This window comes from Triticum aestivum, chromosome 4B (assembly GCF_018294505.1).
Source record: "Triticum aestivum cultivar Chinese Spring chromosome 4B, IWGSC CS RefSeq v2.1, whole genome shotgun sequence".
Taxonomy (NCBI): domain Eukaryota; kingdom Viridiplantae; phylum Streptophyta; class Magnoliopsida; order Poales; family Poaceae; genus Triticum; species Triticum aestivum.
This window is the reverse complement of record NC_057804.1, coordinates 205,606,455-205,750,633: the sequence shown is the minus strand read 5'-3', so window position 1 is coordinate 205,750,633 and position 144,179 is coordinate 205,606,455.

Sequence of the window (144,179 nt, the reverse complement as noted above, 5' to 3'; positions counted from 1 at the left end):
AGTGTTCGGCTCGCCGGACAATTATAGGTCCGAAGAGGTCACGTTCCAAGTGGCCCCATTCGGCAGCGGATATCACGCTTTGTTAGGGCGAGAGGCATTCACAATCTTCCAAGCTATACCCCATTACGGGTACATGAAGCTCAAAATGCCCGGACCCAATGGAATAATCACTCTCGCCAGTGATCCAGATACAGCACTCCGCGCTGAAAATAAGACAGCCGCACTGGCCCTAGAGGCATTATCCGAAGCCCTAGCGGCAGAGGAACTAACTGCGCTGCGCTCCATGGTGGATAGGGACGATGTGATACTCGATAAGAGGTCCAAGTCCACCTCTTTTAAACCAGCAGACGAAATAGTCAAATTTCAGGTCCATCCAACGGACCCCACAAAGACGGCATCCATTGGGGCACAATTAAATCCTGATGTAGAAGCCGCACTACGAGAATTCCTTCGGGAAAATTGGGACATTTTTGCCTGGCACCCTTCAGACATGCCAGGAATCCCACGCAGGCTGGCAGAGCACAGCCTAAATATCCTAAAAGGATTCAAGCCAGTCAAACAAGCTCTTCGGCGATTTTCCGAACCCAAAAGACAGGCAATGGGAGAGGAGCTAGCCAAGCTCTTAGAAGCCGGATTCATCAGAGATATCAAACATCCGGACTGGCTAGCCAACCTAGTAATGGTACCAAAAAAGGACAAATCCTGGCGCCTCTGCGTCGATTTCAAAGACCTTAACAAGGCCTGTCCAAAGGACCCTTTCCCTCTCCCTCGCATCGACCAAATCATCGATGCTACCGCAGGGCACGATTCATTGTGCTTCCTCGATGCATACTCCGGATACCATCAAATCAAGATGGCGGAAAAAGACCAGGCCGCAACGGCATTCATTACTCCATATGGGCCATTCTGCTTCAACACAATGCCCTTCGGACTCAAAAACGCCGGCGCAACATATCAGCGCATGATTCAGACATGTCTGGCTACCCAGATAGGCAAAACAGTAGAGGCATACGTAGACGATGTGGTCGTCAAGACCAAACACGTCGAAACTCTAGTAGACGACTTGAGGGTGACATTTGACAACCTCCGAGCATATGACATTAAGCTCAACCCGGAAAAATGTGTCTTCGGAGTACCAGCCGGAAAGCTTTTGGGCTTCATTGTATCCGGTAGAGGAATTGAAGCAAACCCAGCCAAGATCCGAGCTCTGTCACAATTGGATATCCCAAAAGACCTCAAGCAAATACAAAAACTAACTGGGTGCGTAGCGGCTCTAAGCCGCTTCATCTCCCGTTTGGGAGAAAAGGCTCTGCCCCTCTATCGCCTCCTCCGGCGCACCGAACACTTCGAATGGACGGATGCCGCCACGGCCGGACTCGAAGAAATCAAGGCCATACTGGCAACAAATCCGGTCCTGGCCGCGCCCAACCTGGGCGAACCTATGTTATTATATATCGCAGCAACACATCAAGTTGTCAGCGCGGTACTCGTCGTCGAACGAGAAACAGAAGGGCACAGATTCCCTCTTCAAAAACCAGTGTACTACGTATCCACTGTCTTAACTCCATGCAAGTCCCGGTACCCACATTATCAAAAGATAGCGTATGCGGTGTTCATGGCATCCCGGAAGCTGCGACACTACTTTCAAGAGTGTTCCATAACGGTGGCCTCCGAAGTACCTCTCAACGATATTATAAACAATCGCGACGCAACGGGCAGGATTGCAAAATGGGCCATTGAGCTCTTACCATTTGACATAACCTACAAACCACGGCGAGCTATAAAGTCGCAAGTCCTGGCTGACTTCGTCGCCGAATGGACCGAAGCCGAACTCCCTAAAGAGTACGGCGCGTACTCCAATTGGATCATGCATTTCGACGGATCCAAAATGTTGGCTGGCTTGGGGGCTGGCGTCGTCTTGACGTCCCCAACTGGAGACACAGTCCAATACGTACTTCAAATAATGTACATGGACTCCAACAACGCAGCCGAATACGAGGCCCTTCTACACGGCCTCCGGATGGCAATCTCCATGGGCATTCAACGCCTAGAGGTGCGCGGGGATTCAAACCTCGCAATATCCCAAGTAAATGGAGACTTTGACGCCAAAGATCCGAAAATGGCAGCTTACCGCAACGCCGTCCTAAAAATGTCAGCTCGGTTCGAAGGACTCGAATTCCACCATGTAGCCCGGGATAATAACCAGGCAGCAGACGTGTTAGCACGCATCGGCGCAAAACGCGACGCCGTCCCTCCAAACATCTTCCTGGAACGGCTCTTTAAGCCATCCGTATTATGGGAAGAGGAGTCCGGAAATAACAATCCGGAGCCAGCTGCAGCACCTAACTCAGACAATTCTGACACAATCGGCGGCTCAGCAAATGAAATAACACCTTCAGCCCACGAAATAATGGCAGTAATTGCCCCGTGGACGGAACCATTCCTAGCCTACTTAATTAGGCAGGAACTTCCCGAAGACCAAAATGAGGCCCGCTGCATAGTTCGGCGATCTAAAGCCTACAAGGTCCATGAGGGAGAACTTTATAAGAAAAGCACAACCGGAGTCCTTCAAAGGTGTATCTCCGAAGAGGAAGGGCGAAATCTCCTGGCTGAAATTCACGCCGGACTCGGCGGGCACCACGCTGCAGCCCGGGCCCTTGTAGGCAAGGCCTTCCGTACAGGATTTTATTGGCCAACAGCCCGGGCAGATGCTCAGGACTTAGTCCAACGATGCGTCGGTTGCCAGCTCTTTGCTAATCAGAGCCACATGCCACCCACCGCCCTCAAAACTATACCCATCACCTGGCCGTTCGCGGTCTGGGGGCTTGACATGGTTGGACCCCTTAAAGGGGGAACCCACAAGCACAAATACTTATTGGTCATGGTGGACAAATTCACCAAATGGATTGAAGCCAAGCCGGTTAAAACGGCAGAATCCGGACCTGTGATAGATTTCATATCCGGGGTAGTACACCGTTTTGGCGTCCCCCACAGCATCATCACTGATAACGGCACGAATTTCACGGCCGACGAGGTTAAACTCTGGTGCAAAAATATGGGCATCAAGCTCGACTACGCTTCAGTCTATCACCCCCAAACTAACGGTCAAGTCGAGCGAGCAAATGGTCTAATCATGAGCGGCATCAAACCCAGACTAGTGCGGTCCCTCAAGGAATCTAACACGCACTGGGTAGAGGAGCTCGACTCCGTACTCTGGGGGCTGCGGACCACGCCAAACCGAACTACCGGATTCACACCATTTTTTATGGTGTACGGCGCAGAGGCAGTTCTGCCCTGCGATATAATTCATGACTCACCTCGCGTGCGCATGTACGAAGAAAGAGAAGCCGAGCTGGATCGGCAGGACAGTTTGGACGCCTTAGAGGAGGAGCGGGACGTGGCAAAAGCTCGTTCCGCATTTTATCAACAGCAGGCTCGAAGATATCAAAGCAGAGAAGTACGGGCCAAAGCTTACAATGTTGGCGAACTTGTTCTACGCCTGCCGGACAAGAAAAAGGACAAACTTAAGCCCAAGTGGGAAGGTCCCTTCATCATCGACCAAGTCCTGACCGGCGGAGCATACCGTCTACGTAACGCATCTGACAACCGACTCGAGCCGAACCCATGGAACGCAGCCCGTCTCCGAAGATTCTACGCCTAACGCCGGACTCAGAGTTCGTCTCACTCCTCCGTCCACCTTTTTACATTTTCACTGTCTCTTGTCCCCCTCCTTCTTCCCACTTTTTTTCAATACCTTTGATAGGCTGATTTGCGCATTGTTCGCACACACTTGATGTGCTCCTAGCACTCATTATACCTGGGGGCTTCTTTAACAGAAGCTTATTTATACGGGCTTCATGCCCAACACATGTGTCATACTTCCGCATGTACCTTTTATTCACCATTATATGCATCGATATGACTTAAGTTTTGGCCAAGCTGGGTTGCCTGGCTCCTGTGCTTACCCCTACGTTCCCGATTGTTCGGCTAGGAGGTAAAGGGAGCACCTCTGCGATTGTTACTGCCGGGTCAGCCGGATGTGTACCTCAGACTGGGTGAAGCCGAAAGCTAGCGTTCTTAAGAGAATATTCGGTCGGTGACTTGAAAGATGATTTATTACTTACTTATTTATTTGCCCCCAGATGCTTTTTCTGCTATTTTCGCAGTCCGGACATGCACTTTAGGGCATGCCTCCCAGGGAAAGGAACCCTTAACGGAACTATTCTCCCTGGAAGATGTTTCTTACTAACCATGTAATATAACATAGCTAGTTGGGCACTTGTCTGATAAAGCAATTATGACCCCGACGCCTTGTCTCCACGCATGCCCCGGTTCTTCTATAACCGTAAGGGTATTCGGACACACTCCGGACTGTTGGGTCCCGAGGTTGAAGCGAAAAGGTCCGCAAAGACAAACGATCTACAATCCGGCTAGAAGGCATTTTACATGTCATTTCAAATTACATCGTCAAACTGACTGATTGTACTCCTCTTCAATCCCATCTAACAGGCTGTCTAATTTACAGTCCTGTTGGGAATATTTCGCGGCCAGTTCTACTTGGCCGTACATCAAGCTCACAGGGATCTCCTTCCCATCAGGCCCCGCAGGTCCGACCTCGGCCATGTGGTTTGGGTCAGCCTTCGGGTACCGCGTCTTCACCATGGCCCAGGCCTCCCTGGCGCCTTGACGGCAGGCCGATATTTTCCACAGACGGAGGCATCGCCGTGCTCCCTGAAGCTTCTCAGCAAGCCCTCCAAGGCCCTCGGGTAGGGAGACGGAAGGCCATAAAGCCTGAACGACGCCACTCATCGCCTGCCGAACACGTTCGAGCAGTTGCACCAGCTCGGGAAGTTGGTCACCCGTTGAACCAGGCATTTCCTCCGCAGGGCGACCTGTGAGCACACCTAAAGACACATTTCTGTCAATCGACTTCCTCGCCGAATTCTTCTTTTCAAAGGAATTTGCTCAAGCACTTACTATAAATGCCGCGACGAAGCCGCTGATTCTCCTTCACGGAGCCAGACAGCTGGGCCCGAACACCTTTCAGCTCTTCTCCTAGCTGGGTGTGGGCATCTTGGAGCTTGTTTCTCTCCTGCTGCACCTTCATAAGCACCCTCTCGCCGGCCTTTAGCTGACGCAGTAGCTGTTGCTTGTCCGGATCTAGTCCGGCGCCCTCTGCAATATTATTGTCAGATTTACGCACACGCCGCACTTTGTTAACTACTTATCTTTTCGAAGTACGTATTACCAGCGGGGGTCTCTGTGGCTCCCCCTGTGGTGGCTAGTGCGGCCTCAAGTTGGGCCTTGCACTCTTGGAGCTCCTGGGACAGGTGGGTATTCTTCTCCGTAAGATCCTGCATAATAAATGATCCTTAAATCAGTTATTTTAACTATTTTAAGTCTCGGGGGCTACTAGCATATATAACTATTAAAATTACTTACCCGTATGTCCTTCACATACTGCTCCGTGGCTCTGGTTAAACCATCTTGAGCAGCACGGAGGTGCGCGTTTCCCGCATCAAAGGCATTCAACGCCTCCGGGGAGAAACACGCGTCACGAAGAACTGTCCGGCGACGCCTGTGATTCATGGCGCTCTCCACCTCAGACCGGGTGGCGGACAGCCTGTCGGCATCCTCCGTCGGAGGAGCATCCGGCTCTTGCCTTGTGTTCGCCTCCACTTCCGGACCACGCGATGGAGCATGGCTGGCGGAGGCTTGATTGGCAACCTCTCCGGACACTGTCCGGCGAGCGCTCTTTCTCCTGGAAAAAGTTATGAGCGTTAATATACCTCATAGGGATCCTTCCCTTAAAAACAACGGTGCGCCGTACCGTTGCGGCGACGTTTCGATTTGCGTCGCACTCCTCTTCCGCCTGCTGGGCCGAACTGACCCTTGCTGGTCAGCCGCCGCAGGTTCGGCTTCCCGCCTTAAAGGCACCTCCTGCGATGCACCATCAGTATAGGATGGTCAGAATTGAGCACGGATCAAATGATGGTGTCAAGACCTCGGTCGTAGTCACCTGGGAGGCCGGAATCAAACCGGGGTAGTCAGCCGTAATGGCGACTAGGGCATTGTCCATGCTAAGTTGGTGGAACACCCCGTCAATCAGCTCCACCTTTATGTCCGGATCCTCTTCGGAGGTCGGATCAAGGGATCGTTCCGGATCCTCGGGCTGTGGAGTTAGGCTTCGTATGCCCTCCACGTCCCGGCGCAGCTCCTGCGTCGAAATCACAAAGTAAAATACTTGACTTTGGAAGTATGGATCGGGTAGATAAACGTCCGCTTACCCAGCTCCGAGGGTTATTCATGGAGAATCCGTTCAATGGATTCGTGCGGAGAAAGTCCTCCTCCTCCCCCTTGTACAAGCCGGACAGGATCTTTGCCAGATCGGCTGCCGAGCTCGGCCCTCTGCGGCCATGACGGGTGGCGTCGTCTTCCCCGTTGAAATCCCACATAGGGTGGCCCCTATATTGGAGTGGCTGCACCCCTCGCATAATGCACGTGGCCATGATTCCAATCATGGTCAATCCGGAGTGGGCCAGTAACCTAATCCGGCCCATCAGATAATGGACGCTCCCATCATCCTCCCGTTGAGGGCTCCGCGGGCGCCAACTCAGGCGTTTCTTCAAGGGAGCATTGCTGAACTCCGGGAGGCCGATCCGAACTGGATCCGGCAGAGGGGCGTCCTCCATGTAGAACCATTCCGAAGGCCAGTCTTCGGACGCCTTCTTCGGGGTGCCGGATAGATATCCGGTCCCGGCGATGCGCCATATTTCGGCTCCGCCCACTTGATATATCGACCCCTCATAAGAACGGGGTACAAGGCAAAACAATCTCTTCCACAGCGCAAAATGGGGCTCGATGCCCAGGAACAGCTCGCAAAGAGCTACAAAGCCCGCGATGTGCAAAATGGAGGCAGGTGTGAGGTGGTGAAGCTGGAGTCCGTAGAACTCCAGGAGCCCCCGGAGAAACGGATGTATGGGAAATCCGAGTCCCCTTATTAGATAAGGGACGAAGCATACCCGCTCTCCTTTGGAAGGGTTGGGGACGCTCTCCGCCTGCTTTCCACCCTTGAAGGTGGCCAGTCCGGCTCGAACCGGAACCATGAAAGCTGGGGGAAGATATCCCTCGGTTTGGAGCGCCACTAGCTCGCTGTGTGGAACTGAGCATCTCCCCCAATCTCCTGGCTTAGGGCTGGGAGCGCGAGAGGAGGAGCCGCGTCGACTATCCATGATGGAATGGATTTTTGTCAGAAGCGCTTCGATGAGAACTTGCGAATGGAGGATGGTGTGAGCTGGATCTAGATCCTCGCCTCTCTTATAGGCGGCTCGTTCGCACGGCTAGGGGGTAAAATGTAAAAATACCCTAGCTTTTCGCATTCATACGACACGTGGAAGAAGGCCATTATTGGGCGTAGAAGCCAAGGAGCACAACATTTATAAGGAAGCTGGACACTACTCGACAGGAACATGAAGTTTGAAGGAGAACCCGCCTTGCAACGCCGAAGACAATATACGCGCCGGACTCGTCGTCGCTGAAGCCCGGTTCAGGGGCTACTGAGGGAGTCCCGGACTAGGGGGTGTCCGGATAGCCGAACTATCATGGTCGGCCGGACTCCAAGACTATGAAGATACAAGATTGAAGACTTCGTCCCGTGTCCGGATGGGACTTTCCTTGGCGTGGAAGGCAAGCTTGGCGATACAGATATGTAGATCTCCTACCATTGTAACCAACTTTGTGTAACCCTAGCCCTCTCCGGTGTCTATATAAACCGGATGGCTTTAGTCCATAGGACGAACAACAATCATACCATAGGCTAGCTTCTAGGGTTTAGCCTCCTTGATCTCGTGGTAGATCCAGTCTTGTAACGCACATCACCAATATTAATCAAGCAGGACGTAGGGTTTTACCTCCATCAAGAGGGCCCGAACCTGGGTAAAACATCGTGTCCCTTGTCTCTTGTTACCATCCGCCTAGATGCACAGTTCGGGACCCCCTACCCGAGATCCGCCGGTTTTGACACCAACAACCCCCGTCCTGCCGTTCTGGCGGTCTTGGTTTTTTGCACCAGAATGGAAACCTTTGGCTGATTCCCTGGCACTCCGCACTTGTGGCTTGCCTCCCTTGCACCGAAGAGGAAACATGTGCTCTTCGCCCTCTTGGCACCCTCCTGGCCTCGGTTGTCATGACACACGTCAGCTGAGCCTCGTGGGTAAACATTGCATGGAACTCTCCGCCCCTCGGGAGCTAGCCTGAAGAGGTCGATTCCCTCGGGGGTTTTGTTGTCGTCCGCCTCGCGAGGCATGTCCCCTCGCGAGGGTCTTGTGCTGTTGATGTTGAAGCTGGGTCATACCAGGCCATCGATGGAGCCACGTGGTGGGCCGCAGGCAGGCAGGGCCCCCGGGCCCAAGGCGCACTCGGGCTAGGCTTCCAGGCAAACCCAAAGGGCAAGTGCGGAGCGCCGCGGGCCCTAACCGCCTGCAGCCTTGATGACGCATGGAGATTGATGAGACGTGGGTGACTCCGCTTCCCCACGCTGCCTCAGCCACCATTTGACTTGACGGGATGATGCGGCATGTAGAAGTTCATGATGGCACAAGGTCATAGAGGCCGGCGGTTGGCCTCCCTTGGCTGTAAATGAGAGGGAGGGGCAGAACCCCTCGCCTATCTCTCCCTCGTCTTGCTTCCGCCTACTTCTCCTCTTCTCCATCTTGCTCCCATGGCGTCGCCGAGGAGGTTTTCAGCGGCCGAGAAGGGGAAGGCTTCCAGGGAGGGGTCTGCTGCCCTGCCTCCCAAGAGAGGTCGTGGTCCTCCCCGCAAGCATCCCGCGGCTCCATGCGGCGGCCCCTCGGGGGTGCGAGCGCGTACCCCCCAGAGCCGGAACTCCTCTTGGTGCCCGCGATGGCACCTCTTCTCGCGGCACGGGCCACCGCTTCGGAGCAGCCCCCATGACGACGGGAGGCGCGCCATGATCGTGCACCCGCCTCGGCCGCGCTTCTCCTCACTGGACGTGCTCCCTAAATTCATGGTGTGGTCGAGGAGCCCGGCCGACACCTTGCTCGAGCTTCCGCATTTCTTCTCCGGCAAGCTTCCCTCCTCGGGGCTTGACGGTCTCTGGCTACAGGCCGACGACTGCTGTAGTAGAGCTTCGTGGGTCAGCGCCGAGGTTGCCGCCTCTGGCAGTATGGTCCCGACCCGTGGCTGGCAGACTTTCTCACACGCGCGTGGCCCGGGCGGAAGGTGCACCGTCCACTTCAAGTACGACGGCCTGGCGACCCTCTCTGTGAGGGTGTTCAGGGAGGACGGCCGCCGCTTGGGGTGCTACCCGGAGAACGGCGGCGATGACGAAGGTGGTGATGGTGAGCTTGGTCTTGGCGGCGTGCGCTCCTCCTCCCGCGATGGAAGCTCTTCCTCGGATGAGAGCTCGAGCAGTGGTGGCTATGACCGGACCCCACGCCGTCATGCTCGGGTCGAGGATGCCGGTGGTTCGTGCCACCGCGGCGCTCCAGTGAATCTTGAGGGGAGCCCGGCGTGAGGCTGGGGGCCGGCGAACTTGGACTCAAGACCGGTGATAACCCACAAGTGTAGGGGATCGCAAAAGCTTTCGAGGGTAAAGTATTCAATCCAAATTTATTCATTCGACACAAGGGGCTCCAAAGAATATTCTTAAGTATTAGCAGTTGAGTTGTCAATTCAACCACACCTGGATAACTTAGTATCTGCAGCAAAGTATTTAGTAGCAAAGTAGTATCATAGTAATGGTAATAGTGGCAAAAGTAAAGATAATAGTTCTGTAGTGATTGTAACAATAGCAACGGAAAAGTAAATAAGGAAAGCACAATATGTGAAAAGCTCATAGGCATTGGATCAGTGATGGATAATTATGTCAGATCCAATTCCTCATGTAATAGCTATAACATAGGGTGACACAGAACTAGCTCCAATTCATCAATGTAATGTAGGCATGTATTCTAAATATAGTCATACGTGCTTATGGAAAAGAACTTGCATGACATCTTTTGTCCTACCCTCTCGTGGCAGTGGGGTCTTAGTGGAAACTAAGGTATATTAAGGCCTCCTTTTAATAGAGTACCGGAACAAAGCATTGGCACATAGTCAATACATGAACTCCTCAAACTAGGGTCATCACCGAGAAGTATCCCGATTATTGTCACTTCGGGGTTGTCGAATCATAACACATAATAGGTGACTATAGATTTGCAAGATAGGATCAAGAACACACATATATTCATGAAAACATAATAGGTTCAGATCTGAAATCATGGCACTCGGGCCCTAGTGACAAACATTAAGCATAGCAAAGTCATAGAAACATCAATCTCAGAACATAGTGGATACTAGGGATCAAACCCTAACAAAACTAACTTGATTACATGGTAAATCTCATCCAACCTATCACCGTCCAACAAGCCTACAATGAAATTACTCACGCACGGCAGTGAGCATCATGAAATTGGTGATGGAGGATGATGATGACGACGGCGAGGAATCCCCCTCTCTGGAGCCCCGAACAGACTCCAGATCAGCCCTCCCAAGAGAGATTAGGGCTTGGCGGCGGCTATGTATCGTAAAATGCACTGAAACTTTCTCTCTGATTTTTTTCTCCGCGAAACAGAATATATGGAGTTGGAGTTGAGGTCGGTGGAGCATCAGGGGGCCCATGTGTAACGCCCCGGTTTTGATGCACCAGGTGTATTCCTGCTATTCGTCATTGTTCCCATGTCATTTGCTGCGTGTTGCATTTTTCCATGTCAGCATCTGCATTTCATATGCATGTTTTCCAAAACTTGCATCCGTTTGGGTTCCGCCGGTTCTCTCTGTTGTCTGTTTCGCAATCCGACACTCTCGCTGTGCCCCGTCGCCCCCTCTCAGACCTTGTTTCGTGAGCGGGATAAAAACGTTCTCGGAATGGACCGAGATTTGCCGAGTGGCCTTGGTATAGCATCGGTAGACCGCCCGTCAAATTTTGTTCCATTTGGAGGTTGTTTGATGCCCCAACGGTTAAACGCGTAGCCTGAAACCCCTCTCTCTTTGCATCCCAGCACCCCTCCACCACAGCCCACTAGCCCATCCAAACCCCCTCCATGCTCTCGGCCGTTCGATCATGATCATGTGGGTGAAAACCGTACCTCATATATAGGTCCCTCCCCACGAAATTCGCGGTGCAAACCCTAGTAATCTTTCTCTTCCAGCCGCCGGACACATCCACCGCACCGGACATGTCCGCCGTCCATGTCTCTCCATCCAATCGGCAGCCGCCACGTCGCATCTGCCGCCGCTCTCCTCCAACCCCTGGCCGCCACCTGTCCCGTCGCTTCCCCCCACCGCGCCAGGCCCGCCGGGCCCGGATCGGCCCCGCGGGGCCCATCCCGCCGCCACTGTCGCCCGCGGGCGCTGCCCCGCCAGAGCCGCCCGTGCCCCGTCGTCCCTGCCCGCCGGCAACCCCGCCTCCTGTCACGCCTCGCCGCCCGCGCCGGCCTAGGCCGCTGCCGCATCCTCGAGCCCCGCGCTCCCCGTCGCCGCGCCTGCCTCGCCACCGCCGTCGGGCTCCGCCTCACGCCCCGCCGGACTCTCTACTGCCGTCGGGCTCTGCCCCGCGCCCCGCTGGACTCGCACCGCCGCTGGGCTCCGCCCCGCAGCTCCTCGCTGACCTCGCCTCCACCGCCGCCCCTGTTCACCGGCGCCTCCCTTCACGCCCCGGGATCTCCGGTCGCCCCGGATCCGCCCGTCCCCGCCGTCTCCCTCCTCTCCGGCGAGCTTCTCCGGTGAACCTCAGAATCCGCGCCAGATCTAGATCCAAACGAGGTTGACCTCGATCCATAACTTTGTGTGTGTTACTTCGATTCATGCATATAATATATCAGAATGTTCATTGTGAGATGTTGTTCATTTTGTTCCATTGTGTCATGCTTGTTTGAGTTCATCTTGATGCCTAAATCATTGTTGCAAGAGTGCTAAATGATGTTAACTGTTGTCTAGTAACATAACTTGCTCTTTTGTCTTTTTCATTACATTTTGTGTGTGCATCCTATGAGCTTGATGTCTACATGAGTTTTGAGATACATCATGCCATCCTTACAGTGATGCAATCCATGTATTTTTTTTGTGCCTTGTGGTGAGTGCATCAAGCTCGTGAAGTATGGTACTTGCTGTTGCTGGTTTGTTAGTCTGAATCTGTTATATCATGGTGCTATGTAAACCTGCTGCTACAAGTCATTCTATGCACAATCTGGAGATGTTCACTAAGGATGTTTTGTTATACATGTCGTGATCGTTCCATCCATGCCCCTAGTTTCATTTATAGCCTGCTGTAGCTTGTTGTAATCTTGCTCTCAAATTGCTAAATAATGTTGTTGTCAGCCTGTTAACATTAAGTTCAATTTTTCCATGAGCTTTGCTAGTGATCCATGCACCCTATGAACTTGCTCTTGCCATGCTTAGCTTCATAAATATGTCATATTACTGTTGGTTACCTTGTCATGCCATATATTGCTCTGTGGTGAGCGGTACAAGCTCACCAACATGCCTACTTATCATTGTACTGCTATTCTGAATCTGTCATATCATTTGCCATGTTTGCATGGATGCTACCATCTTCTCTGTCGATCTTTGGAATTAGTTCAGTAAGGACGTTTTGTTCTTTGTCTTTAATATTAGCATTCCATGCCTTGGTTTGCCATGTTAAGTTCCTGTAACATGTTGTTTGATAGCCCTAAACATTGCAACCTGATGTTATTTCTGCCAAGTCTGTAAACTATTATTATTTGCAATCTTGTCATGTCCTTTTGAGCATGTTATAATGTTTTCTGGAGATAGCTCAGTGTTCATGTTTTGTCATTCTGTACCTGTAATTCATGCCTATGCCTTTTGTTCTTATGTTCAGATTCTATAGCATATTGTTTTGATGCTTGCGAGATGCTTAGTTGCTGTTTTGGACAGATTGTTGTTCTCTCTTGTTTCATGTGTGTGTGTGTTGCACCGTTGCTCCGTTTCGAGTGTGCTCTATATGAAACTTGCTTGATTTTGCATGAAGTTTCATATTACCTAGTTGCATCCATGTTTTGAGAGTGTTTGCTTGATGATTGTATGCATTTTGCATCAATGCCATGTTTAACTTGTTTTGCTCATATCTTCTTGGCCGTAGCTCTGAATTAAATGAACTTTATATGTAACTTGGCTAGAATCTCGTGTAGATCATCTTGGCGCATCTTAAATTTCTGTTTAAGAACTTGAACATAAGTTTTATTCATTTCTGGACCAATTTCTAAATTTTCATGTGAGGACTTACCGGAATTGTTATATGTTGTTTCCGGCCTCATTTAAACTTTCCTTGATATGTTGTTCTTGTTTGCAACATCTCTTGCCATGAGTAGCCTCATCTAGCTTTGTCATGCATCATACTTGGTTGAGCATCATGCCATGTCTATGTGTTGTGTGTTTACCTTGTTGTTTGCTTCTTTCCGGTTGTGCTCTTTCTCGTTAGTTCCTGTTTCGTTGGGATCATGAGGATTCGTTCGTCTATGCTTGGTTCGTCTTCGTGGCTTCATCTTCTTCATGCACTCATTCTTCTTCCTAGCGGGATTTCAGGCAAGATGACCGCTACCCTAGATCTCACTAGTATCATTGTTATGCTAGTTGCTTTGTTCTATCGCTATGATGTGCTACCTATCACTTGTTCTTCAAGCCACCCAATTTGCCATGTCAGCCTCTAACCTTTTCACCCTTCCTAGCAAATCGTTGTTTGGCTATGTTACCGCTTTTGCTCATCCCCTCTTATAGCGTTGTTAGTTGCAGGTGAAGTTGAAGATTGCCCCATGGTGGAGAGGATTTTGTTGGGATATCACAATATCTCTTATTTAATTAATGCATCTATATACTTGGTAAAGGGAGGATGACTCGGCCTTATGCCTAGTGTTTTGTTCCACTCTTGCCGCCCTAGTTTCCGTCATACCGGTGTTATGTTCCTTGATTTTGCGTTCCTTACGCGGTTGGGTGATTTATTGGACCCCCTTGACAGTTGGCTTTGAATAAAAGTCCTCTAGCAAGGCCCAACCTTGGTTTTATATTTGCCTCGCCTAGCCTTTTTCCCTTGGGAGTCGCGCTGCTGAGGGTCATCTTTATTTTACCCACCCCGGGCCAGTGCTCCTCGGAGTGTTGGTCCAAACTAGAGCATCGTGCGGGACCATCCCTTGTCATTTGGGTTACGTCGGTACCTGTACTCTTTGCTTATCCGGTGTGTCCTGAGAAAGAGATATGTGCGACTCCTATCGGGATTGTCGACACATCGGGCGGCTTTGCTGGTCTTGTTTTACCATTGTCGAAATGTCTTGTAAACCGGGATTCCGAGACTGGTCGGGTCTTCCTGGGAGAAGGAATATCCTTCGTTGACCGTGAGAGCTTGTGATGGGCTAAGTTGCGACACCCCTGCAGGGTATAAACTTTCGAGAGCCATGCCCGCGGTTATGTGGTAGATGGGAATTTGTTAACATCCGGTTGTAGAGAACTTGACACCAGATTCAAATTAGAACGCATCAACCGCGTGTGTAGCCGTGATGGTCTCTTTTCGGCGGAGTCTGGGAAGTGAACATGGTTTTTGGGTTATGTTTGTACGTAAGTAGTTTCAGGATCACTTCTTGATCAGTTCTAGATTCTCGACCGTTTCGTTTGCTTCTCTTCTCGCTCTCATTTGTGTATGTTAGCCACCATATATGCTTAGTCGCTGCTGCAACCTCACCACTTTACCCCTTTCTTACCCTTTAAGCTTTGCTAGTCTTGATACCCATTGTAATGGGATTGCTGAGTCCTCGTGGCTCACAGATTACTACAACAACAGTTGCAGGTACAGGTTATGTGATAATCTTGACGCGAGAGCGATGTTACTTGTTTTGGAGTTCTTCTTCTGCTTCTTCTTCGATCAGGGGATAGGTTCCAGGTCGTCAGCCTGGGCTAGCAGGGTGGATGTCGTTGAGTTTCTGTTTGTGCTTCATCCGTAGTCGGATGATGCTCCTATGTATGATGATGTTGTATTCATGTGGCATTGTATGCCTCTGGTATCTATCCTCATCTATTATGTAATATTGATGCAATGATATCCACCTTGCAAAAGTGTTTCAATATGCGGTTCTATCCTTGGTGGGACCTTCGAGTCTCTTTAGGATAGGGTCGCATATTGGGCGTAACACCACAAGACAGGGGGCGCCCCCCCACCCTCGTGGATAGGGTGTGGGCCCCCTGGCCTTGATTATTTCGCCAGTATTTTTTATATTTTCCAAAACTTATCTCCGTGGATTTTCTGGTCATTCTGAGAACTTTTGTTTTCTACACAATAAACGGCACCATGGAAGTTCTGCTGAAAACAGCGTCAGTCGGGTTAGTTTCATTCAAATCATGCAAGTTAGAGTCCAAAACAAGGGCAAAAGTGTTTGGAAAAGTAGATACGTTGGAGACGTATCAACTCCCCCAAGCTTAAACCTTTGCTTGTCCTCAAGCTATTTAGTTGATAAACTGAAAGTGATAAAGAAAAACTTTTACAAACTCTGTCTGCTCTTGTTGTTGTAAACATGTAAAGCCAACATTCAGGTTTTCAACAAGTATTATGAACTAACCATACTCACAATAACACTTATTTCTCACAATTACTCATATCAATGGCATACTCAGCTAGCGATCCATAATAATAAAACTCGGATGACAACACTTTCTCAAAACAATCATAATATGATATAACAAAATGGTATCTCGCTAGCCCTTTCTGAGACCACAAAACATAAATGTAGAGCACCTTTAAAGATCAAGGGCTGACTAAACATTGTAATTCATGGTAAAAGAGATCCAGTCAAGTCATACCCAATATAAACCAATAGTAATGAATGCAAATGACAGTGTGCTCTATAGAGGGTGCTTTTTAATAATAAGGTGATGACTCAATATAAAAGTAAATAGATAGGCCCTTCGCAGAGGGAAGCAGGGATTTTTAGAGGTTCCAGAGCTCGATTTTAAAATAGAGATGAATAACATTTTGAGCGGCAAACTTTCACTGTCAACTCAACAACTATGAGATGGCTGTATCTTCCATACTACATGCATTATAGGAAGTTCCCAAACATAATGGTAAAAGTTTATACTCCCCCACCACCAACAAGCATCAATCCATGGCTTGCTCGAAACAACGAGTGCCTCCAACTAACAACAGCCCTGGGGGAGTTTTGTTTAATTAATTTGATTTGTTTTGATCTTTTTGGATCATGGGACTGAGCATGCCGGTTACTGGCCCTTTCTCGTGAATGAGGAGCGGAGTCCACTCCTCTTGAGAATAACCCACCTATTATGGCATATATAGGCAGCCCTAGTTGAAACATGAGTTGCTCGAGCATACAAAATAGAATTTCATTTGAACGTTTGGAGTTTGTCACATGCAAATTTACTTGGAACGGCAGGTAAATACCGCATATAGGAAGGTATGGTGGACTCATATGGAATAACTTTGGGGTTTAAGGAGTTTGGATGCACAAGAAGTATTCCCGCTTAGTATAGGTGAAGGCTATCAAAAGACTGGGAAGCGACCAACTGAGAGAGCGACAACAGTCATGAACATGCATTAAAATTAATTCACACCAAGTACAAGCATGAGTAGGATATAATCCACCATGAACATAAATATCATGAAGGCTATGTTGATTTGTTTCAACTACATGCGTGAACATGTGCCAAGTCGAGTCACTCAATTCATTAAAAGGAGGATACCATCCCATCATACCACATCACATTCATTTTAATAGCATGTTGGCATGCAAGGTAAACCATTATAACTCATAGCTAATTAAGCATGGCACAAGCAACTATAATCTCTAAATGTCATCGCAAATATGTTTACCTCATGATAAGCTGAATCAGGAACGATGAACTCATCATATTTACAAAAAAAAGAGAGGTCGAGTTCATACCAGCTTTTCTCATCTCAATCAGTCCATCATATATCTTCATTATTGCCTTTCACTTGCATGACCGAACGGTGTGTATAATAATAATAGTGCACGTGCATTGGACTAAGCTGGAATCTGCAAGCATTCAACTCAAGAGATAAGACAAAGTAATATGGGCTCTAAGTTAAATAAACAATCATGCATATGAGAGCCACTAAACATTTTCAATATGGTCTTCTACTCTCGACCCCCAAAGAAAGTAAAAGAAAATAAAACTATTTACACGGGAAAGCTCCCAACAGGTAAGAAGAAGAGCGAGAAATCTTTTTGGGTTTTCATTTTAATTTCTACTACAAGCATGGAAATTAAACTAACTAATTTTTTGGTTTTTCTTAAGGTTTATCAAACACACAAGAAGAAGGCGAGAAAAAGAAATTAAACTAGCATGGATAATACAATGAATGTGAAGTCGGTGAGAAATACGTACTCCCCCAAGCTTAAGCTTTTGGCCTAAGTTGGTCTAAGGCCAAGGGTAGCCTGGCTAATATCCGTAGTTGTAACTGGGGTCGTACTGAGATGCAACAGCAAATGCCTCCTGAGTTGCGGCATGTTGGTGGGCCGCCTCTGCTCTCCCCTCGTGTTTAGCTGCCTCCTCCCTGGTAACAACATATCTTCCTTTTTCCTAGTAATCAAAAAGGAAAGGAGCAGGGAGAGTAACATGGACAGAGCTATGTCTGTCAAAGATTAGTCGATACTGGAGGAATTGTTCATTCCTTAAAAAACGATGTTTTACCATAGCGTCAATAATCTAAATAAGCAGGAGGCAGCACCATATCCCCCTCTTGTGGGGCTATACCAAGATAATTAGCCACATGGGTCGCATAAATTCCTCCAAATAAATCTCCAGCCCAACCATTATTATGCAACCTACGTGGAACTATTGTCCCGAAGTTGTAATCTTTATTACCTAACACAGCGCTCTTGAGGACACAAAGATCAGGGACACACATATGACATGCTTCATCTTTACCATTAATGCATCTACCAATGAAGAGAGAAAAATAATGTATAGCAGGAAAATGAATGCTCCCTATGGTAGCTTGTGCTATATCCCTAGATTCTCCCATAGTAATACTAGCAAGAAAGTCTCTAAATTCAGATTTGTGGGGATCATTAACATTGCCCCACTGCGGAAGTTTACAAGCAGTTGTAAAATCCTCTAAGTCCATGGTATATGATTTATCATAAATATCAAACAGGACACTCTGAGAATTACATGAACATTTATATTTAAACCTTCTCACAAATGAATCATTCAATTGATAGTACTTGGACACTTATCTTGTAAGAAGTCCTCCAGATCGGCATTACGCACATATGCGTCAAATTCATCCTTAAAGCCTGCATTGACCATAAAATCGTCTGGACTCACAAGCCCGCACTTCTGCGCGTCCCTCGGTAGTTCATCGTCTTGCTCACGCATAGCAAGCCTGGGTCCTTTCTTTATTGAGGAACCACCTTGATACATTCTCCTAGACATATTTCTGAAAATTTCTGAAATTTTAGTAATTTCAAAATAAAAATGAATAAAACTAAACAAGATTGGTAGCAACTACTCCTACAAGTGCCTAGATCCTATATCATGCATTAGAATTACTTGGGACCTCATTAATTTAACATGCAAGCTCAAGAACAGGGTCACCTATGCAGCAAAAATCTGCAATGAATAAAGCACTAGAACACAAACTAATTGGACCAATGGAGGAGTCACATACCAAGGAACAATCTCCCAAAGCAGTTTTGTGAATGAAGCTTTGAGCTAGGAGATCGAAAATCGTAGCAAAATGAGCTAGAACTCGTGCTTGAGCTAGATGAGGATTTTTTTGGGAAGAAGATGGAGTGTGTGGGTGCAGGAATAAGTGGAGGGGGCCACCATGGGCCCACGAGACAGGGGGCCGTGCCCAGGGGGTGTGGGCGCGCCCTCCACCCTCGTGGCCAGGTGCTTGCCCCTCCTGCAGTGTTTTCAGTGCCTAAAATCCTCAAATATTCCATAAAAAATCATACTAAATTTGCAGGGCATTTGGAGCACTTTTATTTTCGGGATATTTTTTAATTGCATGGATAATTTAGAAAACAGACACTAAATACTATTTTTGCTTTATTTATTTTAAATAACAGAAAGTAAAAAGTGGGTGCAGAAGGTTGTGCCTTCTTGTTTCATCCATCTCATGATCATCAAAATGAATCCACTAACAAGGTTGATCAAGTCTTGTTAACAAACTCATTCCGTATAACATGGAACCGGAGAAATTTTGAATAACACTAAGTTACCTCAACATGGATATGAACATCCCCAGCAATAAGAATATCATACTTTTTCTTGACAGTAGGAAGAGGAAATTCAAAACCTCCAATAACAATAGTTGGAACTTTTCCAATAGAATTGATGCTATGAACTTGAGATTGTTTCCTCGGAAAGTGTACCGTATGATCATTACCATTAACATGAAAAGTGACATTGCCTTTGTTACAATCAATAACAGCCCATGCAGTATTCAAAAAGGGTCTACCAAGGATAATCGACATACTATCATCCTCGGGAATATCAAGAATAACAAAGTCTATTAAGATAGTGACATTTGCAACCACAACAGGCACATCCTCACAAATGCTGACAGGTATAGCAGTTGATTTGTCAGCCATTGGCAAGGATATTTCAGTAAGTGTCAACTTACTCAATTCAAGTCTACGATATAAAGAGAGAGGCATAACACTGACACTGGCTCCAAGATCAGATAAAGCAGTTTTAACATAATTTCTTTTAATGGAGCATGGTATATTTGGTACCCCTGGATCTCCAAGTTTCTTTGGTCTTCCACCCTTAAAAGTGTAATTAGCAAGCATGGTGGAAACTTCAGCTTCCGGTATCTTTCTTTTATTTGTAATGATATCCTTCATATACTTAGCATAAGGATTTACTTTAAGCATATCAGTTAAGCGCATACGTAAGAAGATAGGTCTAATCATTTCAGCAAAACGCTCAAAATCCTCATCATCCTTTGTCTTGGATGGTTTAGGAGGAAAGGGCATGGGTTTCTGAACCCATAGTTCTCTGTCTCTACCATGCTTCCTAGCAACAAAGTCTCTTTTATCATAACGTTGATTCTTTGATTGTGGGTTATCAACATCAACAACAGGTTCAATCTCTAACTCATTATTTTTGCTAGGTTGAGCATCAATATGAACATTATCATTAACATTATCACTAGGTTCATGTTCATCACCTGATTGTGTTTCAGCATCAGAAATAGAAATATCATTGGGATTCTTAGGTACAGTCCTATCATTTTTCTTTTTCTTATTCTTAGAAGAACTAGGTGCCTCTAAATTATTTCTCTGAGAATCTTACTTGATTCTCTAATGGTGGCCTTCAGGATACAAAGGTTCCTGAGTCATTCTACAAGTTCTAGTAGACACTCTAACAGCAAACTCATGTTTATTATTTAATTCATCAAGCAAATCACTTTGAGCTTTAAGTACTTGCTCAGGTTGAGTGGTAACCATAGAAGCATATTGTCTAATGAGTTTAAGTTCACCTTTAACTCTAGCCATATAATCAGTCAAGCGTCCTATCTCGAAAGCATTATTCTTTAATTCTCTACCAACATAGGCACTAAAACTTTCTTGCCTAGCCATAAAGTCATCAAATTCATCTAAGCATGGGCTATGAAATTTAGTAGATGGGATTTCAACTTTATCATATCTGTAGAGATAATTTACCTTTACTACCTGTGTCGGGTTATCAAGACAATGTGTTTCTTCAACAGGCGATATATTAAGACCATGTATTTCTTCAATAGGTGGTAAATTCTTAACATCTTAAGCTTTAATACCTTTTTCTTTCATTGATTTATTTGCCTCTTGCATGTCTTCAGGACTGAGAAATAGAACTCCCCTTTTCTTCGGAGTGGGTTTAGGAATAGCCTCAGGAGTTGGCTCAATTGGTTCAGGAATTGCCTCAGGAATTGGCTCAGGGAGAGTCCAATTATTTGCATTAGTCAACATATTGTTCAATAGTAATTCAGCTTCGTCGACTGTTCTTTCCTTGAAAACACAACCAGCACAACTATCCAAGTAGTTCTTAGAAGCATCGGTTAGTCCATTATAAAAGATATCAAGTATTTCATTTTTATTAAGAGGATGATCAGGCAAAGCATTAAGTAATCGGAGAATCCTCCCCCAAGCTTGTGGGAGACTCTCTTCTTTGATTTGCAAAAAAAAAAAATATTCCCCGCAAGGCAGCTTGTTTCTTATGAGAAGGGAAATATTTAGCAGAGAAGTAATAAATCATATCCTGGGGACTACGCACACAACCAGGATCAAGAGAATTAAACCAAGTTTTAGCATCACCCTTTAATGAGAATAGAAATATCTTAAGGATATAATAATAGCGAGACTTCTCATCATTAGTAAACAGGGTGGCTATATCATTCAACTTGGTAAGATGTGCCACAACAGTTTCAGATTCAAGGCCATAAAAAGGATCAGATTCAACCAAAGTAATTATTTCAGGATCAACAGAGAATTCATAATCCTTATCGGTAACACAGATAGGTGAAGTAGTAAAAGCAGGGTCAGGTTTCATTCTAGGATTAAGAGATTGCTGCTTCCATATAGATAATAACTTCTTAAAATCATATCTATCTTTGCAAGCAAAAATAGCTCTAGCAGCTTCCTCATCCATAACATAACCCTCAGGAATAACAGGTAATTCATAATGAGGGGGAGAACTTTCATCATCACTATCATCAATAATAGCATCTTCAATAATTTCATTCTCTCTAACCCTAGCATGTTGTTCATCAAGAAATTCACCTAATGGCAAAGTAGTATCACGCACAGAAGTAGTTTCATCATAAGTATCATGCATAGCAGAAGTGGCATCATCAATAACATGTGACATATCAGAATTCATAGCAGTAGCAGGTTTAGGTGTCGCAAGCTTACTAATAACAGAAGGAGAATCTAGTGCAGAGCTAGATGGCAGTTCCTTACCTCCCCTCGTAGTTGAGGGAAAAATCTTAGTTCTTTCGTCTTTCAAGTTCCTCATAGTGACCAGCAGATATAAATCCCAAGTTACTCAAAGAATAGAGCTATGCTCCCCGGCAACGGCGCCAGAAATTAGTCTTGATAACGCACAAGTGTAGGGGATCCCAACAACTTTCGAGGGTTGAGTATTCAACCCAAATTTATTGATTTGACACAAGGAGAGCCAAAAAATATTCTTAAGTATTAGTAGTTGAGTTGCCAATTCAACCACACCTGGATAACTTAGTATCTTCAGCAATGTATTTAGTTGCAAAGTAGTATGATAGTAATGGTAAGAGTGGCAAAAGTAAAGATAATAGTTTTGTAGCGATTGTAACAATAGCAACGGAAAAGTAAATAAGCAAAGCACAATATGTGAAAAGCTCGTAGGCATTGGATCTGTGATGGATAATTATGTCGGATGCGATTCCTCATGTAATAGCTATAACATAGGGTGACACAGAACTAGCTCCAGTTCATCAATGTAATGTAGGCATGTATTCCAAATATAGTCATATGTGCTTACGGAAAAGAACTTGCATGACATCTTTTGTCATACCCTCCCGTGGCAGCGGGGTCCTAGTGGAAACTAAGGGATATTAAGGCCTCCTTTTAATAGAGTACCGGAACAAAGCATTAGCACATAGTGAATACATGAACTCCTCAAACTACGGTCATCACCGAGAAGTATCCCGATTATTGTCACTTCGGGGTTGTCGGATCATAACACATAATAGGTGACTATAGACTTGCAAGATAGGATCAAGAACACACATATATTCGTGAAAACATAATAGGTTCAGATCTGAAATCATGGCACTCGGGCCCTAGTGACAAGCATTAAGCATAGCAAAGTCATAGCAACATCAATCTCAGAACATAGTCGATACTAGGGATCAAACCCTAACAAAACTAACTTGATTACATGGTAAATCTCATCCAACCCATCACCGTCCAGCAAGCCTACGCTGGAATTACTCACGCATGGCAATGAGCATCATGAAATTGGTGATGGAGGATGGTTGATGATGACGATGGCGACGAATCCCCCTCTCCGGAGCCCCGAACAGACTCCAGATCAGCCCTCCCGAGAGAGATTAGTGCTCGGTGGCGGCTCCATATCGTAAAACGTGATGAAACTTTCTCTCTCATTTTTCTCTCCACGAAATGGAATATATGGAGTTGGAGTTGAGGTCAGTGGAGCATCAAGGGCCCCACGAGACAGGGGGCGCACCCATGGGGAGGGCGCGCCCCCACCCTCGTGGACAGGGTGTGGGCCCCCTGTCCTTGATTCTTTCGCTAGTATTTTTTATATTTTCCAAAACTTATCTCCGTGGATTTTCAGGTCATTCTGAGAACTCTTGTTTTCTGCACAATAAACAACACCATGGCAGTTCTGCTGAAAACAGCGTCAGTCCGGGTTAGATTCATTCTAATCATGTAAGTTAGAGTCCAAAACAAGGGCAAAAGTGTTTGGAAAAGTAGACACGTTGGAGATGTATCAACCGGCCGCAGCCCCAGGTCGCCTATGGGAGAACTGGTGAAGCGTCGGGCCACCTTGAAGCGTTGCTTGAGTATGCGGTGCTGGTGCCGAGTTCGTACACCTTTGGGCCCTCTTTGTTTAGCCTTTCCTTTCTCCTGTAATTCGAAAAAAGAATGATGTACCCTGTGGGGGCTTGTAATGAACTATGGCAGTTATGCCCTTCATGTTATGCTTGTTATCTTGGTGTTGTGTTGTGACGTTTGCGATCTGAGTAAGCTAAGGTAGAAAACTTAGCTTGATATGTGCGTAGTAGTTTTCCACCTCGCGAGAACCTGGCCTTAGGTACTCGACGGGGCCTTTCCCGGGGAGCCGTGGGTTGCAGACCCCAGGAGACGCCATGCACGGAGCCGCTGCACGGCTGCTTTCAAAGGAAGAGAAAAAACTAACAAGCGGCTCACTCTTCCTTATGCGAGCCCCTGTCTCAGATTGGCTTGGACTTGATGCACCATGTCACGCTGCCCGGGGGCACGGATATGAGGGGTGCTCGTGTCCGTGAGCTTGATCGAGGGCTCCTTGCGAGGATCAGGCCAAAGCACCAGGGTTCGGCGCAGTGCCCGCGCGCAAGGGAAGGCCCGAGGTGCACACACCTACCTAGCCCCACATGCAAGACGCGCGAGAGGAAGTGATAGGCGACTGCCACCTCTCCCATGCCCTTAGGACAAAAACATCTCAGGAGAAGAAAACAGCTCGAGGAACCATAGTTCAAGAACACCAAATCCATTGAAAGGTCACTAAGAAACTGCAAGCAACTTCGCAAAGGAAATGAACAGCCGTGTCCGACACCTAATCTAGTCTTCTCACCTGCGCGGAGCCAAGTGCTGCCACTAAGACGTGGGAGGGAGCCCCCATGAGGCCCCAGGGCGACTCTCGGGAGACTTCGGGGCATGTACAGCCCCACTCATTATTATGTGGGAGTGTCATGAGCGGAGACCTTCACAGGCCGGAGCCTTGCTTCACAGCCTAGAGCCTTTCTTCAGGGGTAGAACTTCTGGAGGTGCTGGATGTTCCAAGAATTCTGGATGGGGACCCCGTCCTGTGTCTCCAGGTGCACAGCGCCAGGCCTGGAGACACGGGCAATCCTAAAACGGGCCCTCCCACATGGGAGAGAGCTTGTGCAACCCCTCCCTGGAGAGCACCCGCCTTAGGATGAGGTCGCCCACCTCTAACGTCCTGGGGCGGACACTATAGCAGTGGTACCGCCGCAGCACCTGCTGGTACCTCGTTGGCCGTAGCAAGGCTTGACAGCGGCTTTCCTCCCCCAGCACGAGATCCATCCCCCGTTTGGCGTCCTGGCGCGCCTCATCAAATGCCAGGACCCGTGTGGAGCGATGCTTGACCTCGTGAGGGAGAACCGCTTCTGCTCCGTAGATGAGGAAGAAAGGCGTCTCTCCTGTTGGCTTGGTCGCGGTGGTGCGGATGGACCACAGCACGGACTGCAGCTCGTCGAGCCAGCCCCTGCCGCAGGCCTCGAGCTTCTTCTTGAAGGTCCTGGTCTTAAGGCCCCTCAGGACTTCCGTGTTGGCCAGCTCGGCTTGGCCTTTGCTCCGTGGGTGCGCCATTGACGCATAGCATATCTGCGTTCCAAGGTTAGCACAATATGTTTTGAAAAGGTTGCTGGTGAACTGCGAGCCGTTGTCGGTGATGATACGGTTAGCGACCCCAAACCAGCTCACGATTCCATTGATGAACTTGACGGCCGATCCAGCTGGGATGGTGCACACGGCTTCTACCTCCGCCCACTTGGTGAACTTGTCGATGGCGACGTAGAGGTATCGGTAGCCCCCTGGCGCTTGAGGGAAAGGCCCTAAAATGTCCAGCCCCTAGACCGTGAACGGCCATGTGAGCGGGATTGTCTAGAGGCCCTGCGTGGGCTGGTGGATTTTCTTGGCATGGAACTGGCATGCTTCACAGGAGCGCACCAGCTCTGCGACGTCGTTGAGCGCGGTGGGCCAGTAAAAACCATTGTGGAACGCCTTGCCCACCAGAGTGCGTGACAAGGAATTATGCCCGCAGTCCCCACCATGGATGTCCGCTAGTAGCTCGAGCCCCTATTCCCTGGAGATGCACTGCAACAAAACGTTATTGGGCCTTTTTGCGATATAACTTACCATCCTGGACGTAGTACGCGGTGGCTTGACGGGCCACGCGCTCGGCATCCTCCTCCTTCTCCGGCAAGGTTCCTTGAAGCAGGTACGCCTTAACTTTTCGGTCCAGCACCCCTCCTGAGGCTCGAGCGCAAGAAGCATGTGGGCCCCTAAGGGGTGGCCATAGGGCGGGGCGTCCGTCTTACGTGCCCGAGGCAATTCCTCCTGAGGCGGTGCTGGAGTCGTGGCATGGGGAGTCACAAACGGCTTGAAGAGCCGCTCCTCAAACACCCCCGGCTCCTAAGGGAGCCTGCGGGAGGCTCTCTTGGCGATGTTATCCGCTTCCTTGTTTATTCCGCGCGACACGTGTTGCAGCTCCACGCCCATGAACCGCTTCTCCATCTTGCGCACCTCTTCTAGGTACGCCTCCATGTGCTCGCCCCTATGCGTGCAATTCTTGTTGGAGAAGTTGACGAGGAGCTGAGAGTCGCCTTGGATGGTCAGGCGCTTCACCCCCCAGTGCTACCGCGGCCCTGAGCCCGGCGTGCAGGCCTTCAAATTCTGCAATGTTTTGGAGACCTTCTCGCCTTGCTGGAAGCAGAGCTGCACCACGTAGTAGAGCTTGTCCTTGGTAGGTGAAATGAGGACGACCCCCGCTCCTGCGCCTTGTCGCACAAATGCCCCATCAAAATACATGATCCATCCGTCCGGCTCCTCGTCTCCTGGCAAGAGGGAGCGGTCCTCGCTTACTCCATGGTCGGGAGTGTCAGTACAATCGGCCACGAAGTCCGCGAGGGCCACACCCTTGATGACCCTGGTGGTGCTGAACTCGAGATTGAAAGCCTGAAGCTTGATGTTCCATTCAACAACTTGCTTGGCGGCATTCGGGCTCCGGAGCACCCTCTCCAGTGGGTACGCCGAAACAACCTTGATGGGGTGGCATTGAAGTAGTGGCGCAGTTTTCGGGAGGCGACCAGGAGCGCGAGCAGGAGTTTCTAAGGCATGGGTTAGCGCGCTCATGCCTCCCTCAGTATCGTGCTGACGAAGTAGATAGGATGCTCAACGAGGGGGAGGCATCAGCGGAGTCTTGTTCTTCATGAGGGCGCGGGTCTTCCATGGCTTCCCGAGGTCCGCCCTCGGGAGCCCTAGTGGCCGCGGGGCTGATCGCGGCCTCGGGAGGAATGTCGATCGCCATGTTGGTCGAGGCCCAGGCACATCGTCCTGAGGGTGTTGTGACTTGCTCGTTGGTTGTACATCCTGCCGAGGTTTCCTGGATGGGCGCTCCTTCCTTAGCGCCACCAGGGCGGCGCTGGCTGAGTGTGGGTGGCTGCCAGATAGAGCACCACTAGAGGGCTAGTCAGACATCTCTTGAGGTCTTGAAAGTCTGCGTCTGCCTTCGGGGTCCACTCAAACGGTTCCTTCCTTTTCATCAACTTGAAGAATGGGAGAGCACACTCCCCCAGATTGGAAATGAAGTTCCCAAGCGAGGTACGCAGCCCGCCAGCTTTTGCATCTCCTTCAGGGTCTTGGGGGGCTCATGTCCTCTATTGCCTTGACCTTCTCTGGATTGGCCTCGATCCCTCTATGTGACACCAAGAAGCCCAGAAGCTTGCCAAAGGGAACCCCAAACATACACTTCTCGGGATTGAACCGAAGATCCACCTTGCGCAGTCTGGCAAACGTCTCCTCCATATCTGCTATCAGGGTCCTGGCCTCCTGAGACTTCACCACTATATCATCAACATAGGCTTCTGCGTTTCTCCCGAGCTGCGAGCCCGGGGCGATATGCATCAGTCGCTGGAAGGTTGTCCCAGTGTTACGCAGTCCGAACGGCATGCAGGTGTAGCAGTACACCCCACAGGGGGTCAGGAACACCGTCTTCTCCACATCTTGCACGGCCATCTTGATCTGGTGGTAGCTTGAGAAGGCGTCCAAGAAGCACAACAGGTCGCACTCGGCGGTGGAGTCCATGATTTGGTCAATGCGAGGAAGTGGGAAAGGATCTTTCGGGCAGGCCTTGTTGAGGTTGGTGAAGTCGACGCAGATGTGTTCCTTCCCTCCTTTCTTGGGGACGATTATGGGATTCGCCGACCACTATGGGTATTGTATCTCCCTGATGACCCCTGCTACTTGCAGCTTGTGGGTTTCTTCAACGATGAAGGCCAGCTTCTCGGCGGACTGACGACGTCCCTTCTACTTCACTGGTCGCACATTTGGGAATACCTTCAGGTGGTGCTCGATTATTCCTCTTGGGACCCCAGCCAGGTTTTTGGGTTCCCAAGTGAATACATCCTTGTTGACTCGCAGGAAGTTGACTAACGCTTCCTCTTGGTCCCGAGGGAGGCCAGCCCCTATGGTGAAGGTGGCGTTGGCTGTCCCCTCCTCACTGACCGACACTTGCTTCGTCTCGTCTCCGTCTTGGGAGAACGACTGCTTCTTCTTGGCTAGCACTGCTTCTGGGACCTCTGGACCCCCATTCTTATCAAGCAGCACGGAAGTCGCTAACCTGAAGGCGAGCTTGAGGGCCTGCAGTGCATCTTTGGTGTCCCCCGCCACCGTGAGGACACCGTTGCTGCTAGGCATCTTCACGAGGTTGTATGCAGGGTGAGTTGCTGCCATAAACTGGGCCAAGGCCGGGTACCCCAAAACGGCGTTGTATGGCAGGTCAATCCGGGCGATGTCGAAGTCGGCGAGCTCAGCGCGGTAGTTGTTGCGGGTCCCAATGGTGATAGGGAGGCGGATCTGCCCCAGGGGGCTGGTGGAGCCGCCGCCGACCCCGGAGAAAGACTTGGAAGGGTGGAGCCGGCTGGGTGGCACGTGCACCAGGCCGAATGCCTCCGCAGAGAGCATGTTGAGGCCGGCTCCGTCGTCGATGAGGCTCCTGGTGACTGCCATGTTGCACAAGGTGGGGGTGCAATGCATTGGGAGCGCGCGTGCTCCCGTCGTGGCCGGCGGATGATCCTCAAGGTCGAAGGTGAGGTCGGCTTTGGGTGTTGCCCAGATCGGGGGATCCCCCGAGCACACCTGGGTGGCGCTTACTTGTCGGTAGAACTGCTTGATGTGGCGGTCGGAGGGCGGTGCCTGTGAGCCACCTAGGAGAGCTGCAACGATGGAGGGGCCGGAGCCGTGTAGTGGGCGAGGAAGAGATCGCGCAGCTCCTCCCAGGAGGCCATAGAGGACATCGGCAGATTGAGTAACCAGGCACGCGGCGCGCCTACGAGGGCCATGGGAAGCCAGTTGGCCTTTACCTTGTCGTCTCCGACGGCCGCCCAGACTACCTCCTCGTATGCATGGAGGAAGGTGGCCGGATCCACCGCGTCGTCGTTGCGTGGCGGCATCTTTGGTCGGAACATGGGAGGCCACCACACCTGCCACAAGGAGAGGGTGAAACAGTGCAGCCCCGGTGCTTCTTCGGGAGCTTATGTCGGCTGGGTCGTCGGAGGCCCGCCATCAGCACTGGCGGAGCTATCTGGTGGTTGGGGTGGAAGATTTCCGACGCACCCCTACCTGGCACGCCAAATGTCGGATTACAAGTTCCGCAAACCCTTGAGAGGTTCGAACTCTAGGGTGCATGCGGAGATCTCAACCTACCCAGCATGCCTACTCGTGATTTTCGTAAGCCTAGCGCGTCGAGCTCAAAGAGACAAAGAGACATAGCAGTTTATCCTGGTTCAGGCCACCTTGCGGTGTAATACCCTACTCCAGCATTTTGGTGGATTGCCTCAGTTGGCTGAGGATGAACTAGTACAGTGGACGAACTAGCCTCAGGAGGTGAGGAATTCTTGAGCTCAAGAGAGCGGGTGAGGTGGTCGGGTGAGAATGGATCCCTCCCTCTCTATGGTGGTGGATAAGTCGTATTTATAATGGCCTTGGTCCTCTTCCCAAATATTGGCGGGAAGGGATCCCACAACGGCCATATTTGAAAGGGGACAAGTAGTACAGCTTGTCCTGACAAAAGTAGTCTTCGCCTGTGAAAACCCTCTGGTTGTGATTCCTCTGTGGGCTCGTTGATGACCCCCGTCCTACCGTTTTGGCAGTCTTGGTCTTGTTGCACCAGAATGGAAACCTTTGGCTGATTCCTCGGGACTCCGCACATGTGGCTTGCCTCCCTTGCACCGAAGAGGAAACCTGTGCTCTGCGCCCGCTTGGCGCCCACCTGGCACCAGCCTATCCTCGGTCATCATGGCTCACGTCATCTAAGCCTCATGAGGTAAACCTTGAATGGAACTCTCCGCCCCTCGGGACCCAGCCTGAAGAGGCCGATTCCCTCAGGGGTCTTAGCGTCATCCGCCTCACAAGGCTTGGCTCCTCGCGAGGGTCTTGTGTCGTTTATGTTGATGGAGCCACGTGGTGGGCCGCAGGCAGGCAGGGCTGGATACCCCATGTCCAGAACGCCGACACCAACTATAGATCAAAAGACTTGGTTCGGAACCGATGCATATAATGAAATATCCGGGACGCCGAAGAGTTCCCTATAGTGTTCGGACTTTAGAATGTGCGAGGCCGAATATAGCCCCCGGTGTGAAGGCCGGGCTAAAGCATGTATGTCAGTCGGAAGTAAGGAGGAGATACAAATGATAGTATAACATGAGTACCGAAAAAAATGTGGTGATCATCTGCTTTCTTTATATCCTTATTAATTCATTGAGACGTGTTTAGACAAATAATGCCATGAATATTGAGGTCATGTTACATGCCAAAAAATTTACATAAGGGAAAGGTTTACATAGGGCCTTAAAGTAGTGGTTTGAAGATCCCAATGGTGCCCTACCACACGTCTGCGTTGTTTCTCCTTAGTAGTGAATCCTTTGAGAGGAGGATTAGATGGTTGCCTATAAAGAAGAGAAAGAGGGGCCGATGAGGGAGCCCACATGCAACCTTACAATTGGTAGGTTTTTGAATGAACTTGTAGTGAAAGAAATAAAAAAGGTATCTGGGCTCCGAATATGGTCGAACCGTACTATGGACCTTTTCCGCAGTGTGCCTCCGGCGTCGCCCAAGGTGTTTTAAGTGCGTAGTTATGTACGCGCGGTACATATATCGTGACCTTATGGGGCAGCCGGCGAAAACAGAACTGCTATTCGAGGTCCGAATCCGTCGAGTTCTCGCAATGCGATGTGGGCCAGACTCTTTTGGCAATGTCATTGATCTTGATGGCCGATGAATTGTTCGGCTTAATAAAGCCGCCATGCACCTCAGCTGTTAAGGCCGCGGTGTGCTCTTCAGTATGAAGGGAGCGCTCCATATTTCCATTGACTATGATGACGGCGCGCGGTTCGGACATTTTAAGCTTCAAGTAAGCATAGTGCGGGACTGCGTTAAAACGGGCAAAAGCAGTTCGTCCAAGCATTGCATGATAACCACTACGAAAGGGGACGATGTTGAAGATCAATTATTCGCTTCGGAAGTTATTTGGAGAGACGAATACCACCTCCGGTGTTAGGGAGCCAGTGCAGTGGGCCTCCACGCCGGGTATCACTCCTTTGAAGGTAGTGTTACTAGGATTCATTCGTGGTCAATGCCCATTTTACGGACGGTGTCTTGATAGATCAAGTTAAGACTACTGCCGCCGTCCATAAGGAATCTAGTGAGATGGTATCCATCGATGATTGGATCGAGTACCAGGGCGGCTGAACCCCTATGACGGATACTGGTTGGGTGATCCCTATGATCAAAGGTGATCGTACAAGCCGACCATGGGTTGAACTTTTGGTGGACATGCTCTACGGCGTAGACGTCCCTTAGTGTGCACTTGGGCTCCCTCTTGGGGATGTGAGTGACATAGATCATGTTCACTATTCTTACCTTGGGGGGAAACTGCTTCTGACCCCCAGTGTTTGACTAACGGGGCTCATCATCGTCTTTGCTTGGTGGTCGCTTCCCCTTATGTTCGGTATTTAACATATCGACATGTTTGAAAACCCAGCAATTTATATTGGTGTGATTGGCAGGCTTGTTGTGGGTGCCATGAATCTGACAAGGCCTCTCAAGGATTTTATCTAAATTGGATGGATCATCCCTGTTGCCCTTAAGAGGTTTCTTCCACTGACCGGGTTTAGAACCACTAAATCCGGTGTTGACTATCGTGTCTTCTTTGTTGTCGTTTTTGTTTCGGCGCATGTTTTTATTTTGGCGTGGCCAGCCATTGCCGTCCCTGGACTCAGAGGTGCCGGGATCACTAGAACTGTTGCTTCCACGAGCTAGCCAGCAATCTTCGCCCGCACAGAAGTGGGTCATAAGTGTTGTAAGGGCTGCCATGGTTTTCGGCTTTTCCTGCCCGAGGTGACGGGCGAGCCATTCGTCACGGACACTGTGTTTAAAGGCCGCTAAGGCTTGAAGGAAATATTCCCTAGAGGCAATAATAAAGTTTTTATTTTATATTTCCTTATATCATGATAAATGTTTATTATTCATGCTAGAATTTTATTAACCAGAAACTTCATAGATGTGTGGATACATAGACAAAACACTGTGTCCCTAGTATGCCTCTACTTGACTAGCTCGTTGATCAGAGATGGTTAAGTTTCCTAGCCATGGACATGTGTTGTCACTTGATGAATGGGGTCACATCATTAGGAGAATGATGTGATGGAGAAGACCCATCTGTTAGCATAGTATAATGATTGTTCGGTTTTATTGCTACTGCTTTCTTCATGTCAAATACATATTCCTCCGACTATGAGATTATGCAACTCTCGGACACCGGAGGAATGCCTTGTGCGCTATCAAACATCACAACATAACTTGGTGATTATAAAGATGCTCTACAGGTATCTCTGAAGGTGTTTTTTGGGTTGGCATAGATTGAGATTAGGATTTGTCTCTCCGAGTATCGGAGAGGTATCTCTGGGCCCTCTCGGTAATGCACATCATATGAAGCCTTGCAGGCAATGTGACTAATGAGTTAGTTGCAGGATGTTGCATTATGGAACAAGTAAAGAGACTTGTCGGTAACGAGATTGAACTAGGTATGAAGATACCGACGATCGAATCTTGGGCAAGTAACATATCGATGACAAAGGAAATAACGTATGTTGACATAGCGGTCCGACCGATAAAGATCTTCATAGAATATGTGGGAACCAATATGAGCATCCATGTTTAGATATTGGTTATTGACTGGAGAGGTGTCTCGGTCATGTCTACATAGTTCTCGAACCCGTAGGGTGTGCACACTTACCATTCAATGACGATATGTATTATATGAGTTATGTGTTTTGGTGAATGAAGATTGCTTGGAGTCCTAGATGACATCACGGACATGAAGAGGAGTCTCGAAATGGTCGAGAGGTAAAGATAGATATAATGGAAGGTAGTATTCGGACACCAGAACGGTTCCGGAGTGTATCGGGTACATACTGGAGTACCGGAGGGGTTACCGGAACCCCCGGTGGAAAGATATGGGCCATATGGGCCATAGCAGGGAGGCTAACTAGCCCACAAGGGGCTGGTGCGCCCCCCCACAAGAGGGGAGGCCGAATTGGAGTGGGGAAGGGGGCAGTAACCCCCTTCCTTCTCCTTTTCCCTCTCCTTCTGTCACACCCTGATTTTCATGGCACAACACTTAAGATGATAAATCATGATAAAATGTGGTTTGACAAAAACTTTTGCATTATTTGACTTTTTATTTTGAGTTGGTTTTCTCTCTGTGTTTTTCAAGTGCTCTTTAAAGACAACACAACTGCACCTTCTATACTTCATCTCCTTGCCCCAAGGTTCTGCCCAATAATCATGCCATGTGTATAGAGCAACATAGTATTTTCTTACAAAAATAATTTGGCCAAAAAGTATTTTCTAAAATTAGTTTTCCAAAAACCCCTGAATTGAGGTTTGCACTGCAAGTACTTGATTTGGGGTGTGAAAAATCATTTCAAAAGGTATATTTGAATCCTATTAGATATAGGACTCCCATAAACCACAAAAATATAATTTTAAAAGTTATTTTCCTATTTTATTTAAAAGCTTTTTCTTAAGGCCAGAAATGGTCTTTAATAGGGAAAAATTATTTTATTGTTTAAAAATATTTGACAAAATTAGGGAAACTCAGTGGACATATATTGTCCATATATAAGAGTTTCAACACATGGTCATGTTCAAAATATTGGTCAAATCCCTCAAAAACCCTTTCTGGATATTTCAAGCTTTTGAAATATTTACAAAGGAAATATTCTCCAAAAATTCCAAGAAAATTCTAGCATGTCACATATGACATATTAGATGATCTTGCCAAGTCTCATGTCTTGGAGAACAATATAACATCATCAAATCCCCTCAAAACCATTTCTGTCCATTTTGAAGTTTGAGCAACTTTACATTGCCAAACATGTCCAAATGTTCTCAAACTTGTGAACATGCTCAAATGGTCTAATAATTCATCTAGACCAAATGGCACAAGTTGGAGAAAATGTTATATTGATCAAAGTGCCCCAAAACCCTTCCTGTCCAGAACCATAATTTGAACAACTTTGTACTACCAACTTTCTCTCCTTTGACCCCAACTTTGGTGAGCATATTCACATAGCCAAATGAGGCCACTACACCAAGTGGTGCATCAAGGAGAAGTGATTTGCTCAAGTAGATCTACACAAGTTCATTTCTGCTAATTTCTAGGGTTTACAAAAGTTGCATTGGCAACTTTGCCCAAATGGACTCAACCTTGGTGGAACCTATTATTATCTCATGCCATTTGACCCTGTCAAGCCTCATGACAAGAGGAGTTCATCTTCTTGCCCAAACCAGCAACAAACACCTTCTGCCATTTTACTAAAACCCCTGTTTTGACCACTTCCACTCTTCTCCATGGCCTCAACTTTTTACCACAGCCCCTCCAAGTCCTCCTCTACCTCCAGTAACAATGGCTGCATCTCAGCTCAATGATTGAGGGGTGAAACCACCTCATTTACCCCTGGACAGCCCTTTCTCCTCTCTCAACCTCCTCTCCTACTGGATCCCAGGGCATCCAATGCTCCTACCCTCTTCTTTACTTCCCCTAGAGCTACCAGACATGCCTGGCCGTGCCCACTTTGCCAAAAAATGGCATGCCGGCCATTTGCACGCTCTGGAGCGCGCTACAGTGCGCTCCACTGTAGCGCCCCCTGCCAACCACCTCCGGCCACCTCGGGCCTCCCCAGCGTGCCGAGATGCGCCTCGGCGTCCGCAGCATGCTAAGCCCTGGTCCCCCTCTTCCTTCTCCCTCCTACGGCCTCCCTCACACGCGGCCATGGCCGCCCGAGAGCTCCAATGAGCACACTCACACGCGCGCGCCTCTGGCCCCTCCTGCTCCCTCTCTTCCTTCCCCTGGTCGTGGACCACCTCCACAAACGCCCCAGACACGCCCACGCGGCCCCCGTGGCCTCCAGCAACGGCTAGATGCTCGCCGGCGCACGAGCCATGGTGCACCGCGCCCCTCCTATTTAAGGCCACCCCGGACCCCGTTCTCTCCATCCTTTGAGCTCTCTCGCCTCCTAGCGATCACCAGCAGAGCCCCAGCTCCCCTCCCCCTCTCTGTGCTCGGGATCGAGCCGAGCGCCGCCGCCTCGGGTCACCGGTGTTTGCACAGTAAGAGCCTCCTCCGCCGCTCCTTTCGCTCGATCTGGAACCGCAGCGAGCCCCTGACTCCTTCCCCTCCTTTTCCCTTCGTTTGCAGCCGGAGTCGACTGGAACGACCATCGCTCCACGCACCTCCGCCGTGCTTCCTCATTGCCGGTGAACCAGGCAACTCCGAGGACTTCCACCACCACCACCCGAACGGCGACTCCACGCTGAGTCCAACCGTGTTGTCAGCTCGACCCGCCGTGCCCTGCATCGCCGCCGATGAGCACGCCGGCCCTCTGGTCGCGAGGTCAGAGATGATAGGAGGGCCCCGCCTGTCATCCTCACCTCTCTCTTGCCCCCTCTCTCTCCCACTGGCAGCTGGGCCCCACCCTTCAGGTTTAAAAACCTGGCGTGCGCGCACTGGCTCGCTTGGGCCACTTTTCCCTCTGGGCATGCTGCACTGTGGCCTATCTGGCCCAGTGGCACAATGCCGCTTTTCTTTTTCTTTTTCTGTCTGTTTTATAAAAATTCCACAGGATAAAATATTTATCCAAATGGAATAATTCCAACTAAAATCTTAGAATAATTCCACCTATTTATTGATGTAACATTGATGCACATCCATCACACTTTTCTATACTGTTCAAATTTAAATTCAAATTTGAGCATTTAAATCCTTCTTTGAAAATCCATTTCCACTATTCCTTAACTCCAAATCCAAAACTAGGAATTTTACCCTTCTTAGATTTCCCCCTAGTATTTATCAAAAATAAGTTGACATTTTTCTGAGCACTTTGGTTTTTCTGTTTTACTATTGCCTTATTTTCTCGTTATTTCTTTGCGACGATTAGATCCCGTATTGACGAAGTTGCTGAAGAAGAAGAAGGAGAAGGATTTGAAGAACTTGAAGACCAAGGCAAGCAGCCCTTTGACCATGTCTATGAAACCCTTTTTAAGCATGTCATATAGCACATATTGTTGTTGCAACGGAATCATGATGAGGTGGTAACCACTTTGATGGTTTGCCACCGTACTTCCTCGTTGATACTTGCATTATGCATGACCCTACCTTCTTATGAGGGTTATGCCGGTGGGAGTAGATAGGATGCTAAAGTAGATGCTACGCAAAAAGGGACGGGTATATGCATGATGAAGGAGACAAAGTATTTTCAAAAGACTTTTCGAAAACCCCGTCGGGTGCCACTTATGCCCGAGGGAGATGATGAGATGGGTAACCACTTGATGATGAAGTGGTGTACCGAGGCAAGTGTGTGTTGTTTTCGAAAACGGATTAGATTTAAGATTTGTCGACTGTCCCAACCTTACATGCGCAACCACTCTACCCTTGTATGGGAAAGGGCATTATTGAGTACCTAGGCCGATACTAGCCTAGAGCCCGCATTACTAGTGACGGGGGAGAGTTGGTGCTCTCTCTCGGGACGGGGTCGTGCTAGGTAGGGTGGCCATGACTGTTTTTACAGGGCACCGGATACACCGTTGCGTCCCCTCTCGGATGTTACGATCCCGAGTGAGTCTCGTATGATGTACATCGTGAGGATACGGAACAACGAGTGGACTCCTTGTTAGTGTCGTCTAGGGAAAGGTAGTGATCGGGTGCTTACCCCGGGTACTTGAGGTATCGCGGGTCGTGGATGACACGGAAGTTCCCCGGATCTTGTGGGTAAAGTGTGCAACCTCTGCAGAGTGTAAAACTATTCGAATAGCCGTGTCCACGGTCAAGGACAGTTGGGCGGTGCTGCTTAAACTACGTCCAGAGTTTCACAAACCGTGTATGTGTGTTGATAAAACTACTTGGGTCAAGTCAAGGACTTGACATGATTGAGTTGGGTTGGTGCCCACTCTATTTATGTTGATATCTGTAACCTGTCCTCATGGTTACTTGAATTCTCCTGATGCATGTCTTACAAGTTGTTGAACATGTCATTGCACTCAAAACTAGCTTTCTGCAAAAATTTACCTATATCATGTATTGTTACATCTTGGACCAAAACATGGGTTGCTTGCGAGTACATTCAAAGTACTCATTGGCTTACCACTTGTTATTTAATTGACCAGGCATGGAAGAACCGGAGTTCGAAGAAGAGTTCTTTGGAGACGAACATGCGAACTAGGACGTTTCCCAGTCAGAATGCCTGTAGGGTTAAGGCAGATGGCATGGGTTCTACTTATCGACGAAGATTTCCGCTGCTTGTGTTTCATTTGATGTTCAGCCCTTAAGGCTTTATCAATGTAAGACTTGACCATAATGGTCATAATTTGTGTAAGACGGTATGTATGGATGTAAGACTCTTGTTATTCAGCTTCTGTGTGTTCAGTGAGCATTGATCTCTGGGATCACTGTACACGTGCATTCGGTGATCTCGACTTATGAGTCGGGGTCCCCACAGAGCTGGTATCAGAGCCATCCTGACTGTAGGAAGCCTTAGTTAGCATGGTCGTTAGTTAGGGTAAAACTATTTCCAAAACTACTACTAGTTTTCAAAACTATCTGTACTTCTCTTCCCTTCTCAGTTTTTTCGAAAACTAAGGTATACTTTCCTTATTGATCTCTTCCCCTTCAAAACCTTTGGTCGCTAGAACCCTTATGCCCCTGACCACTGGATTCCTTGTAATCCTCGTGGATAATCTAGAAGGAAGATGCCTTGCCAGACATTCACCCACATCTCCTGAACACAAGATTGGCGACATCACAACAAGACGATACCAACAGAAGATACATCCTCGAGGAATGAGGACCTGAAGACCCAGGAGATGGTGACACCCTTGACACTGCCCCAAGATGATGCAACCTTAGCCTACGATGATCAGGGCATAGAATATGCAAGATCATGATATACATCGCTAATAGAGTAACCCTGTCACTACCGTTGTTGTATCGGCAACCACCGATGGATGAGAACCTAGCCATTTGGTCCGCCTCACCATAGTGAGCAGGAAAACGGTTCTCCTCATCCCCCGCTCTTGGTGTCGATGTTGTCATCAACGTAACCGACATGATGGACCTCTATTACGCCTTGATAATGTCATTGCATAAAGGATTACCTACCTGGTACCATCGACGGCTTAGAAGACAAAAAGGGATCGTCGTGATTAAGAAGACAATAGAAGACCAAGTCAATGCCAGTTACGAGGAGCCACCTTCACCCCATCACTTCAACAGGCGAGAAGTTGTTGAAGAATCTTCAGGCTCAACCCGGATTGTTTCATCGAACAACTACAAGAGACGTAGCAACACCTGAGGAAAACTCAGAAGACTGCATGAGGCACAAGGCACGACTACTGAGTCCGAGAACCCCTAGGGTAGGATGAGTCGTGTACCCCCTATGCGCAGTCGAGTCCGTATGATAGTTCGAATAGAACCATGATTGTGTGTTGCTTGTTTTTATTTGTTTGTGTTTTGATATAGGTCGCACTTTTTGCCCTAGGCGACAAGTATGCGACTATATCACCTTCCTCACCTTGTTTCTTTGTTTGGCCCTCTTTGCACCTGTTTGTTTGCACTAGCACTATAGAACCCCCTTTAGGCATTCCCCTCCTCTATGCTACCTCTCCCTCTCATCTCTCTCCTCAACTGAAGGCTAGCAAGACAAGATACACCAAGGATTCTACTTTGGCAACCAACCAGCACTGAAGACTTTTGCTACAACCTCCTCGACCAAGTGCAGCCCCTTAGAGTTATGGTTGCCCCTCAAGATTAGAAACCCATTCCTAGACCCTTCGAGACTTCATAAGATACCCCAGCTCGAATCCTTAACCATGTGCTTAACCCACAGAATTGCAAGAGAACCTGTTAAGCCTCCGTAACCTTGCTTATCACTGGGTTCATTAGGGAACTAGTGGACATAGTGAATGAGCACATTATCATCCTAAGATAGCACCAAAACTGACGATGCCATAGGGAAGACCAATTTAAGGATATAGGAACAGAGGACAAATGACTTGGTGAGTTTATATCAATGACTTTGAGGAATCGTCCGAGACTATTTGGTGGATTATGAGGCTTTCATGTTGGTAGATGAACTTGGTGGGATCATGATTATAGAGTAGCATAGCTTTCATTACCCCTGAGTAAATTGGATTTATAGGACAATTATGATCGCAAGCTGGAATTCTTGGAAGTATTTGGATTTGTCTTAGGCAGGGGATATTGATAAGAGATAGTTGATATTACGATAATAATTTGGGGAAAAGTGTAGAAATTCTCGTTGGACATGAGATTTGGATTTAAATAGGTGATCCTAGTATAGTATAGGTGGTGAGTAAGTCTACATGGTTCAGAGTAATTTGGGTTTAGACTGATGATCTCGAACACGATACCATGTTCTCAGTAGATAATAAACTAAGAGACTGGATTAATTGTCAGAGTTGATTTAGGGTTCTATATAAGCTTGACCTTGGAGTTTACTTGACCATGATAATGGAAATTGGTGGACTGACTATAGTAAGGTAGCCTTCCCAGTATTTGTGGATTATAGGATATTAGAAGATCGTGTGGAACACCATAGAGATTGGATTTGAAGAACTACTGGATCATGTAATGATTGGTGTAGTTAATGGGTTGTTGGAGTTGATTCATAGGAAGGAAACAAGATTTTGGAGTGGCATACGACGTGTTTCCTTAGGATAGAGGTGCTTTATCTTAGACCTTGGAAGAACAGGCTGAGCACTTGGATTGTCACGTTCAAGCTTAGCAGCTTATATGTTCTACCCATGGATTTTTAGGGGTAGACATACATATGAGTTTGGGGATTGTAGACATATATGATTTTGTTAGACCTCCTCTCGGGAGCCATGAGGATATGAATCACATGAGTGATGATTGGAGTTGACCTATGCAAAATGATGCTATCGGTGATATGATGTGATTTGTTTAAAGGACTAGATAGACTATTGGCATCTCAGAAACCGTGCTTAAAGATAAGATGATAAATGTTCACTCGCACACTAGAATCCTTGAAACCCTTAAGCCCTACCAAGCTACAACATGGTCGGATCAGGACCTTAGGGCCTTGACACTAGATCTAGAACCACCTTGGCCCACACTCAACAAGACCACCACTAATTCCCCAGCCTACTTTATGTACCCCGTGAACAAAGTCTTCATGGAGTGCTTAGACAAGATAGTTGTCATCATCATTTGGTGACCTACTTGTCCACCCGAAGACGGAAGAAGAGCCGTTCAGCTAGTCCAGGAACATTTGAAGACCGCCATGCCAAGGAGGAAGAACTACCACCATCATCAAGAAGTAAACATCCGCGTCGAAGACCAGGTGTATCTGCAAGCCACTTCTCTCTAAGGAACCAAGCATTTCCATGACAAGGAGACCCACACCAAGATTCATCGGCCCCCTTCGTGATCACTCCAAAATTTAACAACCCCTTCTGAGATCACTACGAGACGAAGAGAAGACAGTTACCAGCTGGAGTTGCCACCTGAGTTACCTGATGTGCACAACGCTTTCCATGCATCACAACCCCGGAAGTGTTTCCAACTTCCTAACTTGCCCGATCTCTACGAGGGCATTGACCACCGAGCCATCGACCCCTAGCCCAATCTAACCTACCGCGAGCTACCCATTAGCAACCTGGATCAAGAAGAGCGTCATACACGAAGCCACACCATCAAGTACTTCAAGCTCAATGGAGCACTACACGGAAGCAGAAGCAACATGAGGACTTGAAGACTACCCCGGATCCAGTTTTCATATTCCTTTCCACGCCTAGTTTGGGAATCTCGGGGACGAGATTCTTGTAAGGGGGGTAGGTCTGTCACACCCTGTTTTTCATGGCACAACACTTAAGATGATAAATCATGATAAAATGTGGTTTGACAAAAACTTTTGCATTATTTGACTTTTTATTTTGAGCTGGTTTTCTCTCTGTGTTTTTCAAGTGCTCTTTAAAGTCAACACAACTCCACCTTCTATACTTCATCTCCTTGCCCCAAGCTTCTGCCCAATGATCATGCCATGTGTATAGAGCAACATAGTATTTTCTTACAAAAATAATTTGGCCAAAAAGTATTTTCAAAAATTAGTTTTCCAAAACCCCCTGAATTGAGGTTTGCACTGCAAGTACTTGATTTGGGGTATGAAAAGTATTTCAAAAGGTATATTTGAATCCTATTAGATATAGGACTCCCATAAACCACAAAAATATAATTTTAAAAGTTATTTTCCTATTTTATTTAAAAGCTTTTTCTTAAGGCCAGAAATGGTCTTTAATAGGGAAAATTATTTTATTGTTTAAAAATATTTGTGAAAATTTAGGGAAACTCAGTGGACATATATTGTCCATATATAAGAGTTTAAACACATGGTCATGTTCAAAATATTGGTCAAACCCCTCAAAAACCCTTTCTGGATATTTCAAGCTTTTGAAATATTTATAAAGGAAATATTCTCTAAAAATTCCAAGAAAATTCTAGCATGTCACTTATGACATATTAAATGATCTTCCCAAGTATCATGACTTGGAGAACAATATAACATCATCAAATCCCATCAAAACCATTTCTGTCCATTTTGAAGTTTGAGCAACTTTACATTGCCAAACATTTCCAAATGTTCTCAAAACTTGTGACCATGCTAAAATGTTCTAATTATTCATCTATACCAAGTGGCACAAGTTGGAGAACAAGTTAAGTTGATCAAAGGGCCCCAAAACCCTTCCTGTCCAGAACCAAATTTGAACAACTCTACATTGGCAACTTTCTCCTTTTGATCTCAACTTTTGTGGACATGTTCAGAACCTCAAATGATGACACTTAACCAAGTGGTGCATCAATGAGAATAGTTTTGCATGTATAGATCTTGGAAAACTCATTTATGTTGATTTCTAGGGTTTACAAAAGTTGCATTGGCAACTTTGCCCAAATGGACTCAACCTTGGTGGAACCTATTATTATCTCATGCCAGTTGACCCTGTCAAGCCTCATGACAACAGGAGTTTATTTTCTTGCCCAAACCAGCAACAAACACCTTCTGCCATTTTACTAAAACCCCTGTTTTGACCACTTCCAGTCTTCTCCACGGCCTCAACTTTTTACCACAGCCCCTCCAAGTCCTCCTCTACATCCAGTAAAAATGGCTGCATCTCAGCTCAATGATTGAGGGGTGAAACCACCTCATTTACCCCTCTAGACAGCCCCTTTCGCTCTCTCTCTCTCAATCCCACTCCTCTCCTACTGGATCCCCAGGGCATCCAATGCTCCTACCCTCTTCTTTACTTCCCCCTAGAGCTACCAGACATGCCTGGCCGTGCCCACTTTGCCAAAAAAATGGCATGCCGGCCATTTGCACGCTCTGGAGCGTGCTAAAGTGTGCTCCCACACTGTAGGCTCCCCCTGCCAACCACCTTCGGCCACCTCGGGCCTCCCCAGCGCGCCCGACAATCTGCCTCTGCGTCCGCAGCACGCTAAGCTCTGGTCCCCCTCTTCCTTCTCCCTCCTACGGCCTCCCTCACACGCGCGCCATGGCCGCCCGAGAGCTCCAATGAGCACACTCACACGCGCGGCGCCTCTGGCCCCTCCTGCTCCCTCTCTTCCTTACCCTGGTCGTGTACCACCTCCACAAACGCCCCAGACACGCCCACGCGCGCCCCCGTGGCCTCCAGCAACGTCTAGAAGGTCGCCGTCGCACGAGCCACAGTGCATCACGCCCCTCCTATTTAAGGCCACCCCGGACCCCGTTCTCTCCATCCCTTGAGCTCTCTCGCCTCCTAGCGATCACTAGCAGAGCCCCAGCTCCCCTCCCCCTCTCTGTGCTCGGGATCGAGCCGAGCGCCGCCACCTCGGGTCACTGATCTTTGCGTGGTAAGAGCCTCCTCCGCCGCTCCTTTTGCTCAATCTGGAACCGTAGCAAGCCCCTGACTCCTTCCCCTTCCTTTTCCCCTTTGTTTGCAGCCGGAGTCGACCGGAATGACCATCGCCTGGTGCACCTCCACCATGCTTCCTCGTCACCAGCGAACCAAGCAACTCCGGCGACTTCCACCACCACCACCCGAACGCCGACAACACGCTGAGTCCAACTGTGCTGTCAGCTCGACCCGCCATGCCCTGCATCGCCGCCGGTGAGCACGCCGGCCCTCTGGTCATGAGGTCAGAGATGACAGGCGGGTCCCGCCTGTCATCATCACCTCTCTCTCGCCCCCTCTCTGTCCCACTGGCAGCTCGGCCCCGCCCATCAGGTTTAAAAACCTGGCGCGCGCGCGCTGGCTTGCCTGGGCCGCTTTTCCCTCTGGGCCTGCTGCACTGTGGCCATTCTGGCCCAGTGACACAGTGCCGCTTTTCTTTTTATTTTTCTATCTGTTTCATAAAAATTCCATAGGATAAAATATTTATCCAAATGGAATAATTCCAACTCCTAAAACCTTAGAATAATTCCACCTATTTATTGATGTAACATTCATGCACATCCATCACACTTTTCTATACTGTTCAAATTTAAATTCAAATTTGAGCATTTAAATCCTTCTTTGAAAATCCATTTCCACTATTCCTTAACTCCAAATCAAAAACTAGGAATTTTCCCCTTCTTAGATTTCCCCCTAGTATTTATCAAAAATAAGTTTACATTTTTCTGAGCACTTTGATTTTTTTGTTTTACTATTACCTTATTTTCCTGTCATTTCGTTTGCGACGAATAGATCCCGTATTTGACGAAGTAGTTGGATAAGAAGAAGGAGAAGGAATTGAAGACTTTGAAGACCAAGGCGAGCAGCCCTTTGACCATGTCTATGAAACCCTTCTTATGCATGTCATATAGCACCATATTGTTGTTGTAACAAAATCATGATGAGGTGGTAACCACTTTGATGGTTTGCCACCGTACTTCCTCGTTGATACTTGCATTGTGCATGACCCTACCTTCCTATGAGGGTTATGCCGGTGGGAGTAGATAGGATGCTAAAGTAGTGCTACGCAAAAAGGGACGGGAATATGCATGGTGATGGGGACAAAGTATTTTCTAAAGACTTTTCGAAAACCCCATTGGGTGCCACTTATGCCCGAGGGAGATGATAACTTGGGTAGCCACTTGATGGCGAAGCGGTGTACCAAGGCAAGTGTGTGTTGTTTTCAAAACAGATTGGTTTAAGTTGTGACCGTTATTCCAACCTTACATGCGCAACCACTCTACCCTTGTATGGGAAAGGGCATTATTGATTACCTAGGCCGACACTAGCTTGGAGCCCGCATTACTAGTGACTGGGGGAGTTGGTGCTCTCTCTCTCGGGACGGGGGCATGCCCGGTAGGGCGGCCATGACTATTTTCACAGGGCACCGGATACAGCGTTGCGTCCCCTCTCGGATGTTACGATCTCCAGTGAGTCTCATATAATGTACATCGTGAGGATATGGAACAACGAGTGGACTCCTTGTTAGTGTCGTCTAGGGAAAGGTAGTGATCGGGTGCTTACCCCGGGTACTTGAGGTACCACGGGTCGTGGATGACACGAAAGTTCCCCGGATCTTGTGGGTAAAGTGTGCAACCTCTGTAGAGTGTCAAACTATTCGAATAGCGTGTCCACGGTCAAGGACAGTTGGGTAAACTCTCTTGGGCTACGTCCACATGTTTACAAACCAGTGTGTGTGTTTGGATAAGTGGGATGATCTACTTGGGTCAAGTCAAAGGACTTGACCTGATTGAGTTGGGTTGATGCCCACTCTATTTATGTTGATATCTGTAATCTGTCCTCATGGTTACTTGAATTCTCCTGATGCATGTCTTACAAGTTGTTGAACATGTCATTGCACTCAAAACTAGCTTTCTGCAAAAATTTACCTATATCATGCATTGTTGTATCTTGAACCAAAACATGGGTTGCTTGCGAGTACATTCAAAGTACTCATTGGCTTGCCACTGGTTATTTAATTGACCAGGCATGGAAGAACATGAGTTCGAAGAAGAGTTCTTTGGACATGAACATGCGAACTAGGACGTTTCCCAGTCAGAATGCCTGTAGGGTTAAGGCAGATGGCGTGGGTTCTACTTATCGACGAAGATTTCGGCTGCTTAAGTTTATTTGGTATTCAGCCCTTGTGGCATTATCTAAGTAAGACTTGATCATAATGGTCATAATTTGTGTAAGACGGTATGTATGGATGTAAGACTCTTGTTATTCAGCTTCTGTGCGTTCAGTGAGCATTGATCACTGGGATCACTGTACATGTGCATTCGATGATCACGACTTATGAGTCGGGGTCCCCACACTTTCCCCCTTTCCCTCTCCGGTAAAAGGAAGGGTGTCATGGTGGGCGCACGGCAGATGCCAAGGGTTGGCTAAAGAGAGGAGGAGGCTCGAGGGCGCTGGTGGGCTCTAGAGGCGAGGTTGGCATGCGCGGGCGCGGGACACCGGACATACCCAGGTTCGGGGCTCTCCGGAGAGATAACACCCCTAGTCCTGCCGAGTTTGGATGGATGATGATTGATAGTACAAGGGTGTCATGGAGGAGGAAGGAAGCTGGCCAAGGCTTGGGCTGCTCCTTCTCTCCGGTACTGCTATTGGGTGGCTAGTTCTACGCTTGCTTGTGCTTCTGTTTCTTACTCTCTCGTACATTACATGCCTCCGTAGGCGTGGGTTCCTGGGGGGTTTATAGATCAACCCACCCAGGGTTACAATGGTAATGTGCCGAGTCGGTGGGTCCGTACTGTCGGTGCCTGGGACACCAAGCTGGGTCCCGCTTTTGGGCTTGTGGTTCGCTGGGTTCCCCTAGGCGCGGGCCCTGCATACCTAGGGGGACTGTGCGCCGTCTTGTCGATCGTCAGGGCGTGCCCGAGTCGAGTCGTTTACAGTGCTCTCCGTCAGGCTGCCACTTGCTGTCGTCAGCGGTGAGGGCGGGAGCACTGTTGCCACGCCAGCCTTGGTCAGCAGGTAGGTGAGGGGCACTGTTGCCATGCCCCGGCTGACCACAGGCATGGGTGAAAACACTGTTGTCTTAGTCATCGGTGGTTTAGGTCTCGTCCCATCGTACGGCCTAGATGGGACGAGAGCTGACCCATGGCTAGGTTGTCATGGACGCCATGGGTGGGGCTTGCTTGCCGTGGAAGCCTTGGTTGCGCCGGGTCGAGTTGTCTTGCCCCAGTTGCGGACGCCGGGTTGACGTACCTTGCCGGGTCGGGGAGTTTGGCCGGGTTGCGGGCCCTGCCCGGTCGAGTGACCCGGCCAGGCGCGTGCCGGTTCGCGGGGAGATGCGGGCCCTGCTGTTTTTGAAAAGGATCCGGGTTCCATTGCCTTCCTGGGGTTCATCCCGCTGACAGTAGTCCCCGAAGCTATGAAGGTCCGCTGTCTTCTTATGAGTGGGGCTTCGCAGTTTCCCCCCTAAGCAAGGCAGATTCTGCGAGCGCCGTGTCCGGCAACACCCACTGTGTGCTGGTTTTCTCGGAAACCTGGCCGTGGCATCCCGGCCGTGGCGGGAATCCAGGAGTCCGTTGAATCTTGAGGCGATCCCTTGGGCTTCGTGCAGGCGCCACGTGGCGCCCGGAAGTCGGAGGGGCCTGACAGGCCCCACCCATGACAGGACCGGGCGACGGGCCAGGGGCCCTCTGCCGCGCGCCCTTGGGCCACATGCGTGAATTTATTATGGCGTCTAGGGGCCGGTTGCACTTCCCCGAGCAGTTAGTGCATCCGTACATGCGCATTTATTGCGGGGTAGTGGAACGGGCGGGTGCAGACGATCCCACTTCCCCACGTTTGAACTGAGGCTTATAAATTGAAGGGGACAAGGGGGTGGTAGACACCATTCTCGCTCGCGCCCTCTTGTCCTCCTGCTCCTGCTCTGCTTTTTGCCACCGACGCAGAGCTGCGCCTACAGCCCCGAGCAGAGCTTCCTCCGTCATTCATCTTCTTCTTCCCGCTTCCGTCCATGGTGCTGCCGTCAGGCTCCTGGATGGGCTCCAACGTCACCAGCAAGGACATCGCACAGCTTCGAGCTTTGCGGCGCTTGCCGCAGGAGACGGACATCGACGTCCGCCTGCCGCGCAACAAACAGAGGCCCCGGCCCGAGGGCAGGAGCGCATCGTCTTCCTCACGCATTTTGAGCGCCGGTTCGGGCTGCCGGTGAGTACCTTCTTCCATGCATTCTTGGAGTTCTTCGGGCTTCAACCGCACCATCTTGGCGCCGACGCTTCGTGACCCTGTGCGAGGGGTACCTGGGGGTCGAGCCGATGATCGACCTCTAGGCGCGCTTCTTCTCCTTGAAGCAGTAGGGCCCGTCGGCCGGGGAGTTCGCCGACTACGGCACCGCCGTCATCTCGAAGCGGTCCGGGGCGGATTTCTCCAAGATCCCGCTCGAGGATTCTGCCAGGAAATGGCAGAATTCCTTCTTCTACGTCCGCAACCATGGCGTGGACCATATTAATCTTCCGCCCTTTGTCTTCGCGCTGCCACGGGCGAAGACGAACTGGGGCTACTCGCTCCGGCGCCCGTCGCAGGAGATCGTCAATCTCTGTGAGCGGGTGAAGGTAATGAGGATGCAGGAGGGGCTCACCGGCACGGACCTCTTGGCTGCGTTCATCTCCCGCCGGGTCCTTCCGCTTCAGAGGGCGCTCCTGCCTCATCGGCGAGATGATTGGCCTGCAGGACCCCAACCGAATGGGGTCGACGCGGCTGTCTGCGGAGCAGGTCGCGCGCGGCGTCAACGACATCTCCAAGGCCAACCTTGGAGAGGATTGGCGATTCGGCAAGGCGTTGTATAGCCAATCGATCCTGGCGCCGCAGGTGAGTGTCTGGTCTTCTTACTTTGCTGCCGCGCATCTTCTTGTTCGTCCCGAAGCGGCGCAGGAGATTCTCTTGAACGCAATCCGGCATCCTTATGCCCGGGCTCCATCGCAGGTGGCGACAATGGCACCATAGGATCCCGCGGCCCAAGGCGGCAAGGAGGTGGCCGAGTCTGACGTCGGCGCTGGGCGCCGTGCTGGTAAGTCTTGCATGTTTCCTTCTTCATTTTGTATTGAATTGTTGATCGTGTCGTGGCGAAGGCAACGCTGACGCCGTCTGCTAGTGTGGCAGCGTTGGGCGGGGAAGGCGGCGATGCAGGCGGAGCCGGGTCGTCGAATGGGGCGGTGCCGAGCCGCCCGCATGGGAAGGACAGCGTCGCGTTGCGACCCAAGGGATCGAAGCGCGCGGCAGACCCGGCCGAGCCTGGGAGGCTGGCCAAGAAGAAGCGCGGGAGGCCGACCCCGGTCCCGATTTTGACGGGTTAAGTTTCATTTCCTGCTTGGGCCTAGAATTCTTGAGCCAGTGTTGTCTATTTTTGCTTATTGTGCCTTCTTCTTCAGGTTGCCCATCGTGCTGGTGAGGGCGGCGGCGGAGGCTGCGGCCGCCGAAGGGGCCGCGTTCCGCAGGAGCCGGTCCGACCTCGCTGGCCTGGCTGGGGAGGAGGGACGGGGCGACTCGGACGTCGGCCTGGACCCAACCGACGCCGAGGCCTTAGCCTGGCGGGAGAGGAACCGGGCCGAGGCGGAGCTGGAGGCGGCGTTGGTCCAGGCTTGGACTGATGCGGTGGCGGCATGGGCGCGATCCAGCGTGGAGCCGGCCTGGCGTGAGATGCCGGAGGGCACAGTGGTGGTGGCGACGGTTTTTGAGCCGTCGTCGGTGAGGGAGCGCGGCCGTGGGGGCCAGGCTGAGGTGGCGATCCTTGACCGGGAGGTGGTGGAGGTGGGGGGCGACACCCCGCCGCGAGCCGACGTGGTCGACCGTGTGAGGGCTGATGGTGTTGGAGGCGATGGTGTCTTGGAGGAGACGCCGCAGGCAGCGATGCCGGAGGCGCCGTCGGCTATGGAGGAGGCACCGCGGGCGGCGGTGCCTGAGGTGGCGACGCAGGGCATCCCGGCGTCCGGGTCACTGTCGGCGTCGGGAGGTGCGTCGGAGGAGGTGCTGGACACGCCGCGAGCGGCCAGTGGGTGACTCTCCCTGGCGCCCCGGCAGGGTGGGCGCCGAGCTGCCGTGCTACAGCCCACGTGGAGCGGGGGCGCGGCCGTCTTTGGTCCTCAGACCTAGGAGGAGGAGGTGCTGGATGCCGTCAGCCCCTGCTTGCGAGGCCGGACAGAGCGGCTTGAGGCCTTTGCCTAGGCCGAGACGGAGTGGACGCGTGACCTGGAGCACGCCGTCGTGGTAAGTCTTTCTACTTTGGTTTCCTTGTAGTTTCTTCTTTGTGGGGGCGTGCCAGCGCACCCACTAGATGTAGCCCCCGAGGTTCGGGCCAACTACGTAGTAGTTGGATCGAATCTTTAGGTCGTCGGGCCTTGTTCTGACTTCTGTCTTTTTTCAGCATCTTGATGCCTTCCGGGTTGCCGCCTTCAACCATCTCCTGGTCAAGCATCGGGAGCTCCAGGAGCAGCTTGCTGCCAAGGAGGAGGAGCTTCACGTTGCCGCAGGTTCATTCGTGCTCTTTTCTAGTGGGGGCGCGCTAGCGCACCCTCTGGGTGTAGCCCCCGAGATTCGGGCCAACTACGTAGTAGTTGGGCCAAATCTTAAGTCTTGCCTTTTTTCTTCTGTTGAACTTTTCTTTTTGCAGCCGAGGTGCTGTCTTGGCGGACCCGGCTGCTCCGGGCCGGTCATCATTGCGACCGCCTTGGCGTCGAGGCGGCGCAGGCGAGGGCGGAGGCGGCCGCGGCCCAACGGTCTGTTGATGAGGCCAACCGGCTGCATGAGCAGCTCGCGAGTCACAAGAGCCGCCTTGAGGCCGAGGTGAAGCTCCTTAGGGCAGAGGCTGCCAAGGTGATAGAGACGCAGCATGCCCTGGTCGAGGCGGACCAGCAGCACGACCAGCTGGCCGATGACAAGGGCCGGCTCCAGGCCGAGGTGGATCCCCTGTGGGAGCAGGCCGCCGCGACCAAGGAGGCTCGTCAGGGCGAGACTCATCGCCGCGAGGTAGCTAATAAGGTGGCCAAAGACAAGGACGCCAAGCTGAAGGCGGCCCTTGCTAAGGCGGGCAATCTGGAGAAGGCGCTCGGGGAGCGCGACCGCGTCGTGGACCGGGAGCGGCGTCGTACGTTGCTCGAGGCGCAGCACCTGGAAGAGTCCTTCTCCAGTAAGTGCTACTTCTTGTAATTTTTCCGGGTCGGGACCTGGCTTCTCTTCCTTGTTCTTCTTCTAATCTTGCTTCTTCTTTTACGGCAGGGGCCTTCCCGGAGACGCAGCGGCTGACGGAGGAAGCCGTCCGCTACCAGCGTGACCCGACCGGCGTTGTTCGGTCTGGGACGGATCCATGGGTGGCCTGGACCTTCCCGGAGATCATCACCGCTGCAGAAGCCCGCCCGCGGGCCTTGGGGACACAGATGGAGCGGCTGTCCCAGGCTGGCACCGCGATGACAATGGCCCTGTGGCCGGACTCTGTCCATCCACGCAGCTTCTCGCGCCTGGCGCGTTGGTTGGAGATGGGCCCGGACCGCCTTGGCGAGTGGCGTGTTTCCGCCGCCCATGCTGGTTCCGAGATGGCGCTTCGGTTCACGCTGTCTTGGCATCTGGATCTTCAGCTGGACGCGCTGATGGGCCAGTGCGTCGGTTCGGAGTAGTTGCGGCAGGAGCAAGCCGGACGGATCGCCTTCCGGGCCAGCTACATCACCGAGTTCACCTTCCACGACGAGTTCCATCCGGAGCGGACGGAAGACGGCAGGGCCGTGAATGGTGACGACTACGGCTTGCTTATCCATAACCCGGAGGGGAGCTCGGAGGAGACGGGCGTCTATGGTGACGCGGATGCTGAGGAGGACACCGGTGTCACGCCGGACCCGGAGGCTGCCAGGGGAGGGCCGTCGACATCGCGACACGGCGCTGGAGATGCCTAAGATACTTTATGCAGAATATGTTAAGTAGCAGGTCCACCCACCCACTGGGGGTTGTCTGGGGTGTAATGAACTCGGGTCGTGGGCCTTTGCTTTAAATATTTATGTGTGACTATCGTGAGTGCTTTTTTGCTCTTTGCCTTCCGCTTTTTCGAACCGATTTCATGCGCTTTTCCTCTCTCAAACCTCCCCCCTCCCCGCGAGTCAGATGGCCGAGGCTCCGGTCCGTCACAAGGAGTTTGATTTTTCGAAAGGGGCGCGCAGGACTTGGGTCCTTAGAAGCGTTGAGCGAGAGCGAAACACCCACTGGGCTGGCTGGCGGCAATCCGGCTTGGCCGGTTGGTGAGCAGCCGATCGTGCGGCTACTTATTTGATGAGTGACGGGCCGGGTCTGTTGACCCGGCGGCCTTTGACTTAGTGTATGAATCATAAAGGAGCTTTGGCCCGTTGTCTTGCTCGCCGACAACCAAAGCTGGATCTGCGGTTTTAGGGCGAAGTGGGGGACCGTGGTGTCCCAACTTTATTAGGAATCACCAAGTAAGGTGGCGGGGTGGCGACCGAGCTGGCCTGCCCCCGAGCCCCCGGGTCGAGCGAGTCGAGCCGGTTGTCGGGTTCAGTGGTAAAGTGATGCATAAAAAATGAGGACGCAATAAATTGGTCGGCAAAAGTCAGCCCCCGAGTATCATTCGGGGACCCCGTAGTTTCATGTGGTTACCAAAGGCGATGATACATACACTCGTGTGGCTAACTGTAAAACGGACGGAGGAGTTCCACGTTCCACGGCCGGGTCGTTTGTTCGTCGTTGGTGTCCTTCTTGCGCTTCTTTGACTTGCGCTGTCGATGAGGTAGTAGGCGTTGCGATCGCGCAAGCCACTGCTCATGATGAATGGGCCCTCCCTTGGAGGGGACATCTTGTGCTAGCCTGCCTGCTCTTGGACGAGTCGGAGGATGAGGTCGCCCTTGCGGAACGCGAGGGGCTTGATCTTCTTGCTGTGGTAGTGCCTTAGGTCGTGCTGGTAGATAGCCGAACGGCTAAGTGCCAGAAGGCGCGCTACTTCAAGCAGGTCGACACCGTCTTTGTGTGCCTCTATGGCTTCGTCTTCGGTGTACATCACGACGCGTGGCGAGTCGAACTCGACATCGGTCGGGATGATGACTTCAGCTCAATAAACGAGGAAGAACGGGGTGAGCCCGGTCGACCGATTCGGCATGGTGCGTAGACTCCAGAGTACTGCTGGCAACTCGTCAAGCCAGCTGCCGGGTGAGCAGATAAGTGGATCAATGAGTCACGGCTTGATGCCGGACAGGATGAGTCCGTTGGCCCGCTCGACTTGCCCGTTGGACTGTGGATGTGCCACGGAGGCCAGGTTGAGGCGGATGCCGGAGACGGAGCAGTATTGCTCGAGCGCGCCCTTGGCAAAGTTGGTGCCGTTGTCGGTGATGATGTTGTTCGGCATGTCTTAGCGCACCGCTATATCCTTGATGAACTGGATGGGTGTTGGCCTGTCCTATTTCTTGATAGGTCTTGCCTCGATCCACTTGGTAAATTTGTCCACTGCCACCAGTAAGTGTGTCATGCCGCCTCAAGCGGTTTCGAAGGGTCCCACCATGTCGAGTCCCCAGACCGTGAAGGGCCAGGCGATCGGTATGGTGCGGAGTGCTGACGCCGGCTGGTGTTTGCGTTTGCCGAAGTGTTGGCACCCTTCACATTTGAGAACAAGTGACTCAGCATCTTCGAGGGTCGTGGGCCAATAGAAACCATGGCGGAACGCCTTGGCCACCAAGGATCGCGATGCGGCGTGGTGCCCGCACTCGCCCTAGTGAATGTCGAGGAGGATGTCGATGCCGCGATCCTGCTCGACGCAGCGCTGGAACACACTGGTATAGCTGCGTTTGATGAGCTCGTTGTTGATGATGTTGTAGGCGGATGCCCGATGCTGAATTTGCCGAGCTTCGGTCTCGTCCATGGGGAGAACCCCATTCTCCAGAAACTCTGACATTGGGAGAGCCCAAGATGGAGCTGCAACAACTGCGAAGACGGCCACCAGGGTGTGTTTCGGGTAGGCAACCCCCGAGCCGGGTTGAGCAGACCTCGGATCGGGGATGGCGACGGCCGGGTCTGGGATGATGGTGGCCGGATTGAGCTGAGCAGCCCCCGGGCCGGGTTCAGCATTCCCCGGGCCGACTTGGGGTGCGGCCGGGTCGTTTGGAACATGAATAGACACGGAGTACGGTGATGGCTTGACGGACGGCTTGCGCAGATGCTCGAGGGAGACGCCGGACAGGATGGCTTGTCGCGATGAGGCGATCTTGGCGAGCGTGTCGGCTGCTTTGTTCTCTACGCATGGGACATGGAGGAACTCGCGGCCCTCGAAGGATCCGCATAGCTTCTGGACGAGGAAGCGGTAGCTAGCCAAGTTGGAGTCGCGGGCGTCCCATTCGCCGGAGCAATGCTGCACCACCAGATCCGAGTCGCTGTAGCACAAGATGCTGCGGATGCCGAGTTCCTTAGCGAGCCAGAGGCCGTGCACAAGGGCTTCATACTCGGCAACGTTGTTGGAGGCGGCGAAGTGGATCTGGAGCGCGTAGCGGAGCTGGTCGCCCTTCGGAGATGACAGTACGATGCCGCCCCCAAGCCGAGTCGCATCTTGGACCCGTCAAAGTGCATGGGCCAGTGCGTCGAGTCTGGAAGCGGCAGCAAGTACTAGGTCTCGGTCCAGTCGACGAGGAAATCGGCTAGGGCCTGAGACTTGATCGTGGTGCGGGGCTCGTAGAGGATGGTGTGGCCGGCTAGCTGGATCGCCCACTTGGCGACCCGGCCGGAGGCGTCCCGGCACCTGATGATATCTCCGATAGGCGCCGTGCTGACGACGGTGACGACATGCTCTTGGAAGTACTGCTTCAGCTTCTTGGCGGTGAGGTACACGCCGTAACACATCTTCTGGCAATGCGGGTACTTCTGCTTGGAAATGGAGAGCACCTCGCTCAGGTAGTAGACTGGTCGCTGGACGGCTTGGATCTTGCCCTTCTCTGGTCGCTCGACCACCAGGACCGTGCTGACCTCCCGCGAGGTCGCGGCTATGTAGAGCAACAACAGCTCATTGTCGGTTGGCGCGGCCAAGACTGGTGCGGTGAAGAGCATGCGCTTGAGGTCTTGGAAAGCCTCATCTGCCTTGTCGTTCCACTCAAACGGGCTTGTCTTCTTCATCAGCTGGTACAGGGGGAGCGCCCTCTCGCTCAGCTGGCTTAGGAACCGGCTGACCGAGGCCAAGCACCCGGTGAGCTTCTGGACGTCGTGCAACCGAGCCGGCTTGCGCATGCGCTCGATGGCCTTGATCTTCTCCAGGTTCGCCTCGATGCCGCGTTCCAAGACGAGGAAGCTGAGTAGCTTTCCGGCCAGGACGCCAAAGGCGCACTTTTTCGGGTTGAGCTTGACCTTGTATTTGCGAAGCTTGGCGAATGTTTCCTTCAAATCGTCGAGGAGCGTGAGGTGCTGCTTGGTCTTCACCACAATGTCATCCATGTACACGTGGATGTTGCGGCCGAGTTGCGGCAGCATGCATTTCTGCATGCATCATTGGAAGGTGGCGTCGGCATTCTTCTATCCGATCGACATGGTGATGTAGCAGTACGCCCCAAAGGGCGTGATGAAGGATGTCTTCAGGGCATCGGCCGGGTCCAGCTTAATCTGGTGATAGCCGGAGTAAGCGTCCAGGAAGGAGAGGAGCTCGCACCCGGTGGTCGAGTCGACGACTGGGTCGATCCATTGGAGAGTGAACGGATCCTTGGGACAGGCCTTGTTGAGGCTGGTGTAGTCGATAAGATGAGGACTGGATTGGCCAGCCACTCAGGGTGAAACACTTCCATTATGAAGCCGGCCGCCAAAAGCTTAGCGACCTCTTCACCAATGGTTCTTCTTTTCTCTTCAGAAAATCGTCGGAGGGGTTGACGAATAGGCTTGGCATCCTTGCGGACGTGAAGTTTGTGCTCGGCGTACTTCCTTGGGATACCCGGCATGTCCTTGGGAGTCCACACGAAGATATCCCGATTCTCAAGGAGAAAGTCGACGAGCTCGCCTTCCTATTTCCTGTCGAGGCGGGCGCCTACGACAACATACTTGCTGCAGCTGGGGTCTTTAGGGTTGAGCTTCACTTTCTTTGTCTCCTTGGAGGGCTTGAAGGCAGCCTCGTCGGCCGGGTCCGAGGTCGGGATCGACGCATTGGAGGCCTCGCCTGACAGGGCGACGATCCGGTCGAGCTGGCGCCGCTCCTTGGCAATGAACAGCGACTCGGCCAGCTTGGCGCCATCTCGGGCACACTCCAGAGACATGCGGTAGTCGCCGGTGATGGTAATGAGACCCTTGGTACCCGACATCTTCATCTTCAGGTACGCGTACTGGGGAACCGCCATGAACTTGGCGAGCGCGGGCCTGCCCAGCAATGCATGATATGCGCTGGAAAGGTCCACCACCACGAACCAGATTGGTTCATGTCAGAAGTGGCTGCTGTCGCCGAACAGGACGTCGAGCCGGCCCCGGCCAATGGGCGAGCAGGAAAGGCCGAGCACGATGTCGTGGAAGACTGTCCGGGTTGGCTCCAGGTCTTCGGCCTTCAGGCCGAGCTTGGTCACCGTGTCGCGGTAGAGGATGTTGATGTTGCTGCCGCCGTTGATGAGGACTTGAGAGAACTTGCATGTGCGCCGCACGACGATGGTGGGGCTGTGGACGAGGGCGTATCCACCCGGACTCAGCATGACTGCAAGGTGATCCTCACGGGTCCAGCTGATCGGGCGATCTGACCAGTGCATGAAATCCGGCTTGGCCGGGACAACAGTGTTCACCTCCTCCCGAAGAAGGCGCTTGCTGCGCTTGTCATTGCCGAGGCTGGTGAAGACTACGTAGCCTGCATTCTGATCTGGGTAGGCGTCGTTCCGCATCGTGCCACCGGTGGGAGGCGGCGGTGGAGGCGGAGGCGGCTGCCCTGTCCCCGGAGCTGGAGCCGGAGCCGGAGGCGGCGGAACGTCTCCCCTCATGATGCGCTTGGTGATGGCGCACTACCGAAGCGTGTGCGTGGAGGGTCTTGCGCCACTGTGGTGCTTGCATGGGGCGTCAAGCATCTCTTCGAAACTCATGGCGGGCTGCCATCCCATCTTGCCGGTCTGCCGGCGCTTCACTGCTGGATCCACCACGGGCTCGGCGGCCGCGACGAGCCGGTTGTCGTGACGCTGCGCTGGTTGGTCGGCCTTGCGCTTGTTGTTCTAATGATGCTGTTATCGGCTGCTTTCGCCAGCCGGCTTCGGAGAGGAACTAGCTTTGCCTTGCCAGCTTCGTCCAGAGCCACCTGGATCTTCATGCCAGAGTCGGCGTTGGCGTACTTGTCCGCCGTCACCATGAGCGCGTCCATGGTGGCCGGCTCGGAGCGTAAGAGCTTGTGCTTGAGGAGGGTGCCGTCTCGGCACCCGCTGACGAAGTACAGGATTGCCTGGACTTCATGGATGCCCTCGCAGCTGTTTCGGAGCTCGTTCCAGTGTGTGAGGTACTCACGACCCATCTCGGTCGGCCCCTGCATGCACATGGCGAGCTGGCTAGGGCGACCGGGTCGCTTGTAGGTCCCCGTGAAGTTGCGGACAAAGGCCTCCTCAAAGTCGACCCACGCGTTGATGCTGCCCATCGGCATACTGTTCAACCACGTGCTGGCCGACCCCTGGAGCATGAGCAGTGCATAGCGCATGGCTAGATGACGATTGGCACTAGTGACGCCAATGGCCGTGGTGTAGTCGATGAGCCAGTCTTCTCGCTTCACGGTCCCATTGTACTTCGGGGTGTCACGGGGGAGCACGAACCCTTTCGGAAAGGGCTCCTCCCGGATGTGTGGGCCGAAGCATGCCGGTCCGATAGCGCCGCTCTCCCCCACCTCCAGGGAGCGAGCCAGCTGATCAAGGTGGTGGCGGGTGTCGGCGTCGTCGATGGCGCATGGGCCGAGTCGACTGGTGTCCAGCCCCCGAGGGGCCAGGTCGGTTGGAGCCAGACACCGTCCAAGCTGGCTGGGTCTACACTGGTCTCTGGGGTGGGCTCGTTGCCCAGAGCGTCGGCGGCTGTGGCGGCCGGGTTGCGTAGATTCCGGGCTTGGCCGGAGTGCTCCTCGCCAGGTGGCGAAGAAGCCGTATGCAGAAGTTCGCTTGGTTCACCAAGACGAGCGGAGCCGGATCCCGCCGGCTTGGCGAGATGGTTGAGGTGATCCTGCTGGGTGTTGGCGGCGCGGAGGAGCTCACGCATCCTCCCGATGCGCTCCTTGAGCTCCTCGCCCATGAGTTGTTCGAGACCGACCGCGGCTGCCTTCGTAGTGCGCATGTTCTTGACTGGTGTTTCGTAGACGGTCCGGACGGCGCCCAAGGCTCGGCCGATCGCTCCTCCCTGGGCGCGTGCGTCGGCGACCCGGCTTGGCTCGGCCGTGGCAAGCATAACTCCGTGAGAGGCGTCGTGCTCCATCTGAACGGCCTCCAGGCGGCGTCTGGTGGCCTCCAGTGTCTCGGACACGTCCAGCATCTGATGGCGCCTTTCCTCGAGCTGGGTTCGGGCTTCAGCGGTGTTGGTGGCATCGACTTCGGTGCCGATGGGGATGCAGAGGCTTTGCATTGCAGCGCGCAACGGATCGGACGGCTCGGTCCGTTCCGCGGTGGCCCTGGCCTCCGCGGCCTTCCTCGTCTTGGTCGACGAGGAAGAGGCGCCATTGCCCATGAAATAAACCTCCACATGGACGTCCATCCCCCCGGCGACAATGCCACCGCCGAGGGAAAGGGGAGAGTCGGAGTAGCTGAGCACATCGCTAGGGTACTCGTCGGTCGCGAGCGCATCGGAAATGCGGAGCACGGCGAAGGAGGCACAGAGTGTGCCGACGACGTCGTCCGCCAGCGCGACGGACTCGTCGGTGTAGGAGAAGGGCCCCATCTGAAGCATGCTCCCGGCCAGCTCCTCGAGCTGCCCCACGGTGGGCGCCAACTATCATGGTGGGCGCACGGCAGATGCCAAGTGATGGCTAAAGAGAGAAGGAGGCTTGAGGGCGCTGGTGGGCTCCAGAGGCGAGGTTAGCATGCGCAGACACGGGATGCCGGACATACCCAGGTTCGGGGCTCTCCGGAGAGATAACACCCCTAGTCCTGCCGAGTTTGGTTGGATGATGATTGATAGTACAATGTTGCTCCTGGAGCTGTGTGGAGGAGGAAGGAAGCTGGCCAAGGCTTGGGCTGCTCCTTCTCTCCAGTACTGCTGTTGGTTGGCTTGTTCTACGCTTTCTTGTGCTTCTGTTTATTACTCTCTCATACATTACGTGCCTCCGTAGGCGTGGGTTCCTGGGGGGTTTTATAGATCAACCCACCCAGGGTTACAATGGTTATGTGCTTAGTCGGTGGGTCTGTATTGTCGGTGCCCGGGACATCGAGCTGGGTCCCGCTTGTGGGCTTGTGGTTCGCCGAGTTCCCCTAGGCGCGGGCCCCATGTACCTAGGGGGCCTATGCGCCGTCTTGTCGATCGTCAGGGCGTGGCCGAGTCGAGTCGTGTACAATGCTCTCCGTCAGGCTGCCGCTTGCTGTCGTCAGCGGTGAGGGCGGGAGCACTGTTGCCACGCCAGCCTTGGTCAGCGGGTAGGTGAGGGGCACTGTTGCCATTCCCTGGCTGACCATAGGCATGGGTGAAAACACTGTTGTCTTGGTCATCGATGGTTTAGGTCTCGTCCCATCGTATGGCCTGGATGGGATGGGAGTTGACCCGTGGCTGGGTTGCCGTGGACGCCACGGGTGGGGCTGGCTTGCCGTCGAAGCCTTGGTTGCACCGGGTCGAGTTGTCTTGCGCCAGTTGCTACAACCGGGTTGATGTACCTTGCCGGGTCAGGGAGTTTGGCCGGGTTGTGGGCCCTGCCGGGTCGAGCGACCCGGCCAGGCGCGTGCCGGTTCGCAGGGATATGCAGGCCGTTTTTGAAAAGGATCCGGGTTCCGTTGCCTGCCCTGGGTTCGTCCCCCTGACAAAGGGAGTCCGAATTGGACTTGGAGTCCTAGTAGGACTCCTCCCCACTTGGGGGTGCGCCTTGGCCGGCCTCCTCCCCTCTCACTCCTTTATATACGGGGGCAGTGGGGCATCTCTAGGCACATCAATTGTTCTTAGCCGTGTGCGCTGCCCCCCTCCACCGTTTACTCCTTCGGTCATATTGTCGTAGTGCTTAGGCGAAGCCCTGCGCGGAACACATCACCATCACCATCACCACGCCGTCATGCTAACGGAACTCATCTACTCCTTCGACCCTTTGCTGGATCAATAGTTCGAGAGACGTCATCGAGCTAAACGTGTGCAGAACTCGGAGGTGCCGTACGTTCGATGCTTGATCGGTTGAATCGACAAGACGTTTGACAACATCAACCACTACAAAAAATACACTTCCGTGATGATACCTGTTTGCCATAGTAGGTCGCGTTTTCTGTCATGCAAGTACATCCATGATGATTTTATGACAGAATCAAGATAGTCATACATGTGTTGTCGTAGAAATGTTCCATGACATTACCAAAATTATCATCACGGAACTGTCCACTTCCATGACGATAAATCGCGCGTCATAGAAGTGCTTTCGTCAAGGGTGACCGACACATGGCATCCACCATAGCAGAACGCCTTAAGCTATCGGGTCTGGTTTTGGATCCGATAAGCCGTTAACAGCCCGGACCAATGGGAAATTTCCACGTGTAAAATTCTGATAGGCCAGAGGAAACTCGTGTTAGCTCGTCAGTGGGCCAGATGTCGCCCGTCCAATGGAGAAGACATGCCTATCATACGTCGACACATGGCAGGGCCCAACAGAGGCCCATATACACTACTAGGGAAAAGCCTAGCAGTAGCGCTAGTTTTTGTCCTATCAGTAGCGCGGGTAAGCGTGCTACTGATAAGGCGCTACAACTAAAGCTTAGTAGTAGCGCCGGCTGGCACGCGCTACTGATATATCTTCTTAGTAGTAGCACTTTCCATGCCAATCACTACTGCTAATTACCAGTAGCGCTTTCAAGAACAACCGCTACTACTATTATTCTGTATTCCATTTCTTTTGAATTTTAGGTCGTATTCATACACCTGTATACAATTTTTCATACAGTAGCAATTTAGAGATTGTTTTAACATCATAATGAGTTATTGAATCACTAGGTAAAATAACCTTGGATTAGTTTCAAGTGCATGGATCCAAAGTAACCAATGGTCACTTTGGATCCATCTGTTTGAAACTAATCCGCAGTTCTTTCACCCAATGACATAATAACTTATCATCATCATCATAATATCATTAACAACTTATCATCATAATATATCATTGTCTTGTAACTCCTCATAATCATCATTTTCGTCCATGGTGAGACATCATATAACAACTTCATCACTAGATATAATAACAGCTCCTCCTCCTCATCATCATCATAGTACTCACAATCACTACTCCTACTCAGCAAAACCATCAAGTCTAAGACATTGTAGTCATATATAATCAACACTAACTAATTGTTCTTAATACTTAGGACCTACTCCTCTTCCTAGCTAAAATACCATAAAATAGATAAACCGGTCCTTCACCATAATGGAGAATGGACATAAACCTATCTCCAACTTGTGGCTTGCGCACATTCATTTTGTCTCCAATTATTTGCGTGTGCACATTCATCACTTTGCTCCATTCTTTGATTTTGAGCCTTCCATCATTTGAAGAAATCGAGTATGCAGTATTGTAAGCCTTCGAAGGAGTTGCTCGTAAGCTAACCATATGCATATCACCTTCGGCCCATAGAATGTCAGGCACAACCTGCTTCGCGATCCTCTGTTCAAAAACGAAATAGTAACATATATAGTTAGCAATGTAGTTTACTTAAGAATAATGTATGCAATGAAGTTACCATCATTAACAAAATCTTAACAAGTTTTTGGCAATGAAGTTACCATCAAGCAATTTATGGACTAGTGGCATGTATCTAGTATAATTTGGGCTGATAGAGTGACTGGTTTTGAAGGCCTCAACATCTTCTATGAATGAGACAACATAACCTTTCTCCTCACAATTAAGCTTGGAGTCATAGTTGTAGTATGTGCTGTCTACTACCTTCCAAGTATTTCTTGAAGATAAGAAATAAGCTGACAATTATAAATAAAGAAGTTTAGTATGGACGAACACCAAATATTTTTAAATTAACAACATAAATTACTGAAGTTAACAAATTAGTTTGACAAACACACATCTAGGTAAAACTGGAGGCATATCCACATCCACCCAGATGTCGATATTATCATCATCATAATCTTCGGGACGAATATCAAATCTTATTCGCATTCCCTCCTCAAATCCATATGCCTTGCAGAGAGCTTCCCAATTAGAGCAACCGAAATGGGAGCGATCGACCACATTGTAGAACTTAACCAGAAGCTCATAACCATGTTTAGTTCTTAAGTGAGCCCTCCTCGTCTCCACATTCTCAAAGTCATCTAAACCAAAACCAAGCTTCTCCAATACATATGGTCTAGCATGGCACGGGATGTACTAGTTGAATTGAAAGAAATCCATAAATTACACGTTGAACAAAAGAAGCACAAGTGATGATATTTATTACGATGAAATGCTTGTCGTTGCGTACCGTACAAACATCGAAGGTCTCTTCCAGCTTCACAGTGAAAAACCTATCATTTTGCAGGTGAGGAAACTTGTCGCACACACCACGGTCATCGTAGCAGTACCCACACTCCGGGATCCAATCATCATCAGACATCTCCTATGTTCAAAATTCAAAGATTATAACTCGACGACAAAACCCAGAAAATCTGGCATGACCTTTGCTAAAAAAGGACATATCGAGCGCTTGAATTTGCTGGAATGGAAATTAATCAACACTCCTGCAAAACATAGGCCAGTGTCGATGGTCATTGCATTTCAATGGTTCAAAATATGAAAAAAAACATTTGAAAATATCTTATATATAATCCTAACACTAGATAAACTAGTTTTATTAACTACTTACTAAATAAACTAGTTTTATTAACTACTTACTCAATAAACTAGTTCTATTAAGCACTTACTATAAATAAACTAGTTCTATTAAGCACTTAATAAATAAACTAGTTCCATTAAGCACTTAATATAAATAAACAAGTTATATTAATCACTTAGTAAATAAACTATTTTTATTAATAACTTGCTAAAAATTCTACTACCCTAGTTCTACCCTAAATTTTCTTACTTCTAGTTTATTCAAAACACCTACCATTCGCAAGAACAGAGACAAGGGAGGAGGGACAAGAGAGGAGGGGGAGGGGCGGACGGAGGAGGAGGGGGAGGGGCCGCCGGAGGAGGAGGAGGGAGGGTCGGTGGAAGGAGGGCTGTCGGCAGAGGAGGGAGGAGGGGGCGTCCGCAGGCGGAGGAAGGAGGGAGCGGTGGGAGGAGGAGGGAGGAGGGCGCGGTGGGAGGAGGAGGGAGTACCTCGGTGGCGGACGGATGACGGCGGCGGCGGCGATGGACGACGATGGTTATCGGCGCGGGTGAGAGTGACTAAGAGGGGGAGAGTGAGTGAGAGAGAGGGTCGGCCGCGTACATGGGGATAAGGTAGGGTTAGTACTAGTGCGGGTTAGAAAACGCGCTATAGCTAATGAGAATAGCAGTAGCGCTGTGCGGGGATGCACGCTACTGCTAAGTTGGACTAGTAGTAGCGCTTTGCTACTAAAAGCGCTACTGCTATGTGTAAGCATGCAAAAATACATTGTCTGTCAATGCAAAAATACATTGGCCATCAATGATCTTTTTGTGTAGAATCTGAATTGTCAATATGAGTCCTCTCCGGTAGGAACCGGAGAAGACTCATATTGCGGCCAGAAATTCTACACATAGAGTTCAGTGAAGACCAAGTGGTTGTGATAGTTTGAGAAGTAACATATTTAAGGTGGTAAACACCCTGTTCGCGGAGCAAGGTGGGACTACATAGTGGGTTAAACTTAGCAGTAGCGAGTTTTACAGAAGTGCACTATTTCTAACATCTATAGTAGTAGCACGGTTCGTTATAGGGTGCTATTGCTATAACTAGCTGGACGACGAGGTCATGGCAATAAGAGCAGTAGTGCGGTTTAGAGGGGACACGGTACTGCTATCTTTCTTTCAGCAGCGCGTTTTTCTTGAACGCGCTGCTCCTAAATAGCAGTAGCGTTGTATTTTGAAGAGCGCTGCTAGTAAGATTCTGTGTATAAGGTTTTCCCTAGTAGTGATAGGTTAAAAAGGCCGGCCCAGTCAAAGGCCCGTAGTACTTACTCAGGTAATAGTGGGCCCATTTACGGCCCGAAGCCAGATCTGGCCCGTTAATTGTTCGCCAAATATTTGGGCCCAATTATAGCCGAGTGACTTTCGGCCTGTTAGAGGCCCGATGTAGACATGGTCCCATTTCATCCTGGTGTGTCTTTCGGCCTGGGAATGGCCCGTGCTGCCCATGGGCCATATATGGTCTGACACGACATCCGGCCCACTAACGGCCCGTGATAAAGGTGGCAACAGTTCAGCCCAATGTGACTTTGGGCCTGTTAAAGACCTGTCGTATAATTCGGCCCATTGATGCATGTACTAAGCTTTCGGCCTCTTAAAGGCCCATGATATCAGTGGGAAAAAAAGGCCTGAGATATGTTTCGGCCTGGTAACGGCCCGTCATATAACTGGGCCGAAAAAGGCATAGTCTACATTTCAACCTGCTGAAGGCCCATCGACGACTAGTGAAAATTGAGGCCCAACAAGCATTTCGGCCTGCTAAAGGCCCATGGTTTCATCTTGGCCTTAACAGGCCAGTAGAATATTCAGCCTGTTAATGGCCCGATGCTACCTGGGCCAAACTAAGCGCTGGGTCCACAAAAGGCCCAACTAAATTTGGGCCGAATATAGGCCGGAGTAAGTTGTGGGCCTGGCGCAAAGTGTGAAGGCCCCAATCATTTGGGCCCAAGAAAGATGTAGGCGGGCCCAATTGTGGCCCACTAAAAACCAGGCCCGTTAGAGGTGAATGTTTTGGCCCGGTCGACTACATCAGATTTTTTTTTCAGATAGCGAATGATGGCAGTAACTAGTAGGAATTAAGAACAAACCTACTCTATACAATAAAGAAATTATGAGATAGTAACTAAGAATAAACCTACACTACATAATAAAGGATTTATGGTATATTACAACCACTGGGCATCGAAGTTCGCCACCAGTGATCATAAAGCGCAATGAAGAAGCAGATTACAAAAACTAGGCACTATTGCAGCGTAACAAAATAATACTGAACCGAGACCACTTCCAACACAGTTCAAGAAAGGTTAGCCTTGCGCAGGAACTGCTGCGCAAGCTATTGAGCAAGGCTATGAGATCGGCATAGCATGTCGGTCAAAGCTTCCAGGTGTAGCTGTTTTAGAAATGAGGTTCTCATTGGTGTTCTCCGCAATCTTTGCTAGAGATAGGACTTCAAGTCGAAGTTGAGTTGCAGAATGCCTTTCTGCTAGAACTTGGGACTAAAGAAGTCGAACTGATTCAGATAGTGAATTCTATGAGCTTGTCTGACTGCTACTCTCAAGTAACTTGAACACTGCATCAAGACAAGACTTTGGGGCTATCTCACTATCTTCAAGATGTTTTGCCTTCTTTGCTGCAATATATGTTGGGTTTGTCTCACAGTCTTCAGCAGACTTGTGCATGCCATCAGGAATATCACCCTGAAACAAGCAGAGAGATGACATGTTTTGCACGTGTATAAACAAAGATGATAATTGTGATGTCAATTCCATCCAATTTCAAATTAGAAAATAAAGATTAAGTTCAAAATATTAATAGCATAATTTGCCATTGTTCATAATGCGGGGAGCTTCACCACACTACTGGATTACCATGTCAACATAACAAGCATAGATGAAGGGCAAAGACAATCATTGTATCTCTTTTGGTTAATGTGCAGGGCATGTTGTTCATATCATCAGCCACGTCAGTAAGATAAAACAGGAGATCACAAGGTGCAAATGTGGGCTGCTTCACCACACACTAGATTATAGATCCACAAAAACAAGCATACATATAGGGAGTATTGAGTAATGTGCATGGTATGAATAAGGATTTTGGTTTTACAAGTAAAACTTAGAACTTACGGTTCTTGCAAACATGCATTTTGATAGAAACAGCAAACTAAACAACAATAAACAATAGGGAGTATGAGCAAACTAAATAGCAGTTGAGGATAAAGACTTTGGAAGGACTGACTTACATTAAGAGTTAACACCGGCTTTATAATGCCCTTCTCCATGTCAAGGGAAGGATAACTCAAGAATTTCAGCACAAAATCTTCGTCATAAGCATTGCATGTACTCTACATTTTGTAGAGAGTAATTATAGATATGATAATACTGGAAGGGATAGAGGATAATGAAGATAAGATGCAGATTGATGCTACATAATCAACTACCAATCCCTGGAAGTACAATCGTTATAGGACAAACTGTACTAACAAGAGAAATGGGTTACACTTCTGCACTGGCATTGTCTGTATATTCTACTTTTTGGTAAGATTAAATATAGATCTAATCTTTTTAGTAAATGGTGGGCGAGAGAGATAAGATGCAGAATGCTACAGAATGAACCAATCCCTCTTCCCATAATACAAGAGTGTTTTGAACACTGGTGTACTATACAAAACATTCTTAAATTACGGGACGGAGGGAGTAGCTTTTAATGTAAGTACAGTGATAGACGACGTTCAGTCCTTAGAAGAGGACTGCGAAGCTAAACCTCCTCAAAAGCATTGGGTTGATTCTAAATTCATGTAAGAGTCCATACGGATCTTATAGTGTCCACCAAATGGACGATAATGGGGCTAACATGTGCAGTGATGCTACATAATCAAACAACTATGAAAGTAAGTATGGTCATACAGGGAAAGAGGTACTCACAAGAGCAATGCAGTGTGTGGTATAGTTGCGAGATTCGGTGGTCCCTTGAGAATGAATGTTCTTCTGCTAACAGTTTTCGTACAAGTGAGACGTTAAGGCAGATGCAGAAATGCAGTTCAAATTGTGATGTGATATCATAGACAGTACCTTACGCTGCAGACGACACCAATGTGTAACAAGATTATTCCATTCACCGTCGGATAAATGTAGCACCGGAGACTTTACAAAAATTTCGTTTAGAGGCTTGCCATCGAAGTGCGCTTGCCTCAGGTAGGAACGGTACTTCATCAATGAGTGCTTGAAAAGTGCAACCAACCCTTGCTCGTCTTCACAATCTAGTTTGGTCCTCGCCTATTTAAAAGAATGAAATCTTGTGTCTTCTATCAGCAGAAACATATGTAGTAATTACCATGAATAACATTAGTACATTATTTACGCCTAAGTCATGGAGGAAGATTGGAAATTGTTCTATGTTTGCGGTATAATCTTTCCATGAAGGAAAGATGCGCACAAAGTTCCTGACAACAATATAAGCTTCGTCTTCTAAACTGGGAAGAAATGGAACGGGGGTCCTATTTGCTGCAATTGGGGCTCTCTATGGTTCAAAAATGGATTTGGCAACTAGATTTGGTGTACTCTTTGCTGGAATGGGAGTTTTGCGTTGTAGAGCTGGTGCTATGTCAACTGGCATCATCATACTGTTTGCTGCAGTTGGGGTCTGCTGAGTTGGGGCATCAGAAATGACCAGTGTAGTAGGGCTAGAGTCTGCTAGAGGTGGGGTGTTTTGTGGGTCAGGTCATATTGCAACTACACCTAATGGGCTATTTGATTTATCAGGTGCCACTACCTTTTCCAAATACATTGCTTGTGCTCCTCCGCGATCAGCAATCAGCCTCTTCCTTTTGAACGTCTGATACACAAGAACATCATTTGAATGGATAAATATGGTATGATGATAGATGGAATATGTACTGAAAATGGATAGGCAGGGCGTATTCACATACACGATGTGTAAACTAAGCTAATGGTAGGGCAACAAAGTAGAAGCAATGCAAAGCATTAGTTGCAAGATATGTGCGACCAATATAACCTTGGAAAGTTAGAGCAAGCACCTTGATGGGTGAATAAGATAGGTCATCTGCCTCTGACTCCTCCACTAAGGAGCTACATTGACTTAGGTCTCCCTCTAGCTCAGAATCACTGTTAGGATCATATTCTTAGCATGAATATGTAGGTGGGGAGCGTTTTCATTGCATTGCATCCAGACTTGATTTCAGTCCCTTAATGCCAAGTTTGACAGCCATGGCATTGTTCTGCTTTATTCTTTTCATACACGCAAGCTCATAATCATTATGATGTTTTTCAGAATCTTCATGAAAACATAAAAAGTAGTTATATTATCTATGGAATGCATTGCGGATTCAACTCAAAGAGTGTCTCCCTATAAACCCCTGCATATGCAAATTTCTCCCCCCAACCGTGTTAACTAGACCACACACAGAGATAAAAAAAACCTTACGTCTCTATAACAGGCAGACACACATTTCAAAACTGAAGTAGGACCATTAGAATCATATCAAATTCGTATTTGAACAAATAAACTAAGGAATTATGAGTGGCATAATGTTTAGCTTCAAGGGTGGAGTGTTGGTAGTGTGACACAAAGCAAGTAGGCAGATTATATTCCTTGTAAAAGATTGAAGCCTATGTAAAAGCTGGCAATGACACTTTCTTTCTATACAATGCAGTGTTTGTTGCCCACACATGATGGAAGAGATCACACAGAGAAAGACTATTCACTCATGTCTACGGTTCCAGTATTTAGAAACAGGGTGGTCCACCCTAAAAGAATATTGACAACAAATATGACAAGGCAAGCATAGATGTAGTGAATCAATCATTTACTTTTGAGCTTACTAGGACAAGTATGCAGAATTGTAACTGCAGTAAGAGACAGTCCAAAATCTGAATCAAGAAGTTTGTCTAGCACTTATTGTTTGCACCTAATCGATGTGACTAATTGTATATTATATCGAATGAGTAAGAAAGACAAGTAAAATTGTCAACAAACCTGGCTTGCAGTAGTAATCTGGGTCAATGTAACTACGACCAACTATCCCAAATGACTAGTGTCTGTTCCTAGGGCCGGCATTTTGAAACCCTGTGAACTTTACATGTACTAAATATTACTGAAATACATCTGAAGCATTAAGTGTAGGTAGCACTCAACACACAACAAACCATAATGACAGTCCTGCCTAATGAGTAATGAACTAATTAGAAAATGGGTGATGAGGAGTGGCTGGTGAGTGTTGAGGACCTATCTCAGGATAAATCGGGTTGGCTTAGTGGGTGCTGCATGCCTGAGCCCTAAACAGATTGGGAAGGTAGGCACGGCGGTGCGCCCGGGCAGCGGTGACGCTGTTGGAAAGCAGCTCCTCACCTCATGTTAGTCCCGCGTTTCCTCCTAGAGTCATGGCATCCAGGGACGGCAATTCACCGGCAAGGCAGGCGGCTGGGGGCGAGTAGAGATTGGAAGCGCGCAACAGAACAGAGGGGAATCGGGGCCGAGGACGATCCAAAATCCCAGTGTGGGCCACGACCCACCGTGGGCACCCTATAGAGATACACACCCGAGCGGAGAGCATGCATTTTCGAAACTAAATTAGGAACATTTTGCTAACCAATTAAACGACTCTGTTTTAATAATATCAAATTCGTATTTGAACAACTAAGCTTGTTTAGCTTCATGGGTGGAGCAGTGCTATTATGACACAAAGCACGTATTCTGATCGTATAGTGATCATAAAAGGGGAAAACCCTAAACATATTTTTTTTGCAAAAGAGGGTTTCCCCTTTGATTTCTATTAAAGAAACCACCAAGGAGCCAACATGATCAATTAAACCCTAAGCATGATAAATTAACCCGTATTTTGACTGTGCCATGGAGGATTTGAAGCTGCAAACTGGAGAAATGATATTTAGCATCCATTGTTTGCTTCGAACTAAGAACTAAATTCTACACTACAAAAAAAGGACACATCCGTGACATTTTGGGTTGAACGAAAAAAAATTCTATCATACATATGACACTTCTATGACGATAATTGTGGCAAAACCCAGTATCATCATAGATGTGGTGGGCTCCTACTTCTATGACAAAAAATCATGACAGAAAATAGGCTTTTTGTCCTGGGCGGGCCGGAGACGCAGCTGCATGACATTCTTTGCGCCGTCCATGATGGAAAAAACCGTGGTAGAAGCGAGGGGGAGGAAAATTTCGGGGAGTTGCCGGTTACGGTGGGAGGTCGGGGGCTGAGCGATGTGCGTTTCTCTCGTACAGGTACGCGCGTGTGTGCGAGGCGTTGGCTCTAACTGTACCCGAGCGAGGCGTTGGGCTCTAACTGAACCCGAGCGATAGCACTGCAGGCTACGCCTTACTGAACCCGAGCGATCGATCAATGGCTATTAACTAAACCCGATGGAGGGATTCCTTCGCTACTGCTAACTGAAGCCGATCGATTGGATGAACAGTGAGCGTTGCGGGGGGGGGGGGGGTTGGATGAACAGTGAGCGGTGGCGTTGCCTATGGATGAATAGGACCGCATGGTGTGGAGGGCTGGATGAATAGTAGACGGTGGAGGGGTGGCCGTGGAGGGGTGGTTGAACAGGACCCCGTGGTGTGGAGGGCTGGATGAACAGTAGACGGTGGAGGGGTGCCTGTGGAGGGGTGGTTAAACAGTAGCCGGTGGAGTAGCGCGCCGTGGAGGCTGGATGAACAGGAGCCCGTGGAGGCTGGAGGAGGTCGACGGTAGCCCGTGGAGGCTGGAGGAGGTCGACGGTGGAGATGAACAGTATCTCGTGGAGTCTCGTTTTGCGGTACGCCACACCCCTCCTGATGAACAGGACCCTCGTTTCGACTGTAGGAGGTCCGTTTCGTCCGTTCTGCGGTATGCCACACCCCTCCCGATCAACAGGACCCCCGTTTCGACCGTAGGAGGTCCGTTTTCTCTGTTTTGCGGTACCGCACACCCCTCCCGATCAACAGGACCCCCGTTTCGACCATAGTAGGTTCGTTTCCTCCGTTTTGCGGTATGCCAGGCCCCTCCCGATCAACAGGATACCGTTTCAAACATGGCCGGTCGAACACAAGGCCGTTTCCTCCGTTGTGCGGTACACCAGGCCTCGTTTCCATCGCCTGTTCCGTACAAGCCCTCCCGACGAACACGACCACGCGTTCCGTTCCAACCCAGCCGGTTGGCTCCCCATGAACATGACGACGATGTTGTTTCTCCGTTCCGACCCAGCCATGTACGTATGCGCGAGTAGGCATTCGAGAGCCTGCCCATATGTACGTACGTGGTCGTATTTTCTTTCTTGCACCCTCGCCGTTGTACGTACGTGTACATGCTACATGCGCGCCTGTACTATGACACGTGCACACCTCTACTACGACACGTGCGTGCCTCTACATCGACCAGTATGTACGTACACTTTCGCGACTAGAATGACAACGCTACGTACGCTTCGACCAGGTGGGTCCCGACTGTCAGGCACTTCCTTGACTGCGAAGATCTAGCTGGTGGGTCCCAACAGTCAGGGGGGTGAATCGTTTTGGGTTTTTTTTGCAGGACACACTTCTTTGCGTGCGAATATGTAGCTGGTGGGTGCCAGCAGTCAGGGGGGAAACGTGCTTTTCGTGAAATACTGGTGGCTCGTCCGGTGTGTCCCTGCTGTCAGGTGGAGGAATAATTATTTTGCGCGTAATAAGGAGGCACTTCCTTGCGGCCGTCGTGGACCCAGCTGTCATCCTCTCCATGCACAGTACTCTTCCGATGGAAGTTAGTCGTTGACCACATTGACCACGCCGCACCGAGAGCACCACGGCGGTGGACAACGACAAGGCCTAGGAAGGGGACGACGCGGAGCCGGGGAAGACGCAGAAGTGGATGCCCACGCAAAGAGGAGTACGAGGGTGAGGCTGTCGTGCCGCAGAATAACAGGGGGGTGTGGGTGAGTAGAGGGATGGCCTGACCAGCGGTGGGAGTAGTAGGGGGCGGTGAGGCCTCCACCGCATTGCAGCCGGCCATGGGAGGCAGGAGCACGAGGCACGACCGGCGCTGGTTTGGGTGGCTGGAGCAAGAAGACCAAAGGTTGAAGAAGCACTACGGCCGTTGGATGGACATCGTATGGTCACTGGAGCTAGAATCGTGCATATTGACTAAGTTGACAAAGCCCTCCTTCCCCGTCAACTTAGTAGGCCCACAAGTCAGCCTGCCACTATACTGGGTCGCAGCTAATAGGCGGAGTATGCATTTTTTTGTGCGTAATAAGGTGGCAGTTCCTTGCGTGCGAAGATATAGCTGGTGGGTCCGAGCTGTCAGCGGCAGTAACGTTTTTTTCGTGAAATACAGAGGCCCTTTCAGTGGGTCCCTGATGTCAGGTGGAGGAATCATTATTTTCCGCGTAATAAGGAGGCATTTCCTTGCGTGTGGTCGTGGACCCAGCTGTCGGCCTCTCCACGTACAGTCCACTTCAGATGCATGTCGGTCGTTGGCCACGTTGACCAGGCCGCGCCGAGAGCACCAGGGCGGTGGACGACGGCGAGGCCTAGGAAGGGAACGACATGGAGGGAGGGAAGAGTCGGCAGTTGTTTCCCACGCGGAGGGGAGTACGACTCTACGAAGGTTTACTGGTTCGTCTGCCGTCGCCGGAGAATAACAGCAGGTGTGGGTGAGTAGAGGGATGGCTAGGCCAGCGATGGGAGTACGATGGGCGGTGAGGCCTGCGCGGCAGCAGAGCGGACCGTGGGGAGGAGGGAGCAGGCAGTCCCGCCGGCGCTTGTTTGAGTGGCTGGAGCAGGAAGAGCAGAGATTGAAGAAGCACGACGGCCGTTGGATGGCCATCCAATAGTCACTACTTGTGCGTCAACCTTTTTTTTAGGAAATCCTCAAATATGTGGAAAACAGCATACATCCCATGTGCCATTATTTCTAATAATTTACAGCCCATTTGCTAATTCTTATGGTTTTTTTTGGAGCCCATATTCTTTTTGTTAGCATTACATCCCATACTATGGCCACGGTTAAAAAATTATACGAAATTTTGCATATTTCGGTGCAGTCCGAACTGTTTTTAATCCCGAAATTTCGACTCACATTCAAACTGATTTAAAAAATAAATGTATATCAACATAAAATCCAACAAATTCTCCATGCATAAAAATTAATCTAAATTAAAATCTTGAAATAAAAAAAAGATATTTGAAAAAAAATTGCCGTTTTGATGTGTTTTAAAATGTATAGCCCATTTCTCATTACTGATGGGCCATTTTCTCGGCGAGCCGAATGAAAGCTCTCCTCGTCTTGAAAGATTTGCAGCCCAACCGGCCCGACAAAAGCGACTTACTTGGCAGATCACAAAAAAAACTAGGATGTGGCCGTGGACCCAGCTGTCAGCCTCTTCACGTACAGTACTCTTCTGATGGAAGTCATTCCTTGACCACGTTGACCATGCTGCGCAGAGAGCACTACGGTGGTGGATGATGGCAAGGCCTAGGAAGGGGACGACACGAAGCTGGGGAAGACGCGGCAGTGGAAGCCCGCGCGGAGATGAGTACGAGGGTTCACTGGTTCGGCTGCGGTGTGAGGCTGCCGTCACCGTAGGGCCTGGCCAGCGGTGGGAATAGTAGGGGGCCGTGAGGCCTCCGCGGCAGCACAGCCAGCCACGGGAGACAGGAGCATGAGGCACGACTGGCACTTGTTTGGGCAGCTGGAGGAAGAAGACCAGAGGATGAAGAAGCACTACGGCCGTTGGATGGACATCATACGGTCATTGGAGCTAGAATTGTTCATATTGACTAAGTTGACAAAGCCCTTCGTCCCCGTCAACTTAGTAGGCCCACAAGTCAGCCTCCCACCAAGGTGGGTCCCAGCTAGCAGGGGGAGTATTCATTTTTTTGTGTAATAAGGAGGCACTTCCGGTGGGTCCGAGCTGACAGCGGGGGGGGGACGTTTTTTTCGCGAAGTACGATGGCCCGTCAGGTGGGTCCCAGCATTCAGGGGGCAAACATTTTTTTCTCAAAATACGGTGGCCCGTCTAGTGAGTCCCTGCTGTCAGTTGGAGGAATCATTATTTTCCGCGTAATAAGGAGGCACTTACTTGCTGCGACCGTGGACCCAGCTGAGACTCTCCACGTACAGTATACTTCCGATGGAAGTCGTTCCTTAACCACGTTGACCTCGCCGCATTCCGTTGCATGCATGCGTCCATGGGTGTGGTGCGTCCCCACTATCACCCTCTCACGTATAGTCATCTTTCGATGACTCTCGGTTGTTGACCATGTTGACCACACCGTGCCGAGCGCACCCAGACTGGAACGACCCGGAGATGGGGAAGACGGGGCAGTGGCGTCACAGATGGAGAGGAGAGGGAAACTTCACTGGTTCGGGTGTGCGGAAGCACATCCGTGGTGCCGCCCACGGGAGACAGGAGCAAGAACAAAGGTTGAAGAAGGAGCACGGATGTTGGATTAACATCCAACGGTCCAGCTGCTACAATCATTTGTTGATTAAGTTGACAAAGTCGTGCGTACACGTCCGCTTAGCAGGCCCACAAGTCAGTCACCAAATCTGACGGGTCCCAGCTGTCAACGGGATGAATAATTTTTTTCGCAAAACAAGGAGGCACTTCCTTCCGTGCAAAGATACAGCCGGTGGGTCCCAGCTGTCAGGTGGAGGAAACATTTTTTCAGCTTAATAAGGAGGAACTTTCCTTGCGTGCGACCATGGACCTCGTGGGTCCAGCCGTCAGGCTCTCCACATACAGTCCTCTTCCGATGACTCTCGTTTGTTGACCAAGTCGCACTGAACACAACGAGGCAGTGGACGACTACAAGGCCCCGGACGGGAACGACTCAGAGATGGGAAAACACGGCAGTGGAATCGTAGATTGAGAGGAGGAGAAGGGTTATAACTGGTTATGTTGCAATTCATATCAAACTCGGGTTCAGAGGACAAGTTCATATTCATAGCCAACATTCACTATCAACAACTCAAAATATTCATATATACACAAGCTCAGCATATCTATGCATCCAAATGATTGATAGATCACACGACAATATTCATACATAATTCACAAAAAGATTCAGATATACACATGTTCAGTATGTTTATGCATCCAAATGATTGAGATCACAGCCAATATGATCCATGGACAAACTTTAATTACCTAGGGTACAGACTGGTAAATGGTGTTCAATCAGAGGTACTTCTTGCTAAAATTAGTTCTTGTACGAGTAAACTTTCGAGTACATAAGAGGCAGCACAGACAATCTGAACTTTGCTTGTAGGTTTATCCTCAAATAGTGGCCTCGTGCCGAGGGAGGTTTGAGCAACTTGGCCACTACTTTCATCCGAACTAGTTTACTGGCTCATCTTGGTCCTGTATCTCGCCAAAATTCTACATTGCAGACGAGAAAGGAGGCGGTTGAGAAAATGAACCACCCAAATTTTTTGTGCAGTTCAACTGAAATGGAGCATCCTTGGCGTGCAGACTGATTAAGTGCCAGATGAATATACGCGTCAACCAACTTGTCTGGAATCTTTAGACTCCATGCCATATAGTTCGCTACCATATGTGCCGATAACCAAAAGGCACAAGTTGGGACCAAAGACTGGACTGCGTTTTTCTGGGCTATGCACCAAGCAATATTTTTGGCGTTAACTCTCCTAATACTTGGAGTTTGACAATTGGTTGACGCCGGTTGATACTTGAATGATTATAGGCACTTCTTGTCAACATCGATGCTTGTTTGAGTGAACTTTGGAGTACATAGCAGCAGCATAAGTACATGTCCATCTGATCATTTTGTGCAGTTCTACTGAAATCACCCGATGTAATGATTTGCCTGCGAGTTCAGGCTCCAAATTACTCCTTTATGAAATCGGCAAACAGTAGCACAATACCAAATTACCAACACATATGACAGGCATAATAGTCAGGATAAAGACCAGTACCAACCTGTGTGAGGTAGCATATCAATCACCATTTCCTTTGACTGGAAGCCGAGATAAGCCAAGCGACTAACAGCAAAGGAAGAAAGCAAGCGGAGATTAGCGACTGAGAGGAAAGGACGGAAGCTGTCGAGGCAATGAAGCATCCAAATTTTTGTGCAGTTCCACCAAAATCGAGCATCCCTGTTGGCACATATATTGAGAGAGTGAGATTACTGTAATAGTGGGACTAGTTGATGAAACATACACTAACAAATAGAAGCACCCTCATTATCTTAATGGGTAAAGTTAGCAACATAGTAGTCTTGCTTAAAGAGAGGTATTAGTTTATTTAATCAGTGCCAATTAGCTCAACTCAACACTCAAAGCATTGCCATTTATCATAGGTTGCAAAACTTAAAAGTGCAAAGATAAAGGAGTTTCTCATGATAGTAGCACGATACAAATAGAGATGACAGCAAACTAATATGGATGAAGGCCTTAGGCCCGTACCAACCTGAGAAAAAAAGCTTATTCATGTAGTCCCATAAGAGATGATAAAGCACTCACTGGAATCACACAATAGTATATATTTTTGTGCACTTCAAATGTATGGTTGAAATCACTCTTGTTTACCAGTGCTGAGATTATATCGAAAGATTATCAAGAACTTCCAGCAGAGTTAAAGCACTGGCTGGGATACAGTTCATTGTATTGTCTTGTGTAGTTCCACTAAAATGTATGATTGGCACAACATGATCCCTGTTTGCACAAGTAGGAACAAGGTGAAACCTTCATTAGCTTAGTGAGAAAGGATAGGAAGACATTAGCATATTACTCAAACAGTAGCATCAAATTCATGATGGACAATACGCAAAACATTGCCTCATTGAACCAATGCAATAAATTGACATGCAAAACAATAGCACTATTATGTCATGACACTAATAATATTCCCTCCCTGCTCCACCACATGATTCACCTCCATAGACAAACATTCACACGTACATGATTCAGCATAGGGTCCTACTAAAATTTGTTTAACTCCAACAGGAAAATTAGGCAGTAATAAATTAGTGGTACTTAAGTACTCCTAATTAATTAAGTGAGACAGCAGAAGTGGAAGGGCTCCCTGGAGGATCGTCTCACTTGTAAGGTAGTCGTTGCCGGAGCCCTTGAATAGCCTCGACTGAGGCCTCTGGCTTCAGCAAGATCGCCTTGGCACTGTTTATTCTTCTTCTTCTTCCTCTTCATGCTCTGTTTCTCTTTCTCCTCACCAGTTGGTGAAACCAAGTACATGATTGGCCTTCTAATTCAGAATTGGTTTTGTCAGTGAGGGAGTACAAGTGTACTAGTAAAAAACAGCATCATTTTCTCATGGCAGTCGGAAAATAGAAATGAACACATGCATTAAATATCATTCTTACCTAAAGGAAGGTTATGGCGCCAATATGGATGATGAGGATTGGAACACAGATCTCCCTTTGTGTAGTTCCACCAAAATGAACCAACTATTCCATTTTGACATTCCAGTTAAACAGCACAAAAGTCACTTCTTTTAAGAAGAGTTTTGTGCAGTGCACCAAAAGCTCACAACAGCAACCAGGTGAATTGGATATCCATGTTTGCACCAAAAGGTAGAGACGAAACAGTCAGAGTCTCAAACAATTATAGGCAAAAACATTTGTCTAAACTTGTCAGAGTCTCAAACAATTACAGGAAAAAACAGTGGCATGGCTTCATTTTTACCAGGGACATTATATTAAAAACAACTAAGGCTGCGTTCGGTTCACATGTTTGGTGCAGGATTTTCATAGGAACACAATTCCTACGGTATTATTTCCCTTCCAACCGTTCGGAACACGGGAAAGGTGAATAGTGTTTCATAGGAAAGCTGGTCTGGTAGTACCGATTCCATCGGATTAGAAACATCCACGTGCTGCTCATTTTTTGGGCGGAAGCCCGAGGCAGGCGCTCGCTGCCATGCGTTAGACAGGTTGTTGTGCTGTGTTTGCTGGAATAAAAAAATCAACCTATGTGTGGTACGTGAGGTGAGGACAAGAGTAGTCACTGTGCAGCTGAATAAGCAAATAGCATCTCATACTGCCAAGCATGCTACTCTAAAAAACAAATCTGTATATTTCGTAGTCCATCCGAACACATTCTCTTGAGAGTTTCCTCCGGTTCGTTGTTCCATAGTTTTATACCTACATTCCTTTCCTATTCCTCTATTTTCATCAAGACCTATGTTTTCTGCCCCTTTATTCCGACCAGAGCCTAAATATTTGGTATAAGGGCATGGGACAGTGGGTGGACCAGCAGTACATCACCATGTACGTAAACAGGGGCATACAGTGGTGATTCATAGTTTGTTGCCCCGAGAAACAAACATCCAAGAAACATATCTGGGTTGGTCCCATTTTTGTTCACTCTAGCCACCTACTCCTATGTGTGGATAGCAAATCTAGTCATGGTCATACCACTGTGTACAGCGTTACCCCTATATTTCCTTTTTCGACCAAGAGACCGGTTGGATCACCAGTCTGTACTACTTTCATCCCCTTTCCTTCCTGTTTGTACCAAGTCCGATGTACATACTAAATTCCCCCACCCCCACTTTATTTCAATGACAAGTATTTTTGGACAGAGGGAGTACAAGATTCGACTCCATGAAGTAGCTTTACCTCTAACAATAGAAGAAAAAAAATAGGTGACATTGGACCATCCGATCGAGAGGGGCTGAGAGGTAGAAAATGATGCACATGCAGCCATGTAGCGAGCTGGGGAAGTAGAGCTAAGGCAGTTTCGAACGAAGATATACGTGAAGGTCGTTGGGATGTGGATAGGTGGGCGGCGGGAGGATGGATCCGCCAATAGGCAACGATGAAGGGGTCGGAGGACCTCCCATGCCGGCGCTCGGCCAGAGATAACGGTGCAGCCGGCAGTGGGTCTCCTCCCTTGCTGTCGACGACGGCCTAAACGCTTCCCCTCCTCCCCTTCACGGGCAGTGGGGGATATGTCCGGATCTGTAACTAGCGGTGAGGATAGAAAACTAGTGTTTTTTGAAGGGAGAAAGACAGTGTTACCACCCCTATCTTGTTTAGATCTGGAGAGGATGAGAGTGTGTGAATAGAGCAGCCCTAGCAAGCAAGCGCGGAGGCTCCGACCTATATATAAGTAGTGGGATAGTTTTCCTTTTTCACTCCATCAAAACAATTGTTTAAAATTGTGTACTACTACATGCCAGGTCGCAGGTTTTTTTAGTTGTTGATTTGTTTTGAGATAGCTACCCGCTTGTTCCAAGTGGTGTTAAGGTGTGCCAGGTCGCACTTTATATCGTTCAAGTCTGGTACTACAAGTCCCTCCATTAAATGCACAACCACCCCCTCGTAAAAATTGTGAACAAGCCCACGGGTAAAATTAGCGGAAACGTGGTGAGGGAGACCTGGATTAGGGGGTTTCCGGATGGCCGGACTATGACCTTTGGCCGGACTCCCGGACTATGAAGGTACAAGATTGAAGACTTCGTCCCATGTCCGGATAGGACTTTCCTTGGCGTGGAAGGCAAGCTTGGCGATATGATATGAAGATCTCCTCCCATTGTAACCGACTCTGTGTAACCCTAGCCCTCTCCGGTGTCTATATAAACCGGAGAGTTTTAGTCCGTAGGACGAACAACAATCATATCATAGGCTAGCTTCTAGGGTTTAGCCTCTCTGATCTCATGGTAGATCAACTCTTGTACTACCCATATCATCAATATTAATCAAGCAGGAGTAGGGTTTTACCTCCATCGAGAGGGCTCGAACCTGGGTAAAAACACCGTGTCCCTTGTCTCCTGTTACCATCCGCCTAGACGCACAGTTCGGGACCCCCTACCCGAGATCCGCCGGTTTTGACACCGACATTGGTGCTTTTATTGAGAGTTCCTCTGTGTCGTCACCCTTAGGCCCGATGGATTCTTCGATCGTCAACCACGACGCGGTCCAGGGTGAGACTTTTCTCCCCGGACAGATCTTCGTATTCGGCGGCTTCGCACTGCGGGCCAATTCGCTTGGCCATCTGGAGCAGATCGAAAGCTACGCCCCTGGCCATCAGGTCAGGTTTGGAAGCTTAAACTACACGGCAGACATCCGCGGGGACTTGATATTCGACGGATTCGAGCCATGGCCGAGCGCGCCGCACTGTCACGATGGGCATGATCTAGCTCTGCCGCCGGACAGCGCCCAGAGCGCCGCTCAGGTGTCCGCTCCGACCGTTAGCTCGGAGCCGACTGCGCCAGTCGGGGACGGACGGTTGGACGCTGCCCTAGGAGCCGCAATCTCTATGGCGATAGAGCCGAATACCACCCTAGTCCTTTGCAAGGCCCGTGACTCCAAGGTGCCGGACTCCGTTCCGGACTCCGAATCTTCCGCACCCCTTCCGATCGAACCCGATTGGGCTCCGATCATGGAGTTCACCGCCGCGGACGTCTTTCAGCACTCGCCCTTTGGCGATATCCTGAATTCACTAATGTCTCTCTCTGTGTCAGGAGAGCCCTGGCCGGACTATGGTCAGCATGGTTGGGATGCGGACGACGAAGAAGTTCGAAACCCACCCACCACCCACTTTGTAGCCACTGTCGACGATCTAACCGACATGCTCGACTTCGACTCCGAAGACATCGACGGTATGGAGGCCGATGAAGGAGACGACCAAGAACCAGCACCTATAGGGCATTGGAAAGCCACCTCGTCATATGACATATACATAGTGGACACCTCCAAAGCAGGGGATGGCGATGAAAAACGGAGGACGACCCCTCCAAGAAGCAACCCAAGCGCCAACGTCAGCGGCACCGCTCTAAATCCCGCCAAAGCAAAAACGGCGAGTCCGGCACCGGAGATATCAACACCCCAGACAGTGCCGAAGACAACCCCCTCCAATAGGATTCAGTGCAGGAGGACAGAGGAGCCAGCCCTCATGAGAGAGCGGCACACAGGGAGGTCGAGGACGACAATTATATGCCTCCCTCCGAAGACGAGGCAAGCCTCGACAGCGACAAATTCGTCGTGCTAGAGGATCTCGTCGAACAAGAGCATTTCAAACGCAGGCTTATGGCCACGGCGAGCAGCCTCAAGAAAAAATAGCAGCAGCTTAGAGCTGACCAAGACTTGCTAGCTGACAGATGGACTGATGTCCTGGCGGCCGAAGAGTATAAACTCGAATGCCCCTCCAAGAGCTACCCAAAGCGTAGGCTGCTACCCCAACTAGAGGAGGAAGCAACCAAACCCACATCACCAGCGTACGATGCGCCTGATCGGCCACCCCGTGGCCGCGACAGAGAGGCCTTTCGGCCCTTAACCCAAGCCGCACCCCGGCGCCGCTCCAAGAATACCGGAGCACGGGGAAATGCAATAGACCTGCGAGACATATTGGCGGATAAGGCAAGGCAAACAAGATCGATCTACAGATCGCGTGGGCGCCCCACATCACGTGATGATAACCTTCACGCCGGATATGATAAATGCGGCCAGGCCGAACACAACAGTCAAAGCTCATCTGAGCTATGTCGCGATATAGCCCAGTATAGGGGCTCCGCACACCCACTATGCTTCACAGACGAAGTAATGGATCATCAAATCCCCGAGGGTTTTAAACCCGTAAACATCGAATCATACGATGGCACAACAGATCCCGCGGCATGGATCGAGGATTATCTCCTTCATATCCACATGGCCGGTGGTGATGATCTACACGCCATCAAATACCTCCCCCTCAAGCTTAAAGGACCAGCTCGGCATTGGCTTAATAGCCTGCCAGTAGAGTCAATTAGTTGCTGGGAGGACCTGGAATCCGCATTCCTTGACAACTTCCAGGGCACTTATGTGAGACCACCAGACGCCGATGACCTAAGCCACATAATACAGTAGCCATAGGAATCGGCCAGACAATTCTGGACATGGTTCCTAACCAAGAAAAATGAAATAGTCGACTATCCGGGCGCCGAGGCCCTTGCAGGCTTGAGGCACAACATCCGAGACAAATGGCTTGCTCGGCACCTAGGACAGGAAAAGCCGAAATCTATGGCAGCCCTCACGACACTCATGACCCACTTTTGCACGGGAGAAGACAGTTGGCTAGCTCGTAGCAATAACATAACCAAGAGCCCTGGCAATTCGGTTACCAAGGAAAACAATGGCAGGTCACGTCGCAACAAGCACAAGCGCCGCATTAACGGCGACAATACTGAGGACACGGCAGTTAATGCTGGATTCAGAGGCTCTAAACCCGGTCAGCGGAAGAAGCCATTCAAAAGAAACCCTCCGGGCCCATCTAGTTTAGACCGGATACTCGATCGCTCGTGCCAGATACACGGCACCCCCGAACAACCAGCCAACCACACCAACATGGATTATTGGGTGTTCAAGCAGGCAGGCAAGTTAAGTGCCGAAACCAGAGACAATGGGCTGCATAGCGATGACGAGGACGAGCCCCGGCCGCCGAACAATAGAGGACAAAAGGGCTTCCCCCCACAAGTGCGGACGGTGAACATGATATACGCAACCCATATCCCCAAAAGGGAGCGGAAGCATGCTCTCAAGGACGTCTATACATTGGAGCCAGTCGCCCCAAAGTTCAACCCATGGTCCTCCTGCCCGATCACTTTTGATCGAAGGGACCACCCCACTAGCATTCGTCATGGCGGATTCGCCGCATTGGTCCTAGACCCAATCATTGACGGATTTCACCTCACTAGAGTCCTCATCGATGGTGGCAGCAGCCTGAACCTGCTTTATCAGGATACAGTGCGAAAAATGGGTATAGATCCGTCAAGGATTAAACCCACAAAAACTACCTTTAAAGGCGTCATACCAGGTGTAGAAGCCAGCTGTACAGGCTTGGTTACACTTGAAGTGGTCTTCGGATCGCCGGATAATTTCCGAAGCGAAGAGTTAATATTTGACATAGTCCCATTTCGCAGTGGCTATCACGCCCTGCTCAGGATACAGTGCGAAAAATGGGTATAGATCCGTCAAGGATTAAACCCACAAAAACTACCTTTAAAGGCGTCATACCAGGTGTAGAAGCCAGCTGTACAGGCTCGGTTACACTTGAAGTGGTCTTCGGATCCCCGGATAATTTCCGAAGCAAAGAGTTAATATTTGACATAGTCCCATTCCGCAGTGGCTATCACGCCCTGCTCGGACGAACCGCATTCGCAAAATTCAATGCGGTGCCGCACTATGCATACCTCAAGCTCAAGATGCCAGGTCCTCGCGGAGTCATTACGGTAAATGGAAACACCGAATGCTCTCTCCGAATGGAGGAGCACACGGAGGGCCTGGCGGCGGAAGTACAGAGCAGCCTCTCAAGGCAACTCTCCAATCTGGGTGTTAAACGTCCGGACAATGTCAAGCACGCCTGAAGTAACCTACAACAAAACTGGCTGGCACGTTCCGAGCAAGCGTAGCAGTGCGGCCCCAACCCCAGCCCTCGCCAGATGGCGATATCGGTACCACACGTACATAATTACACTTTGGAAATACCATGGGCATAAGGGGAGGGGCACAACCACGGCCCGCCCAGAATGCGGCTCAACCGCACCTAGGGGCTCCCTATTCTGCAGTTTCCTTTTTATTATACACTTTCAGGATCCAACTATTCGGAAGGCCTGTCTGGCAATGCACTCGCTGAACACACGATGCAACAGCCAGGGAGAGAACAAGCCGCGTCAAATGTCCAGGTGGTCTCTATAACGAGCTAAATACCCGTTTTACTTAAATTCACGCAGCTTGCCCCTCGAGGGGGACATGTCAAATAATCCCATCTCTTGCTTATCGCACTATTTGTATCATTCTGCTTTCATAGCAGCCCTTTTTAATAAACAATACATAGCTCTTATCTATTATTGTATTCATCTATTTTTATACAAATATGTTCAGTCATGAGATTATGCAACCGTACACTTTGGTACGGCCAATACACCAGGGGCGTAAGCACCCCATAACATGGTGTGAGAAGACCGAACACTCTCATGAGTGTGGCACCCCGAACTTATAGCACTATATGCATCGGCTCCGAATCATGTCTTGGGTCAATAGTTGGGTTTGCCCGGCTCCCATGTTTTGGTACCTTACGTTCCGCAATGTTGGCTAAGGTAGCGCTAGGAGAACTACTGCGATTGTGCCCCAGTTGAGTTGGGTTAACACCTCAGTAGAGAAAGCTAAAACTGACTGTCATGATAGTGCGAGAGACCGGTCGCTGTTCGCGAGGTTTTTCGAGTCCCTAAAGACTTATGCCGCTTAGAGCGAGGAGCCGGATTTTTCTGGCCTAGGCGTGGATAGCACCCCGAACTCGGTCTTCCGAATACCAGGGGCTTCGCCGAAATTTAAAATTATAGAATTCTATGGCTAAGTGAGAGTGATAAAGCATTATAAGTCCGATGGCCTTGTTCGTTGTGCTGAGCGCCTCCCTAGATGGACCCAAGAATGGGAACAAGAGCGCTCAGGTTTATCCCGAACACCCCAGCACTCGTGGCATGGGTGTAGAAGCTGACGACTTGCATCTCTCAGATTTAATTAACGGCCGCACAGAAGGTAATATTTTAAATTAACAAGCGTTGCTTAGCACATATGAACAAAGTTTTCAGCATACAGGATAACAGATGCGAGTCTACTCAAAAATTACATCTTTGGAGCATTCACCCGCTATAAGGCGGGCACGCTTCAGGACGCCCTTATAATACATCTCGGGCGTGCGATACTCCTTGCCCGGCGGTGGCGCGTCCGTCAAAAGCTTCTCAGCGTCCAGCTTGCCACAGTGCACTTTAGCATGGGCAAGGGCCCGACGGGCACCTTCAATACAGACGGAGCGCTTGATGACTTCAATCCATGGACAAGCGTCCACCAGCCGCCGCACCAGACCGAAGTAACTCCCAAGCATGGCTTATCTAGGCCACAGCCGAACTATGAGGCCCTTCATGGCCTGTTTGGCCACCTTGTGGAGCTCGACCAGCTGCTTCAGCTAGTCGCTCAGGGGCACCGGATGTCCGGCCTCAGCATATTGAGACCAGAACACCTTTTCCGTCGAGCTTCCCTCCTCAGCTCAGTAGAATGCGGCAGCATCAGACACACTACGGGCAGATTGGTGAATGCTTCTGGAGAGCTCCGGATTCGGGTAAGTAATAGATAATTTACTTTTATATGCTTGCTTTGCATAAAGAATGCCTTACCCACCGCTATTTTCTTTATCGCCTCGATCTCCTGGAGGGCCTTCTGGGCCTCGGCCTTAGCGGTTTTGGCACTCTGAAGAGACAAGGCGAGCTCGGACTCTCGAGTCTTCGAGTCATGCTCCAAAGTCTCGTGTTTCTCCACAAGAGCCTGGAGCTCTTGCCGCACCTCCGCCACCCGCGCCTCCTGCTTCTCTCGCTTGGTGCGCTCCAAGGCCGCACTGTTTTTGTCCGTGTACACCGCTTCCTTCAGGGTCGCCACCTCGGTCGTGGCCCCAGCAACATTCGTGTCGGTCCTATCATTTTTTGCAACCAGGTATTTCTATATACATTTACATATGGTATTACATATCGTCCTTGTCCTCGAGCTGCTTCTTGGGACGGCCGAGCTCGTTCTCGGACCGCTCGAGACTCTCCTGCAATGCATTGACCTCCGCAGTCAGTGCGGCAGAGGTCAGCAGCGTAGCCTGCATTCCCATATTGGCATATTTATGTTAGAATCCTACGTAATATCTTTTTAGATCCTTAGCTCGGCTTTTCTTTCTGAACACCAAACTGAGCATCAGGGGCTACTGTCTATGCGGTAACATTTTTATATGTTTTGAATACATACCTCAAAGCCTGTTAACAGGCTTGTACAGGCTTCTGTCAGCCCGCTCTTGGTGGACTGAACCCTCTGGATCACCGCACTCATAACAGTGTGGTGTTCCTCGTCGATGGAGGCGCCGTTGAGGGCCTCCAGCAAATCGTCTGGTGCCTCCAGTTGGACGGAGGCCGCCAGCATCGTAGGCGTGCCCTTCTTGCGAAGGCGCCGCCTACCGGTCTCTGGAACTGTTGATGGTTTTGGAGCGGTGTCCGGCCCAGAGCCGGACTTAGATCCCTCTAGGGCTTTACCCCCTTTGGGCCTGGAGTCCGGGAGGTCGCCTTGCGGCGCCTCCAGGACCACCTCCTCCTGGTTTAGTCCCTTTTGGGACTCCATGTTGGCGTCGTCCGTAGGGAAAGGGGAGGAGGCCGTCGGAAGTGAAGCGTTATTCACGTCTGACGAATCCAGGGAGCCGCTCGACGAATCGCCGAGCTGAGCATTGGGTGGACTGCATGATTGAATTCTGCGTCAGAAGGTACCATATAATAGAGGAGAGCCTTAAGTTATTCGGGTATTCGGATACTTACGATTTTGCCAGGGGCTTGACCCTGGATGGCCATTCCTCCCTACCGTCTTCGGCATCGGAGGCGTAGTCCGGGAGAAGGGTCCTCCCCTTCTTGGAACCTCCAGCCTCCCCAGTTGGGGCGGCCTTCCTTTTCTTTCCTCCCCCCATTGGAGGGGGGAGGCTTCTTCTTCCTCCTCCTCGTCTCCAGAGGTGGAGGGTGCTTCGGGGTTGTCAGGCGATGAATCCAACACCACCAGGCGCCGGGAACTCTTTCGAGTCCCCGTGGCCTTCTTCTCCGGCACCACGTGGGGTGCCAGAACCAGCAGCCCCGTCAATCGGGCATCCGCTGGGTCTTCTCGTAAGGGAGCCGGACAGTTAACCTACCCGGACTTCTTTAGCCAGTCCTGTCAAAGGTAAGGGAGTTTAGATCCCGCATAGAGTCAGACTATGAAAAACAAGAGTCCTGTAAAGGGCAGAATAGCTTACCTCGCTGGCCTGACGCCGCGAGCTGAATCCGCGATCTTCGGTAGCGGATGCGGGGGCCTCAGCGCCCTTAAACAGCACCTTCCAGGCATCTTCGTACGTAGTGTCGAAGAGCTTGCTCAAGGTTTGGTGTTGTGCCGGATCAAACTCCCACAATTTGAAGGCCCGTTGTTGGCATGGGAGGATCCGGCGGATGAGCATGACCTGGACTACGTTGACAAGCTTGAGATTCTTGTTCACCAGCTTTTGGACGCAGGTTTGAAGTCCGGTCAGCTCTTCCGAATCTCCCCACATTAGGCCCGTCTCTTTCTAGGAAGTGAGCCATGTGGGGAAGCCAGATCGGAATTTGGGGGCCGCCGCCCATTTGGGGGCGCGCGGCTCGTTTATGTAGAACCACCCCGATTGCCACCCCTTTATTGTCTCCACAAAGGAGCCCTCGAGCCATAGGACGTTGGCCATCCGACCGACCATGGCACATCCGCACTCCGCTTGGCGGCCGCCCACTACCTTCGGCTTGACATTAAAAGTCTTCAGCCATAAGCCGAAGTGGGGCCGGATGCAGAGGAAGGCCTCGCACAAGACGATGAACACCGAGATGTTGAGGATGAAGTTCGGGGCTAGATCGTGGAAGTCCAGGCCATAGTAGAACATGAGCCCCCGGACGAACGGGTGAGGAGGATAGCCCAGTCCGCGAAGGAAATGGGGGAGAAACACGACCCTCTCATGGGGCCTAGGGGTGGGGATGAGTTGCCCCTCATCTGGAAGCCGGTGCGCGATGTCATCAGACAAGTATCCGGCCTTCCTCAGTTTTTTGATTTGCCCCTCCGTGACGGAGGAGGCCATCCATCTACCTCCTACTCCGGACATGATTGGAGAAGGTTGAGGTGGGAAGTGCGGACTTGGGCGTTGGAGCTCGAGTACGCAGGGATGGATAAGCAAAGGAGGAAGAAGGCGTAAATGGAAAGGGTAGATCCTTATCCCCTTATATTGGCGGCCGAAACAACAAGCCCCCACCAGCCTAATAAAACTCGCTTATCTCCCAAGCGCCGCGGTTAATGGCGCGGTTGGGTTACCCATGCCGTATTGATGAGAATCCCGGAATAAGGGGACACGATCTCTGCTTTGACAAGACGTGCCAAGGAAACCGCCTCGCTAAACGCGCTGAGGTGGACCAGTAAAATGATTCGAATAAAGGCTTGGCCGTGGCGTGATGTCATGCTGCAGAATACGTCAGCAGATTACATTTGTGCAGATATTATTCTTTCTACGGTGGTATGTTGAACTTATTTTGCAGAGTCGGACACTATCCTTCTGTTCAACATCTTCTATGAAGTATTCGGAGGAGGAACCCGCCTTGCAATGCCGAAGACAATTTGCATGCCGGACTCGTCGTCATTAATGCCTGGTTCAGGGGCTACTGAGGGAATCCTGGATTAGGGGGTGTCCGGATGGCCGGACTATGACCTTTGGCCGGACTCCCGAACTATGAAGATACAAGATTGAAGACTTCGTCCCGTGTCCGGATAGGACTTTCCTTGGCATGGAAGGCAAGCTTGGCGATATGATATGAAGACTCCTCCCATTGTAACTGACTCTGTTTAACCCTAGCCCTCTCCGGTGTCTATATAAACCGGAGAGTTTTAGTCCGTAGGACGAACAACAATCATACCATAGGCTAGCTTCTAGGGTTTAGCCTCTCTGATCTCGTGGTAGATCAACTCTTGTACTACCCATATCATCAATATTAATCAAGCAGGAGTAGGGTTTTACCTCCATCGAGAGGACCTGAACCTGGGTAAAAACACCGTGTCCCTTGTCTCCTGTTACCATCCGCCTAGACGCACAGTTCGGGACACCCCTACCCGAGATCCGCCGGTTTTGACACCGACACGTGGGTTGCCCCAACATGCATTATTAATTATATTTTCTACTCCCTCCGTTCCTAAATATAAGTTTTTTTATTAGCCACACCTAAGACAAGAATTTTTGATTAGTAGTGAACCCCACATGTCATAGACACAAAAATTGTGGAAAGATTCCCTTAGGCAAGCCAAAGTGTGTCTAACCATTTGAGCAACTCAGGTTAGGCAAGTGTGGCAAGTGTGGGAAAAATAATGTGGCAACATAAGACAAACATAGTCACAATCCAAACATCCCCATAATTTTTTGTGACATGCATGAAAATTTGGTTAGTTAAATTTATAGTCAAAATTTGGCAAGGTGCATTAAATCAACAAATGCAAGTATCAAAAGGAAAGTCACGTCATGCAGGCATGTGTTGTACTCCCTCCGTTTCCAAATATAAGTCTTTTTAGAGATTGCAACAAGTGACTACATACGAAGCAGAATATGTCTACTCCTACATATGAAGTAGCCCATTTGAAATGTGTAAAACGACTTTTATCGAGTGCAGTGCTTTGATGTGTCGCGTCAACTCGTACAAGACCGAGAAATTTGATTACTACGATGCCCTCTCCCTCGTGGCCTGAGCTCCGGTGCCTTAACTGCACCTGCCTTTGGCTGCATGACAGGTGGGCCAACCAACTGTTGGGCCCACCTGTCATGGACGCAAAGGCAGGAGAAGTAAGTAGAAGCTTTCGCTACATGCTATCCCTCCCGCACGAGGTGGACGGACATGCAGCAGTGGATTCGATATTGTAGAAGTAGGAGTAACATCATTGTTCGTCTTCTCGAAGAGGCGAAGAGCCAAGCGCAAACCGAACGTGGCAGTTGCGAACACTCGCGTGGTGCGGTTCCTTGGAGTACTAGCCAGGCTCTTGCATGAGACAAAATTGCTATTGTTTAACAATTAAATTCCATTATCCATTGGTTGATACTCATTCTACATAGGTCCACGCACTTAGCACCATTTCCTCCTAGGGTCACCAATGTTTATTTGCTAATTAATAGCATTCCATGCAATGAACTAGCCATTGCAAGTCATTAAAAGCATGCACACCTCTCATCTCTTATTGGTCGATACGTATGTCAAGAAACAAGAAACAAGGTAGAAGTTAATGCACCGCGCCTAAGTGTTTTGGGACTATTTGGTTTTCGTAAGATGACTTACACACCTTGACAGAGGGAGTAGTATAGACCCGTAAACCGGAAAGGAGTATTTGCCTTTCTAGAGATTTCAACAAGTGACTAGACTACACCGTGTGCAGTACCCCCTCCCTTCCGGTTTATATGGCTCAAATCTCAAATCTCATGAACCAAGGCTTTTTGCGATTGGAGGAATGTATCTCGTACTTTACAAAACTACCCTAATTAAACTCATGCATTAATTACTTAGTTCTCTCGTTTTCCTCTCCGCCTTGGTCGCGGTGCACAATATTGAGCACTCCTATATGACTAGCCGCTCTATCTACATGCGGGACATTTCAAAGCATCCAGGCCCGTGTGCCATCCACCAAATCACAGCGAGGTGCTACAATTGAGACTCACCTGTGACCCCGGTGTGGTCGTCATGACCCGTCATATAACAAAACCCACACCTTTACCAGCAGTGGTAAGGTGGCCTCCAAGTTGGACTGGACGAAGCAACCATCATTTCATTGGAACGCTCGTTCAAGCCCTTTCTTCCCTTTCTTGAAGAAAACCTCACTCCAGGCTACTCACTTCTGCCATTTTTATTCTCTACTGACGAAGGAAAGGTGGGCGAATCAGTTATGCTGCTATATTTTCATTCCAATAATCTTCTTTTTGCAAAGCACCGACCGATTCTCACATCCTTTTCTTTTCCCGTTTTCATTGCGATTGAGGTTTCCTTTCGATTGCTTTTTGTTTGTTAGTTCATTGATGGATCCTGGAGCACTAGGCAAAGAGTTGCCGGTGGACAACCCATTGGAGTCAGCGATCTCCAGGAAGCGAGCACCGACCAACGAGTTGACCAAGTTGGCGGGCCAACCCATGGAGGCGAAGAACTCCAAGAAACAAGCACTGGCCAAAGAGTTGAGGACGTTGGCGGACGAACTCCTCAAATAAAGTTGGAAGAACAGCAAGGGCCCCACCATGCCTAACCCAGGAACTCTGATTGCCACCTATGTGAGGCTCAAGACTGAACTTGAGGAGATAGTTGTCGTTGAGAAGCAGTATTCCCCTGGCAAGGTGATGGCCCCCATCAAGGACGAGGAGATGGCCTCGGAGGGATGAGATCCCCCGGTGAGCTGCACAAGGTAAAAAATAATGGCTTATTACCATACTTGTGGTTTTTGATTATTAGCAATGTGCTTGCTTTTTGATTATTTGCAATGTGCTTGCTAATATGTTAGGGTTGTGCAGGTGCCGGTGGTTGTCCTTGATGATTCCGATGTCGTGGCCCGTCCTGTTGGCATCGCCCCGTAGATGGATTCCGATGCCGCTGTCCATCCTGTGGACATCGCCCCAGAGATCGATTCCGATGTCGCAGTCAGTCCTATGGACATCGCCCTAGAAATCGATTCCCATGCCGTTGTTCGTGCTATGGTCATTGCCCGAAAGATTGATGACAAGAAATAGTTGGTCGCGCTAATCCTTCAGGGTAGTTTGCATTGCCCTGTGTTTAATTACCAGAACGATGCGTGTTATCAGACCATCTTAGGGCTAGTGCACTGTCTTGTGTGGGCGGATCTTGCTACTTTTGTTTGATAGTGAATCATGCAATGAATCATTCGAACCCTCTTCGAGTTATGGAAATAGATGTATCCTCACCAGCTTTTGATGTAATATATGGCATGCTTAGATGTAAGTTTGAACTGTTTATCATATCAGCAGGGCTTGTTTGATGATTCTTGGTGTTAGTAGGCTAGCTACTGTGCGAGCTATAGTACTTGCAAAACACTCACTGAAGAGAAACGTTGGGGCTGATGAGCTCGTGGTACGCTTATACTTATCCCTCATCGATCGACCAATAGCCCTAGCTCCTAAAATTGTAGGCTTAGCGATCGATCAGACAATAGTCGACATACATTCAGACCTCATTTGGTTCATAGGGTAGGAAAATCGTAGCAAAAGTATAGAGAACGTGCAACACAAAATCATAGCAGTGCAGAGACGTACTCCCTCTGTTCCAAAATAGATGACCTAGGCGGGCTAGTTTGGCCTAGTGGGTTTCAGTGATATGACATGGTACAGTGCCATCCAGTCTTTGCGTGTGGTAGCAGTATTGCAGGTACAGTAAGTTTTCTTGAAGAAGCAGAATTCAATGAAGTCATGATGGTTCCTTCATCCGAACAACTTACAGTGGGACAGGTTGGGCCTGCGATACAACCGGGGCAGACCAGGATAATTTTGTGCATGGCAGGTGGACTAGGATGGTCGACATCCCACATGTCGGCGAATGAATGTATTCTTTCCGATATAGAGGACGAGCAATGAGTATTCATTGTTTATTTTTGATGAAAGCTATTGTCTCCACTGTTACTCCTTGACTTTGTTAATGCCTCTCTCTCCTCCACATAAGCGGGGACTACTTGGTATGCATGCAACGGGCAGCTGGCGTCTTGAGGGGCCAGGGCGGTGAGAGCGGGCTCCAAAAGCGGTCCGGACTCCAGCATGGCCCACATCACATTATCACCATATATTTCTTGGAGTCCGTGCGCGGCGGGCGGGCGATCTCTTCTCCCTCCCCCGTTTCTCTCTTCTCAGCCGACGGCCGTTGAGTGATTAGATTTTGGCTATCAACGGTTTATTCAATTATGGTCCCACATGTCAGTGAAATTGCAAGACAACGTGTGTCCCCTCTGGTGAGCAGCGTGCGAGACGGACTGTTGGGGTTGCGACGCGTACGAGTCGTAAGTGTGCCACCTTTTCCTTTAGAACTTGCGAAGCATAACATTTTTGCGCGATCAATCGATAGAAATCCAGAACAAAATGACGAGGGCGGTGCTTTCCCGCTCATTAAGCGGGCTAGTTGGAGTGATATGACGTGCTACAGTGCCGTCCACTTGCTCCATTTTTATGTAAGAAAGAGTTTACACTCTTACGCGGGAGGAGTGCGAAACACCACGGATCTGATTTTGATTGAGGGATAACTGTTCCCTGCCAAATAATGGAGGATTGTTAGCGATTATAACATGATAGTTAGGGTATCTCCAGCACTGGCCCACAAATTTACACCGGCATCTGTCCGAGGACACTGATGGATGCCATCCGATGCTGCCTGCATACCTTTCGACAACTATATGAACTAATCGTACGAAATTCGTGCAAACAAAGCAAATTTCAAATTAACCGGATGAAATTCATTACATTTCGAAAACTTTTCCTACAAACTGGACGAAATTCATTACATATTTCGCACAAACCGTACTAAACCTACTGTAAACCTAATCTAAACGATCGCCGGCGCCCGACCACCATGTCCGGCCATGAACCCGAGAAAGTCGGCCATTGCCTTTGCCTCCTCCTCATCCGCCTCGATAACCTCCTCCTCCGGCCGGAGCACAAGGTCCTGAAGATTTCCTTCTCCACATCGCCGTCAAGCGGCTAATCTGCCGCCGATGTTTACCCCACCAAGCTTGGCGTTGACTGAGTGGAGTAGCGGTGGCCTTCCCGGGACCAGAGCGGCGCCGACCTACCGTGTACTACTCTTCCTCGCTGTCGGTTGCGCCCGTGCACGCGCGCCGGCTTTGTGGTCGTGGCTGCGGAGGGTGGATGGGGGGTGCTAGCGATCACCTTCGTTTGCTCCTGCGACAGTACGTCGAAGAGAGCTTTGGAGCGCGTCCGTAGCGGAGCCGCCGATGTCCCTCGTCTGCTCCTGCGACAGTACGTCCAATAGAGCTTCGGAGCGCCAGGAGGCCATGATTGAAGTGGTGCCGACAGAAGGAAGGGACCGGAGGAGAATAAGTGTGGAACTTTGGCTATGACTGGGAGCTCAAGTTAATATAGCGGGCGAATGGCAATGAGCCGCGGCAGACGGATGGACAACTGGCGCCAGAGTAGGTTCGTCGGGCGTGAATGCGGATGCTGCTTTAGTGACTTAACTGCAGATGCGTTTGGGTTACTGACATGTGGGCCCAACGGGCGTCTGGCCCGCATGTCAGTGACACACCAATTGCACCTCCAGATAAGTCCGGTGAATGCGGCATTGACATTCTAGAGATACGGTGACCATTTCAGGCGGGAAGCGCGCGCTAGCGATGGAAGGGATTTCGGTGTGCAGTGGCACTAAGATTGGTCGCTCACGATAGTACATACTCCGTACCATACTACCATAGTACCCTCTCTAGCTTAGGTTATTTTATAGATTGTCGTTGTGATGGACGATATACATGAGCAAGGTGGTCCGAGTATCACCGTTGGTGTTGAGCCAGGTGAATACATGCTCGGCGTTCACGTAGGCCTCCATCAAATGTCTAAACAGTAATGTCAGGCACCACCGGGGCGCGCAGGTGATGGGCTTGCCGTTTGCGTTGTGCCATGAGCAGGACTTTGATTTAGAGGGCGATGTGCATGCATTAGCATATTGAATTTGTTAAAACAGAAAAATATAATATATAGTCAAAAAAGAAGATCTAGAATATATCCAGATGTGTGTGTATGCTTTGACAGCGTGAGCGTGAGTGCTAACGCGAAGTATTTCATTTTCATTTGGCTGACGAGGGTGCGTTGCAGCGACGAGTTCGTGGTTTGATTCCCCACATACACATAATTTTGGTTTTTACAGTATTTCTTTCTCCACTCACAGGTAGGCCCGCGTAGATAGATAAAGAACACGAGCTGATGAGGCACATGCGGACTATTTGACTGGTCAACCATACAAATACGGAGCTATACGCTGAGCCAGCGACCGTATAATCACCATATCTCGTATACAATGATCAAAGTGAGCTATCAAGACAAGTTCAATGACCGCCAATGCATTTTACTCGGTAATAAATGACCAGGATTGAAGGGGAATCCTAATTTGCTTTGTCTTCTGTCCTTGAGCTCTTGACAAACCAATGCACTATACGGTTGTCGGGCCACTCCACCCCAGAGCTCTCACCAAGCGTCGTTCATGCCACTGCACCACATACTAACCGGTAAGGCAGCGATGGCATCCCGCCGCGCCGAGTTCCTCGCCGCCCACGAATGCGCACAAAATGGTAGGGAAGCGATGGCATCCTGCTGTGCCGAGTTCATCGCTGCTCGCGACCAAAGCCGCACAGAGGGAGCGGAAAAGTCAGAAAGCACTCAAGAAAAGAGAGGCCCGCCGGCGCAAGAAAGAAAGGGATGCACGCGCTGCTGCAGAGAGGTCGGCGGAGATCCAAGCACGGTGGGGTGTCGCCAACAAAGCCGGGAAGGAGAACGACGGCGTCTGGCCAGCATGTGAGAAGTAGTAGTACTAGTAGTTAGTGTGTGTGTCTGTGTCTGAGTACGAGCATGTACCAGTACTACTAGTTACTACTGTAGTTTTTAGAGCAAATTACCAGTACATTAGCCTAGACTAAATGGAAAAATTCCTATCCTATGCATCAAATGGCATCTCTTTCTCTATAGGAATTGAGATGCATGTCATCTCACTTCCTATGATTTTCATATTCCTATCCTATGAACGAAAGGAGGCCTCTGTTGGAGTAAATACTGTAGCTAGCAGTACTGTTGGTATAGTAGTTTTCTTCAAGAAGCGGATTTCATCAAAGTCATGATGGTTCCTTCGTCCGAGCAACTTCAAAGTGGGAAGTGGGCTTGTGATTTGACGGCTCATTACTCATTGTTACTGCGGCGCGACGACCTGGGTGCCTCTCCCTTGGAGTTCTGCATGCATGGCAAGTGGACCAGGATGGTCGACGTCCCACATGTTGGCGAACGGAAGTATTCTTTCCGATATCGAGGAGCAAGAAAACCGCGTGGTATAGTATCACTTCTGATTGGTTTGCAAAAAAAATAGGATCACTGCCGATTTATAATTATTTTTTATTTCTGATGAATGCTAGCGTTTCAACTCTTACGACGAAGGGTGCCAAACACGGGACGTGCTGGATGTCCCACACGTCAGCGAAAGGAGTGGGACATGAACACCGTGGTAGAGCCCAGTGTAAAAAAACAGCGTGGTAGAGCGTCTCCACTTCTTCCACTTCTGGGTCGGAGACCACACGTAGTAGTACTTAGTGGTATGAACGATACAAAGTGCGGCCTGGAGAGAAAGACACTTCTAGTTGGAAGGTCTCGGGGCATACACATAAACAAATATAAAAGTTAATATGTGCCTCCAACTAATAAAGTAGTAGTAGAGTACTTAGGCACGTACTCCATAACATCACCGTGCATTGCACATACAACATTTAGTGGTAGTACGTAGTAAGAGACAAATGCCGCCCAAGAGTTCCCTTCTCGACCTACTTTTGGGTGTTTGGTAGAGTGTATGGAGGGTGCATGAGTCCACACTAGTTTAGCATAAATACACTAGAAGCATGCATGAAGAGATCATGCATGAAGAGGGGTGTTGAGTTGAGCATGCATGAAGAGGGAACATCTATGTTGAGACGAGAACGCAACCAAACACACCCTGTATGCCACGCATGTTCATACCATTTGTGCCTTTCTACTTCACTTACTGCGCTACATTACTCAGGTTCGTATGTCCACTCCTGGGTACATTTCCGTCTCGTAGTTCCAGTCCCACGTGTTCTTCATATAGATGGAACAATCGTTGCATAACACGTGCACCTTGATGCTAGATGTCTCGCATGTTGGCAAAAGGATGAACAAAGCTCACGTAAAAAAATAGAGTGGAAGAACATAGATTCCGGACGATCGAGAAGGAGCAAGGAACCTCGTGGTGGAGCGTCTGCACTCATAATATTTAATATTATTCAACGATATAAATTAACCAATCATCTCCACAGTGGACTGGAAGAGTACGAAACACGGTAGCCCAGTGTAGTTACATCATACTAGTACATGGCTAACCCACGCTATCACCATATTTCTTGGCTTCTGTGCGACACCTATCTCTAGTAATCCAGCAGCCTGTATCGCTTCACCCTCTTCGTCTCTATCAAAGCGTAGCGAGCTGGCATTTCTACCGTCCATTGAGGTTGGTTAACTATCACATGTTAGCGACATGCCAAGGGCATTCTAAAAAAATTCCTTTCATGTTCCGTTTTCAAAAAGAAAAAAAATCCTTTCACATACAAATTTTCCGGTATGCTATGAGCAACTTGCATGTCCTATACTGCTCATGTTTGATACTCTAACTTAGCTAGAGGTTAGACTAACTCATGACTAACCCTGAACTAATTGTATCCAAAGAGGTGTTTGGGTGACAGGGTTAGATTGACAATAAATGCACTTCATGGAGAGAGAAAAGTGATTTTTTAGTGGTCCCAATGAGAACTATCTCCAGTTAGCACCTCTTGGGTGGGATAGTTTTTTTTGGTGGGTTCGGTGCAACTTGCTCCAATTTAAACCCTCATGCTTGGATACTTTAAGGCTATTTGATCCCCAGATAGCTCAAACTAACTCTAACCCATGGATCCGAAGAGGGCCTATGGCCAGTCTCGACGCGGAGCAGTCGCGTGCATCGGGAAGCGGCGCTCTCTCGGCCATCGTGCCACTTCAAAGCCGGCTCTAGTGAGAGGTCGCCTCCGCTCTAGCCGGGAATTAATGTAGCACTGATGCTCTAGGGCGACGCTGACCGTTTCACGCAGGAAGCGCGCTGGCAAGGGAGTATAGGTTTTGAACCGTTTCAGGTGTAGTAGTAATGGTAGTTTGCAAAACTACTCAATTATTGCACTCAGTTTCCTCAGAAATTGTGGTAAAAACGTTACTCCACAGTCCGCTTCCCTTCTCCTTCCTGCTCGTGATTTACGTGGCCATGTTAACGTGGTTGTGTCAAAAAAATGTCACTTCCTGCTCATGATTTGCATTATATAATTACAAGCAAGATTCTTGTGCATTGCACGGAACATCGATATGCATTTTTTTACAAAACACCTGTTGTGATTGACCCATGTAGGAGTAATCCCATGTGTAAAAACTAATGATATCTCGAGAATTTTATCGGAAAACTGGTATCTCGAGAATGTCATCGAAAAAATGAAAGATGAGAGATAAGGCGAGGAGGAGTGGAGCGTGGTGGTGACTGGTGGTCGGAATGGGCGGAGGCATGGGGATGGACGGCGCCGGCAGGCGGCAGCGGCCACCATGCATGCTAGATTGTTCCAGAGACTTATTCCTTTTTTAATTGGTGAGCAATGAGGTTGCGGGAGATAATGATGTGGAGAGAGGTGCGGGTATCTTTTGTAAAATTATCATAGTTTGCTTTCTATCCGTTAGATATAGATCATACAGTTTGTATTACAAGATGGCATGCACATCATCATCACCAACTGGTTTTTTTATAAGGGTATAGATGATAAGTTTGCTGACTACTAAAGTAAAGTGGAATCTGTCCATGTTATGCAAGTAAGTAAAGGTGATTGTTTATCATACGGGTAAGGTTGGATGAAGGGTGGTAGGAACAAATGCTCCGCCTAGAGCATGTGTGTGTGAGATGGAGTCTTAGTGTGTGTGGGGTGTGTGTGTGTGTGTGAGAGAGAGAGAGAGAGAAGAGAGAGAGACGGAGTCTTAGTTTGTGTGTGTGTGTGAGAGAGAGAGAGAGAGAGATGGAGTCTAAGTGTGTGGGGGGGTGCGTGCGTGTGTGTGTGTGTTTCTGTGTGTGTGTGTGAGAGAGAGAGGGAGAGATGGAGTCTTAGTGTGTGTGGGGGGAGGGTGTGCATGCGTTCGTGCGTGCATGTGTGTGTGCGTGTGTGTGTGCGTGTGTGTGTCGCGGGGTCCTCTGTGGCGGATGTAATTTAAGTGTGCACGGCTTCATCATAGAGAAGTGATGTGTATGGAAGAGGCCACCAACGATGGGGTGCGAGAGAGAAAATGCCCGTAGAGAGGGAAGAGAAGGTGCGTGCGCGTGAGAGGAGTCGACATCGAGAGAACGTGTTTGTTCGAGAGACACCAAGGATGACTACTACATATCGATGGTGCATGTAGGCAGGAATTAAACAAAGGGATGGTCTTATTGGTTTTGGGGATATAGGGGAAGAGTGAGAGGCGCGCGGGGGCGGGGGGGGGGGGGGGTAGCTAGAAGGAGATTATTAAGTGTGAGTGTGTGTTTTGCCCATCCAGACGGAAGTTATGTGCACAAAATAGGAGAACGATTCGATGTGGCGTTAGGATTGAGGGTAATTAACTACGTATGGAGACATAGAGACCTTGAATGTGTATGTGTGAGAGGTATACATGTATACGTGGGATGTGTGTGTGTGTGCACGCGCATGATCGAGATAAAAGAAAGAAGACATAAGTCATAAGATCAATGACATGGGAGAGACGGATCGGTATGACAATATGCATGCATGTGAGAATGCTGGGATGAAGGCCCGACAATTGAGCATGTGTTTTTCTCTTTAAGAGATAGTGGCATGGGATGGAGCATGCATCTATGGCGAGCAGAGGGGGTGAGGCGCAACGATTGTGCAAAAGAGATCAACCTATAAATGCATATGTATGGACAGACATATATAGTGTGGGTGATAGGAAGCAAGACTTTGTGCGAGAAAGAAATGTTGACGGAGAAACTACAGATAGATACAGAGATGGAGATGCTAGCTATAGGGACATCCGTTAGTTTGGGTGTCAGAGATGACCGTCGGGTGGTTCAAAGGGTGAAGTTATATATGTGTGTGAGAGGGCACTTGACTGCATGTAGAGAGAAACATATGTAGTGTGCGTGATAGGAATCAAGAGTGAGGGCGAGAAAGAAGGTTGATGGAGAAACAGATAAATAGAAAGATAAAGATGCTAGCTAGTGTGCACTAGAGATAGGAGTCGAGTGGATCAGAAGGCTGGGTTATGTGTGTGGGTGTGAGAGAGATAGAGAGAGGGTGCATGTGAGTCACATACAAACGGATATCAGAGAGAAATGAGATCCAGAGAGACGGAGTTTTGTGTCTACGACAGAGAAAGATATTTCACAATGAGAGTGATAGCTAGAGAGACATATGAGGGAACGCAAGATATCTCTAGGGAGAGAGGGTGTGTTTGAGCGACATACAAGAGAACAATGGAGAAATATGAGACCCTGGGAGACAGAGTTTGTGTTTGTGTGTGAGAAAGAGATATTGAAGAGGAAGAGTCGTAGGTTCTCATATCTAAGGAGCGAAAGACATCTCTGTATGAGGGGTGTGCGAGTGGCACACATGGGAATAGTTGAGAGAAATGAGACCCCGGGAGACAAAGTTTTGTGTTTGTGTGAGAGAAAGAGATTCCACATGGAGAATCATAGCTAGAGACACATAGCAGGGAGCGAGATATACTTAGAGAGATATAGAGTGATGAAGGTCGAGGGAAAGAGTACCGTCAGTGTGTTACAAAGATAAAAGATCATTGTCGACATACAGGTAGCACGAGAGATGCCTGAGAGATGATGAACGCATATAGGTCCAGAGAGATAGTCCTATATAAGCATGAGTGATAGCTATATGAGACGAATATCTGGATTAAAGGGGATTCAAATATTTAAACTAGAGATCACGACATCGATAATATCATAACGCAAATTGGTGTATCAAACATGCATATTCATTTGAATTTGGGCACACGTGTAATGTTATATAGTTTATCAATATTGGCGATCCATAGATTCTTCAATTACAAACAATGCATGATTTATATGCAATTAATGTCTAAACGGGATTACACTATATGTTGCGTGTGTGAAACACATTATACATGTTTGAGAAGTTAAAAAAAAGCATGAAACACACAATAATTGGAGACAGTTAGCGAGGAATGCATACATTGGATTTCAACATAAAGTGGTTTCAAATATTTGAAACTCCAAATTGATGGATACAACCTTATGAATCTGAGATCATGCCATTTGTAAACCATATTTATGTATAAATGGTGTTGTGCTTTTGGAAGTATATATAAAAAATGATGTATATAGAATGTAATTCCAACTAAAAATGGATCCCGCCCAAAAAAATAGTAGAATACAAACGGTATTCGAATTGAGTTGGCACGGTAAACGTGCACTGTGCAAAATTTGGACGAAGCGGGGAAAGTCGCAGTAACCGCCCGAAACCAAAATCTGCGAGATGGAAATCACTACTGCCTATCCCTGCCACGCAAAGCCTATCTGCTGGATTTCTATAGGTTTCAATAGGGGTAGGTTTGTAATTTCACCCAAACGTGACGTAACTGTGTCTCACCCAAATTCATACACGATGGGCACCAAAACATAGTGTGCCCTCGGCCGAAATCGACTCCCTCCCCTATTCATATTCATACACGGTGGGCGCAAAAAACAAACTCTCGTCGGAAAATATTCGGTGTATGCGAGATTACCGTCCTATCCCCAACCAACTAATGTTGCTTTGATGTAGTAGAAATTTGAAACGGGGGCTAAGTTTGTAAATTTCCTCGCATTTGAGACAAGCGCGCCCTGAATACAAGGTTCCCCCCTTCCTCTCTACCTCCCTTTGCCCCATTCGTACTCTGTGGGTGCCAAAACACCCTCTCCACCCCACCCTCCTCCGTCCGGCGCCGTCTGCCTCCCCATCCACCGCCGTCCTCCTCCACCATGCCGGAGCTGATACCCCGACGCCGCCATCCATTACAAGAGATCGACCTCTCTCATCCACGCCTTCGGACCAGGATCCTTGCATCCCGTCCTCTCGCTTCATCACCGCCGTCGTCCACCTTGCCGGCGCCGCTCCTACGACCGTCTCGTCCACCGCGCCCTGCCGCCACTATCTACCCTCCTAGATCTTCTTCCACGCCGCCGACAGCCATCGCTACCGCAGCACCGTCAAATTCTTAACAGATGCGTACACGGCGCCACACCAGAGGCGGTACTCTTTCGTATCTGCTCAACTTATTTATCGCAGCAAGAAAATAGATCGCCACTACTTTACTCTGATTTCTTGTCTTGGTTGCGAAGTTGCCTGTGTCCGGTTTGCACCTTCAGATCCGCCATGGCATGCTCAACACTATTTCCACACTAGTTAAATCACAGTAGACTAAATTTCAAAATTGGGTCAGTCAATTTTTCAGAGCTCGCCAGAGTTCGCCGGTGCGATCCAAGGGGCTCGGGTGGTTGTGGGGCCTCGCCGAACAAAGAAAACTCGATGCGGGTGGGGGTTGGGGGTGGCGGAGGAACACATGCGATGGGTGCCGGTGGTCTGGCCGGCGGCCCGTGCGGTCTTCTGTATGGGAAGAATCAGAGACGAGGAAGAAGAAGGGTTAGGAGACGTAGGATCTTCATCCAACCGCCTGAAATGGTCGAGAGACAGCTGGGAGTGGCATTCTTAATGCGCTATGGTTCATCATGTGTGGGCACTGCACAACCAACATTTTATTATCCAAAATCTGCTTGCTCTTCTTTACCATGTTCGATAGTACTGGCCTGTATGTGATCGATAGGCTTTCAATTACTAGCAGCAATACAACACCGTATTTTCAAGCCAGTTCCACTTTCCCGATTTATATATCGTGGTTATGGTGTACCCCTGTTATGTACACTATGATCTGCCTAGTTGCTGTGTGCTCTTGTTATCATGGTTTGGCAATAAACTCTCTATAAAGTATATTATGAACCTATCATCTGCCAGCTATCCTTACTTCTGGAGCCTATTTTTCTGTGTACTTGTGCCAGATTATATAAATGCACGCACGATATTACAGCACACGTGAGCTCTCTCATCAAAATCCAGTGATAGCACATAAGTGTTTACAGGGGCGCCCCTATATTAGAATATCATCTGCATTACAAAGATAATCTCACAACTATTTATGTTTTCATGGTTCTAAGATATTATACGCAATTACAGTGAATAGTAGAATCCGCGCATCAGAAGAATATGTTGGAACACTGCAATGACTTACAAAATTGGCACCAAGGCATTGAGTGCCATTCTGGAAGCAATGAAACTCCTACGCTCCCCACCTGTTAATTCTTGTTCATAATATCATCCTAATGACTATTCTAACCTTGAGGAGTCAAAGGCAGATGGCCTGTCCTGTTCACCCATCAAGGTGCCTGTTCTAATTTGGCAAGGCTTTATTGATTGCGTGTATCTTGCATATGTTGTCTTGCATTTCTTCTACTTTGTTGCACCACCATCTGCTTAGTTTAGTCATCATATAACTCGAGATGCCATGCCCATCCCTTATCAATACATATTCCATCTGTCGTCAAACCATGTTTTTCCACTCAAATGTTGTTCTTGTGCATCAGACATCAAAAAGGAAGAGGGTGATTGCCGAACCTGAAGGAGCACCAACAAAGTCCTTGAAAAACATGGTGGTGCCGGAGAAATCAGATAGCGCCCCACTTATATTGGTTGTACAACCAGTGACACAAAACATAGGACCGACTCCAGCAGATTGTACCCATACTTCACTGGCCACACCACTAGCCCCACCACACAGGACCTGCACTCCAGCAAAAGGTATACCGATTTCATTTGCCATAGCACTAGTCGTACCACAGAAAACTCCCACTCCAGCAAAAAGTACAGCAAGTCCACTGGCCGAAGACCTATCCCAACTGCAGAGACGGCCAATTCCTGCAGATTTGAAGCCCATTCCATTTATTCCCAGTTTAAAAGATAATGCTTTCAACGTTATTAGGGACTATAGGCATATATTCCCATCATGGGAAGATTATAGTGAAGACAAACACCATTTTCACATCTTCCTGTCCAACTTACGTGTAAGTGCTATTATTCATGGTTATTATTTTCCTCTTTTCTGCTGATCGAACACACCAATGATTTACATTACATTGTTGTAACTAGGTGAGGGTCAATCTGGATAGTCATGACGTGCAAAGCTTGCTTGTTCTTTTCAATGAAGCATTGCAGCAGTATCGGTGTTACCTAAGGAAATCACACTTTGATGGCAAGTCTATAAACGAATTTCCGGTGAAGTCTCCTGTGCTAAATTTAGAAGACATTGAATGGAAAAACCTTTTTATGCACTGGTCTCGTTCCCAGGATGAGGTACTGTCTATGAAGTTACATGACAATTTGAACTTCTACTTTTCCGCATGTGCCTTACAGATCTTTTTTGCAGGAAATCGGCTCGAAGATGAATTCTGGTTTGAAAAGAACGACAGGATATTGCAAATATGCTTCTCGCTACTTTGCTTTTGTTAGTACCTGTTGTCCTGTATCACTGTACTTGCATACATAGCTGGTTCATTATGTGACAGCAGTATGCATGATAGCTTGCTTATCAATTATTCGCTCCAAATTATCTGATCTATATGAATGGTTACATTAGTGTAGAATATATCCAATGCCAATGAATTTTTTTAGCTCTGCGTTGTTCTTGTAAGTACATGTTGTCCTTTATCAGTGTACTTATATTGACAGGTAGTTGTTCATGTACCATCACTCTGCAGCTTATTTTCCTTTGCCCTCCATTTTCTACACATCAGATCTATATTTACTCTTACCATAAGGTTGGTACTGAAGAAGTTTAGCTGTGTGTCCGTGTCAAAACCGGCGGATCTCGGGTAGGGGGTCCCAAACTGTGCGTCTAGGCGGATGGTAACAGGAGACAAGGGACACGATGTTTTTACCCAGGTTCGGGCCCTCTCGATGGAAGTAAAACCCTACTCCTACTTGATTAATATTGATGATATGGGTAGTACAAGAGTAGATCTACCACGAGACCGGAGTGGCTAAACCCTAGAAGCTAGCCTATGGTATGATTGTTGTTCGTCCTATGGACTAAAACTCTCCGGTTTATATAGACACCGGAGAGGGCTAGGGTTACACAGAGTCGGTTACAATGGGGAGGAGATCTTCGTATCGTATCACCAAGCTTGCCTTCCACGCCAAGGAAAGTCCCATCCGGACACGGGACGGAGTCTTCAATCTTGTATCTTCATAGTCCAGGAGTCCGGCCAAAGGTCTTAGTCCGGCCATCCAGACACACCCTAATCCAGGACTCCCTCAGTAGCCCCTGAACCAGGCTTCAATGACGACAAGTCCAGCGCACAAGTTGTCTTCGGCATTGCAAGGCGGGTTCTCCTGCAAATTCTCTGTATCCGTCGAATAGTGTCTGGCTTCTAGTGTGTGCTGTCCTCCTCGGCTTATGTGCCCCATAATGACCATCTTCCATGCGTCAAACGAATGCGAAAAGCCATGGGGTTTTCTTTTCACTTACCCCCCGGGTTGCGTTAATGAGCCGCCCATAAAAGAGACGGGGATTTAGATCCAATTCACACCATCTTCCCTCCGCGAGTCTTCATCAGAGCACCTCTGATAGAGATCCATTCCGTCATGGCCACTCGGTGCCGCTCCTCCTCTCGCCCTCCAGCCCTCGGCCCGGAGATTGGGGGCGATGCTCCGTCCCGCATAGCAAGTTAGTAGCGCTTCAGTCCAAAGGGCTTCTCCCCACAGCATATATGGTCCCAGTTCGAGCCGGGATTGCTGCCTATAGCGGCGGAGAGCAGGCGGAGGGCATTCCCAATCCCTCTCAAGGAGAGCGGGTATGCCTAGTCCCTTATTTAATGAGAGGACTAGGATTTCCAATTCATCCGTTTCTCTGAGGGTTGCTAGAGTTCTATAGACTCCAGCTAAATAACCTCACGCACGCCTCCATTTTGCACATCGCGGGCTTTGTGGCCCTCTGCGAGCTGTTCTTGGGTGTTGAGGCCCATTTCGTGCGGTGGAAGAGGTTGTTTTGCCTTGTGCCCTATTCTCAGGAGGGGTCTATTTATCAGGTGGGCGGAGCCAAACTATGGCGCATCGCCGGGACCGGATATCTATCCGGCACCCCAATGAGGGCGTCTGAAGACTGGCCCTTGGAGTGGTTTTATATAGATGACGTCCCCCTGCCGGACCCTGTACGGATCGGCCTCCCCGAGTTCAATAATGCCCCGTTGAAGAAGCGCCTGAGTTGGCGCCCAGGAACCATCAGAGGGAAGCTGATAGGGACATCCTGTACCTGATGAGCCGGATAAGGTTGTTGGCTCATTTCGGACAGACCATGATTAAGGTCATGGCCGTATGCATTACGCGAGGGGCGCAGCTGCTTCAATACAGAGGCCACCCCATGTGGGATTTCAACGGGGAGGATGACGCTACCCGGTGCGGTCGCAAGGGGCCAGACTCGACCGCCACTTTAACGAGAATCGTATCCGCTTTGTACAAGGGGGAAGAGGAAGAATTCCTCCGTGTCAACCCGGAAGGCGGATTCTCTATGTACAGTCCTCCTAGTTGGGTGAGCGGACACTTTCACTTGCCTATCCGTTTGTGACATTCCCGTAGTTGAGTACTTAGACTAGTAATGTTCGAACGCAGGAGCTGCGCCAGGCTGTGAAGGAAGTAAACAGCCCTGCTCCACAACCCGAGGACCCAGAACGGCCCCTCGATCTGGAATCCCAAGAAGATCCGGACTTATGCATGGAGTTGATTAATGGAGTATTTCATCAATTGAGCAAGGATAACTCCTTAGTGGCCATCACGGCCGACTATCCTGGACTACTTCCAGCCTCCAAGGTAACTAAGACCGAAGTCCCAGTATTCTCATGTTTTATCTTGCATGTCGTGTACTAACAGCGTTTCGCAGGGTAAATCCTTGAGGCGGGAGGCCGAGCCCACGGTGGGCAGCCAACAAGGGCCGCTGAAGCCAGGCGGGCCAAAAAGAAGTGCGGACCGGATCAAGATTCCGGCGCAACGGTATGGCGTGCGGATTTAACACCTAGGGTGTATGCCATTTAGTCTTACTAATGCTCATGATTTTCTTACAAAGAAGAGAGCCCGCCGGACTATGTCCGCCGGCCAAGGTTCGAGGCTGGGTCCGGAAGCGGAGGCGGACACGGGACGCGCCTCGGGCGCTCCTCCGACAGAGGGCGCCGACAGGCTATCCGCCACCAATTCAGAGGTGGAGAGTGCCCTGAACCACAGGCGCCGCCGGACTATTTTTCGTGACGCGTGTTTTTCCCCAGAGTGCCCTGAAAACGGATCCCGCCCGAAAAAAATAGTAGAATACAAACGGTATTCGAATTGAGTTGGCACGGTAAACGTGCACTGTGCAAAATTTGGACGAAGCGGGGAAAGTCGCAGTAACCGCCCGAAACCAAAATCTGCGAGATGGAAATCACTGCTGCCTATCCCTGCCACGCAAAGCCTATCTGCTGGATTTCTATAGGTTTCGATAGGGGTAGGTTTGTAATTTCACCCAAACGTGACGTAACTGCCTCTCACCCAAATTCATACACGATGGGCACCAAAACATAGTGTGCCCTCGACCGAAATCGACTCCCTCCCCTATTCATATTCATACACGGTGGGCGCAAAAAACAAACTCTCGTCGGCAAATATTCGGTGTATGCGAGATTACCGTCCTATCCCCAACCAACTAATGTTGCTTTGATGTAGTAGAAATTTGAAACGGGGGCTAAGTTTGTAAATTTCCTCGCATTTGAGACAAGCGCGCCCTGAATACATGGTTCCCCCCTTCCTCTCTACCTCCCTTTTCCCCATTCGTACTCTGTGGGTGCCAAAACATGCTCTCCACCCCACCCTCCTCCGTCCGGCGCCGTCCGCCACCCCATCCACCGCCGTCCTCCTCCACCATGCCGGAGCTGATACCCCAACGCCGCCATCCATTACAAGAGATCGACCTCTCTCATCCACGCCTTCGGACCAGGATCCTTGCATCCCGTCCTCTCGCTTCATCGCCGCCGTCGTCCACCTTGCCGGTGCCGCTCCTACGACCGTCTCGTCCACCGCGCCCTGCCGCCACTGTCTACCCTCCTAGATCTTCTTCCACGCCGCCGACAGCCATCGCTACCGCAGCACCGTCAAATTCTTAACAGATGCGTACACGGCGCCGCACCAGAGGCGGTACTCTTTCGTATCTGCTCAACTTATTTATCACAGCAAGAAAATAGATCGCCACTACTTTACTCTGATTTCTTGTCTTGGTTGCGAAGTTGCCTGTGTCCGGTTTGCACCTTCAGATCCGCCATGGCACGCTCAACACTATATTCCACACTAGTTAAATCATAGTAGACTAAATTTCAAAATTGGGTCAGTCAATTTTTCAGAGCTCGCCAGAGTTCGCCGGTGCGATCCAAGGGGCTCGGGTGGTTGTGGGGCCTCGCCGAACAAAGAAAACTCGATGCGGGTGGGGGTTGGGGGAGGCGGAGGAACACATGCGATGGGGGCCGGTGGTCTGGCCGGCGGCCCGTGCGGTCTTCTGTATGGGAAGAATCAGAGACGAGGAAGAAGAAGGGTTAGGAGACGTAGGATCTTCATCCAACCGCCTGAAATGTTCGAGAGACAGCTGGGAGTGGCATTCTTAATGCGCTATGGTTCATCATGTGTGGGCACTGCGCAACCAACATTTTATTATCCAAAATCTGCTTGCACTTCTTTACCATGTTCGATAGTACTGGCCTGTATTTGATCGATAGGCTTTCAATTACTAGCAGCAATACAACACCGTATTTTCAAGCCAGTTCCACTTTCCCGATTTATATATCGTGGTTATGGTGTACCCCTGTTATGTACACTATGATCTGCCTAGTTGCTGTGTGCTCTTGTTATCATGGTTTGGCAATAAACTCTCTATACAGTATATTATGAACCTATCATCTGCCAGCTATCCTTACTTCTGGAGCCTATTTTTCTGTGTACTTGTGCCAGATTATATAAATGCACGCACGATATTACAGCACACGTGAGCTCTCTCATCAAAATCCAGTGATAGCACATAAGTGTTTACAGGGGCGCCCCTATATTAGAATATCATCTGCATTACAAAGATAATCTCACAACTATTTATGTTTTCATGGTTCTAAGATATTATACGCAATTACAGTGAATAGTAGAATCCGCGCATCAGAAGAATATGTTGGAACACTGCAATGACTTACAAAATTGGCACCAAGGCATTGAGTGCCATTCTGGAAGCAATGAAACTCCTACGCTCCCCACCTGTTAATTCTTGTTCATGATATCATCCTAATGACTATTCTAACCTTGAGGAGTCAAAGGCAGATGGCCTGTCCTGTTCACCCATCAAGGTGCCTGTTCTAATTTGGCAAGGCTTTATTGATTGCGTGTATCTTGCATATGTTGTCTTGCATTTCTTCTACTTTGTTGCACCACCATCTGCTTAGTTTAGTCATCATATAACTCGAGATGCCATGCCCATCCCTTATCAATACATATTCCATCTGTCGTCATACCATGTTTTTCCACTCAAATGTTGTTCTTGTGCATCAGACATCAAAAAGGAAGAGGGTGATTGCTGAACCTGAAGGAGCACCAGCAAAGTCCTTGAAAAACGTGGTGGTGCCGGAGAAATCAGATAGCGCCCCACTTATATTGGTTGTACAACCAGTGACACAAAACATAGGACCGACTCCAGCAGATTGTACCCATACTTCACTGGCCACACCACTAGCCCCACCACACAGGACCTGCACTCCAGCAAAAGGTATACCGATTTCATTTGCCATAGCACTAGTCGTACCACAGAAAACTCCCACTCCAGCAAAAAGTACAGCAAGTCCACTGGCCGAAGACCTATCCCAACTGCAGAGACGGCCAATTCCTGCAGATTTGAAGCCCATTCCATTTATTCCCAGTTTAAAAGATAATGCTTTCAACGTTGTTAGGGACTACAGGCATATATTCCCATCATGGGAAGATTATAGTGAAGACAAACACCATTTTCACATCTTCCTGTCCATCTTACGTGTAAGTGCTATTATTCATGGTTATTATTTTCCTGTTTTCTGCTGATCGAACACATCAATGATTTACATTACATTGTTGTAACTAGGTGAGGGTCAATCTGGATAGTCATGACGTGCAAAGCTTGCTTGTGCTTTTCAAGGAAGCATTGCAGCAGTATCGGTGTTACCTAAGGAAATCACACTTTGATGGCAAGTCTATAAACGAATTTCGGGTGAAGTCTCATGTGCTAAATTTAGAAGACATTGAATGGAAAAACCTTGTTATGCACTGGTCTCGTTCCCAGGATGAGGTACTGTCTATGAAGTTACATGACAATTTGAACTTCTACTTTTCCGCATGTGCCTTACAGATCTTTTTTGCAGGAAATCGGCTCGAAGAAGAATTCTGGTTTGAAAAGAACGACAAGATATTGCAAATATGCTTCCCGCTACTTTGCTTTTGTTAGTACCTGTTGTCCTGTATCACAGTACTTGCATACATAGCTGGTTCATTATGTGACAGCAGTATGCATGATAGCTTGCTTATCAATTATTCGCTCCAAATTATCTGATCTATATGGATGGTTACATTAGTGTAGAATATATCCAATGCCAATGAATTTTTTTAGCTCTGCATTGTTCTTGTAAGTACATGTTGTCCTTTATCAGTGTACTTATATTGACAGGTAGTTGTTCATGTACCATCACTCTGCAGCTTATTTTCCTTTGCCCTCCATTTTCTACACATTAGATCTATATTTACTCTTACCATAAGGTTGGTACCGAAGAAGTTTAGCTGTGTGTCCGTGTCAAAACCGGCGGATCTCGGGTAGGGGGTCCCAAACTGTGCGTCTAGGCGGATGGTAACAGGAGACAAGGGACACGATGTTTTTACCCAGGTTCGGGCCCTCTCGATGGAAGTAAAACCCTACTCCTGCTTGATTAATATTGATGATATGGGTAGTACAAGAGTAGATCTACCACGAGATCGGAGTGGCTAAACCCTAGAAGCTAGCCTATGGTATGATTGTTGTTCGTCCTACGGACTAAAACTCTCCGGTTTATATAGACACCGGAGAGGGCTAGGGTTACACAAAGTCGGTTACAATGGGGAGGAGATCTTCGTATCGTATCGCCAAGCTTGCCTTCCACGCCAAGGAAAGTCCCATCCGGACACGGGACGGAGTCTTCAATCTTGTATCTTCATAGTCCGGGAGTCCGGCCAAAGGTCTTAGTCCGGCCATCCGGACACCCCCTAATCCAGGACTCCCTCAGTAGCCCCCGAACCAGGCTTCAATGACGACAAGTCCGGCGCGCAAGTTGTCTTCGGCATTGCAAGGCAGGTTCTCCTGCAAATTCTCTGTATCCGTCGAATAGTGTCCGGCATCTAGTGTGTGCTATCCTCCTCGGCTTATGTGCCCCATAATGACCATCTTCCACGCGTCAAACGAATGCGAAAAGCCAGGGGGTTTTCTTTTCACTTACCCCCCCCGGTTGCGTTAATGAGCCGCCCATAAAAGAGACGGGGATTTAGATCCAATTCGCACCATCTTCCCTCCGCGAGTCTTCATCAGAGCACCTCTGACAGAGATCCATTCCATCATGGCCAGTCGGTGCCGCTCCTCCTCTCGCCCCTCCAGCCCTCGTCCCGGAGATTGGGGGCGATGCTCCGTCCCGCATAGCAAGTTAGTAGCGCTTCAGTCCAAAGGGCTTCTCCCCCCAGCATATATGGTCCCAGTTCGAGCCGGGATTGCTGCCTATAGCGGCGGAGAGCAGGCGGAGGGCGTTCCCAATCCCTCTCAAGGAGAGCGGGTATGCCTAGTCCCTTATTTGATGAGAGGACTAGGATTTCCAATTCATCCGTTTCTCCGAGGGTTGCTAGAGTTCTACGGCCTCCAGCTACATAACCTCACGCCCGCCTCCATTTTGCACATCGCGGGCTTCGTGGCCCTCTGCGAGCTGTTCTTGGGTGTTGAGGCCCATTTCGCGCTGTGGAAGAGGTTGTTTTGCCTTGTGCCCCGTTCTCAGGAGGGGTCTATTTATCAGGTGGGCGGAGCCGAACTATGGCGCATCGCCGGGACCGGATATCTATCCGGCACCCCAAAGAGGGCGTCCGAAGACTGGCCCTCGGAGTGGTTTTATATAGATGACGTCCCCCTGCCGGACCCTGTACGGATCGGCCTCCCCGAGTTCAATAATGCCCCGTTGAAGAAGCGCCTGAGTTGGCGCCCACGGAACCCTCAGAGGGAAGCTGACAGGGACGTCCTGTACCTGATGAGCCGGATAAGGTTGTTGGCTCATTCCGGACTGACCATGATTAAGGTCATGGCCGTATGCATTACGCGAGGGGTGCAGCCGCTTCAATACAGAGGCCACCCCATGTGGGATTTCAACGGGGAGGATGACGCTACCCGGTGCGGTCGCAAGGGGCCAGATTCGGCCGCCACTTTAACGAGAATCTTATCCGCTTTGTACAAGGGGGAAGAGGAAGAATTCCTCCGTGTCAACCCGGAAGGCGGATTCTCTATGTACAATCCTCCTAGTTGGGTGAGCGGACACTTTCACTTGCCTATCCGTTTGTGAAATTCCCGTAGTTGAGTACTTAGACTAGTAATGTTCAAACGCAGGAGCTGCGCCAGGCTGTGAAGGAAATAAACAGCCCTGCTCCACAACCCGAGGACCCGGAACGGCCCCTCGATCCGGACTCCCAAGAAGATCCGGACTTATGCGTGGAGTTGATTGATGGAGTATTTCATCAATTGAGCAAGGATAACTCCTTAGTGGCCATCACGGCCGACTATCCCGGACTACTTCCAGCCTCCAAGGTAACTAAGACCGAAGTCCCAGTATTCTCATGTTTTATCTTGCATGCCGTGTACTAACAGCGTTTCGCAGGGTAAATCCTTGAGGCGGAAGGCCGAGCCCACGGTGGGCAGCCAACAAGGGCCGCTGAAGCCAGGCGGGCCAAAAAGAAGTGCGGACCGGATCGAGATTCCGGCGCAACGGTATGGCGTGCGGATTTAACGCCTAGGGTTTATGCCCTTGAGTCTTACTAATGCTCATGATTTTCTTAGAAAGAAGAGAGCCCGCCGGACTATGTCCGCCGGCCAAGGTTCGAGGCCGGGTCCGGAAGCGGAGGCGGACACGGGACGCGCCTCGGGCGCTCCTCCGACAGAGGGCGCCGACGGGCTATCTGCCACCAATTCAGAGGTGGAGAGTGCCCTGAACCACAGGCGTCGCCGGACTGTTCTTCGTGACGCGTGTTTTTCCCCAGAGGCGTTGGACGCCTTTAATACAGGAGATGCGTATCTCCGTGCTGCTCAAAATGGTCTAGCCAGAGCCACGGAGCAGTATGTGAAAGACATACAGGTGAGTAAAATTGAAGGTTATATATGTCAGTAGCCCCCGAGACTTGAAACAGTGAAGATAACTGTTTGAAGGATCATGTGCTATGCAGTGTCTTACAAAGAAGAACACGCAATTGTCCCAGGAGCTCGAAGAGTGCAAGGCTCAGCTCGAGGCCGCATTGGCCACTTCAGAGAATGTCAAGGGGACGCCCGCAGGTAATATATGCTTCGAAAGGTACTTCCGTTTTGAAATGCGGCAGGCGTGCAACCCTGACGATAATAATGCAGATGAGGCCGGAGTAAATCCGGACCAGCAACAACTCCTACGCCAACTAAAGGCTGGCGAGAGCGTGCTGACGAGGGTGAGGCAAGAGAAGAACAAGCTTCAAGACGCCAATACCCAGCTAGGCGAGGAACTGAAAGATGTTCGTATTCAGCTGTCTTCTGCCGTGAAGGAGAATCGGCGACTTCGACGCGGCATTTTTAGTAAGTGCTTGAACGAATCTTCGAAAAAAGAATTCGGCGAGGAAGTCGATTGACAGAGCTATGTCTGTAGGTCTGCTGACAGGTCGTCCGGCGGAGGAAATGCCCGGTTCATCGGGAGACCTTCTTCCCGAGCTGTTGCAACTACACGAACGAGTTCGGCAGGCAATGCAAAGCATCATCCAGGCTATGTGGCCATCCCTCTCCGTGCCCGAAGGCCTTGAGGAGCTTACCAAGAAGCTGGAGGGAGTGCGGCAGCGCTTCCGGTTGTGGAAGATATCGGCTTGCCGTCAAGGTGCCAGGGAGGCCTGGGCCATGGTGAAGACTCGGTACACGAAGGCTGACCCAAACCACATGGCCGAGGTCGGCCCTATAGGTCCGGACGGAAAGGAGATCCCGGTCAGCTTAGCATATGGCCAGGTGGAGCTGGCTGCAAAGTATTCCCAACAGGACTGTAAATTAGACCGCCTGTTGGATGGCATTGAAGAAGAATATGCCGAGTCGGATTGACTCTGTAAAAATGACATAAAAAATGCCTTCTAGCCGGATTGTAGATCGTTTGTCATTGCGGACCTTTTCGCTTCGACCTCTGGACCCTATAGTCCGGAGTGTGTCCGAATACCCTCTCGGTTATGTAAGAACCGGGGCATGCATGGAGACAAGGCGTAGGGGTCATAAGTGCTTTAGCAGACAAGTGCCCAACTAGTTATGTTATATTACATGGTTAGTAAGAAACATCTTCCAGAGAGAATAGTTCCGTTAGGGGTTCCTTTCCCTGGGAGGCATGCCCTAAAGTGCATGTCCGAACTGCCGGAAAGAGCAGAAAAGCATCTGGGGGCAAATGAATAAATACGAAAGATCATCTTTTAGTTCACCGACCGAATATTCCCTTAAGAACGCTAGCTTTCGGCTTCACCTAGTCTGAGGTACACATCCGGCTGACCCAGCAGTAACAATCACAGAGGTGCTCCCTTTACCACCTAGCCGAACGAACGGGAACGTAGGGGTAAGCACAGGAGCCAGGCAACCCAGCTTGGCCAAAACTTAAGTCATATCGATGCATATAATGGTGTATAAAAGGTTCATGCGGAAGCATCACACATGTTTTGGGCATGAGGCCCGTTTTATATAAACTTCTTGGTAGAGAAGCCCCCAGGTATTATGAGCGCAGGTAGCGCGTCGGGTATGTGCGAATATTGCACAGGCAAGCCCCTAAGGGCTTGTAAAAAAAGGGTAGGGAGAAGGAACAAAATCCCGGACTGCCAAAAATAAAAATAAAAATAAAAAATAAAACAAAGGGACTAGGGAAGGAAACGAACACGGAGTCCGGCGCTAGGCGTAGAACCTTCGTAGGCGTGCTGCGTTCCATGGGTTCGGCTCGAGTTGGTTATCCGATGCGCTTCGCAGACAGTACGCTCCGCCGGTCAGTACTTGGTCGATGATGAAGGGGCCCTCCCATTTGGGCTTTAATTTATCCTTTTTCTTGTCCGGCAGGCGTAGAACTAGTTCGCCAACGTTATAGGTTTTGGCCCGTACTTCTCTGCTTTGGTATCTTCGAGCCTGCTGTTGATAGAATGCGGAACGAGCTTTTGCCACGTCGCGCTCCTCTTCCAATGCGTCCAAGCTGTCCTGCCGATCGAGCTCGGCTTCTCTTTCTTCGTACATGCGCACTCGAGGTGAGTCATGGATTATGTCGCATGGCAGTACTGCCTCTGCGCCGTATACCATAAAAAATGGTGTGAATCCGGTAGTGCGATTCGGCGTGGTCCGCAGCCCCCAGAGTACGGAGTCAAGCTCCTCTACCCAGTGCGTGTTAGATTCCTTGAGGGATCGCACTAGTCTGGGTTTGATGCCGCTCATAATGAGACCATTGGCCCGTTCGACTTGACCGTTAGTTTGAGGGTGATAGACTGAAGCATAGTCGAGCTTGATGCCCATGTTTTTGCACCAAAGTTTGACTTCATCGGCCGTGAAGTTTGTGCCGTTGTCGGTTATGATGCTGTGGGGGACGCCGTAACGGTGTACGACCCCGGATATGAAGTCTATCACTGGTCCGGATTCGGCCGTCTTTACAGGCTTGGCTTCTATCCATTTGGTGAATTTGTCCACCATGACCAGTAGATATTTTTGCTTGTGGGTTCCTCCTTTAAGGGGTCCGACCATGTCAAGCCCCCAGACCGCGAAAGGCCAGGTAATGGGTATAGTTTGTAGGGCGGTAGGCGGCATGTGGCTTTGGTTGGCGAATAACTGGCAACCAACACATCGTTGCACTAAGTCCTGAGCGTCTGCCCGGGCCGTTGGCCAATAAAATCCGGTACGGAAGGCCTTGCTTACAAGGGCCCGGGCTGCGGCGTGGTGCCCGCCGAGTCCGGCATGAATTTCAGCCAAAAGGTCTCGCCCTTCCTCTTCGGAGATACACCTTTGAAGGACTCCGGTTGTGCTTTTCTTGTAAAGCTCTCCCTCGTGGACTTTGTAGGCTTTAGATCGCCGCACTATGCAGCGGGCCTCGTTTTGGTCCTCGGGAAGTTCCTGCCTAGTTAGGTAGGCTAGGAATGGTTCTGTCCAAGGGGCAATGACTGCCATTATTGCATGGGCTGACGGTGTTGTTTCGTTGGCGGAGCCCCCAACTGTGTCAGAATGTTCGGTGAGGGGCAGTGTAGTTGTGTCCGGGCTATTGTTTCCGGATTCTCCTTCCCATGATACAGATGGCTTGAACAGCCTTTCTAGGAAAATGTTGGGAGCGACGGCCTCGCGCTTGGCGCCAATGCGTGCCAGCACGTCTGTTGCTTGGTTATTTTCCCGGGCTATGTGATGAAATTCGAGCCCCTCAAACCGAGCTGACATCTTTAGGATGGCGTTGCGGTAAGCTGCCATTTTCGGATCCTTGGCGTCGAAGTCCCCATTTATTTGGGATATTGCGAGATTTGAATCCCCGCGGACCTCTAGGCGCTGAATGCCCATGGAGACTGCCATCCGGAGGCCATGTAAAAGGGCCTCGTATTCGGCTGCATTGTTGGAATCCGTCTACATTATCTGAAGTACGTATTGGACTGTGTCTCCGGTTGGGGACGTCAGAACGACGCCTGCCCCCAGGCCAGCCAACATTTTGGAGCCGTCGAAGTGCATGATCCAGTTGGAGTATGCGTCGTACTCTTTAGGGAGTTCGGCTTCAGTCCATTCGGCGATGAAGTCGGCCAAAACCTGCGACTTAATAGCTCGCCTTGGCTTGTAGGTTATGTCGAACGGGAGGAGCTCGATGGCCCATTTGGCAATCCGGCCCGTTGCGTCGCGGTTGTTTATAATATCATTAAGGGGTACTTCGGATGCCACTGTTATGGAGCACTCTTGAAAGTAGTGTCGCAGCTTCCGGGATGCCATGAACACCGCGTATGCTATCTTTTGATAATGCGGGTACCGTGACTTGCATGGAGTTAGTACAGTGGACATGTAGTACACTGGTTTTTGGAGGGGGAACTTGTGTCCGTCCGCTTCTCGTTCGACGACGAGCACCGCGCTTACAACTTGATGGGTTGCCGCGATGTATAATAGCATTGGTTCGCCCGTGTTGGGCGCGGCCAGGACCAGATTTGTTGCCAGTATGGCTTTTATTTCTTCGAGTCCGGCCGTGGCGGCATCCGTCCACTCGAAGTGGTCGGTGCGCCGCAGGAGGCGATAGAGGGGTAATGCCTTTTCTCCTAAGCGGGAGATAAAGCGGCTTAGAGCCGCCATGCATCCTGTCAGTTTTTGTATTTGTTTGAGGTCCTTTGGGGTATCCAATTGTGACAGAGCTCGGATCTTGGCTGGGTTTGCTTCAATTCCTCTACCAGATACAATGAAGCCCAAGAGCTTTCCGGCTGGTATGCCGAAAACGCATTTTTCCGGGTTGAGCTTAATGTCATATGTTCGGAGATTGTCGAACGTGAGCCTCAAGTCTTCTACTAGAGTATCGACGTGTTTTGTTTTGACGACCACGTCATCTACGTATGCTTCAACTGTTTTGCCGATCTGGTTGGCCAGACATGTCTGAATCATGCGCTGATATGTTGCGCCGGCGTTTTTGAGCCCGAAGGGCATCGTGTTGAAGCAGAATGGGCCGTATGGGGTGATGAATGCCGTTGCGGCTTGGTCTGACTCTGCCATCTTGATTTGATGGTAGCCAGAGTATGCATCGAGGAAACACAATGAGTCGTGTCCTGCGGTGGCGTCGATGATTTGATCAATTCGGGGGAGTGGGAAAGGGTCCTTTGGACAGGCCTTGTTTAGGTCTTTGAAATCGACACATAGGCGCCAAGATTTGTCCTTCTTTGGTACCATCACCAGGTTTGCTAGCCAGTCCGGATGTTTTATGTCTCTGATGAATCCGGCTTCCAGCAGTTTTGCTAGCTCCTCTCCCATGGCTTGTCTCTTGGGTTCGGAAAAACGCCGTAGGGTCTGCTTGACGGGTTTAAACCCTTTTAGGATGTTCAGGCTGTGCTCGGCCAGCCTGCGTGGGATTCCTGGCATATCCGAGGGGTGCCAGGCGAAAATGTCCCAATTTTCTCGCAGGAAGTCTCTGAGTGCGGCGTCTACATCGGGTTTTAATTGTGCCCCGATGGAGGCCGTTTTTGTAGGGTCCGTTGGATGGACTTGGAATTTGACTATTTCGTCCGCTGGTTTAAAAGAGGTGGACTTGGATCTCTTGTCTAGTATCACATCGTCCCTGTCCACCGTAGAGCGCAACGCCGTTAATTCCTCGGCCGCTAGGGCCTCAGATAATGCCTCCAGGGCCAGTGCGGCTGTCTTGTTTTCAGCGCGGAGCGCTATGTCCGGATCACTTGCGAGAGTGATGATTCCGTTGGGTCCGGGCATTTTGAGCTTCATGTACCCGTAATGGGGTATGGCTTGGAAAATTGTAAATGCTTCTCGCCCTAGCAGAGCGTGGTATCCGCTGCTGAACGGGGCCACTTGAAACGTGACCTCCTCGGATCTGTAATTGTCCGGCGTGCCGAACACCACATCCAGTGTGATTTTTCCTGAACAGCACGCTTCCCGGCTTGGGATTATTCCCCTAAAAGTTGTGTTGCTTCGCTCAATGCGGCTCCAGTCAATTTCCATTTTTCGCAGGGTTTCCTCGTAGATGAGGTTGAGTCCGCTGCCGCCATCCATGAGTACCTTTGTAAGTCGGAAGCCGTCCACTATCGGACTGAGGACCAATGCGGCTGGTGCTCGGGCTGTCCGGAATTTAGGTTCGTCACTGGCATTAAAGGTGATAGCCGTGTCACTCCATGGGTTTATTGTTGCTACTTGGTAGACTTCGGCAAGGTTGCGGAGCGTTCGTTTCCTTGCATTGTTTGATGTGAAGGTCTCGAAGACTGTCGACACCGTACTGGGGAGGTATTCTTCGGGTGCTGGAGTTAAAAGCTCCTCGCCACTTCTGGCCACCTGCCGTAGTATCCAACATGCTCTGAGGCTGTGCGTTGGTGTGGCTTTCCCTGAATTATGAATTTTACAGGGTCCATTGAGCCATCCTTCCAGTACGGTCCCGTACCCTGTAGAGGGTTTTTGTTTTTTGATGTTTGGCTCAGATGCCTGGCGATAATGCGCCCTTTTGTTTTGGACTCGTGTTATATTCGGTGCTGGATTGTCCCAGAATTTATCTTCGGTTTTCCGAACGCTTTCAGTCGCACAATACTTTCGTACTATGGATGTCAAGTCGGCGAATCGCGTAATTTTGCGGCGACTTATGGCGTTGAGAATTCCGATGTCCATGCAGTTGTTACAGAAGAGTGAAATTGCTTCTTTCTCACGGTAGTCCTTTATCCTGTTCATAACCAGGAGGAATCTGGCCCAGTAGTGGTGTACTGTTTCTCCGGACTCTTGCCGTATTAGGGATAAATCCCCTATAGTTGGGTGGGCGGGTGGAATTAAATCCGAAACCCTGCCCGATGTAAGATTCAGGGGCCGAGCGGTTTCCGAATTCGGAAGCTTGCTTTCTTGGATATTATTCAATGAATCGAGCCTGCTGCCTGACTTTAGGTTCAGGGTTTGGGCGACATCCTCCCCTCCGCGGGTATCCGGCTTGGAGGGATCGGGAATCCGGACGCATTTGGTCCTTAGGGCGGGCGAACATTCGCTGCATTGTTCTTCCACAACTTCGATGTGATGGGTGATCTGGGGAGAGTCAATCTCTCTCTGATCGGGTTTAAGCCCAATCTGGTCGTAATCAGTAGCGACTCCCAGGGCCGCGATGCGATCCAAGAGCTCGTTTAGGGAGAAGAGATCCATCGGATCTAACTGCTCGGCAAGCTCCGAGCTGATGTGAAGATTGCTTTCGATGGCCCGAGAGGTCATTGTTGGAGCGACGGCCGGACAGGCGGTCATCAAAAACCTGCCTAGCCGGAGAGTTTGGCCGACAGCCAAAGCTCCTTTAGCAACGACGCCCTCTTTAAAGACGGGATGCGGCATCCTTCCTGATGGTGACGACACAGCGGAACTCTCAATGAAAGCACCAATGTCGGTGTCAAAACCGGCGGATCTCGGGTAGGGGGTCCCGAACTGTGCGTCTAGGCGGATGGTAACAGGAGACAAGGGACACGATGTTTTTACCCAGGTTCGGGCCCTCTCGATGGAGGTAAAACCCTACTCCTGCTTGATTAATATTGATGATATGGGTAGTACAAGAGTAGATCTACCACGAGATCGGAGTGGCTAAACCCTAGAAGCTAGCCTATGGTATGATTGTTGTTCGTCCTACGGACTAAAACTCTCCGGTTTATATAGACACTAGAGAGGGCTAGGGTTACACAGAGTCGGTTACAATGGGGAGGAGATCTTCGTATCGTATCGCCAAGCTTGCCTTCCACGCCAAGGAAAGTCCCATCCGGACACGGGACAGAGTCTTCAATCTTGTATCTTCATAGTCCGAGAGTCCGGCCAAAGGTCTTAGTCCGGCCATCCGGACACCCCCTAATCCAAGACTCCCTCACTGTGCATTGCTCTTGGCTGTGCCTTTTGCCTATATCGCTGCACATACATCTATAGCTACTTGGTTATGTAGCATCACTCTTCATCTTATCTTAAATATTCTCCATTTTTTCGTACATTATCACATCTATATTTACTCTTAACAAAATGTAGAATAAAGGAAATGTTTATGAAGAAGATTCTGTGCTAAACTTCTTGAATTGCCCCCCCCCCCATCAGCATGGACAAGGGCTTTATAGAGCCTGTCTTCACCAGTAATGTAAGTTTGTCCTTCTCAAGCCTTCAAACTTTGTTGTGTATATTTGGTTAGGCATGACTGCAACAGCTGTTTATTTTTGGTGTTTGCATCAAATTGCATGTTTAAACTTTATTATGTAGTTCATAAACAAGAGTTTGTCCTTCTCAATTTAAGTTTTCAGTTGTACAACCAAGTTCCTTCTTCATACCATGTAAATTAAACTATACAGAGCAAGTGATCTTCTTTTGCACTGCATGTATGCTTCTGTTATTCATCCGTAATCCAGTGGTGTGGTGAACCTACCCACTACAGCACAATGTCATATTCTGCAATGTCTTAACTATGAACAATGTCATATCATTCTACTATTATTTAAACCATCTCTTTATTTGCCAATCTGAAATGGGATAAATTGACAGCACACTAACCATTGATACTTATGAGTTCTTGATCTGTAATCCAGTGGTGTCGCGAAGCTGCCAACTCCTTCACAATGTCATTTCCTGCCATGTCAATACTATATTGTGTTAATGCAATTTTAAGCTATGTCACTTTATTCGTGAGTAAGAAATGTGATGAACTGTCAGCACTGATACTTTTATGTGCAAAACCTGTCATCTGTCTGCTGTTTTATCTTTCAGAGTGAGGAAGATATAAGTGTTGAACAAGCGCAGTCTCATCATCTTGCTCTACTGCTTGCGCTGCAGCTCCCCAGCAGGGCTAACCTTTCTTGAAATCTATTGAAGTGCTATCGGTTTTGTATATTTTTTTGTTGGCTTGTTTATTTGCACTGGTGGCGATCTTTGATGCCCAGTGTATGTAATCTGTTGTCTTCTTGTGCTTTATTATCATTGTGGCGAACTTTGATGCCCAGTGGATGTAATATGTCGTAATTTCTTTATTGTATAGTCTAGGTTTTTTTCTTATTCATGATGCTGCAGTTATTTTACTCTATATATATCCTGTCTTCGCAGTAAACTGACCAAACCATAAAATTACGGTACATAATCGGGCCGTCATGCAATCACGGTGTATGATCCGCATCATGGGCCCCGTCAAACTGGCCCACTAGTAGATTTGGGCCTTTAATAGGCCGAGTAACCCCCGGCCCTCTTTTCGCAAGAAAACTCAATGGGCTTTTAAGAGGCTGAGAAGTAGGCTGGGCCTAAAATGTGCCGAATAGCTCACGGGCCGGCAGCAGTTAGAAATGGACCCCGGCCCATGATTGTGCGAATCAATTCATAGGCTTTTAAAAGGCCAAAGTTGTCTTGATCCTTGTTTGGCCCAATCAGATATCGGCTGCGAGCAGGCCGGATGCAAACCGGGCCGTAGTTAGGCCCAACTACATGACGGGCTTTTAACAGGCCAAAATTAATATAGGGCCGAAATGTTAAATGGGCCCTTAACAGGCCGAAACTAATATCAGGCTGAATTACTAAATGGGCCTTTAGCAAGTGGGCCCAAAAGAATAGCGTCCAGTCAACGGGCTGAATCTGATATGGGCCATAATTGAGCCCAAAGCCTCTTAAAGGTCCGGACTTGATCTGGGCCGTGATTTGGCCAGAAAGTAGGAGGCTTTTAATGGGCCGGATCTTATATGGGCCATTATTAGGCCCGGAACGTGGCATGCCATTAATGGACCGGATCAATTATGGGCCGGCATTTGGCCCAAAACATGGCAGCCAGTTAATGGGCCGGCCTACTAGGGTCCTCAAAATCTTGTGGACCTACAGCTGGGCCGGCCCATTAATGTCGGCGAAATCTCATGGGCCTTTAGCTGGGCCGGCCCATTATGATCCGCAAGAATTTTGTGGGCCTTTACCTCGGCCGGCCCATTATGGCACACAAAAATCTTGTGGGCCTTTACCTGGGCCGGCCTATTATGCCCCGCAAAATCTTGTGGGCCTTTAGCTGGGCCAGCCCATTATAGTCCGCAAAATCTCGTGGGCCTTTAACTGGGCCGGCCCATTATGGGCCACAAAATCTTGTGGGCCTTTAGTTGGGCTGGCCCATTTAAACTTGATGGGTCGTGCCACGTGTCGACATATCATAGGCGCCTTCTGTCCAATGAGTGGATGACATCTGTCCCAACAATGAGCCGACACGTGTTTCCTCCAGCCAATGATGATTTTACACGTGGAAAATCCCCATTGGTCAGGGCTGTTAACGGGTTATCGGATGCCACGTGTCGGTCACCCTTGACGAAAGCACTTCTGTGACGCGCGATTTATCATCATGGAAGTGGACACTTCCGTGATGATAATTTTTGTAATGTCATGGAACACTTCTACGACAGCACAGGTATGACTATCTTGATTCTGTCATAAATTTGTCATGGATGTACATGCATGACAAAAAACGCGACCTACTGTGACAAACACGTATCATCACGGAAGTGTATTTTTTTGTAGTGCTAAGAGCTGAAAAGAAAGTAGAGTAACCAATTTACGATCTATTTTCTGATTGAGATCAAAAAGTTGAGGAGATATGAAGTACCACCTCTCTTGTGGTGTCGTGTAGGCATCGGGGGTGCAATGGCTGTCAGTGGTGTTGAAGTAGATCTGCGACAGTAGGCAGGTGCATCGGGGGATAAGTCCCGTTGCGGTGGAAGAGAAGGTCATGTGAGAGGCCCCGGCAAAGAGGATGACGGCGCCGATGAAGCGAGAGGACGTGATGCAAGGCTCTTGGTCTGTTGTCGTGGATGAGAAACGTCCATCTCTAGCAATGGAGGACAGCGGCGATGGATGCGGTGACGAAAGGAGGAGGCTGGTGTGGGGATGGTGTTCTAGCGCGGAGGGTGTATCATTGGGAAAATGGAGGGAGAGGTATGGGGAACCATGTTTTTGGGATGTACCTGTCTGAAATATGGGAAAGTTATGAACTATGCCCCCGTTTAAAATTTGGACGTCTCATTGGTTGGGGATAGGACGGTAATCTCGCATCTTGCCAATATTTGCCGAGAGCAATTTCAGGCGAGGAGAGGGTGGTTGGCGCCTGAGGGTGTCCTGGATTAAGGGGTCCTCGGAGAGCCGGACTATATACTTTGGCCGAACTGTTGGACTATGAAGATAAAAGATTGAAGACTTCGTTCCGTGTCCGGATGGGACTCTCCTTTGCGTGGAAGGCAAGCTTGGCAATTCGGATATGTTGAGCTGCTTCTCTGTAACCGACTCTGTGTAACCCTAGCCCCTTCCAGTGTCTATATAAACCGGAGGGTTTAGTCCGTAGGACAAGAACAATCATAATCATAGGCTAGCTTCTAGGGATTAGCCTCTACAATCTCGTGGTAGATCAACTCTTGTAATACTCATATCATCAAGATCAATCAAGCAGGAAGTAGGGTATCACCTCCATTGAGAGGGCCCGAACCTGGGTAAAACATCGTGTCCCCTACCTCCTGTTACCATTAGCCTTAGACGCGGGACCTCCCTACCCGAGATCCGCCGGTTTTGACACCAACGTTGGTGCTTTCATTGAGAGTTTCACTGTGTTGTCACGATAAGGCTTGATGGCTCCTTCAATCATCTTCAATGATGCAGTCCAGGGGAAGGTTTTCCTTCCAGGACAGATCTTTGTATTCGGCGGCTTTGCACTACGGGCCAATTCGCTTGGCCACCTGGAGCATATCGATAGCTACGCCCCTGGCCATCAGGTCAGGTTTGGAAGCTCGAACTATACTGCCGATGTCCGCGGAGACTTGATCTTCGACGGATTCGAGCCCATGTCAGGTACGCCGAACCGTCGCGACGAGCATGACTTAGATCTGCCATCAGACAGTGTTCAGGAGATCACACCTGCGGCGGCCCCGGGAATCAATCCGGAGCAGATCGCGCCCTCCGAGGACGGTTGGATAGACCCCGCCATGGAGGCGGCACACTCATCGGCGTTGGAGCTGAACACTTAGGCCACCTCCTGTGAGGATGGTATCCTCGGACCCTCGGACTCATCTCCGGCTAAAGGATCCAAACTGCGTACGTCCGTGCCAATCGAATCTGATTGGGCACCGGTCATGGAGTTTACCTCCGTGAATATTTTTCAGCACTCGTTAAAGTGTCTTTCCTTGTCAGGAGACTCTTGGTCGAACTATGTCCGGCTCGAGTGGGAAGTGGACGACGAAGAAATTTGTTCCCCACCCACCACCCACTTAATAGCCACTGTCGATGACTTAACCGACGTGCTTGACTACAACTCCGAAGACATCGACGGTATGGAAGACGATACAGGAGAAGAACAGGAACCACCGCCTATAGGGCGCTGGACAGCCACCTCATCATATGATATATATATGGTGGACACCCCCAAAGAAAGAAATGGCGATGAGGCAACGGAGGATAACCCCTTGGAGAAGCAATCAAGGCACCAGCGTCATAGGCGCCGCTCCAAGCCCCGCCATAGCAGAAATAGTGATACAGGCACAAGAGATAACAATCCGAATGGTGCCGAAGACGAAAACAATCCTGCCCAGCCAGGATTTGAGCAGGCCGAGCAAGAGGATGGACAAGCTAGCCCTAAGGAACAGGCAACAGATGGAGAATCAGAGGATGATAATTACATGCCTCTCTCCAAAGATGAAGCGAGCCTTGGCGACGAAGAATTCATCGTGCCTGAGGATCCTGTCGAGCAGGAGAGCTTCAAGCGCCGGCTTATAGCTACTGCAAAAAGCCTAAAGAAAAAGCAGCAACAGCTTCAAGCTGATCAAGATCTGCTAACAGATAGATGGACCGAGGTCCTGGCGGCCACGGAATACGGACTTGAGCGCCCTACAAAAAGTTACCCAAAGCGCAGGTTGCTACCACAACTCGAGGAGGAGGCGTTAAAACCCACACTACCAGCGCATGATGCGGCTGACCGGACACCCAGAGGCCGAGACAAAGCGGCGCACCAGCCTGAAGTCCAGCCCGCACCCCGTCGCCAATCAAAGGCCCGGGGCTACACGAAGGACCTGCGAGACGTATTGGAAAACAAAGCAGGCCAGTCTAGATCGATCTACGGATCACGGAAGCGCGCCACAACGCGTGACGATGACCGTCACGCCGGATACAATAAACAAAAGACCGGCCAGACCGAATACAACATAGCCCGACACAGCAGCGCCACACACCCCCAGTGCTTCACTGATGAAGTAATGGATCATGAATTCCTAGAAGGGTTTAAACCCGTGAACATTGAATCATACGATGGTACTACAGACCCCGCGGTATGGCTAGAAGATTTCTTCCTCCATATTCACATGGCCCACGGAGATGATCTACACGCTATCAAGTACCTCCCACTAAAACTCAAGGGACCGGCTCGACATTGGCTAAATAGCTTGCCGACAAGCTCCATCAGGAGTTGGGAGAGCCTGGCAGACGCATTCCTCGACAACTTGTAGGGCACTTATGTGCAACCACCGGATGCTGATGACCTAAGTCACATAACCCAACAGCCCGGAGAGTCAGCCAGGAAATTTTCGACCCGGTTCCTAACTAAAAAGAACCAAATTGTCGACTGTCCGACGAAGCCCTAGCGGCCTTTAAGCATAACATCCGCGACGAGTGGCTTGCCCGACATCTCGGCCAAGAAAAGCCAAAGTCGATCGCAGCCCTCACAACACTCATGACCCGCTTTTGTGCGGGCAAGGATAGCTGGTTGGCTCGTAGCAACAACACAGCAAGCAAGCCTGGCACATCAAAAGTCAGGGATAGCAACGATAAACCACAGTGCAACAAACACAAGCATCGTAACAACAGTGATAGCACCGAAGACACGGCGGTCAATGCCGGATTCAGTGGCTTCAAATCCTGTCAGGGGAAAAATCCATTCAACAAAAACAATGCAGGCACGTCCAGGCTGGACCGCATACTCGACCGTCCATGCCAAATTCATGGCACCCCAGGAACGCCAGCTAATCATACCAATAGAGAATGCTCGGTCTTCAAACAAGCCCGCAGGTCAGGTGCCGAAAACAAGGGGAAGGGGTCCCAAAGCAACAACGATGACGAAGAGCCCCGATCACCGAACACAGGAGGACAGAAGAAATTCCCTCCCCAGGTGAAAATGGTGAATACAATATACGCAACCCATATTCCCAAGCAGAAGCGTGAACCAAGGGACATCTACGCAATGGAGCCAGTCGCCCCGAAGCTCAATACATGGTCCCCTTGTCCGATCACTTTCGATTGCAGGGACCATCCTACCAATATCCGTCATGGCAGTTCAATCGCATTGGTCCTTGACCCCATCAATGACGGATTCCGCCTCACACGAGTCCTCATGGACGGTGGCAGCAGCTTGAACCTGCTCTATAAAGATACAGTCCACAAAATGGGCATCGACCCCTCAAGGATCAAGCCCACAAAAACCACCTTCAAGGGTGTAATACCAGGTGTAGAGGCCCGTTGCACGGGCTCAATCACACTGAAAGTGGTCTTCGGATCTCCGGACAGTTATCGTACCGAAGAGTTAGTCTTCGACATCATCCCCTTCCACAGTGACTATCAGGCACTGCTCGGACAAACTGCGTTCGCTCAGTTCAATGCGGTGCCACATTACGCCTACCGTAGACTCAAGATGCCCGGTCCGCGTGGCATCATCACGGTTAATGGCAAGGCCCATCCCCCGGACACCGCTAAAGGAGTCCGAACTACTGCACAGCAGGATAGCCCAGCTCGTCCAGAGCTTAATTAAAAACACTCCGTCAAAAAGTTAAGACAAGCCACATATCGCGGCTCAACCGCTCTGTGGCGCGACACCATCTCTTACATTTTCTTTGCAGGTTCACATTTGTGTAGGCCAGGACGGATGGCGTGAAGACAGTTCGAGCGCGTAAGGGAATCTCTGGATTTTCCCCTCTATGATTATCCGACCACACTTCGGATCCGCATACATCTTCCTCCCGCCTGGCCTCAGCAGGTTCCGTAGTCATATTTCTTTTTATCACATTACCTGTACTCATACGCATTGACGTATTATTCAAATACAAAATGTGAGTTTATATGATGCTCTTTTTCCATATTAAAAATATTTTGTCAAAAGGCAGCGGCATTCCGCGTTATGCCTCAATATGCCAGGGGCTTCTTTATACCCATAATATGGCAATAAAGTCCGGACACCATCCCGGCAGTTCGGCACCCCAAACTTATAGCATTATATGCATCAGCTCCGAATCATGTCTTGGGTCAATAGTTGGTACCTTACGTTTTGCTATATCGGCTAAGGTAGCACAGGGAGAACTACTGCGATTGTGTCCTGGTTCTCCCAGACGAGCACCTCAGTAGAGAAATCCGAAAACTGGTTGTCATGATGCAGCGAGATTTGGTCAGCTGTTCGAGAGGTTGTAAAATCTTTAAGGATTTCTTCCGTAAAATGCCATAACCAATGCAGCGTGCGAGGGATCGGCTTTTTTCCGACCACGTGCATGTAAAGCCCCTCGTGCGATCTTCCGAATACCAGGGGATGCGCCTACCTTCCTTTTAAAACCCCTATGGCTAAGTGAGAGTGATAACGCCCTATAGTTTGATTGCCTGGTTCGTTGTGTTGAACAACTCCTTCAAGGATGCAAAACTGGGATAAAGAGTGTTCAGGGTTATCCTGAACACCCCCGTACTTACTACGTGGGGGCAGAAGCCAATGAATGGCCAACTCTCAGGATTAGTATATAAAATGGCTGAACAGGAGGAAAAACTTTCAAATGACAAGCAATAAATGATAGAAATGATCTTGTTCAAATATTACAAAGGACAAACATGACAGCATTCATGGAAATCTAATGTCCTTGGTGCATTGCTCCGCCGCAAGGCGGGCTCCTTTCAAGACACCTTCATAATATACCTCGGGCTTGCGGTGCTCCTTTACCTTCGGCGGTCCCTCGGTCATCAGCTTTTCCGCATCCATCTTCCCCCAGTGCACCTTTGCACGGGCGAAGGCCATTCACGCACCTTCTATGCAGACCGACCGCTTGATGACTTCGAGTCGAGGGCTGGCACTCACAATCCGCTTCACGAGCCCGAAGTAACTGCTTGGAATCGGTTCGGCATGCCACAACCGGATAATCAAATCCTTCATGGCTAGCTCGGCCGCATTTTGCAATTCGACCAGCTGCTTTAGTTGATCGGAAAATGGCACCGGATAATTTGGCGCCAGATACTGCATCCAGAAGAGCTTATCCACGGTATTCCTCTCTTCAGCTCGGTAGAATTGGGCGGCGTCAGATATGTTGTGCGGGAGCTCCGCAAATACCCCTGGAGAAATCAGAATTTAAACTCTCAACTTGATTTTCTCCTTTCAAATACCCGCTTTGTACAGAAAAAGCCTTACCAGCCACAATCTTCCTCGCCTCCTGGATTTCCTTCAGGGCACCTTGGGCTTCCCCTCGGGCATCACTTGTGGCTTGGTGAGCCTGGGAGAGTTCGGATTCTTACCCTACTAAACTCTGCTCCAAGGTCTCGCATTTCACCACGGCCTCTTGAAGCTCTCGCTCAGCCTCAATAACTCTGGCCTCGTGCTTCTCATGAAGAGCCTGCTCTGCGGATGCCTTCTTCTTGGCTTCGGCCACAGCCTTTCCAAGAGCCCCAATTTCGGCCGTCGCCCCTAGAGGACATTACAAAAATATTTTTGTCATGCACACTTATTCATTTGTGCTAAATAGACAAGGTTTCCGCATACCTTGGTTATCCTCCAGCTGTTTCTTCACTCGGCCAAGTTCTCCTTCGGCCCACTCCAGACTATGCCTCGGTCCGGATACTTCCGCAGCATGAGAGGCGGCAGTCGCCACAGATGCCTGCTTATTAAAAAGAGTGATATATGTCATCAAGTGAGTCTCCTGCGAACACAAATTTGATCCTCTGTCCGGTTCTTCCTTTCACCGAATAGTGTATCAGGGGCTGCTATCTATACTATGACACTCTTCCAAACCACATACAAACATACCTCAAAGCCTCTAATGAGGCTCATACAGGATTCATTCAGTCCACTCTCAGCGGACTAAATCTTCTCAATCACCGCACCCATAAGGGAACGGTGTTCGTCAACGATGGAGGCACCCTTCAGCGCTGCCAATAAAGTATCCGACACCTCTGGCTGGACAGAGGTGGCCTGTGGAGCAGACATACCTCCTCCAGCTGACGGAGGCCGCCTGTCTTACTCTGGGACCTTATGGGTCTCTAGAATCGTGTCCGGCTGGGGGGTGGATTCAAGATGACCCCCGCCATCGATGTCCACGGGAGCTTTCTTTCCCGTGTGTCCGGCCCCTGAAGTCTGGCCTCCTAGCGCCGCCTTTGCGATCTTTTACCCCCCCCCCTCTGTGGCCTTGGTCCTTCTGGGATGAAACCTCGGTCTCCTTTATATGTTTGGAGGAGGGGGCCTTTAGGGGCGTCCCGTTCTCCATTGCATCCGAACCCAGCAAATCCTCTGACGAGGATTGTTTGGCGCGGGGCTTCGTCGGACTGAAAAAAGTACGGCTCAGATTAGAATGTCATGCCATGACAAGTCTGGACACGTGAGTGTGTTCGGATTTTATACTCATGAGTTCACCAGGGGCTCGACCCTGGGATCCCACTTCGGGCTGCTATCGGCGGCGGCGGGGGACTCCTCTTGATGAGGAGTTTTTCTCCTCTTGTGCGAATCGGCCTCCAAGGATGTGGAGGCCGTCCTTTTCTTCCTTCCCCCCGCGGGGGATTTGTCTCTTTCCTCCTCCTCATCCTCTTTGGAGGAAGAATGGGCATTGGAGTCTTCGGATCTTGTGTCCGAAGTGCCACGACGTCGGAGGCCGCCCCTGGTCTTCTTGGTCTCCTTTTCGGCCTTCTTCTTCGGTGCTGTGCAAGGCGCCGGGACCAGCATCTTCATCAGAAGTGGGCCGGCCGGTTCTTCTAGCAGTGGGGCCGGACAGTAGATCCACCCTGCCTTCTTCGCCCAGCCCTAGGAAATTTGGGGGAAACACATCAAGCATTTTCCTAAGGATATGCAAATAAAACATATGAATTGTCAACGAACGATCACTTACCGAACTTGCCGGGCGGGACAGTTGGTACCCGCGGTCCTCGGCGGAGTCCGACCATGATTTGCCGGACTTGAAAAGCACCTTCCAGATGTCCTTCTGCGAGGATCCAAAGAGTTCTGATAGGGTCTGGTGCTTGGCCGGGTCGAACTCCCATAAATTGCAAGCCCGGTGTTGCCATGGTAGAATCCGGCGAACTAACATCACCTGGACTACATTGACGAGCTTGATGTTCTTGTCTTCTGTGTCTTGGACGCGCGTCTGGAGCTCCGATAGCTCCTCATACGAAGCCCAGTTCAGACCCTTCTTGGGCCAGGACGTAAGTCGCAGAGGGCGCCAGATCTGAACTCTAGAGCGGTGGCCCATTCCTTGCCATGCGGCTCGGTGATATAAAACCACTGCTGCTGCCACTCCTTGATGGAATCATTGAAGGTACCTGCTGGCCATGTAATCTTGGGCATCTTGCTCACCATGGCGCCTCCGCATTCGGCATGCTCACCGCTCACTACCTTGGGATTCACATTAAAAACCTTCAGCCATATGCCGAAGTGTGGCGGGACGCGGAGAAAGGCCTCGCACACGACGATGAATGTCGAGATGTTGTGGAAGGAGTTGGGGGATAGATCATGAAAATCAATCCCATAATAATACATGATGCCGCGAACAAATGGGTGGAGGGGAAACCCGAGCCCGCGGACAAAATGAGGGAGGAATACCACCCTCTCGTGGGGTTTTGGGGTGGGGACGATTTGTCTCGCCGACGGAAGATGGTGGCCGATTCTCTTGGCCAAATACCCGGCCCCCGAAGCTTTTTAATATCCTTCTCCCGAACGGTAGAGGCCATCCACTTGCCTCCTACTCCAGATCGGGACATTTTCGGGAAACCTTTTTTGGCTGGAGAAGCCGAACGCTTGAGCGCTAGGGCTTGAGCAAGAAGGAATGGATGCGTAGAGGAAAGAAGACGTGGGTGAAAGAGGGAGTTCTTATCACATTATAAAGGTAGTAGAGATCCTGCGCCTCCCCACTTGCCCGTTAAAATCGCTTATTTCACAAGCGCCATGATTGATGGCGCGGTTGGGTTACCCACACCCGTATTGATGAGAATCCCGCGATGAGGGGACATGATGTCTGCTTCGACAAGACATGCCGATAAAACCGCCTTGCGATATGTGCGGTGGCTGGTTGTGAAAAACGGTTTGGATAAAGACCGGGCCGTGGCGTGATGTCATAATATGAAAAGTTGTCAGCAGATTAGATTTGTGGAATATTGTGCTCTCTAGGGTGGTATGTGGAATTTGTTTTGCAGAGCCGGACATGATTCTTATGTTCGAAATCTTCTATGGAGTATTCGGAGAAGGAACCTGCCTTGTAATGCCGAAGATAATCTGCGCGCCGGACTCATCGTCATTGAAGCCTGGTTCAGGGGCTACTGAGGGAGTCCTGGATTAAGGGGTCCTTGGACAGCCGGACTATATACTTTGGTCGGACTGTTGGACTATGAAGATACAAGATTGAAGACTTCGTCCCGTGTCCGGATGGGACTCTCCTTTGCGTGGAAGGCAAGCTTGGCAATTTGGATATGTAGATCTCCTTCTCTGTAACCGACTCTATGTAACCCTAGCCCCTTCCGGTGTCTATATAAACCGGAGGGTTTAGTCCGTAGGACAAGAACAATCGTAATCATAGGCTAGCTTCTAGGGTTTAGCCTCTATGATCTCGTGGTAGATCAACTCTTGTAATACTCATATCATCAAGATCAATCAAGCAGGAAGTAGGGTATTACCTCCATCGAGATGACCCGAACCTGGGTAAAACATCGTGTCCCTTGCCTCCTGTTACCATTAGCCTTAGACGCACAGTTCAGGACCCCCTACCCGAGATCCGCCGGTTTTGACACCGACGGCACCCATGGTTTATGAACGGGGCTGACAGGTAGGGAAGTGTCACGTCTGAGTGAAGTTAAAAACCTGCCCCTATTGAAATTTTTTGCCTACATCGATTTCGGCTGAGTCGAGTTTGTTTTACCGCCCACCGTGTATGAATGGGGAAATGGAGGGAGAAAAAGAGGTCTTTCGAACGAGCTTCAATCGAATTTGTTTTGCCGCCCATGTTTGGCGCCCACCATGTTGGAATGGGCTCAGAGGCGGTCGTGTCACATCTAATTGAAGTTAGTAACCTACCCCTATTGAGAGCAGTGGAAATCGGGCCGATGGATTGTCCGTGTAATGGGTAGACAGTAATTTCCATCTCCCAAACACTTGGCTTTGGACAGCCGACGTGGGAGTGGACATTTTCCGCTACTTTCGAATTTTGGGACAATAAGAATCCATATTTACCCTGGCAACTAAATTCGAATCCATTTTGTATTCATATGCAAATCTTTATAAATCATTCTATGTGTTTTTATATATCTTCAAAAGCACGACAAAGATTTATTCCACTGTGATATATGAATATAATTTACAAATGTCAATACTCAAATTCAAAAGCTAGAATCCAGTTTAAGGTGAATTCAAATATTTGGAACACTTTATTTCCAACTCAAATGTCACACGCAGCATAATGTGTACTCCCGTTTAGATATGTTCACAAGCGATGTATCAAGATTCAAATACCGAGTCAATCAACCAAGAATGTACATAACTAATAGATGTATAAACACTTATAGAGTATATGGATCAAAAATATCAACTAACACACATAAGCCAGGCAGTTGTACTTTTTTTTGCTAGAACAACATCCTTTTTTAGCCAAGCTACTACAACATCTTGGCCCTTTCCGATGCGTGCCACTTATGGTCCATCTATACTACTATTATTGTTGAATGCACATTTAGCCTGATTGGCATATTTGTAGGTCTGGCACATCAATCAAAATGAAATGTCTCCGAGTCTTATCAACTAATATAGACTTGTGCTCAAATAAAATTACAAACTAAAAAACAAAAAACAATTATTACATGATCTCTAAAACAAATGGTTTGCTTGGTTACATGAACAAACAACACAAAGGTTATTCAATGAAAGAACATTTCACCTATGATTTACCAAGTGGGAATTTGATTTCCTTTTTTCCTTCAGGACCTTAACAATGCGGTCAGTCTCAGCTTGCTTCCTTTTGAAATCCACCAAATATTTAATGGTTGTCTTGAGTACTGCTTGTGATTATGATGTCTGCTTCCTCAATATGTCAACTTCATCTCTAAGTGCAAAAGCAGAATCTCTTTCTACCCCTTGTTTAACTTCTAGAGCATCAGCAGTTGGCAATTCATAATGCATGATTGGGCCGGTGCCACTCCTGTGGGATGATACAACATCCATGGGGACCTAGCTCTTTGATCTTGGGCTAACCTGTTTTGTCATTAAAGTTCCGATTGGATTCAGAAAAGTTGAAGTTAGCAAAATATCTCAACTGGGAGTTATAACTGCAAACTAGTTAAACAAACAAGGAATTAAAGAGTTTCAATTGGATGCTGAAATGTAGTTATTAACATCATTGTAACCGGTTGTTGCAGCAGCAAAGAAGTTAAACAAACAAGTAGCTATTTAAGTTCAGGCAAATAGGTAATTCTTAACAGTAAATATCAAACACATAGATAGACGCAGTCTATAATAGGGTTAATAGGCTATGGCATTATGTAATCAGTAGCAAACTAAATTAAGCCAAGCAATGTAATTGAACAATTTTGCAATAAGTGGCTAACTAAAATTCCGAGAAGCAGGTAACTGAATTTACGCTAGCTCTTTGTACAGGCACACTACAACTTATTTTTCGCTTACAGGGTTCTATGAAAAAGTCCATGGCATCAATTCCTTGGATACGCATTCCTAATACTTCTTTCTTCCCACACTGCATTGGTAAGTCGAATGGTTAATCTGATAAGATGGTGTGTCCTTGATATATTATATGAGGACGTGTAGTCAGACTAGTTGTAGACACACACATCACACTGGCTTCTACTGTATATTTCATGCAATTACATTTGGCATATTGAGATCTAAGAAATCTACAATAGGATGAAAAGACTGGCATCCTTCACATTATTGGCGACCTCAGTTCATAGAAACAAGTAATTAAACCATTCTGTGGGTAAATCAAAAGCGCCACTGGAATATTTTTCACTACCCCAATCATACATGCAAAAAGGGGCGACACCACCATAGGGGCTGGTATGGGCAGCCGCTTTGGGTGACTGGAAAGTGTGCACCTAGTTTGAGTCGTCCAGGTTGGCCCAGGCTAGTTTTGTTCGTCCCAACGCACGAGCAGGCAATGGAAAAAATGAAGAAAAATGTTTCCATTTGGATGGACCAATAACATAAGTCCAAGGCAGGCCTTATAGCAGGCTCGCAGCGCAAACGAGCACCTCCCATATCGATCAACAACTGGAAAAATCCCAATTTGTTTGCTCCAGCCTCCAGTCTGGTTTGCTCCTAACCTAGCCGCCGCTGGACAGACCGACAGAGCACTTCCTCGTGCCCTCATTGGAGGGCGGTCGCTGGCCTTCAAGCGAACGGAAGGACAAGAAGTTGAAGATCCAACCCTGGGTGTAGCCTACGTGGGAGGCAGCGGCGGTAGCACGGGCATGGCATCGGGCTTGCGCAAACGAACAATCGCAGCTTGCAAGAGTAGCATGCGCAACGAGTAGGTACATCACATCCCTGATTATATCTAATTCAACTGTTCAATTTCTGGCCAATAGTTAAACCTGACGGTGTTGTAAAACTGCTTGTATGTAGGAAATCTATGAGAAAATGAAACCAATTTCTGCTTATTTTATAACTCCCCCAATCAATACTGAACTGATTGAATCTGATGTATCTAATTAAGTTTCCGGTGCAAACATACAAGCTCATGTTGTTCTTGAGCCTGAAGTGTCTAATGAAAAGACTGCTAATGAAGGATTTGATGCAAACATTTTACATGCTCCTGGTGATGAACATATAGTGTCTAATGAGGGATCTAATGCAAGCATTTTGCAAGCTCCCATTGAAGGATTTAGTGTCTAATGACGATCTGCTATGTTGAGAGAGACATAGAGATTTGCAGGCATTGATGACAAGCAAATTATAGTACATTTTCATGGCTTGAGGAAACGTCGAGGCCATCTACCAGAAGGTCCCTGTATCATGACAATGTAGCATAAATACTTTTCTAATCTGTTGTTTGAAACTATTGGCATACTTGTGCAGGATAGATATATTGATATGCAGTTTGTGCACTGGTTATAGGTGCAATTACACTTCGATATTTTCAGCCAGAGAACGAATAATTCAAGCAGGTACAGACCATGTTTGTAGTCCTTGAACACCATGTTGCATTTTGTGCTTTTTGGTGCTTGCATCATTTAGTGTTTTATAATATGAACTACTTTGGATCATTAGCTGGTTTTCAAAGTGCATGTAGCTTCACATTTCTCAAGCTATGTTGATTTCCTGAGTGCAAGTGCCTTCATATTTTTTAAGTTAAATGTGCGCCCCTGGTAACTTCAATTCGTGGATCCGCCACTGCACACAAATCATACACTCATGCCAGTACGAATTAAATGAAATGCAGGGACTTACGCTAGCTCGTTGTACAGGCTCACTGCATATCTGCTTGTGCTTGGGATGTTCCATGTACAAGTCCATGTTACCACTTGCTTGGATGTGTGGGCCTTGTGCTCCTTGCATCCCCCTCTGCATTTTTTACACGGCGAATGGTTGATCAAATAAGATGAATCGACCTTGCTATTGTACTGGAGGACAGATACATACAAGGTTATACGGGTGTGCTGGATGTGTACCAAATCCTGTAGCGTCGTCATGCTTCGCTAAAAAATGGTTTTTCTTGTTTCAGATGATACCTCTAGAAGAAATAGGAGTTAAATTCAGAGTTGCATGGGCGTGTTAGCTAAGAGAGCAGTGAAAGGATAACTAAACATCATCGGAACAGTGCACAAGGGAGTGATGAGTGGATACCAAGTTCGAGCCGGCGTTTGGGCATGCTCGCCTAGCTAGAGTGCGGGTCACTTCAGACCCGTTGAGGGTGATGCGCTGGCGTTGGCTGGCCATGCACGGGTGCAGATCATGAGTGGTAGCGGAGCGCTATGATGCGGTGGACGAGACCGTTGGTAAAGCCCCAACGGCCTCGGGGGGCGGAGTTGCGACGATGTGCTCGGTGAAGTAGCCCCGGTGAGGTGGGAGACGGCTTCAGTGCATCACACCTGATGTAGTGGAAGTCGGTGTCTGTGAGGCACGTTGGTTGCGGCGGCTGACGTTGTCGGTGGACCACCCGGTGCGGTGGACGAGGGCGTAGATGAGGTAGCTCCGGTGCGGTGGTGAAGCACGACCATCGTCTTTGTCGTCGTCGTTCGTCACAGAGGTAGGGAAAGAGACGAGATGAGGGGTGATTTGAACTTTGCTTGGGTTGGAGGCGAATTTGTGATTTGAGCAATTTGGGCGCGAAGGGTGAGGGAGTCCTGGATAAGGGGGTATTCGGACAGCCGGACTATATACTTTGGCCGGACTGTTGGACCGTGAAGATACAAGACTCAAGACTTCGTTCCGTGTCCGGATGGGACTCTCCTTTGCGAGGAAAACAAGCTTGGCGATCCGTATGTTAGATCTCCTTCTTTGTAACTGACTCTGTATAACCCTAGGCCCCTCCGGTGTCTATATAAACCGGAGGGTTTAGTCCGTAGGGGCACAACAATCATAATCATAGGCTAGCTTCTAGGGTTTAGCCTCTACGATCTCGTGGTAGATCTACACTTGTAATACTCATATCATAGAGATCAATCAAGCATGAAGTAGGGTATTACCTCCATGGAGAGGGCCCGAACCTGGGTAAAACATCGTGTCCCCTGCCTCCTGTTACCATTAGCCTTAGACGCACAGTTCGGGACCCGCTACCCGAGATCCGCCGGTTTTGACACTGACATTGGTGCTTTCATTGAGAGTTCCTCTGTGTCTTTGCTGCAAGGCTCGATGGCTCCTTCAATCATCAACAACAACGTTGTCCTGGGTGAGACTTTCCTCCCCAAACAGATCTTCGTGTTCGTCGGGTTCGCACTGCGGGCCAATTCGCTTGGCCATCTGGAGCAGATCGACAGCTACGCCCCTGGCCATCAGGTCAGGTTCGGAAACTTGAATTACACGGCCGATATCCATGGAGACTTGATCTTCAATGGATTCGGGCCTACACCAAGAGCGCCGAACAGTCACGACGAGCACGGCTTAGACCTGCTGCCAGACAATACTCGGGATATCGCACCTGCAATAGCTCTGGACCTAAATCCGGGGTAGATTGTCTTGTCCGAGGACGGGCGGATGGATCCTGCCCCGGAGGTAGAGTCGAACACGGACTCCACCCCCAAGGAAGTATGTGTCTCTGAACCCCCGGACTTGTGTCAGGCTGTAGGTCCCACACCGCGCGCCCCCGAGCCCGCCGAATCTAGTTGGGCTTCGGTAATGGAGTTCACCGCTGCAGATATCTTCCAGCACTCGCCTTTGGTGACATGCTGAATTCATTAAAGTCTCTCTCTTTGTTAGGAGACTCTTGGCCGAACTATGTCCGGCTCGAGTGGGAGGCAGGCGACGAGGAAATTCGTTGCCCACCCACCACCCACTTCATTGCCAATGTCGATGATTTTACCGACGTGCTTGACTTCGACTCTGAAGACATCGACGGTGTGGACGATGATGCAGGAGAAGAACAGGAACCACCACCCACGGGGTGCTGGACAACCACCTCCACGTATGATATATATATATGGTGGACACTCCCAAAGAAACCAATGGCGACGAAGCAATGGAGGACAACCCCTCAAGGAAGAAATCAAAGCATGGGCGTCATCGGCGCCGCTCGAAGCCCCGCCACAGCAATACCGACACAGGAGACGAAAACAATCTGGATGGTGCTGAAGATGAATATAATCCCGATCAGCCTACCTTCGAGCAGGCTGAACAGGAAGACGGGCAGGTTAGCCCAGACGAACAGGCGATGGACGGATACTTGGAGGAGGACAACTACATGCCCCCTTCTGAAGACGAGGTGAGCCTCGGCGAAAATGAATTCGGCGTGCCTGAGGATCCCGTGGAGCAGGAGCGCTTCAAGTGCCGGCTTATGGCCACTGCGAGAAGCCAGAAAAAGAAGCAGCAGCAGCTCCAAGCTAATCAAGATCTGCTCACAGACAGATGGACCGAGGTCCTGGGAGCCGAGGAATATGGACTCGAGCGACGCACAAAAGTTTACCCAAAGCACAAGTTGCTACCTCAACTCGAGGACGAGCCCATACCACCAGCACAGGACGAGGCTGACCAGCCACCTCGTGGCCGGGATAAAATGGCATATCAGCCCGAATATCAGCCCGCACCCCCACGCCAATACACTACGGCCTGGGGCAATAGGCAGGACCTGCGAGACATGCTGAAAAACAAAGAAGTTCAGCCAAGATCGATCTACGGATCGTGGGGGCGTGCCCCAACACATGACGATGATCGTCATGCCGGATACACTATCAACAAGTCCGGTCGGGCCGAACATAGCCGAGCAGACTTATTCGAACTGCGCAGCAACATAGCCTGGCACAGAGGCGCCGCTCACCCCCTATGCTTCACTAACGAAGTAATGGATCATGAATTCCCAGAAGGGTTTAAACCCGTAAACATCGAATCATACGACGGCACAACAGATCCCGCGGTATGGATCGAAGATTTCCTTCTCCACATTCACATGGCCCGCGGTGATGATCTACATGCCATCAAGTATCTTCCCCTTAAACTCAAAGGACCGGCCCGACACTGGCTAAATAGCCTGCCAGCAAATTCCATCGGCAGTTGGGAAAACCTGGAGGACGTGTTCCTTGACAACTTCCAAGGCACTTACGTGCGACCACGAAAGCTGATGACTTGAGTCACATTACCCAACAGCCCGGAGAGTCAGCCAAGAAATTCTGGACTCGGTTCCTAACTAAAAAGAACCAAATTGTTGACTATCTAGACGCCGAAGCCTTGGCGGCCTTTAAGCATAATATCCACGATGACTAGCTCGCCCGACACCTCGGCCAGGAAAAACCGAAGTCCATGGCGGCCCTCACGACACTCATGACCCACTTTTGCACGGGCAAAGACAGCTGGTTGGCTCGCAGTAGCACCACACCAATAAACTTCGGCACTTCAGATGTCTGTGACAATAACGGCAAGCCACGGCGCCACATACGTGAGCATCAGAACAATGGTGACAACATTGAAGACACTGCAGTTAACGCCGGATTCAGTGGCTCAAAATCCGGTCAGCGGAAAAAGCCGTTCAAAAGAAACAATTCGGGATCGTCTAGTCTGGACCGCATACTTGATCGCTCGTGCCAAATTCATGGCACCCCTGATAAGCCAGCCAACCACACTAACAGAGATTGCTAGGTGTTCAAACAGGCTGGCAAGATAAATGCTGAAAACAAGGACAAGGGCCCGCACAGCAACGATGACGAGGAGCCCCGGCGTCCGAACACTGGGGGACAGAAGAAATTTTCTCCTCAGGTGAAAACAGTAAACATGATCTATGCCACCCACATTCCCAAATGGGAACGAAAGTGAGCACTAAGGGACGTCTATGCGATGGAGCCAGTCGCCCCAAAGTTCAACTCATGGTCAGCCTGTTCGATCACTTTTGATCGTAGGGACCATCCTACCAGCATCCATCACGACGGTTCAGCCGCATTGGTCCTTGACCCAATCATCAACGTATTCCACCTTACGCGAGTCCTTATGGATGGTGGCAGTAGGCTGAACCTGCTTTACCAGTACATAGTGTGCAAAATGGGCATTGATCCTTCGAGGATCAAGCCCACCAAAACCACCTTCAAGTGTAATTCCAGGAGTAGAGGCCCGTTGTACGGGCTCCATAACACTGGAAGTGGTCTTCGGATCCCCGGATAACTTCTGAAGTGGGGAGTTACTCTTTGATATCGTCCCTTTCCATAGTGTCTATCATGCACTGCTCGGACGAACCGCATTCACTTGATTCAATGCGGTACCACACTATGCATACCTCAAGCTCAAGATGCTAGGACCTCGCAGGGTTGTAACAGTCAATGGAAACATGGACCGCTCTCTCCGTACAGAAGAGCACACTGCGGCCCTCGCGGCAGAAGTACAAAGCAACCTTCTCCGACAGACTGCCAATTTGGCGACAACAACCCCGAGCTCCGTCAAGCGAGTCCGGAGTACTCTGCAATAGGATAGCCAGGCACGCCCAGAGCATGATTAGAAGTCTGGCCTCCGCCCTAACTCCATCCAGGCAGCATTTGTGCTACGTGTACACAATTACGGACTTAAAATACCATGGGCATAGGCGGAGGCACAACGGTGATGCGGTCCATAGTGCGGTTCAACCGCGAGAAGACCCGCATACTTTAAATAACCTTATTTCTCTTTCATGACCCTACTTTCGGGCATCCCCTTCAGAGAGCCAGATCATGGTACTCATCAAAGGAGGGAAAACCAAGGAGGCAAAAGGCTTTACGCACAACGGGAATACCCAGGTGGTATCTTTCAATGATCATTATACCTGTTTTACATACCCGCATGCGGCCCGCCCCTGGATAGGACATGTCAAGTTGTCCTATTTGTTCTACTTAACGCATTAATTGTACACATGCGCTTGGATGTATTATTTGAATAACAAAGGGAAATAATATATAGCGTCAGCTTATTATTCCTATCTGCACATTTTCCCTAAAAATGTTTATTTAATATTGCATCCGTACACTCTGGTACGTTCAGTTTGCCAGGTGATTCTTAGGGTGCCCCATAATACGGCAAGATAAGTCCGAACACATTCGACAGTGCGGCACCACGAACTTATAGCATTATATGCATCAACTCCGAATCATGTCTTGGGTCAATAGTTGGGTTTGCCTGGCTCCCTTGCTTTGGTACCTTACGTTCTGTTATATCGGCTAAGGTAGCGCAGGGAGAACTACTACGATTGTGTCCCGGTTCTTCCGGACGAGCACCTCTGTAGAGAAAGCCGAAAACTGACTGTCATGATGCGGCGAGAGCTGGTCATTGTTCGAGAGGTCTTAAATCCTTAAAGATTTTTTCGCTTCAGGCGAGGAATCGGTCTTGTCCGATTTAGGCGTGTATAGCGCCCCAATTCGGTTTTCCGAATTCTAGGGGCTTCGCCGAAATTTAAAATTGTAGACTTCTATGGCTAAGTGAGAGATATAAAGCCGCATAGTCTGATTGCCTTGTTCGCTGTGCCGAACACCTCCTTCAAGGACCAAAAAATTTGATAAAGAGTGTTTGGGTTTTCCACGAACACCCCAGTACTAGTTACATGGGGGCGGAAGCCGACGACTGGCCTACTGTCAGAAATTTATAAACAGCCGCACAGAAGGTAATATTTTAAATCAACAAAGCACCATATAGGGCAAACAAACTAGTTTTCATATTACAAAGACGACATGAGTACATTCACTCAAATGTTACGTCCTTGGTACATTCATTGGCCACGAGGTGAGCGCCTTTCATAAATCCATCATAATATTTCTCGGGGTAGCGATGTGCCTTGCCCTCCAGCGGTCTATCCTTCACCAGCTTCTCTGCATCCAGCTTGGCCCAATGCATGTTCGCACGGGCAAAGGCCCGGCAGGCACCCTAAATACAAATGGATTGCTTGATAACTTTGAGTCGCGGACAGGCATTTACCACCCGCTTTATAAGGCCAAAGTAGCTGTCGGGCAGGGGCTCACCAGGCCACATCCGGACTATGAAGTCCTTCATGGCCACTTCGGCCGCCCTGTGGAGTTCAACCAACTGCTTTAGTTGGTCACTTAGAGGCATTGGGTGTTCGGCTCCAGCATATTGGGACCAGAACAGCTTCTCTGTCGAGCTCCCCTCTTCGGCACGGTAGAACTTCGTGGCATCTGATATGCTGAATGGCAGATCTGTGAATGCCCCTGGAGAGCTCCGAATTTGGGAAGTAAAAGAAATGTCCCCTCCACATGCTTGCTTTGCATAATGAATGCCTTACCCGCCGCTATCTTCTTGGCGGCATGGATTTCCTGCTGGGCCTTTTGGGCTTTGGCCCTGGCGTCTTTCATGCTCTGAAGGGCCTTCGCAAGCTTAGACTCTTTCGTCTTGAAGTCACGCTCCAAGGACTCGAACTTCCTGCCGAACTCCTGGAGCTCTTGCTGTACCTCGCCCACCCTAGCATCTTACTTTTCACGTTCAATATGCTCCGTGGCTGCCTTGTCTTCGGCCTCGGATAGCGCTTTCTTCAGGGCCGCCACTTCGGTCGTGGCCCGTATTAAAAAATCATGACGCTTTTTGTTAGCGTCACCAATTTTTTTCTCCTCTATATGACACATGAACGGGGTATCACTTACCTTTGTTCTCTTCGAGCTGCCTCTTCGTGAGGCCGAGCTCCTCTCGGTTTGCTTTAGGTCCCGTTCGAGTCCAGTGACCTCTGTTGTATGGGCAGCAGCAGCAAGTAGCACCGCCTACTTATTCACATAGACACATACTGCTAGATTCGTGCGGTTTAAAGTTGACCCTCCATTTGGCTTTTCTTTCCGAACACCAAACAGATTATCAGGGGCTACTGTCTATTGGGTGATAATTTCTCACACTTTTGATTTCTTACCTCAAAGCCTGTCAGGAGGCTGGTGCAGGCTTCGGTCAACCCGCTTTTGGCAGACCGAACCTTCTGAATCACCGTACTCATAAGAGTATGGTGCTCTTCATCCATGGAAGCGTCGTGAAGCCCTTCCAGCATACTATCCGACGCCTCTCGCACAACGGAGGTCATTGGCAAGGCCGGCTCGCCCTCCCTAGCGAGGGGCTGCCTACCCGATTCCAGAACCTTTGGAAGTTCCGTTGCAGTGTCTGGCTGGGAGCCCAACTTGCTGCGTCTCTCGTTAGCATAATCTATGGGGACCTTACTCCCCATGTGCCCGGCGTCTGGAATTTCGCCTTGGGGCGTCTCCAGAGCCTCCTCCCCCTGCTCTGGTACCCTTTCGGACTACACCTCCGAGTCATTCGTAGGCCGAGGGGAGGTGGCTGTTGGGAGCGAATTCATTGCTGAATCGCTCAGAGACCCATCCGAAGAGGATACATTGGGATGGGACCTGGCCAGACTGCATATGCGTGTTCGGCGTTATAATAAACTATGAAGCTAAGTCGCACTAAAAGTATTACAGAGTACGGATACTTACGATCTCGCCAGGGGCTTGCCCCTGGGTAGCCACTCCTCCTCGCTATAGGCAGTAGTTGTGGAGTGGTCTGGAGGAAGGGTCCGTCCCTTCTTGGACCCTTCGACCTCCCTGGAAAGGGTGGCCTTCCTCTACTTCTCCCCCTCATTTTTGTGGAGAGGGTTTTCCTCCTCCTCCTTGTTGTCGTTGGAGGAGTGCACCCCGGTGTCTTCGAACGATGAGCCTGGCACCATGTTGCACCGGGAAATTCTTCTGGTCCCCGTGGCCTTTTTCTTGGCCTTCTTCTCTGGCACATCATAGGGTGCCGGAGCCAGCATCTCCATCAGGATTTCGTTTGCTGGGTCCTTAGGCAACGGAGCCGGACAGTCGATCCGCTCCGCCGTTGCCACATATTCCTGTCAAAATCAACACAGTGGCCTAAGTTTCTCCCACGAATATACTGAGGAAAGGCACATCTTGCAAAATGTAGAATGCTTACCGCATTGGCCTCGCGCCTGGCGCTGAGTCCGCGATCCTCGGAGGTGGGGGGAGGAATTTTGCTGGCCTTGAACAACACCTTCCAAGCGTCTTTATGCGTCGTGTCAAAGAGCTCTTGCAGTGTCTGGTGTTGTGCCGCGTCGAACTCGCAAAGGTTTAATGCCCGTCTCTGGCACGGGAGAATCCGGCGAAATAGCATGACCTGGACCACATTGACCAGCTTGATATTCTTGGTTATCATGTTTTTTACGCAGTTCTGGAGTCCGGTCAGCTGCGCGGATGTGCCCCAGGCCAGGCCCTTCCTCTTCCAGGAAGTGAGCCGCACAGGGATGCCAGATCGGAGTTTGGGGGCCGCCACCCAGTTGGCATCGCGAGGCTCGGTGATATAGAACCACCCCGATTGCCACCCCTTCACGGTCTCCGCAAAGGAGCCTTCGAGCCAGGTGACGTTGGGCATCTTTCCCAGCATGGCGCCACCGCACTCCGCCTGCTGGCCGACCACTATCTTTGGCTTTACGTTGAAGATCTTTAGCCACAGGCCAAAGTGGGGCCTGATGCGGAGAAAGGCCTCGCACACGACGATAAACGCCAAGATGTTGAGGATGAAGTTAGGGGCCAGATGATGAAAATCCAGCCCGTAATAGTACATGAGCCCGTGGACAAATGGGTGGAGGGGGAATCCCAGTCCGTGGACGAAGTGGGCGAGGAATACAACCCTCTCATGGGGTCCCGGAGCCGAAATAATATGCCCTGCATCCGGGAGCCGGTGCGCGATATCTGTGGCCAAGTATTCGGCCGCCCGGAGCTTCGTTATGTGCTCCTCCTAGACGGTGGAGGCCACCCACTTGCCTCCCTCTCCGGACATGTTTGGCTGTGCGGAGAAGGCGAGAACTAGGGCACTGGAGCTCGAGGGTGCGAGAATGGATGAGCAAAGGAGGCAGAAGGAGTGGGTAAAAATGGGAGATCCCTATCCCTTTATAGAGGTGGCGAAAAAGGTGTGCCTCCCCGCTTGCCTGAGGAAATTGTTGGGGAACGT